The following is a 139,947-nucleotide window of genomic DNA, read 5'->3' as shown; positions in this document are numbered from 1 at the left end:
CCCTTCGTCCTGATACTCGACACTCTGATCAGTCACACCGGGAGCTCAAAGTGTCCATCAGAAAAGAGACGAAAGTCCTCAAAACTCTGAGCATCATCATGGGTGTTTTTGTTTGCTGTTGGTTGCCATTCTTTGTCCTGAACTGCGCTCTGCCCTTCTGTCCCGGGCCAGAGGCCCCGGGGGCCCAGCGGGGCCCTCACTGCGTTAGTGAAAAAACTTTCGATGTCTTCGTGTGGATCGGCTGGAGCAATTCCTCCCTCAACCCGGTCATCTATGCGTTCAACGCGGACTTCAGAGACGCCTTCCTACGCCTGTTGCGCTGCCAAGGACGAGGCTGCTGCGCCGCGGTGAGCGCAGCGGTGGAGACCGTGATGGCGAGCAACGAGGCCGGACACCTGAAGCAGGAGATCCCGCTAAATGTGAAGCTGAGCGTCTCCTCTGCCACGAAAGCCGGAGGAAGTGAGGACAGCGGTAACACAACGGTGTGCTTTCACAGAGGCACAAGCTCGGAGCAGGTGGCGGACACTGAAGCCAAACTGACGCAGATACCGATTTAAGTGACACAATTTATGAAATCACATGCTGCGAGGTCAGGGAGCAGGAAGTGTATGCAAAGACTTCGTGGGTAGAAATGTTGCATGGTAATATTCAGCATGAGGACTACCTCTCCTTTTCCTTATCAGGACAAATGCAGGTCCAGAGGGGAAAATAAACTGAACCAATGGAAAGATTAAGATAGAAGCGCTGCTGGGTTCTACAATTATTTTTCTGTTGCAGAATTTAAATCAAGCTATCAAGAAACTCCAAGGGAAAGAAGCAGTTTCATTTTCCCTCCATAAAGCCTGAGTGATTTTCTCAGAAACAGCCATAAATGGCAAACCAGCAAGTTTATTGCTTTCAAGTCATAGTGTTAGATTAGAAATAATGTTGTACATTAGTAATAAAACACTTAAATTCACATTGCTGAAGTAAAGTATGCCTGATTTCAAGACAATTCTCAATTGAAATTTTAACAGCCAACAAGTGAAATATCTCAACCATTTTACTTGAAAAACACTGACACTGAGATTTCGTGGATGGACATTTTTGCCATGAGGCTTCTATTCAGGCCGCCACAGACAGAGTTATCAGAGGTCAGGATTTCTCTGAATCTCTAGAAATGGGATTATGTAATTGACTCACATTAGCACCCGTCAGCTGTGCCTCATGCTGGATGCACTGTGCACTCTGTTTCCCCTGAAAGAAACAAACATAAATAATTTGTAAAGGTTGTTCCTGTGAAAGACGGCCTGACCGGCGAGAACACAGAAGCTTTTACTGTGACAACCCTCAAAAACGAAAGATGTGATTATTTCTATGCAGTGAGGCTGATGCAGGAACGGGGACAAGATTAGTTGGAGGTCTGCAGTCTCATACTCTGCTCTGAGATGAACTTCCTGCAGATTAACATCTGTTCATTTTTGTTTAATGACACTTCCTTGTAGGTATTAAATATGTTAAAACCTCACTGAGCCACAAGCCTTAATGGAGCCAGCAAGAATTATGATTCCATCTGGAGCTGCACATATTTTGTTGGTGGTTGTGATTACATTACTGTGAAAAGATTTAAATAATTGTTCTTTAGGGAGATTAACCTTTTTGTTTTCTTGACCAGAGTTAGAGGAGAAGATTGATACCAGGGTTAAACAGAACAGATTCTCTTGTAGCTTAGCACAAAGACTGGAAACAGGGGGATACAGCTAACATGGTTCTAGCTAGTTGTAGCTTCACATTAAAGCAACATTTTTAGATTATAGCATCTATTAAATCTGTCGACTTTGTCTTCATCAGTGTTTTGAATCTGTGTCCTGACACAATGTGAATGAACTAATCACATTGCGTGACACGCAGGTTAACACTTAGTTGAGAATTGGGAGATGTGTGATAATCTATCACACCCTTTTCAGCATAGGTTTGCAAAAATGTTTAAAAATGTATCTTCAGAGGTGCAAAATGTTTAAAAATGTGTCTTTGGAGAAGCAAAATGTTTAAAAATGTCTCTTCGGCGATGCGTGGACTGATATCTCATACATCTGTAAGGTAATTATGTAGCTACGGCACGCAGCAGTTAGCTTAGCTTAGCATAAAGAGTGGGAGCAGGGAGGAAATAGCTATCCTGGTTCTGTTCAAAGGTAACAAGATCCACCTGCCATCGCTAAAGCTCTCGTTTCTTTAACAAAAACAGTAGTATGAAGACAACAATCTGCTGTGCCCCTCCCAGCTCAGGACAGAGTTAGGCTTGCTGTTTCCCTGTTTCCAGTTATATTGCAGCAGTATATTCGTTTAAAGTGTGGTACGACTTTCAACATACCATGTACATTTACTTATCTGTGGTGTTGAATTCTACCTTATTATTATTATGTCAGAAATATTTCAAGTTTTGTTTTCATTCCTTTAACGGTCATTGTAACTGACACTACTACTACTGCTACTACCACTACTACTACTACTACTAATAATTTTATAATACCACATACTGTGATATTTTCAGAGACAGTTGGGAGTAACACATTACAAAGTAAGACCAATTTTTTTTGGTAGTAACTAGAAATGGGTCTGTTTTTGTTGCTTTTGTCTTACCTAAAGATAACGGACAAGTGCAGAGTATAGCAGACAAGCACTGCCTATTTAATGGATTTCATGGTTTATGATCCAATGTCAGCTGACTTTATGGTGGTGCGAGACACTCCAGGCAATATAAAGTTTAGCTTTTCATCACAGTGATTGTAATGTTTCTAATATAGAGTGAAGAAATCAGGGGTCATCAGTTATATAATTATCCTGGGGCTACCTGCCATTGTTGCCCTCTGGTGGTTGGGAGTATTAATAACTCCTATCACTACAGTAACCATGGGTACGGCAGCTGTCCCACAGTGTGCCAAAGCAACCCTAAACTAATACATAATAATATAAAATGATCTTATTGCCAAGCAGACATTTAATAGTAACACCATAGTTACTTTTCTCTGGTAATTACTTACTTTTATGTGCAGTAATTGCTCAAGTAATTTAACTATTTGAGAGAAGTAATGAGTAGATTTAAGTAATGACTAATTTTCAGTAATTTGTACAACACTGGTTATCGTATTGTGAAACTCTCATACTCGTTGCAACCTTAGTTTCCAGTTTTCATGCTAAGCTAAGCTAACCAGCTGCTGGCTCCAGCTAGATAGTCTATTTACCGTCGTCTTCTCAATAAAGCTCTCAGCAAGAATAACTGGATTTCTTAAAAACTAGTCATTTGAAGTACAGTACACCACATATTATGGATCAGTGCAACAGCTGCAGTAACAGACAATCGTAATTTCCAAATTCACTGAAAATGTTTGCAGTTAAAACACTGCTACTACTATATTTGATTTAGGCACCAGTGATGACATGTTTGTGTCTATTCCGGTTATGCAGGAGTGAGAAAACACAGAGATATATGGTATAATGTATAGTTGTATCCAGAGGGGAAGTGTGTGCAGCCTTGTGGTATTCACTGTGTAATGGGCTTGTAACCTACATAGGACATCTGTCAGCTGAAGGCGTCACCATATGTATGTAAGAACAGTCACCATACCAAAGATGATTAATAAAACAAAGGTTAAATAAATGTTTTAAAATGTGTCTCCCATTTACAGTGGTTGCATGTGGGTTATTGAGTGAGGACAAGGCGTCAGTGGAGTTCAGAGAAGTATGTAGGGTTCCTTCCCTGAGGAATGATAAAGTGATTACATCTATTAATATTGACTGACTGTCCTTGTTTCATTCTTTCTCCATTTCATTCTCATGTCACCCAAAAGGAGCTCGCTGCAGTAACAAGTCTCTCAAGGTAGTTGTGTTCGCCTGGGGAAACTTTTAATGGGCCACACCTGCCCACCTTGAATGTGTCAAAGTTAAAGGAGACCTCGAGGCTCCAGGCCAGACAGAAAGAGAGAGAGACACACACACTGAGAGGGAGCTGTTAATTGATTTGTGAACTCATCTAGCAAAGGTACTATAACTACTGCTGTGCAGCCTCAGCATACAGAGATTTTCAAGAGGAGTTTTTGAACTCTTTATACATTTGTCCCATTTTAACATTACCAGAACCAAGTATGACTGGAGAAAACTCCCCATATTTAGAGAGTAACAACCTATTCAGAGAAAAACAAGAGCATCAGTCGTTTCAGCAAATGAACGAAAAAGGAAATATATTGTGTTCAAGTGATGAAGCCCTCTAGTGGCTGCAGGAATGATCTTGTCTGTTGGAGCAAAGAGGGAAGCAGTGTGTCGCTGTTGTAAAGCCACAGAGTGTTCTGTTTTCTGTCTCTGTAGTGGTGTATGATAAGGTTTTGTTTTTAAAACTGTGATGTCTTCCTGTTGACTGTGGTGACAGTTAAAAAAAATGCTTATATTTGTGTTGGGACATGAACCAATGATGTACACGGTTGTTTTATGTACAGAACAGAAAACACTATGGTGTTAAGGAGAGGGGAAAATTGTGGTCATGATCAACAAAAGGAACAAATGTTGATTGTCCGTAAGGAACTTAAAACAAATAGCAGTCTCCCACGGTAAAGTCCAATACTTTGTTAATCCACCCATCCATTTACAACAGTGTCACACTACTTCCACCTTTGCTCCTGATAGATAACAATCTGTTCACGTGGTCAGTAGATGTCCTTATCAAGTAAGTCTAATCAGAGGTTATTTTTTGGAGTCTTTATAAATGAATGATGCAATGCAAATTATGTTGCATTGAAGTGTGCATTATGTTTACCTTAGCTGCAGTTCTCAACCTTTGGCTTTGGCTCGTGACCTGATAAAATGAAGCAGTGTGTAGTTTGTGGCCCCTAGTCAAAGGGTCAATGACCTGCCAAAGAAAAATGTGCATTTATATGTTACAGATATTGACTGATGGATTTGCTTTGACCTCCCGTGTCCTGTCTTTTCTGTTCTGATCCAGTCTGTAAAGTCTTTCTGTCCAAAAGACCTTATAATCCCCTGTGGTCTCTTTGGGGACATGTGATCAGGTCGTTGCATTGTTTCCTGCAATAATCCTGGTACTCTAGAGGAGAGAAGTCCCTGGTCTCATCTGATCACAGATATATGGAGAACACATTCAGTCAGATTTAGCCCTGGTTCACAATCATGTCTATAAACACTCAACTCTTATATAAATGATCCAGTCCTTTACAGCCTGTATGTTTCTGAAGGCTCAGGGCAAATCTGAGAAGTCAACACTGTGTATGTGTGTGTTTTATTTATGAGTATATGTATTCCAAGTCAATGAATCTGCATGTTTCCGGCAGAAAAATGAATTAGGTCAGACAAGATTAGCAAACCGGACAACGCTTAGGAAGGAAAAAGAAGAGGCAGGAGGGAAAGAAAGTGTGTGTGTGTGTGTGTGTGTGTGTGTGTGTGTGTGTGTGAAAGAGAAAGAGTGAACTACAAAGCATGAATAAAAGAGGGCAGAAGAAACTTGAGAATTTAAGTGAGAAATATGGAGATAGTTTGGGTCAGAGGAAATGCAGGTTCATAAAAAGGTTACAGTGAAGCCTAAAAAAGACAGAAAAGTTACACAATGAACCTTTTCATCCATTGTAATGGACGCTGATATATATTGCTCTCAGCCGATGAAAATGCAGTTTTAACATTTGAAGTATTCATTTATATCATTTATATCCGTGCATGTCTCACTTTTGATGAGTATAATATTAGCTTACATATTAGCAGCTAATTTGTGGGTTTCTTTAATCTCTAGAACACAGGATTTTACAAAACTGAATATCCATTCCAATGTGCAAAACCCACCATAATCTATATGATACTTTACACTCTCTCACTCAAAACATCCTTTGTAGTGGCAAAAATATAAAGATATGAGTTTGCATACAAATTAGTTAATTGATTCAACCTCATTTCTACATGAGTCAAATTTAAGAAAAAAAAATGTGTGTGAAAAGTGTGAAAACAAATAGCTGTGAAGGATTTCAATTATGAACCTTAAAGATAGATGGAGAACACATGGGAAAAGGCAAAAAGAAGCCACAATTATGCACAAAAAGACTTTGTTAATAAGAAGTAAATATTTCCAGCGCACGGCCACATGTGGTGGTTGTAGCTGGGAGATGCACAGCTGGCTGCCGTTTCTCATCCCTGCTGTGCCGTGAAGCATTTGAATTATTAGTGTGAGGCGTCAGGACGCCTACAACCCCACTCTCACAGTGTCCTCACCTCTAAGAATAGATCAGGACAGACAGACAGAAAGGGGCGTTATGTCGGTATCCTATCGGTCTAAAAAAAATATCCTTGATACAGTTAAGAAGATGGTGAAATCTAGTGGCAGAAATTAGATACTGCATTCATTAAGTTGTATGAGAGCACATTTACTCAAGTATACCTAAGTAAAATTTTGAAGTATCTGTACTTTACTTGAGTATTTTCATTTTCTTCTAATTTATACTTTCTACATTTCAGAGAATTATGTTGTACTTGTTACTCTTCTAAGTTAATTTGATAACTTAATCAAGTTATTAGTAATACATGTCACTCTGCAGATTCAGATTAACAATACAATACCTACCTACCTACCTATAGGTAACATGGGGTAGGTAGGTAGGGTAGGTAGGGTAGGTAGGTATACCTACCTACTCTACCTACAAGTTACTCTGCAGATTCAAATAAAAAATACAAAATAGAACCAACAAATAAATTATAATGTATGATTACTGGATAAGATTAGACAAGAATACTTTTCTTTTTCTTTATTTTGATATTCTAAATATGGTTTTAATGGTCCATGATGGATTTGACATATTTATGCTTATGTCATTTTTTGTCCTACTTACTTACCCTACCCTACCTACCTACTAACCAACTGACTTACCTACGTAAAGGTAGGATAGGGTAGGTAGCTAGGGAGGTAGTAATATTTACCTACCCTACCATACCTACCTACCTACCTACCTACCTACCTACCCACCGGTAGGATGGGGTAAGTAGGTAGGTAGGTAGATATATCTACCTACCCTACCTACCAACCTACCAACCTACCTACCTACCTACCTACCTACAGGTAGGATGGGGTAAGTAGGTGGGGTAGGTAGATATACCTACTTACCCTACCTACCTACCTGCCTACTTACCCACCTACCCATAGGTAGGATGGGGTAGGTAACCTACCTACACTACCTATCTACCTACTTACTAACCTAGCTATAGGTCACTCATTACTCGTAATCAACAAATAAATTATAATGTATGATTATTGTATATGATTAGAGAAGAATAATTTTCTTTTTCTTTCTTTTGATATATTTAAAAATGGTTTTAATGTTCCATGATGGATTTGACATATTTATGCTTATGTCATTTTTTGTCCTGTAGGAAGGGTAGGTATGGTAGGTAGGTACAGGCTACCTACCTACCTACCCTTCTTACCTACCTACTTACTGACCTACCTATAGATAGGATAGGGTAGGTAGGTAGGTAGCCTGTACCTACCTACCATACCTACCCTTCCTACCTACCCACAAGTTACTCTGCAGATTCAGATTAACAATGCGAAATATAGTCAACAAATAAATTATAATGTATGTATGCAATTTTGTAAATATGGTTTGAATGTTGAATGTGAAATCCCTGCTTCTCTGTCTGTCAACTCTCTGAGTTAACTTGCTAACCGGAGCCTCTGCTCAGCGCTGCTGACAGTTCAACTGAACTGAGAAACGAACCACTTGAGGGAGGGACCGCACGTGCCGACTGCGCCGCGCCACCGACATATGAATCACTCAGTGAACTACACTCTCCTGAATCATTTTCCTCTGAGGGATACACTTTCATGGCGACCGTTGTTCCCCGTTGTTTTAACAGATTTAGTTTCCAGATAAACAAACTTAAAACGTTATGCTGGCAGTAATGAGGAGCGATGGAGGGAGATAGGGGTGTTTTGTGTTCATGTGTACCTCGGAGAAAACTAACTTTTTTTTAAACTGCTAAATTTGCGACCGCAACAACAGTACAGTAGGACACAGCATGTAACAAATAGTGCATAAAACCCGCAGTTTGAGAAAACGCGTGACTGTCTGATCATCTCATTGGGACAATTTGCGAGGGAACGGTGCATATTCAGTGTGAATCCTTCACTGAAAGTACTGTGGGGTATACGTTCAGTAAACGGATCACTCACTGAGCCCAGTTTGCCGAATAGACCAGTTAAATAGCATATCATAGGATAGGACACTTAAAACATCATGATTTATAATATAGTTATATATAGTTTTATATTTACAAATGTGTTTGTCAAAGCAACACAGTCACAACACTCTCGTCTCCCGGTCCTGGAAGCTGTGAACTGAACTGAAACTTGAACCGTTCAGCCGTATATCAGTTCAGGAGTTGCAGGCTCCTCCTGCCAAGCACTGAATGATTCGGTGATTCAGTGAACGAATCTTTTGAACGAATCTTTCTAGTGAACTGATTCTAGTGATTCAGTACATCTAAAAGAACTGGCGTGCCCATCACTAGCTCCCTGAGGTAAGCTCGTCCCTCACACGCCAAGATAGAACGTTCCAGCGTGACGTCACAAAGACCATGCATTTCAAAGGTTTCCGTCATGCCTTATATGGATGGAAGCACAAAGGGGCATAGACATGTAGTACTTAGTTTAAATATATATTAGTTAATAATAACAAAAACACAAACAACAACAATAATAACACATTATACTTAAAAGCGCTTTTCAGGACACAATACGCTTCACAAAGAGAACAAAAATAAATAAATATAATTGAAAGATAGGCGGCACGGTGGCGCAGCAGGTAGTGCGTGCCTCACAGCAAGGAGGTCGCTGGTTCGATCCCCGGGTCGGGTGAAGTTTGCATGTTCTGTCCGTGCATGCGTGGGTTCTCTCCGAGCACTCCGGCTTCCTCCCACAGACCAGGTTAATTGGTGACTCTAAATTGTCCGTAGTTGTGAGTGTGACTATGAGAACGGTTGTCTGTCTGTGTGTCTGTCTATGTTGCCCTGCTGGCGACCGGTTCAGGGTGTACCCCGCCTCTCGCCCATTGCTAGCTGGGATAGGCTCCAGCCCCCCGCAACCCCGAAAGGGATACGCGGGTATTGAAAGATATGTACAAGTTACTGACACATTATGCTTCAGTTGTGATTTTGAGAGTCTGCTGCCAAGTGAGACACTAGGTGGAGAGAGTGGTGATGAAGATGGGTGGGGAGATGGTAGAAATACATTCATTGGTTGAACATGTTTCTGCGCTTCTCACATAAAACATGACTTTAACCGACGTTTCTCCTCACAAAGTCAATGGAAGCCTCCTCCCGTTTCATGCCATACTTGCACAAACTTTTACCTCTTGTTAAATTTGCGGTGCCGTTTAACTTAATGACTCTTCCTCATTACATGCTACAGCTAATGATCCGCATACTGCCATCTGCTGTAGCGGAGGGGGATGTAGCAAACACATCAGACGAACAGTCAACGCTGCAGCCTGCAACTTTGATTTTTATTCATTCATTTCTTTATTTATGGTTAATGATATAATGATGTTGACCTGTGGTAGTAAAAAGGGGTGCGACAGAACAAGAATGAAAGAAATGTGTGTAAGATGGTGGGTCAATGTTGTCTTTGACCTCACGTTAGACTCAGAAATGTGTAATTTTGTTTGCTAAAAGTGATTCAGCCAAAACCAACAGCTTGTGTGACTGTCATTGAGATTTGGACTGTTTCACATATGAGTCAAGGGGCAAAGGCCCGTTCAGGTGACAGAGGTTAAAAGGAGTTTAAAAGGTCAGAACAGAACCAGCCATCGCAAGTCACTTGTGCTGTAAGTCAAACTTAATATGTGAACCAAATGCAGCAAAAGAGTCAAGATGTCCCTGTCCAGTGAAACTGATGAAAGTGTAATGTTAACACAAGTGTGACTTATTGGACAAAAAAGATTTCATTGAACAGCACAGACATTAGAATTTATCTCTTTATTAGAGCCGATTTTGAGTGCGCATATGTTTTTCTAGTGTAAATTACCTCTGGAGGATCTAACTCAGCACCTACTAAACATCATTCAGAAGTAGTGTGGCCTGTGAAACATGCATCTGGTGATGGTTCTCAGAGGAAACCAAGAAAAGCTGTGTTTATATCATATATTACATGTGGTCTCACCTTTTGCACAAAAGGTAAACCTCTGCAGTTTTGCCCAAAAGGTAAACCTCTGCAGCTCTCCAGCAGCTCTGCTGATGGTGGAGCTGGCCGCAACTGGAATGGCTTTAGCAACAGCACCACCTACTGGGCACTTGAATGAGCTTCACCAGGACTTTCACCGTCCACTCTGCAGCTTCTCATGTGATTTTTGACGAAACTGACTCAGAGACTTCAACATGAAAAAATATTCATTTGGTCCAAAGAGGATCATGAAAGACACTGAGGTAAAATGTAAAAGAATTTAAAAGAAGGAAAGGTTGATGTTTATCTATCTTTCACATGCAACATTGAAAACAAACTGTCAAATTCATGACAGCTCACAGTGGTCGTCTCCACTCATTCCCTGGATGGAGCAGATTCATGAAGAGGCTGATCCTGGCTGGAGACCAGGGGCCCACATATGCAAAGGACTGGTCAGATTTGTAACACATACTTACATTCGGTGGGTGGATTTGCACATGAGGTGAAGAAACTCTGTGTCAGGTAGGAGGCCTTAATAATAACGGTCACATTTTCATTTGCATGATAGATGAATGTGTATTTCTGTTCAGGAAAGTATTTGTGATACAGTGTTTTCATGTAATGAAGTTAATTACCTGACAATGAGTAAGCTAGCCACATTAACCTTTGGCAGTGCTAACAGCACTGTCATCTGTTGAAAAGTGGTCGTTTGTAATGGTGTAAAAACAGTTTTAGTGTGTTGACGGTTCTGTATTTAAGTTGCTGAAATGTCTGCATTACTGTGAAAGTGTACCATTGTATTTTTTAAATTACAGATTTCTTGCTTATATTACTGACCTCTTTGGCCTCAGTTACTCAATTTGTGCTTTAGCTCATTGAGCTGTGACACCTTATGATACACTGTGACATTAGTTTGACACTTATGTTTGTGTTGTCTTCATAAACTATACAAAACCAAGATTCCATAAAAGTTAGGATGCTGTGTAAAATGTAAATGATATGAGAAAGTCCTTTATTGATCCCACAGTGGGGTTAATTTGCAGTGTTAAAGGAATATTAAATAAGTAAAGAATACAGTAAATAAATAAAACAGCCAATGGTTGAATTCACATTATTGTACATAGGAAATATTGGTATTGTCCAGTTTGTATACACTGATATTGCACATGAGTGAATTTGTCAGTTGGTTGTGTGTGGTGTGCTGGGAGCAGTGTTGATTGTGAAGTCTGACAGCCACAGGAAGGAGCTGCATAGCTCTCCTTCACACACTCTGGGTGAAGCAGCCTGTCACTGAAGGAGCTGCCCAGGGGTGGGACATGTTTTCCATCAGGGATGATAGCTTAGCCATCATCCTCCTTTCTTTCTCCTTCTTAACCAGTCTGTTAAGTCTCTTCCTGTCAACAGTTGAGATGCTGCTGATCCAGAAGACAGCGCCATAGAAGATGGCTGGTGCCAGCACAAAGGCAAAAATAGTCCTCAGGAGCACCCCCCAGGCCTGACTCTCCTCAGCAGATACAGTCTGCTCTGACCTTTCTTACATAGTGCGTTCGTATTGTTAGTCCAGTCCACATTATTATTCAGGTGAACACCCAAATACATGTAAAATTCCATGTCAGACTCACGGTTCTGTATCCTCACATACTGTGGTCAGTGGAGAGGTAGTCCATGATCCATGCTGTAAGCTGGTGATCCACCACTGTGCCCTCCATCGTGTCACTGAGAAGTATGAGGAACATGATTCTCACAGTGCTCTCAGCCATTTCCTGGTCACACAGGGGTCTATATAAGAGGCAGATGACATCCCTTCCAATGCCAGGTTGATAGGCAGTACACAGGCTCTGCTGACAATGGGCGTTGCAGCGGGGAGGACTGGACAGGGGGAGGGGCAGATGACTGACCAGACAACAGCAGTTTTATAAAGTGTTCCTGAGCTCATGCAGTGATAATCTTTGTACAATCATGTGTTCACAAATGTGGTGAACATCACTCCGTCCTCGCTTGTGAACAACTGAGCCTTTCCAGGATGCCCCTTTCATACCCAATCATGATACTATCACCTGCTACCAAAGGACCTGTTTACCTGTGGAATGCTCCAAAAACACCTGTTTGGAACATTCCACAAATTTCCCAGTCTTTAGTTTCTCCCAAACACATACAGAGCATTCACTGAGCACACGCTGTTTTGGAATCAGGGGCTGAATTGTTACGTTCTGCCTCTTCGTCCCTGCCTTCAGCCACAGTATCGCATCCCCAGCCCCTGCATTGCCGTTCCCCGTCTGTCCACCAGATTTGTAATGAAAGATTCAGAACTATCTGAAAACTTTAATTCTGAATATTTAATCATATGTAAATACAATTGTATCATTGAGAAAATAAATAACAAACAAAAGAACACACTGTAATTATTTTGATTAGCTCATCATTGGAGAAAATGATCCGCTGTTGAAACTCCAAAAAGCCGAAACTTTACCCAGAAATTACTCAACACCCTGTAGTTGCCTGTGTATTTGTGCATGTTCGGTATGTTTCACTATGTGTAAATACATGACTCAGCAGGCTCAGAATAACAGTTAAGAAATCTGACATTTCCCAAACAAAAAGAGAAAGAAAGCAAAGGCATCATTTGAGAAAATATATGCAGAGCAGTTGTCTTCCTGTAAGTTTGCAGTGAAAATCGAACATGTAACCCCTCATTGATTTTCTACTGTTTATCTTTTTCCTCAGAGCAGAGATAACAGACAGTTTCTCAACTGCTGCTGGGAAATCATGTGTTGTTGTATTTGTGTTTACACAAACACTTTGGGAGGAGGATGGGTCGGATGGCACTGAGGTGAAGTGGAGGTGCGGGAGGAGCGAGGAGAGTGGATAAAAGGAGGGTGCTGCAGAGCGACAGGCTACATTGACAGCAGATCAGGATCAGGTAGGAGGATGAGGAGGACTCTGCTGTGGCTGCTGGCCTCTGTGGCCTTTGCTGCTCTCACTTCTCTGGCTAATGGAGCTCCTTTGTAAGTAGACCAGCGTTACCTTTCCACATTGTCCCTGAGCTTGGATTCATTCACAGAAAACCACGTGTTTGTTCCTGATATTCAAACTGTTATTGGTTGAGCTGTACTAGGAGCAATAACATCTGGGGTTCGCTGCACTGTTGATAAATTTAAAGAGCATATGAGGACAATTATTAACTCAGCCCCAGTTCACTGGTCTTAAGTAATGAGGAGCTACAGTCCAGTTTGCAATTTGTGTTACGTGAGTCAAGGTAATGTGGTCTTTCGAATGATTCCAGTAAGATGGCCTAAATTTTGAGTTGGCATGGTGATGTAAACTAAACAAACAAAATCTGGAGCGATTATGAAATGTTGCATTGATCCCATGCTGGATCTCAATCAAGATAATCACTAGATCACTCATTGTGTATGAAGTCCATGCTGGTGCTCATGGTCCTCATCTGAGCAAATATGGGGGTTTGGTCATTTGTATGAAATGAAACTTTAACACACTGGTTCACTGGGAGTGTTTCTCAACCTGGGGCTCGGAACCCCCCAAAGTGTCCTAAGATAAACCTGAGTGGTCACAAGACTATTCAAGGAGCGAAATACGCACTCAAAGCCATGATGGCATTTCCACTTGGCATTGTGCAATAGCTACAAAGCAGAAAACCAGCAAAGGTTTATGTGTTTGATGAGCAGGGTGAACAGTGAGCAGGTACGCTTGAGCTGCAGGCGAGCGGCGGAGGGCTGGGTGGAGACAGATGTGGGGACTGTTTGCATATTCATAATCACACATATGAGATGAATGCAAAGGTCTAGAGTTACATCTAAGCCTTTTTAAGGCATGACAGGGTTTTTTCATGACAAAAACCTCCTATTTGTGTAATTTTGATAAATAGAGGTGAGTTTTTAAGGGTCTAATCAATGTCAGGAGAGGAATTTTAAAGGAAACCTCGCTCTCATGCCAATACCTGGTGAGGGGTTACAAGCACATTTTTCTTCATTTTAAGGGGTCACATGCAAAAAATAGTACACGGATCATTCCTCTAAGAGACAACAGTCTTAAAACGTTCATACAAATAAACAAATACATCTGTTAATCATGCATATACAGTCACAACCCTCCATTATTACGTGTATCCTAAACAGCATGTGGTTCTTTCTGAGTGATGACGACAGAATATTCTGTCTTTCTCTCTGGATGCTGCTCTGCAGGCAGGTGATGTCCGCCCCCAACTTGTTGCGGGTAGGAACAGCAGAAAATATCTTTGTGGAGTGTCAAGACTACACAGGAGCGGACATCAGGGTCGAAATCAGCGTGATGAGCCATCCAACCAAAGTCAAAAGGCTGGCAGTCACATCTGTGACCCTCACCAGAGCCAATGACTTCCAGGGCCTTGGTCAGATAACGGTAAATTGAATACCCTTACTGTGTATGTACGTACTGTTACTTGGCTTAATTTTCTATCATGACCACAAACAAGAGATCTAGGATCTATAAATACACATCACATGCCTCGTCCTGCTCCTCACGCACAGCTTGCGCCTCTACATGCTGGTTTCAGATCCCTGCTGGTGACTTCAGTAAGGATCCCAACATGAAGCAGTATGTGTACCTGCAAGCTCAGTTCCCTGACCGACTGCTGGAGAAAGTAGTCTTAGTGTCCTTCCAGTCCGGGTACATCTTCATCCAGACTGACAAGACCATCTACACCCCCAACAGCAAAGGTGAATTCAGTAGTGCATCAGTGCTGAGAAACACACCTGCCTCTATAACCACAAAAAATATAGCACACTGTCTATTACCATCAGTTTGACTAAAGCATTTGTCTTATTGATAATGAATGATTGAACTGTACATTATAGCAAAATGAACCCCTTTTTCTCTCTGTGATAGTTCATTACAGGATGTTTGCAGTGACGCCCCTTATGGAGCCCGTGGAGAGAGATGCTGAGACGCAAACTGAAACTGCCTCTATTGCCATTGAGTTTGTGGTAATGTATTTTATCTTTGATAAACACAGAGCTGAATGTAGTACTATAAATCAGCTGCATTTGGGAGTAGAAGCCTCCTGATAAGAGGGTGACACAAATGCTAAACAGTAGATCCTTTGCCCACAAATAGCCAAAATAACAAAAACACATCTCCTGAAGCTCAAACTGTCTTGTTCTCCAGAAACACCCGTCCCACCACGTACTGTAAAAATAAAAGCATGTCTCCCATTAGTGGTTGAGTTGCACGTTGTGCACAAGCTCTCCCTACATGGGAAGACAGACATGTAAGAAATAGCTGAAAAAAGTGTGAATCTAGACATTGAGCAGGTTCATGGATTGTAGACAAAATTATACCGTGGATTCATCAAATTAATTTGTCGACTAGGTCGCTATTAATGGTTGTCCAATGTTGTTTAGACCCCTGATGACGTCACTTTGCCAGGTGATACAGTCTCTCTGAAATCAGGGATCCATTCTGGACATTACCAACTCGGTGAAATTGTCAGGTGAGTATTTGATCTAATGTCAACAAAACTTTTCCAGGTTGTATTTCTACACGTTTTGTTCTTCAGTGGTGAATTTACATTTTAACATGGATAACAGGTTAATTCAATTTTAAATATTAATACCTTCAGTCATTTAAAATTACGAAAAGTCAATTTTAACATGTTGATGCCGCTAATTTAGTGATTGAGCAAAAACTGAACAAATTTCACAGAGTGTATAAAATGTGAAGATGCTCTGAATCTTCAGCACACACATCACACGGTGACTTTTCAGCTGAGCCAGTTCAGGCCGACTGATGAGTCCACAAATATTAGTTCAGCAGAACTGCATAGCAAAGAAGACATGCATATAGTCTGGCTCGCTGTGTTAGTAATATTAACACGGTGCGTAATATGGATCTTGGCCTTGACAGAATAAATGTATTTTAAAAACCTGTAGGTGGCAGTGAAGTTCAGCTGTGACATCACAGCCAATCAATTTCAATTTCAATTTTATTTACGTAGCGCCAAATCACAGCAGAAGTTGTCTCAGGACACTTTCCATATAGAGCTGGTACAGACCAAACTCTTCATCTACATGAATGATCATCTGCCTTGGCCGGTCAACATATCACCATATCACCATCTTCATTCACGGTTACCAGAAATCCTCTGGGGTAGTCTGCACTGGTAGTGGCTCAAACCTCATACTAAAAGCAGTTATTATGGAACACTTGAGGTCTCATGGGAGAATGCTGCTTTTCCTATACTGCCACCTACTGACTGACTGGAGTGCCCTTCTCATGCAATGTGTGTTCGTGTGTGTGTGTGTGTGTGTGTGTGTGTGTGTGTGTGTGTGTGTGTGTGTAGTCCTGGACTGTGGAAGGTGGTGACAAAGTTCCAAAGCAACCCACAGCAGAGCTTCAGTGCAGAGTTCGAGGTCAGAGAATACGGTGAGTCCCTCATTACCTGCACTGTTAACCTGTTGCATTCACTTGCTTTTTAGGTGACTGGACACAGAATAAAATGCTTTTCATTTTTCAGTGCTGCCCAGTTTTGAGGTGAAACTGACGCCTGTGAGCCCCTTCTTCTACGTGGACAGTCAAGAGCTCACCGTCGACATCAAAGCTACGTATGTGACGGTTTTTGTTTGGTGGCTTATATACGGATGCTGAGAACGGTCGTGCTATCTCGAGATGACAAGTAATTATTTTATCTTGAGAAAATTAGCCTTGTTATCTGAAGAAAACAAGATAATCAACCCGTTATCACAAGAAAACAAGACCTAATTTCTCCTCCCTCCTTATAATGTCGTCAGAGATCAGGAGTGCCGTGCCAGCATGCACAGGTGGCAAAGATGAAATTGTCAGATTAAGGAGTACTGATTATGGATCAATGCATCAGACTTTACTTCAGTTGTACTTATTTCCACAGATAGTTTATTATACCATTCAAACACCCGCCAGTGCAGGTAGTTCCTTTTCCAGTTCCCCATTGTTTTTAGTTGTAGCCTACTGGACAGTAACATATCTCCTTTGTTGACCACTGTGTGTAAAATCAATAGGGAAAACATTCTTACTAAAAATAGCAAAAGTTGAGAAGAAGTTGATATGGCTTGTGAGCTGAGAAAATCTGTCTTTTGTTTTCTTGAAATCACGATGTAATTGAACTCTAACTCACAACACAATGAGCTTTGTTATCTCGTGATCCTGAGACAATGACGGTTAAAGAAAAGAGAGCAAGCACTGCCGTTCTCGCCTTCTGTACTGAAAACACCTGCTTCTATTGGTAGATTGATTGGAGGAGAAAATAAAGTGTGTTGTTCAGAGGTTGTGTGGCTTTTTTAGTCAGTTACCTGTTTCAAATGGTCCTGATTTACTTCATTGTGGCCTTACATATGTCCTCCTCCTGTGGTTGTAGGTATCTGTTTGGTGAAAAGGTGAATGGGATGGCCTATGTGGTATTTGGAGTTATGCAAGAGGGTCAAAAAAAGGGCTTGCCAAGTTCTCTTCAGAGAGTGCAGGTGAGCACATACTTGCAGACATGAAGTATTGAGGAGGTTCAGGATAAAGCCAGGCTGACCTAACAATTTTACATATTAAGTGAAGTACCTCCAACTGTCCACTGACTGTGTTTCAAGGTGTGTTTTTGTATTATGGCACATTAGATCAATGACGGAAGTGGAGAGGTCACATTGAAGAGAGAGCACATCACAGACACCTTCAAGAATATCATGGAGCTGGTGGGGAGTTCCATATTTGTATCTGTCAGTGTGCTGACGGAGAACGGTAAGAAAGAGGGACTGTGTGTTTGATCACATGTGGTTCAAAGTCATTCAGCAGCACAAAATGTCAAACTATCAGAATTATTAGTGTCCCAAAAATGAACAAAAACAAAAACAAGAGGGGAAAAAAAGAAATTCGAGGATATGTTTGTCAGTTAAGACGAAAGCAAACACCCAAAGTTGTGCGTGAATGTGTTTGTGTTTCTGCATCGACTCACAGGCGGTGAAATGGTGGAGGCGCAGTTAAAAAACATCCAGATTGTCACATCACCGTACACCATCCACTTCAAGAAAACACCAAAATATTACAAACCGGGAATGTCCTTCGATGTTACGGTAAGTTATGGATACCTTCTTACAAAAAGAAAATTCACCCAGAAATAATTCAGGGCAAACATTAGCTTTGTAGACCGCTTTGTCCACAGCTGGTGCATTTTACACCATTAGCATTAATTTTAACTTAAATAAAATGTGTTTTGATGAAACACTTGACAATTTCTGATAGTTCAGCTGTTTGTGTCTCTGCTGGCAGGTTGAAGTTGTAAATCCTGATGGCACTCCTGCAAAAGGTGTTGCAGTGGTGGTCGATCCCGACGAGGTGGCGGGCTTCACTGCAGACAATGGCATGGCAAGGCTCACCATCAATACGGTGGCACGGACTAACAGCCTGACAATCCGTGTAAGTCTCTGATTTTTTTTTTTTTTTTTTTAAATCATTTTTGCATTACATCCTGTTCAGTAAAGCAAGCTTAAATCCATGTTAATCATATTTTTGGATATTCACAAGCAGAGCTGTCACCCAACCCTGCAGCTCTATGTAGACTTTTAGATTCCTTAGCTTGTTGTTACAGTTCTGCTGCTCACACATTTACTGTACAGTATGTGAATGGTGCCAAGTTAAAGACCAAGATATCTTTCTCAACCATTGGTGGATACCACAATGGAGCTAAAAGGAGGGTGAATGTTGGACTAAAATTGGTCAAGTGGCCATAAACACAATTCCAAACTATTGCTAATTATTCCTGGGTCTGCTGGATGTGAAAGCACACATTTATTGCTGATATGTTGGCCAAATTCAACTTTCACAAGTCAATGATACGATAGGTGGAGGTTGTGTATGTTGATGTCTGCCCTGCCAAATAATGCAGCACATTTACCTGTAAGATCAATGCCTTTATTACTCTAGATGAGCTGTAGTTTAAGTTGATGGTCAGTGGATGTAAAATGTCTTACCTCAATTTAAAAAACAAAGAACCCATGAGCAGCTTTTTAGTGTGGTATCTAAAGCCATTATGTGAAAGTCCTTTTGTCGATGGGTGCCATTTAGGATCACGCAGCATGACCTTTTTGTATGTAACTGTTTGTGTATGCTTGCCTGCGTTTGTCTTTTAATTGCAGGCAAAGACAAATGATCCTCTCATTACAAATGAAAGACAAGCTAGGGCCTCCATGGTAGCCCTCCCATATATCACCAAAGGCAACAACTACATCCACATAGGTGAGGAAACATCCTGAAATAATATCAAGTGGTAAAAAAAGGTGGTGATGGTGGTCTCAGTGGCAAAGTATGTGCAATGCAGTAGATCTTTTCACTGACTAGCACACATTGCAACACGTCATTTTCGCAGGTGTGGATACAGCTGAGGTGGAATCAGGAGACAATCTGAAAATCAACCTGAACCTCAACAGGCAGCCAAATCAAGACCATGACATCACCTACCTGGTGTGTGATCTTTTACATCTTTGCATTTGTACACATATATAACTATTTTTGTTGCATCCCTTGACCTTTGTAGTAAATAAACACTGATGTCAGATAAGTGCTGATGTGTAAATCTGTGTCCCCAGGTCCTGAGCAGAGGTCAGCTGTTGAAACATGGCCGTTACAGGACAAGAGGCCAAGTACTGATTTCCTTGATACTTCCTATTACCAAAGAAATGCTGCCATCGTTCCGCATCATAGCCTACTACCATACAGCTAACAATGAAATGGTGTCAGACTCTGTTTGGGTGGACGTCAAGGACTCCTGCATGGGCTCGGTGAGACACACGACACCGATGTCGCAGTGAACACCCCCACACAAGGGGATAAAGTTATTTTAAAATTTCTAGCACACATTTCTTGTGTATGAAACAGTTCTAACAAACACAAAACTGAATGCCTTCCATTGACCTCCCCCTCACATTTAGTTGAAGCTGGAATCAACGAGAAACGTTCCCTCGTACGAGCCTCGCAGGATGTTTGGCCTGAAGGTCACTGGAGATCCAGAGGCCACAGTGGGACTGGTGGCAGTTGACAAAGGCGTCTATGTCCTGAACAACAAGCACCGCCTCACCCAGAAAAAGGTGATTTCTTTACTTCATATGAATCTTTGAAAATATTTGAAAGCAGTTCAATTTAAAAAGTTACATATAAAAACTTACACACGTTAATATTCTGATTTGTTAGCCTGTTGCTTCGAATACATAATTCAATAATTCAAATGCCATATCATAAGTGTCATGTGAGTTCACTTGTTTAACTTATATCCTTGTTTGCTGGCGTGCGTGTGACTTCTGCTTCGCTCAGGTGTGGGACATTGTCGAGAAGTACGACACAGGCTGCACACCAGGTGGAGGGAAGGACGGTATGAGTGTGTTCTACGATGCAGGGCTGTTGTTTGAGTCCAGCACGGCTTCTGGGACTCCCTACAGACAAGGTGACGCTACTTTACTCTTCCTTCCCATGAACACTCTCCTCTAGAGGCTTTGATATTGTACCAGTGAAGTATTACTGGTTAAGAGAAGTAGGTGTAACACCTACACCTGTGTTTTTTCCTCACACCCACACCCTGTCCATGTTCCCAATCAAATAAATTTCTTTGTTTTTGACATCAGTTATACGATGCACAACTCAAGCCTTGGTCCAACCTTTTTGGACTCTGTTGAATCTAACCTGTGTTCCATTCCATTTCCAGAGATGAAATGTCCGGCCCCCAGCAGGAGGAAACGAAACACTATAATGGACGTCACAACCAGCTTAGGTAAGAGCCACAGCTCTGAACTACCCAATTATCACATATTCAATTGACAAGTTTCCAGTTCACCCTTCCTTGTATATTCCTTCTCATCTCTGTTGCTGCTCCACAACTGTATTTCTTTCTAGTGAGTCAATATAAAGACCAACTGCAACGTGACTGTTGTTTGGATGGCATGAAGAACACCCCTGTGTCATACAGCTGTGAGAGGCGCAGCGAGTACATCGTGGATGGTGCAGCCTGCGCCGAGGCCTTCCTGCACTGCTGCAGGGAGATGGAACGCCAGCAAGCTGACAGGAAGGAGGACAATCTCCAACTGGCTCGCAGTAAGAGATGGGGATGAAGGGATGAGGGGAAGCCCTGAGTGGTTACTATACATGGCCATGCTGGTGGAAAACAAACATAGCATTGCCTCCAAATGAAACATAATAAACGTTTTAATGATGCTTCAGGTGAGGAGGATGACAACAGTTACATTGACAGCAGTGACATTGTTTCTCGGACCAAGTTCCCTGAGAGTTGGCTGTGGTCAGATATCAAACTGCCTGTTTGCCCTCGAAAAACACCAAACTGGTGAGTCAACTGAAACCTAGATGCACAATAATACACTGTTAACTTCATTCATGACACCACTAAGATTTAAAGCTACCCTTCACCTCTCAAAATGCCAACACCTTTCTTTGTTTCAGTGACTCCACATGGTTCGTGAAAAATGTTCCTTTGCAAGACTCAATCACCACCTGGCAGTTCACCGGCATCAGTCTGTCCAGAACTCATGGTTAGTTGAACCTCTAACAGCGAAACCTCTCTCATCCCTCACACTTACTTTTCATTCCTCTGTTTCATTAATTGTATTTGCATTCCTGTAATCTTTAAGGAATCTGTGTCGGTGAACCATTGGAAGTGATTGTCCGGAAGGACTTCTTCATTGATCTCAGACTGCCCTACTCTGCTGTCCGAGGGGAGCAGATAGAAGTTAAGGCAATCCTTCACAACTACAGCCCTGATCTTATCACCGTAAGTCTGGGTCACTCTGCTCTGGTGTTTCAGGTCAGATCCAATAGCCATATTTCCGTTAAGTGCATTTTCAAGGATAGCATTAGAGAAGCTTGTTGGAAATGGCAAAATTTGGAAAAAGTACCTGAATTTTACAAAAAAGCAAATACACTCACTTGATATTATTAATATTTTATGTGCTGAATGGGAGATTGAAGCACATTTTTCAAATAAGTTCCTACTTGGTGAACATTTAGGACGATGATGAAGAAGCTGTATCCACGGATTGAAACATCCCCTAATTGTTCCACATAGATTTCATGTAACCGTCCTCACATTAATGCGTGAAACAAAGAGCAGTGTCATATTTGTAAGTTTATAAGTGTGCCTTTCCATTCAAATACATTTTCTCATCTTATTTTCAAGGTGCGCGTGGATTTGATTGAAGAGGAGCATGTGTGCAGTTCAGCCTCTAAACGTGGAAAGTACCGTCAGGAAGTCAAAGTCGGGCCACAGACAACACGATCTGTACCCTTCATCATCATCCCCATGAAGGATGGACATCGTCAGATTGAGGTCAAAGCAGCTGTGAAAGACTCATCGCTCAATGATGGAATCATGAAGATACTGCGGGTGGTGGTAAGAGAAACACTCCCTATTTAGAGGGTTTAGAAATGTTTTATACCATAGTAAGACTGATCACTCAATGCAGTAAAATGATCAAGGCACAATACAAACGTACTTATTTTAAACTTAGTAGTGTTTGCTGTATTTTGAAATGCAAGTGTATGAATTAATCTGGAATGGATTGGATTGATGCCCTCTAGAAGAAGAGTCTTCCGCTCTGATCCCCGATGGTCTGGTGTAAGGGTTTGGTTTGAAATTTTGGTTGGAATAAGTATGCAGTTATGGTTCGGCAGACATCGTGATTTGGGTAAAAATGAGTTAAGTTTAAGGGATTTGTGTCACGACAAAAGTGACTGCAAAGCAACAAATGTTGTATTTTGTTTCACATCAGCATGAAAAGATTACTCAAAAATAATTGTGATTTCTAATGTTTGCTCTATCTGTTGTTTTTCCAGCCTGAAGGTGTGCTGGTCAAATCTCCTCAGACTGTAATTCTAGACCCAGCTAAGAAAGGCAAAGGTGAGTTTACCTATCGAATAGCTACATTATATAGTAATTTAATAAATTGTGTACAGTATTTATCACTTGCTAACTGATCCCCCAACTTGTCCGCTGTTGTTTCTTCCTTCAGATGGAACACAACAAGAAATTATCAACAGCAACATTCCAGAGAAAGATTTGGCTCCAAACACACCTACTAGCACACAGATCTCTGTGACAGGTGAGATACATCATGATGTTATGTTTGGGTTGTTATGTAATAGATGGCCTGAACAATGCACTCTGTATGGGTGTAAATTGGTATTGTTCTTATTGGGAAATGACCGCCTCACTGGTTGCAGGGACCTTTGCATGTTTATTTGGTTGTTTTTTCCCGAAGGCTTATAATGTTTGGGTTTTTCTGTTCCTGTGTGCATGCAGGCAGAGAACAAGTGGCTGCACTGGTGGAGAACGCCATCAGTGGGAAATCAATGGGGACTCTGATCTACCAGCCCTCAGGCTGTGGGGAGCAGAACATGATCCACATGACCCTGCCTGTTATAGCAGCCACATATCTGGACAAAACCAACCAGTGGGAAGTTGTGGGCTTTGAGAAGCGTGACAAAGCCCTCCAACACATCAGGACCGGTGGGTTCACACAGTATTTATGAGCACAGATAGGAGAAATGTTATTGATAGCCCTCTGGGGGGCACCGTAAAGTTTCTGAACTGGCAGAAGTAGTATAAAAAGACAGAATAATTTGAAGGATGCTGTAATCACAGAAAGTAATGTAACGGGACTCCTCAAGCAAGATCCAATGTGTAAGATTCAGCAGAGAGTTGAATGATGGTCAGTGAAAATGTTGTTGTGTCCAGGCTTACAGAACGAGCTTGCCTTCCGTAAAGCTGATGGGTCTTTTGCTGTGTGGGCCAATCGCCCAAGTAGCACCTGGTGAGGCACTCAAACATCCATGAACTCATATGTAGATTGTTTGCACATCCTCTGACTTGGATCATGTCTAAGGGTGTATTTCATGTGCATATGAATGAAATTATACTACTACACCTTCTCCTCTCCTCTCTAAGGCTGACAGCTTATGTTGTCAAGGTGTTTGCTATGGCCAACAATCTGGTGGCAGTGCCAAATAACGTCATCTGTGACGCTGTCAAGTTCCTTATTCTCAAAGCACAACAACCTGATGGCGTGTTCAGAGAAGTTGGAACGGTGGCCCACGGGGAGATGATTGTGCGTACACTGATTTTGCTAACGTGAATCTTTTTTTAACTGGATGCAAAGAGAAAAGCTGATTGAAATGAAAACAGTTACATATCATTGACTGTCATCTCATCTGAGTAAAAACATGTCTGTGTCTCGTGTGTGTGTGCGTGCACGTGCAGGGCGATGTGCGAGGCTCAGATTCAGATGCCTCCATGACGGCCTTCTGCCTCATAGCTATGCAGGAGTCACGTACATTATGTGCTGCCACTGTCAATGTGAGTATCTCCATACATTGTTTTCTCTGTTTCCCTTAGCTTTTATTTCTTCATTTACTGGCTCTGCAGCCATGGGCAAAACAAAGCTTTCTGAAGCACCGAACCACTGAAACAACCGAGCATGTGCTGAGCCTGCCCCCCTCAGTTACTCTTGCTAACGTTAGCTCTGTTAGTTGGTTGAAAAAGACATTGTTTTGCAAAATAGTAGTTAGTCCTTGTCTTATAAGCACAAGACGGAAAAATGTTACATCAGACTTAATTCATAACATAACATATGCATGTATTTGTTCTCCCCTTGTCCTCCTTCCTTTCTTTTCTGTTTGTCCAGAGTCTTCCAGGCAGCATAGACAAAGCAGTGGCCTACCTGGAGAAGCGTCTGCCCGAACTCATTAACCCATATGCTGTTGCCATGACATCATATGCACTGGCCAATGAAAACAAACTGAACCGGGAGGTCCTCTACAACTTCGTTTCCCCAGGTGTCGTCATACAGCAGTGTTCTTCAACTAATATTCGGAAACACAGTCTGTTGGTGTATAGCTTAAAAAAACATTGCACTTCTGTGAATAATTACTCTAATGGGCTTATTAGAGCCAGACGACACATATTATGGGATTTTCAATCAGTGAAAATGGCAAAAATAGTAAACTAACAACACCAAAGATATGTTTGATATCATTTAGAAATGTTAAACTTTCAAATCCAACGTCAGATCTTTTAATCTGCATTGGCCTTAAAATCAGTCAGGCTGAATCTCCGCTCTCAGGGACCAAATGACCTAACAAGGATTTTATAAGAGTACGTATTTTAAGATCAGCGATTGAGGAATTAGTCATGCATTGAGCTTGTTCCAGGTGCAGCATAGTAACAAAAAGGAATTTGTGTGTGTCCTCCTTAGCGTTGTCCCACTGGCCAGTACGTAAGGGACGTATTTACACCCTGGAGGCCACAGCGTACGCTCTTCTTGCTCTGGTCAAGACGCAGGTGAGCATGTCCTACTTATATTTCAACAGGATTTCATGCTGCAGAAAACATAGAACAGAGTCGTCATCAATGCATCCTCACTGAAAAGGCTCGAGGGTTTGGAAACAAAGTCAGTGAAATGTGTCTCTGTATGTCACTGCGTCAAAATGTGAAGATTTTACTTTGAATGACCAAACGTCATGGAACGACGTTCCAGAGCACTTGATGACTCTAGATCGATAGCTGAAGCCTTTGGTTGTTGCAGTGCCTTATGCCTGAATCAGACTATATTATAATTTTGTTTTAATTGATGGTCAGTGTGTCAGATTTAACCATCACAGTGCCAGAAACTCGTGCCGTGTCTTGGTCGGGTGACAAATTTGACAACAACAGACGTGACATTTGTAATTAATTGTTCGTATCAGGGCAAGTTTCAAGTCTCTGCAGTTTGATTGTGCTGTAATAGAAAGCTGATTTGAAAGCTCTGTGGTCAGCTTTGGAATTGTCAAGTTGTATTACTGTGAATTGACTTTGCTCTATTTTGTTGATGAAGGCATTTGAAGATGCCAGACCTGTTGTCAGATGGTTCAACGAACAGCAGAAGGTGGGCGGAGGCTATGGATCAACTCAGGTAACACCAGCTCCTCTAGACTGCTGTACCTTAACTATATATATATATATATAAAATTTACATTTTATAATGCTAGAGTCTTGTTTTCTCTCCAGGCTACCATAATGGTGTACCAGGCTGTAGCTGAGTACTGGGCCAGTGCCCAAGAACCAGAGTATAATCTCAATGTGGACATCTTGTTGCCAGGCAGGTCAAAGCCTGAGAAGTACAACTTCAACAGCGGCAACCACTATGCCACAAGAACATCGAAAGTGAGAGAACACACGCACATGCGCACACACACACACACACACACACACACACACACACACACACACACACACACGCAATGTGTCATCATTCCTTTTGCTCTCGGTGTCTCTCTTCTGCTCATCTGTGCGTGTGTTTGTGTGCATATGTCAATTCCCACAGATCAATGATATAAACCAGAATGTGACGGTGACTGCCAAAGGCACAGGAGAAGCAATAGTGACGGTAGATTTTTTTTTTTTAATCATCTGTTATTTATTAATATGTCTTTTCAAAATCTCAGATGAAGCTAAAAGCATTTTTATAACCTTGTGTGGTATTATTAAAGGTTCCATATTATGCTCATTTTCAGGTTCATACTTTCTTTAGGTGTCTGCGAGAAGATGTTAACATGTTTTAGGTTTCAAAAAACACTTTTTTTGCAACCATGGCTGTGCTGGGGGCGTGGCCGAGGGCAGTGACTGTATAACGTCACCTTACAGATGTGCTGATGGCTCGTTTAAAGGCACAACTCCTGAATATGTGTTGTGTTCATTTCTCAGGGAATTGAGTGTTTTGATAATTTCACAGTATTTATATATGACCTAGAGCTGCCTTATAATCATGAAATATATGTAAATCCTCCTTTCTACAATGTGGAACCTCGAAAACACCTATTAGATGTCTATGAGCTTATCATATTAAGATGCACTTTCATCTGTGTGACAGATGGTGTCACTGTATTACGCTCTGCCTAAAGAAAAGGAAAGTGACTGTCAGAAGTTCAACTTGTCAGTGCAGCTCCTGCCAGGTAATCTGTCTTTGCTCGTGTTCATTTTATCTGTTAGTCTGATCGTTTTGGTCTGTTTTGTATGTAAAACGCGTCACTTTTTCCTGTCGTCGACCCTGCCAAGTATTTTTATTTTTTCAGGAAACAGATGAACTTAATACTCATCAAATGTTTTGCTCCTGCAGACAAACTGGATGAGGATGCGAAGACATACAAGCTGAGAATAGAGGTTTTGTGAGTACAATCAAGAAACCATACTGACGAGTGTTACAGGATCATGATGTTTTCTAACAAGCAGTGGCCCTGACATTACTTCACTTCCTGCTCTTTCCGTTTCTGTTGTTCTACTCATTTCTGATTGTCACGCCCTGCTCACACTGCATCAGAAAAAATTGGTGGTGTAAACTTGTCCTTCAGCATTGTCTTTGAAAGAGCTTTAACACCTTTTTGAACTGCTCATTGTTTATTTATTGTAATTATCTTTGCTGTCCAGGTATAAGGACAAGGAGCGCGATGCAACCATGTCAGTCTTGGATATTGGCTTGTTAACTGGCTTCACTGTTGACAAAAATGACCTGGACGCGGTAAGAGCTTTTACAGATGCGTACAGTTCAAAAGTCAGTGTTTATGGTTAGAAGAAACAAGTTGTGGTTTGGTTTGGTTGTCTGATGTGTGTGTCCGTGTATGTGTGTGTGTAGTTGTCCAAAGGACGCGCCCGCACCATTGCGAAATATGAGATGGACACAGCGCTGTCAGAAAAAGGCTCGCTCATCATCTACCTGGATAAGGTCAGATATCACAACATCGCCTTTTCTCTCCGCTTTGTTCTTTCTTCATCTATGTCTCACCTTTGCTTTCCATCCCTCCACAGGTTTCTCACACACGACCAGAAGAGATCACGTTCAGGATCCACCAGAAGCTGAAAGTGGGCGTCTTACAGCCAGCTGCTGTGTCTGTCTATGAATACTATGAACGTGAGTGTCAGACACAAACATATAGTGTCTCCATGAGTTTCAGGATGTCAGAGTAGATAACGCAGTGGATAAGTAGGCATCAGTACATTCTCAAACTGTTTAATGTACATTTTCTGATGTGCTGCAGTTAGCAGAAAGCATATTTCAACTATCTTTCTTTCCCAATGCAGAAACACATTGCGTAAAGTTCTACCACCCAGAGAGGACAGCTGGACATCTGATGCGACTTTGTAGAAATGATGAATGCACATGTGCTGAAGGTAAACAGGACGATGGGTGACAACCTTATTCTAAATGCTGCCAACATAAAATTGTGAGATCTGAAATTCTCGAATGAACACCGAAACACAACGCTAACTTCAAAGTGCTTCATATAATTTAAAGATGAAACGAGCTTAAACGAGATTAAGCGTCTGCGGCCATGCCATTGGCTATGCTCTGTAGCACGCTAACACGCTAAAAAATGACAGTTCTAACAGCGTGATGCTTATCAGATATAATCATTATCACTGACAGCATCTTAATTTAAAAACATTGGCCAAATTAAGTCCAAGAATAAGTCACAAACATTCAGTTGTGAGTTTGATGCAGCTACTCTCAGTCATCAGCTCATCCACACACACACATCCACATGTGCTCATTTGATCGTGCCATCCGTTGTATATTTACTTGGAGCCTGTTGTGTACTTCCAGAGAACTGCAGTATGCAGAAGAAGGACAAAATCAGCAATGATCAGCGCACAGCTAAAGCCTGTGAGACTACTCCGACCAGCAAAATCGACTTTGGTAAGAGGGTGTGAACAAACTGCATTTATATAGTGCTGTGCTTTTATCAATTATTACTGAGAGAATAATCAAACAATCTGCAACTTGTCTGTCTTCAGTGTACAAAGTGAGACTGGAAGAATTTGCAGCCGGTTTGTCCACTGACATTTACACAGTGCGAGTACAGGAAGTCGTCAAAGAAGGTGGGTATTATCCTTGACTGGCTGAAAATGTGCTATTCCCTGATGTTATTCACAAAGTGTTTCTTAGGTGCGGTGACAACATTTTTTTTTTTTCTCTCTTCTGACCTTTTATGGGCATTTTGTACCTCAGTGGTGTTTCCAGTCAGACAGAAATGTTCCTGGCCAAGATTGATACCACTCACTTACTTGAACTCTTAATATTAAACTACCACTTGCAGCCTTAGCCTGCATTGCCAGGCAACCAGTGGAAACCCCGTAAAATGGCAAATTATTGTTTTTACACTTAAACTTTCTGCACATACTATGTTGTATGGATTAGATAACATATGGATCTCTCTCTTCTCCTGCATTTTCATTCCAGGAAGTTCTGATGTGGGTCCTCAGGGTAAACTGCGCACATTCCTCAGTTATCCACACTGCAGGGAGTCTTTAGACCTGAAAACCGGCAAAACCTACCTTATCATGGGCACATCCAAAGATATTCACAGAGATGAGCAAAATGGATCGTAAGTTTAAAACATTTAAGTTCACCTTAGAGTGATTAAATGAAATGTGCTCTTTAATGTGCAGGGTTTCTCAGTCGGAGGGAGAGTTGTGCTTTTTCATGTTATATATCCAGTATGTTACAGATAGCTGGCCTCATGAAGACCCAATGTATTTTCACTTTGCTCTTCTCAGGTATCAGTATGTACTTGGTGAGAGAACCTGGATTGAGTACTGGCCCACAGACGCAGAGTGTCAGAATGACGAATACAGACCTACCTGTGTGGGCATGGAGGAGCTGGTCCAGCAGTATGCACTCTTTGGATGTCAGCAGTAGTGAAACTGAAGGAAATAAAATGTTCTTTTCAAATTGTTTTTATTTTACGTTATTATTCTCAAGATATTATGTAAAACTTTCACTGCTACGAGATATAAGGGCTGCAAAAGTCACAGTGTTACACTGCATTGATTAAAATGTCATGATCTTCATCTCATTGTCTTTGTCTTATTTACAAATTAACTCTTGGCTAATGTAGGAAGTTACACAAATAGTGATCACTGTTGTGTTGATTACTACACAATAAACTTTGATAAATTCAATTAGTAGAATTTAATAAAGGTTGATAATGTTAACGTCAGTGGATTGAAGTTTAGCTGCGTACAATGAACATGAACATATTTCAAATGCTCAGTAACTGAATCAGAAAAAGAAATTTCTCTAATTTATACATCTAACCAACCTGATCAGAATTGTATTAGTTATTCATAGCATTGGTCATCTGCAAAATCGTTTGTGATTGACTCGATATTCACGTGGAAGAAGAGAAGGAGGCCCTTCTGTTCAGTTCACACTGTTATTGGCTTCTCTGGTTGCATGGCAGATCGTAATTGGTTAAGTGAAGTATCATTTGAAACCTGAGATTCCGCCTCTTTGTGTGGATTATTATCACGTTTAGGACTAAATAAATCGTCTGGACATTTGTCAGTGTTAACTGATCATTTTTGTTGGAGCATTATCGATTTGTGGATCACTGAGAGACGTAATCGGTGGTCGTCTCAATGTTGCGTCAATTTGAAAAATGGTTGTTTGTCTGTTGTTGGTGTTTATTGTACCTCAAGTTGTGATTGAATCTTGACATGGTCTGTATCAATCGATTCACGTTAATCTAAGCTTTCTAACTGTGTATAATATGAGTGGAAATGTGAATGTAGTGTCAATAGACGGGAAGGAAAATAAACAGCAACAAATCATCCAGCAGCCGTGGGCAGGCTGCTCGAACAGTAAGGAGTTCGATCTTTAAAGTTAGCTAAAGCAGGCAGGCTAACTTAAACTGATTTATCTGAATGTGTGTTTCATTGAAAATACCTATAATAGGACTACATCATTAAAACTGAGTGTGAAAAGAGTTCAGCTTTGCTGCATTGTGCTGCTTTTAGCCATCGGCTAACAGGGAATAATCTGTCAATTGTTTTCAATTGCTGTGCAGCATTACATGGACTTTCCAAATGAGACCACTATCATCATTGTTGTTGTTGTTGTTGTTGTTGTTGTGTGTGTGAGTGTGTGTGTGGCATAGGGCTGCCACAGAGCTCAGATTCTGCACTAAAAGTGCATGTCGTCACACTTGTGTATTCAGTTGACAGCTCCTCTAACTTAGAACATCTTCCTACATGCCTGCTTCTAACTTCAAGCATTCCCATGGATCGTCACAGTCGGCCAGCTCCTTACGTTCTGCCTTTGGCTCACTCATCTTAACACCCATCCAGCCAGCAACTCCTCACCACTTTGCCCACCAGCACAATCACCTGAGCGCACACCTGCCACTCATCGGCAATCAGTGGAGTACTTAAGCTGCTCTCTCACTCTCACCCATTGGCAGATTGCAGATTCTTCTTCGCCTTCATGCAAGACTCTCCAACAATTACGTACTGACTGCTTTCCCAGTATCGACCCTGTCAGTTTTTGACCTCGTCTGCTCTCCAACTCCCTGGTAAATACCTCCGCCTTGTGTACCTGAGTACCTCTATCGTCTTGCCCCTTTTGGATTCGATATGGAGCCAGCTGGGAGAAATGCGAAAGCATCTTTTCCACAGCGAACGAAACACTTTCAGTGTACATATGTGCAGCTGAGAAGGACTTGAAACATTGCAAACCTCTCAGTGGTGAGGAGAACTAAAGGTGCAGGGGGAGGGAGGTAAGTGGATAAAAGGAGGGTGTTGCAGAGTGAGAGTCAACATTGACTGCAGATATGGGATCGAGAAGGAGGTTGTGTCAGACTCAGCTGTGTCTGCTGGCCTTTCTGGCCTTTTCCCCTGTGACTGATGCATCTCAATTGTAAGTTGACCTGTCTTATCTTCCCACACCCTGAATGTCTGTTCTAATTTGCTTTGAGGTTGAAAAATGAAAATGAAACTTCAGTTTTTCTTGGCTGCTTTGGCACAATTCTGTCATGACAATAATTCTCTGTACGCCACTTTTACAGCTAAATTTCCAACAAGAGCTATGTTTTCCTTGTTGTTCATATATATAATTTTCAAATGGCCCATTGATTCATTACTGTTAGTTTCTGTGACAAAATGGGGCCCTTTGAACTAATTGTATTTCCATAATAATAAAGTAATTGTGTGTGTGTATATCCTGTCAATTGTTGTAACCTCATCATAATCTCCTTTGACTGATCTGATAGTGTCATAATGCCCAAAAACACTGATAACAAACGCTAACATGTGTTCATCAAACAGTTAGAGCTCATGAACTGTGGCTTTCTTTTCTCACACATCCACACCACAGGAGGCAAATCTTAGTTATATATCGTGTCACATATCACACTTTTAAGAGACAACAGCTCACTTATGTTTGATGAGATGCGCAGTGTCCAGTAGAGAGGATTTATGGTTTATTCATTTCTAGAATAGCTCCTAAGTATATTTGAATTTGTACATGTCTTTTCCATCAGTATGACTGTTATGGGGGCTTTCTGTCAAATATTGTCCTCATGGACTTCACAGGCCCAGACACATCCAAGCTCTCTTGGAAGACCAGTAAAAAATGGAAGAAACCTTGGAAGTGGCCTAACATAGAAATGTGTAGATTGTGAGAAACGTGAACAAAATTAGTTTAAATTGACGCAGAGTGATTGGGAGTCTCAATGGCAAATGAAATATAGAAACACAACTTAAGGGGATGCTGTCATACGGACGCAAGATTACTTATATTTTTGGCTCCTTTTGCGTGTCAAATGAAACTGCTTGGTACAAATCGATACGATGATTATAGCTGATGCTTTAAGAATTACAAAATGTACTTATGCAACAGACAAAAATTGTAATGGGAGCAACGAAAAGTCAAGGCATTTTCTGCATTTCCAGTAAAGGCTACAGAGTATTGATTCGGTATCAGTTTAGCTCTGTTCCGTTTCACCCATGTTTGTGTAGCATAGGTCAAAGTAGAGTAGTCTGAGTTTGCACAGTGGTGCATAACAACAGACACAGCAGTGATGAAATGTTTTATTGATCCAGTGCTGGATCTTAGTCAAGGTAATCAATATATCACTCATTACGTGTAAAGTCCATGTTGGAGAGCACGATCCACATCCTATCCTTTCACAAAACAACTTAGAATTTCCATGTTCCCATTATTTTTTTTGTTGTTGTTGTTCTCAGCTGTGCTATTGGCATGACCGGAGGGATGGCAGGGTCGGTTTGTCTGTCAGTCAGTCCATCACTTTGGTCCAGACTGAAATATTTCAACAACTAATGGATGTATTGCCATGAAATGTAGTATACAAATTCATGTCCCCCTTTACTTACTTTACTTCACTTATTACTTTGGCTTGTGTGTGTGTGTGTGTGTGTGTGTGTGTGTGTGTGTGTGTGTGTATGTGTGTTACTTTGCAGGCACATAAATCTGTTTTCACTGTCACGTTGTGGGGACTTTCCTTCCTTATGGGGACAAAATGCAGGTCCCCATAAATCATTAAATTTTAGGGTGAGGACTTAAGGATTAAGGTTAGGGTTAGGCAAGTAGTGGTTTTGGTTATGTTTAGGGTAACCCCTCAGGAAATGTATGTCTATGTAATGTCCCTATAAGTCATGTATAAACAACTCCTGAACATCCTGAGCAGCAGCAAAGTTCCCTCTGTACAAGCAACACTACATACTCCATTTCCCTCTCCAGGGAGGTGATGTCTGCCCCCAACCTGCTGCGAGTAGGAAGACCAGAAAACATCTTTGTGGAGTGTCAAGACTGCACAGGAGGGGACATCATGGTTGAAATCAGTGTGATGAGCCATCCAACAAAAATCAAAAGGCTGGCAGTCACATCTGTGACCCTCACCAGTGCCAATGACTTCCAGGGCCTTGGTCAGATAACGGTAAATTGAATACCCTTACTGTGTACGTACGCACTGTTACTTGGCTTAATTTTCTATCATGACCACAAACAAGAGATCTAGGATCTATAAATACACATCACATGCCTCGTCCTGCTCCTCACGCACAGCTTGTGCCTCTACATACTGGTTTCAGATCCCTGCTGGTGACTTCAGTAAGGATCCCAACATGAAGCAGTATGTGTACCTGCAAGCTCAGTTCCCTGACCGACTGCTGGAGAAAGTAGTCTTAGTGTCCTTCCAGTCTGGCTACATCTTCATCCAGACTGACAAGACCCTCTATACCCCCAACAGCAGAAGTGAGTCCAGTAGCACGTCACTGTTGAAAACCTGCCCTCGTTACATGTCTCGATAGTATGCTAAGGCTGTGAAGCACCACTGATTGTCACGATTGTCTTACGTAATATAGGATGCGACCCTGTTTTTCTAGGTGTTGAGCGTATAATTCATCAAATAAATCTCACCAGTTTTAAAAATTGTTAGGATTTTGAAACTCCAAGAACAGTCCTCTCCTGCTATCACTTGTTTGTCTTTAGCTACACGTTTTCTCGCAAAGCAAGCAGATGACAGTGGACATGGAATAAGTGGTGTATTATAAGCGAGTGCTTCTCTTTCTGTCTCTCTCTGGCAGTCAATTACAGGATGTTTGCAGTGACGCCTGGCATGGAGCCTGTGGAGATGGCCTTTCAATACGATACTGAAATTAACATTGAGATTGAGGTATTGTATTGTATATAGTGCAGAACTGTTATCAATGGGAGTACAAAATGTCTCTTTAGGAGTTCCAAAAACATCCAACCAGTAAAGGACTCACTCTGCATGGTCTTCCACAGCTTATCAGCGTGAACCCTCAAAAGAGAGATGGGCAATTTAAAAAGTAGCTTAAATCAACGAGAGAACTAACCGCACAGGCAATATCCAGAGAAGAATCATCTAAAGAAATCAGAGAATTGGCGCTGCTTGCCGTTAATAATGTTTAATGTTTTTTTATTTTTAGGACCCAAACGGTGTCATTGAACAAGCTGATTCTGTCTCTCTGAAATCAGGGATTCACTCTGGAGCTTACCATCTTGGTACTGTCGTCAGGTGAGGTATATCCTACTGTCCTTGTCCTGCTGGATCTCAAACAGTACTATGGCCCAGCTCACTGCACAGTAAGCTGTGTTGGAATCTCAGACACAGTCCTGAAGTGGTTCAAGTCCAGGACAGGAGCCGGTTTGTCCAAGCTGATAATTGTTTTCATGGCAGACCAAAATGATATGTGGAGTTCCCTCAATCAGTCCGTGGGCTTCTTATTTAATATTTACATGCTTCCATTAGGGAAAATTATAAAATAAACTTGCCTCGTCGTGCCCCTTGGGTTTAACACTGGTGTCAGTTTGCCACACATGAAGCATGAATGTGAAGTGGAAATAAACTGTGGGCATATATTCTCAGCACACACACCACAAAGAGAGCTGAATGTCCCCAAACAGATGTAACCATACTGGCCCATACGGCGGCTCTGGATTTGTCATAAGCCCCTAGTGACACTCTCCAAGTCTCTTTGTTACCTGTAGTCTGTTTTGTGATCAATATTCTGAACCTTTGATTTGTGGCTGTGATGTGTTCTTGTGTGTCTCTGTGTAGTTCTGGACTGTGGAAGGTGGTGGCGAAGTTCCACAACATCCCACAGCAGAACTTCAGTGCAGAGTTTGAGGTCAAAGAATATGGTGAGTCTCTCATTGACTTTTAAAGCCTTTAAAACTTTGACTTCTCATCTGATTGGACACGCAATGAAATGTTTTCAATTTTTCAGTGCTGCCCAGTTTTGAGGTTAAACTGACACCTCTGAGCCGCTTCTTCTACGTGGACAGTCAAGAGCTCGTCGTCAACATCAAAGCTATGTGTGTGAAGGTTTTTGTTTTGTGGCTTTAGAGATCAGAGGGGTGTATTAGGAAGCTAGATGAATTGGTTTTCAGTGACAGAAGGTCACTTACGCTGCACACCTACGCTCAAAGTTTTAGGTTTAATTTGGCTCTAGTTCTCTATGAGCGATATAGATTCTCAGATGAGGAAATACATTAAACTGGCTGAGCCGTACATAAGTAATGAACAAAGACGTGTAATTATTGCAGTGCAAACTGAATGCATCGTGACGTGTTTTTTGTTTTTTTCGGTCATCATTTTCCATGCACTGAAAGAATGATAAAGACAGTAATTACACACCACTTTTATGTCTGTTTTACACTGCTGGTACTGTAGCTAATAGAACACTGATTAGAAACTTGATTAGTCATTGGTATTTATGACAGATAATACTAAATCAATAAAATTAATTTCCCACTGAGAAAAAAGTGATCTCCGCATGTCCTTCATTAGGGGACGGACCTAAATGCAGTTCAAGAGTAACGAGTTTAAACATGCTTAGTTAGATTAACGAAGGTCTCTTCACTTTTGAAGTAAATGGGAGGTAGTGACAGACACTGCAGTGCATCCAGTGGTAAAATACATCCTGTATATTAACACACGATAAGCAGTTTCCTGCCATCACTCCTCTCTTTCGACAGTGTTGCTTTTTGCTATATTTGTATATCCTTCATAACTCCACTATAAAGCTGTTCCTTTTGACTGAAGCGTGTAGCACACGATCTGTCCATTTTATGCAGATGTTGACTCACATGACACACAGTGACTGGGGTTTTAGAGCCAGCTAATGCTCATTGCATTAGCTGGCTCTAAAACCCCAGGCCTGACTATGGCGAACTTGCTTCGTAGTAAACCCCTCAGGTTTGTTTGCTCTGTTATTTCCTGGTTGTGGGGTTAACCACTGACTTGTGGTTTTAGATATCTGTTGGGTGAAGAGGTGGATGGGACGGCTTACGTGGTATTTGGGGTTTTGCGAGAGGGTCAAAAAAAGAGCTTTCCAGGCTCTCTTCAGAGAGTGCAGGTGAGCTGATATTTACTCTTTTCATGTATCAGTCAGTTTGTATTGTACAAAAATGTGTCTGACTTTAGTCTTTCGCACGTTCTTTTGCACTGAAACAAAGAACAAACCTCAAACTTGTTCACCAGTTTGGCCTCATCAGTGCTAAAAAATCTACAAGACTTGGGATTTTACTGTTTTCCACATGTCTGCTGTTGCAGCATTACAGCTGCATTGGCAAATTCACATGTTCAAATCCATCAGTGATACTGCAGTTGGATTTATTACAGGCTGAATCAACAATTTGTAGATTCAGAATATAAACCCACGAACTGTTTACTGGCTGTATTTCAAGGTGTGTTTTTATATTATGTCCCAATAGATTGCGAGTGGACATGGAGCGGTCACACTGAAGAGAGAGCACATCACACGGACCTTCAACAACATCATTGACCTGATGGGGAGCTCCATATTTCTATCTGTCAACGTGCTGACGGAGAACAGTAAGAAAGTGTGTGTGTGTGTGTGTGTGTGTGTGTGTGTGTGTGTGTGTGTGTGTGTGTTAAATAAGTTTCATTGTGTGTGATCATACTGATTCAGCTGTCTTGAAATAATAACTAGTATCAAGAGTGTTTTCATTACTATTATGGTCTTTGTTTCATTCACCAAGGGGGTTATGTTTTTGGTTTGTGTGTTTGTTTGTGTGTCAGTCAGCAGGATTATAGAAAAGCCACTGGCCTGATTTTCATGAAACGTGGTGGAAAGATGTAGCATGGGCCAAGAAAGAATCCGTTCAATTTTGGAGTGGATGCTAAATCACGAGGCGGATACATGAATCGTTTTTCGCTTTATTATTTTGAGAGAGGGGATTTGGACTTGACAAAATAATGCAATACATCTTTAAATCCAATAGAGGGCAGTGAAGTTCAATGGTGACAGAACAGCCAATTGTAGAAATACAGTGACTCCATATTACAATCTATATTCATGGCTCCCAGAAATGCTTTGGGGAAGCCTACTTCAACAACTGTAACATCGCCACAATTTTAACGACGCTTTTTTCTACGGAAATGTGATTTCTGGTTTTCATAAATGTACTTTCAGTATGTGAAATATTTCCAATTTAGAAGTATATAACTATACTTCTAAAGTGCACAGCCGTGATGATGAGATTCAGCTAGACAACCATATTTTGATCTAATTCTAATAGTTTTGGAAGTGTATCCAGACATATGTATGTTGATGCAGATTTGCATAAATCATAAAAAAGTGGACTGTTGGCCTTGATCTGCACTCTCCAGATGCCCTTTTAGTCTATTGTGTGATTTAGGTAAGATTACAGACCACGTTTTGTTTCTCCTTTTTTGATGATTTAGTGGCTTTAATGTATAATAAAATGTCCTCCAGCTCTGTTAACTTCTTCTGTTTGGATGAATTGAGGAGACTTGTGTTGTGTTTTAGCATGGGAGCCTTTTTTTGTAACAGATTTTATTTGCAGAGCTCAGAAGAGAGGACAACATGTCACAGATTTTTAGATGGATGATTGTATTATGCATGTATCATAACAGGTGGTGAGATGGTGGAGGCAGAGTTGAGAGGTATCCAGATTGTCTCATCACCGTACACCATCCACTTAAAGAAAACGCCCAAATATTTCAAACCAGGAATGTCCTTTGACGTTACGGTAAAGTAGTTATTTATGCAAATTCCTAAAGAAAAAACAACACAAAGACGACTATGTCCTCACAAATATACTGCTCTTTAAATAACCCATTATTGATGCACACACTGGGTCAAAACTGTTATCTCAGTCTTAACTTTACTGGAATAAAGATGCCACAGGATTTCTAGAAGAATATTAAATTGCTCCTAATTAGGTTTAACTAAATGATTTCTGACAGTTCAGCTGTTTGTGTCTGTGAAGGCAGGTTGAAGTTGTGAATCCAGACAGCACTCCGGCACAAGGTGTTCCTGTGGTGGTTAGCCCGGGTGACATACAGGGCATCACCACAGCCCATGGCACGGCAGGGCTTACCATCAATACAGAAATCAGTCAACGGCTGACAATTACAGTATGTCTTTAACATTGTTTGATTTTTCATGTCAACTTTTGCACGACAGCGATGTTTGGCAGATGAAAACTTATGCAGAAACACAACATAAAAGAATGGGCAGCAGGGGATGGCAACACTACAGCAACTGTGAGCCACTTTATAAGTTCTAGTTATCATAACTGTGTGAATTTAATTGCAGGCAAGGACCAGAGATTCTGGTATTTCACATGAAAGACAGGCATCAGCCACAATGGTGGCCCTCCCATATACCACGAAAAGCAACAATTACCTCCACATAGGTGAGGAACATCCTGAAGTAAAGTCATTGGTGATGGTGGTGTCAGTGCTGCCGAACTACTACGAACAAGACACTCCTAACTGTCTAGTACTAATTGTGGAATGTTGTTATTACAGGTGTGCATACAACTGAGGTAACATTAGGGGAAAACATAAAAATCATGCTCAACCTCAACAGGCCGCAACACAAACACTCTGACATCACATACCTGGTGAGAGATGTTTTGCACCTGTGTTTGTGTGCGTTGGTGAACATGCTTGAGTGTCTGTGCTGTATGTACACTCATATTTGATAAGTGCTGATGTGTAAATCTGTGTCCCCAGGTGCTGAGCAGAGGTCAGCTGGTGAAACATGGCCGTTACAGGACAAGAGGCCAAGTACTGATTTCCTTGATACTTCGTATTACCAAAGAAATGCTGCCATCGTTCCGCCTCATAGCCTACTACCATACAAATGACAATGAAGTGGTGTCAGACTCTGTTTGGGTGGATGTCGAGGACTCCTGCATGGGCTCGGTGAGACACACAACACTGATGGCGGATAAACAAAACACCCACATGCTAACTGATGAAGTTGAAGGCACGTAAACAGATGTGCTTTAGTAAATGCAAATCTGTTCTTCCTTTCTTCCGCCTTTAGTTGAAGCTGGAATCAACAAGACCTTTTCCCTCGTACGAGCCTCGCAGGATGTTTGGCCTGAAGGTCACTGGAGATCCAGAGGCCACAGTGGGACTGGTGGCAGTTGACAAAGGCGTCTATATCCTGAACAACAAGCACCGCCTCACCCAGAAAAAGGTGATTTCTTTATTCTTTCTGTCTTTTAAAATGTTTGAAAGAAGGTTCATTAAAGTGCACAGTGCTAAGCTCAGTAGCAGGTTGTTGCTTTGCAGCTCAATGATTTCATGTTGTAGGTTGTCAGAAACGTCAGCAGGTTTCACATTAAACAGCAAATATGTTCAGTTCATGTTGTTTACTTTTCATGTCCTGAACCCTCTCACCAGACTCCTGAAGGAGTTTTCACACTCAGCAGCATATTCAGATGTCATAGCAGACTTTTGTTCATGCAGAGAAGGAAAATAAACTTTAATTTCTCTTCAAATGATTCAACATTTGAAAGCAGAGGGCTGAGCAGCTGTCTGGAGCTTCAGGTTCAGCTCTGAGAAGTTCTTGATAATCTTCACCATGAATTCTTGTTTGTACCTTTGTTCTTGTACAGTACCTTTGTTACTGTGAGAGTAAACATTACTTGTAACTTCAACCTCTGCTGGTGTGCTATTCAACTTGCATAACTGAGCCTTGTCTGATTGTATTTCTGTGTGATGACTCTTTGCTCAGGTGTGGGACATTGTAGAGAAGTACGACACAGGCTGCACACCCGGTGGAGGGAAGGACAGCATGAGTGTGTTCTATGATGCTGGGCTGTTGTTCGAGTCTACTGCTTCCGGGACTCCATTTCGACAAGGTGATACTGCTTCATTCTCCACTCTGACTCTTTTCCTCCTTTTACTGCTCTTATTCTATATAGTTATGTTTTCAGTTATGTGTTCATCAGTATCTTTAAAGGGAAAAAAGAAGAAAAAAGAAGAAACAGCCATTATGTCACTCTCCTTAAAGCCACCAGACTCCGTTGACAGAAACACACTTCATTCAAACTCGATAAACGCAAAGCTGAGGGGTTGGGCACAGGGACATTACTGTGTCAAATTACCCCTCCTTGTTCTAACAGTATGACATGACAGACAGCATGCAGACTGGGTTTATGCTCATACTATACAGATTTAAGGTGTCCAGCCTCCAGCAGGAGCAAACGAGCCAGCACCATAATGGACTTCCACTCCAGTTGGGGTAAGAATCGTCGCTCAAGTTACCAAATAATCACATTATCTCTGAGCTTGTGCATGCCAGTTCAGGCTCTTCAAATGTTTCATGGATGTCTGACTTTTAAAATGTGTGGTTGTGTAATGGTATGTAGGAGCAGGTGACTGTACATGCTGAATTGTAAGAAGCTACCATACCATGTAATTTAAATCTTATAGCCTACAGACAGAAAAACATTAATATTTCTCTGTGAGTGTGGCTACAGCAGCTCCTACCTGTTGTGACTGCCTTCTGGTCAGATCGCTCAAACCATTTATTGTAGGTAGATGGTTGTTACGGCCATTTTCTTCATTTTCTCTGTTTGATCTCTGTTGGATTGGGGAGGCCCTGGGTAATTAATAAAAATCAATGAAAATTGCAACCTCTTTAATGACACTTCAGGTGAGGAGGATGACATTTACATGGACAGCAACGACATCATTTCTCGCACAAAGTTCCCTGGCAGTTGGCTGTGGGCAGATATCAAACTGCCTCCTTGCCCTCGAAACACACCGAACTGGTGAGATGACAGAAATATACACACAATCGTGTCACCTCTAAAACTTCAGCTTTAGTGAATTTCTTTTCCACTGAAGCTGATTACACTTGTCTTTGTTTCAGTTTTTCCACGTCATTTGTTAAAAATGTTCCTTTGCAAGACTCAATCACAACCTGGCAGCTCACTGGCATCAGTCTGTCAAGAACTCATGGTGAGTGACTTTTTCCTTTTCTTTAAATTCATTTTGGTTATACAGGCTTTCTTTGAGCAGATAACTGCATTTTTTTGGTTTGATTCTGTCCCAGTCTTTTGTTGTATATCCCCCCTCTCAGTCCCTACAAGCTGTCAAAGACAAGCTATCAAAATGCCAACACGTCTATAATGTTCCAATACATTGGTTGGTGCGTTTGATGAAACTTTCAGTTCCTATTGAAGAGTCGTAACAACGTGACATATAAATGGATTTTTACAATATATATACAATATATATGATTCAGTGTGAAATATCCTCTTTGAGGATTCAGTCGGTTAATGAAGGTTTTGATTTTAAACACTTATGCTGCACCACTTCATATCCTCTTCCCCTCATTCTCTTCCTTTTGTTTTACTTCACGTTTATTTTTTTCTTGACTTTAAAGGTATCTGTGTCAGTGAACCATTAGAGATCATTGTCCGGAAGGACTTCTACATTGATCTCAGACTGCCGTACTCTGCTGTCCGAGGGGAGCAGATAGAAGTTAAGGCAATCCTTCACAACTACAGCCCTGATCATGTCACCGTAAGTCTGGGTCACTCTGCTCTGGTGTTTCAGGTCAGATGGCAAGTTTATTATGAAAATTATTCCTTACAAATGCGCAGTGCAGTTTTTATTTGAATTAGGAAATTTAAAGGAAACTGCATGTGATTCAAAAATTAACTTCAGCAGTCCACATCATCAAGCTCTGTTGGTGTATCTTTATACTCACAATCTTCTTGTTAGAGAAATAGTTAAACATTTAGGGAAATCTGCTTATTTGTATTTTTTCCAAGACTAAGAGAAGAACTTATGTTAAGTGTGGAGCTGAAGTCAGGACATAGTTAGCCTAGCTTAGCACTACTCCAGACACTGAACCGGTGGCCACAAACACAGCAGCTAGTTTGCTCATGATGCAGCAGAATCCTGTGTACACTGGCAGCGAAGAAAGCAAAAAGTAACTGTCCAGAATATAACGTGCAAAAAACTGCACATTGTTGTCCTTACACTTTGTTTTTTGTTCGGATTGCTAGAATCTTTGCCAGCATCATCAAATTCAGAATGAATGTTTCTTTTATGTTTATTTGTTTTACACAGGGCCCCAACTTTTTTTAGGATCTTGGTTCTAAGTAGCACGATTTAAAAAGGGCTCGTAGGTGCAGGAGCTGCTTTCCCTGTTTCCAGCCTTTGTGCTAAGCTAAGCTAACTGGCTGTTGGCTGTACCTTCATATTCAACAAAAAAATCTGAAAGTAGCATCAATCTTCTCATCTTACTCCCCACCGGAAAGGTAATAAGGATATTTCCAAAGATGTTGATTATGTTGCTTTAATGGTAGATATCATTATTCCTGTCACTGTCCTGAATTTAATAAAGCTTTAGGCAACTTTATGGCAGCTTTATGGCACATTTCAAACACAATTCAAAGTGCTACATAGGCAAAGAAAAGTGTTAGAATGACATTTCAAAATGAGCAACAAACAACTGAATAAAATCAATTAACATAAAATAAAAGGTAATTTTAAAAAGACACAAAAAATTAGGCAGACGAAAATTTGAGACAAAAATCAAATAAAATATGGTTACAGTGCAGTAATTAATTGTAAGTGGCTCCAAATGCAACAACGGAAATGAAAGTGCAGTAAAGAAAAGAATCAATCAAAGGCAAAAGTTTTAACTTAGATTTGAAAGTGACGAGTCGGGGTGAAATGTAAGCAAGCATATGCTTGACAAAAGTTTGGATGGATATATACAGTATTTACAGTACTACAGTACTGTACACTGTTTCAACCAATGTTCACTATACAACATGATATATTGGCTAAATTCTTCAGTTAATCCCAGTACTTGGTATGTCTTACAGTAATATAAAGTTTTCTTTTGTTAAACCAATATGATTCTGTACTGTAGATTTAATATAGAGAATTTTCATGTCACCTGGGCACCATCGTTGTAACACCCATAAGACATTAGCTCTTGATATAGCCTGTCCTATTGAGCGGTTGAGTTGAGTTTTGGTCCTTATGCTTGAATTTTGTGTTTATGTATTTTGATGATCGTAGTGGTGGAGTGATCGATCCCTGGAAAAATCACTTTTGTAAAACACACTTTTCAGATTCAGATCTCTTTCTTTTTCCACCCTTCCACCTTTACCTGTTTCAGGTGCGTGTGGGACTGATTGAGGAGGAGCATATGTGCAGTGCAGCTTTTAAACTCGGGAAGTATCGTCAGGAGGTTAGAGTTGGGCCTCAATCTACACGATCTGTACCCTTCATCATTATTCCCATGAAGGAAGGACAACATCGCATTGAGGTCAAGGCAGCTGTTCGAGACTCATCGCTCACTGATGGAATCATGAAGATACTGCGGGTGGTGGTAAGAGAAACACAGTCTGTACTCTCTGAAGTTAAGTTATGAAGCAGCACAAGATTTAAACTTGACATTTACATCACAAACCTGTAAAGCAACTGTGTGATTTCCATACAAGTGTGGCCACTTCAAGCCTGCTGTACCAACATTGGACTGATGAGAGTCCAGAGGGTTGAATCAAGGGCAGCTGTACTCGGTTTCACTTCATCCAAGAGGCTTCTTTTGTTTCTAAGTGACTGGTGGGGAGTCCCAGGCATTTAACCTCTGTGGGGTTGTGGGGTCATAAATACCTGGTCAAAAATACCTTCTGGGCATCTCCAGCTGAGAAGCTTTATATAGACACTACATGTGGGATGAAAATAATAATGTTTGATGCTCTTTTTTTGTGTGTGTATATCAAGTTTTTCAATTGAGCTGGAAATAAGAGTAAGAATTTTAACTTTGACTTGCAAGCCCCATTGTATTTTGTCACAAAGGTTTACTTAAAAACAGTTGTCATTCCTGAAGTGTTCATTAACCCTGTTTTTCCCAGCCTGAAGGTGTACTGACAAAAGTCTTGAATATTGTAATGCTAGACCCTGCTAAGAGAGGCGTAGGTAAGTTTCCTGTTGAAATAGCTGCATTCAGAAAAAAAAAACATTCTCTAAATTTGCAATTCCCTAATTTGCCGACTGTCTCTTCCATTAGATGGTAGACAACAGGAAATCGTCAACGCTGGAATTCCTCAGAGAGATTTGGTTCCAAACGCACCTGTGAGCATGCAAATCTCTGTGACAGGTGAGCTCAAGGGACATAATTTTCTGAAACTGGAGACTCTAATTTTACCATGTAGCTAAATAGAGCAGGTTGAACTTTAAAATAGAGCAGCAATGTGACATCATTAGTTAGCAGGTTTAGCTAACTAACATCATAAAGAAGCTGATGTTGCTCCATGATGTTCTGGTCTTCTGTTCACTGATATAGTATAAGTGTAAAGTGTATAATTCAGATCTCAGTGAAATTAGGTCCTGCTTTATTTCTTGTGTGGTCTGTGTGGTTGTTGTGGTCATACAGTGAGCTGCTGTGGCAAATTGTTAAGTTCAACTATCTTCAGCTCAGACTGCAGTGGAAAATAGTTGTGCACGGTCACAGCATATATACGTGCATCACTGTAAATTTGTTGTCTGTGGTGGAAGAGCATGTTTCAGGAAACTGAAATGAAGCTTCAGCGAACAGAGACAGTCGGTCATATGTAAATCTTTCCATGTACACAATCATGCCATCCCAGCCAGGCTTTCCAAAGCTCTTTTGCTGTGATAATTAGGGTTGAGCCGGATACTCGTTTCAGACGAGTATCTGGTATGGATAAAGCATTTTTGACGAGTACGAGCATGATATGAGTAAAACTCGTCAATATCCGTGCTCGTGCTGAAGGAAAATCCTCATTGGGTAATTGACTGTCTTCACGCTCTGCTCTGTTCTCACGACTTGTTTCGTAACGTACACGGTGCTTTTGACAAGACAGAGCTGAAAACGGCTCGTGTCGCGTCGGTCACTGCCTCCACTTCGGTCATTTTTTTTTGTTTGTTTGTTTTTTTTACCGTCTGCTTGCTCTTAGTTTGACCGGTGATATAAAGTCAGTTGGAAAACTTTGCTCGTACTGAACGCGGTGCCTTTGAGAAGAATACAGCGAACAAGGCTGACATATTATTTCCCTGTTTGCCATCACTGGATGTTTGCATGAATCACCAAGTTCACACAGATCATTTAAAAATACACAGTCTTACAGACCACTTACGCACTTACACACATATAGCTGAACACACAAAGTAATAGTAGTAGTACAAAGTAATATTTTTATTGTATATCAATTTCAGACTTAAAATAATATAGCGATTTAAGCCCCGCCCATTTCCGATTTACTACCACGCCCACTTCCGAGTACAGATACGGATACAGATAATTTAGACGGTTGAACAGATACAGATATAGATAGTGGTGTACTCGCTCATCCCTTGTAATAATCATATTATCATAATCATTTTTGTGTTGGGGTTTGTGTTATTCAAAATTTTCAAGAATGTCATTTTTCCTGCAAATGTGTATCTGCTACGTATATCGGTTATCAGTCCTGGATAATTCGTATTGTTAGTTATTGTTATCGGCCCTGACAAAATGATGTTGTTTGACCCTTAGTCTGAGCATTTGGATATATAAGCACTATTTAATGGCAAAATGAGCAACAGATTCATAAACAAAACCTCAACTGCAACTGCAGCTGCATTTGTGCTACCACTAACTTTGCATTAGTATGTTAATACGGCCCATTATGTTGTGTTTGCGAATGTAATGTGAGTGTGCCTGTATATTTTCCTTATTCATTGTTAATTGTCAATGTTGCCAAAGATATCATTGCTTCGTAGTTGCAAGTAACCACCTTGTGGGGACCTTTATCTGTGTCCACACAGGAAACGATCCGATGAGTGAACTATTGCCAAATGTCATTAGTGGGAACTCTATGGGTTCTCTGATCTATGAGCCCAGAGGCTCTGGAGAGTTAAACATGATGCAAATGACTCCGTCCGTCATTGCGACCGTATATTTGGACCAAACCAACCAGTGGGAAACTGTGGGCTTACATAAACGAAACGAGGCTCTCCAATACATCAGAACCGGTAAGCTTCATTTGTTAGTACAGGTACCAGAAATTATTGGTCAATCGAGGAACCCAGTTTAATGAGACTCCTCAAGATTCAGCAGAGATGAATGGCAGTCATGAAAAGCTTGTGTGCTTTTCTTTTGTTCAGGCTACCAAAATGAGCTTGCCTTCCGTAAAAATGATGGGTCTTTTTCTGTGGGGAGCACTTACCGAAGTAGCACCTGGTGAGGCATCCAAACACCCATAAACTCATACATGAACGTGTTTAAGTTCATTAACAACATTAACATGTTGGATGTGTGAAACGGCTACACCATCTCTCCTCTCTAAGGCTGACAGCTTATGTTGTCAAGGTGCTTGCCATGGCCAACAATCTGGTGCCAGTGCAAAACAACGTCATCTGTGACGCTGTCAAGTTTCTGATTCTCAACGTACAACAACCTGACGGCATGTTCAGAGAAGTTGGAACGGTGTACAACAGAGAGATAACGGTGTGTGCACTGATATTAGTGACAACAGTTCTTAATCCTGGTGCTTCACATAAATAAATAAATAAAAATAAAAAGACACTTGTCTATATGTTTATGTGTGTGTGTGTGTGTGTGTGTGTGTATAGGGTGACGTGTATGGCACAGATTCAGATGCCTCCATGACGGCCTTCTGCCTCATAGCTATGCAAGCGTCGCGAATGATATGTGCTGCCACTGTTAATGTGAGTATCTCACCTCCATTCGTTGTTCTCTTTGGTTTGCTGATTTCTTCCTCTTGCTTTTGAAAAAAGTCCACTTGTCAGTTTCCCTGATAGTACAAGAGAGGGAACAATCAGGACTCAGGACAGCTACAGAGTTTGACTGCAAGGAAATGGACTAAAGGCAGCTACTGTCCACCATTCAGCAGGTTGGCCAAGCAGTCTGGATATGGTTATTTCTAATCATTGGGTGTCTTTTCTTTTTTTCCAGAGACTTCCAGGCAGTATAGACAAAGCAGTGGCCTACCTGGAGAGGCGTCTGCCCCACCTCACCAACCCATATGCTGTTGCCATGACATCATATGCCCTGGCCAATGAAAACAAACTGAACCGGGAGGTCCTCTTCCGGTTTGTCTCCGCAGGTTTACGCACATGATATTTCTAAAACATGATCAGAAGTAAGATCTGCTGTGTGTTTACTTTGTAGGTGTCAGTGTGTGTATGTGTGCTTTTCAGCTCCAAACATATATGGAAATGAACATAAAAAGTTTTGGGATGTGATCAGCAATGAAGCACAGTACAGTATAGCACTAAAAAGTGTGTGTGTGTGTGTGTGTGTGTGTGTGTGTGTGTGTGTGTGTGCGTGTGCGTGTGTGTGCATGTTAGCGTTGTCCCACTGGCCGGTACCTAAGGGACATGTTTACACACTGGAGACCACAGCTTACGCTCTTCTTGCTCTTGTCAGGGTCAAGGTGAGCATGTGTCACTTATGTGTGTCCCACAATACAAACAAAAACAGTCATAATCCATGTTACTACATTAAAAGAGCAGATGGTCGGTCAAGACAGGCATTTCCCTTCTGTTTTTGTGTCACTTACTATTCATAATTGTCCTTGCAATTTGCATGCTCACAATGACAAAACATGCTGATGGTTAGCATGTATGCTAACATTTGCTAATTAGTAGTAAACACAAAGTACAGCCCAGGGTGACATCTTGCATGAGTGGCATTTTGCAGGTTTATGGTCATAAATGCAAGTCAATTTTTTTTACACCTTATGATGGAAACAAAAAACAGGATTATCAGAGCATAATCCACCCATGAATTGTGAAGATAATTCACTCTGAACCACAAATGCCGAACAAAATTTCTTGTGCTCCAGGTAAAGTCTTATTAATCTGATAGTTGTTGAGATTTTTCAGTTGTCGTCTAAAAGTACCACAGAAAACTTCTTAAACTGGAGTAAAAGGACAAGGGTTTGTCTTTTGCTGTAGTTTTCATGCTTCTCATTTTAAAAGAATAATGATTTCTTCTTCTACATTCTTGCCTACTGTTAATAAAGGCCTTAGAAGATGCCAGACCTGTTGTCAGGTGGTTCAGTCAACAGCAGAAGGTGGGAGGAGGCTATGGATCAACTCAGGTAACACAGGACTTGCTCATTCTCTGTCTAGGAGCTTTTACTGTATGTGTCTATTTTTAAGGTTTTGAGTGCTGTGTTGTCTGTTTTTTTGTTAGGTAATACAAGCTCAAGTTAAATTGATTATGTCTCTCTCTTCAGGCTACCCTCATGGTGTACCAGGCTGTAGCTGAGTACTGGGTCAGTCCTAAAGAACCAGAGTATAATCTCAATGTGGACATCTTGTTGCCAGGCAGGTCAAAGCCTGAGAAGTACAACTTCAACAGGGACAACCACTACGTCACTAGAATATCTCAAGTGAGAACACACACACACACACACACACACACAGTATGAGCTACAAAGTCAGTGTTTCCAGCAGTGATCGGATCAGTACAGCAACTCAAACCCTGCTGAGAACAAACCTGGTGGCTGCGTTCACTAGAGCCATTTTTGTGCTCATTTAACAATGAGTCATCCAACATGGAGCTGTAGTAACACATATTCTTTCAGCACAACCTGTATCTTAGAGGCCGCACTCACAAAGTCAGTGCAACAGACCTGGTTTGGCAACTCCTGAGAAAAAAAGTATTTGGGCTTTAAGTTTAAATACTTTTTTGTCATATCGGTTACAGTGAAGCAGTCATTGGCAATGAAACTCTTAAATGTCAGGCTCCCTCCGACAATGCTCAAACATTATGTTTGAAAGAAAACCACATAAAAGTTAAACAGAGAATCTGACAAATAAGACAGAAAATAGAGCAGCAGTTCAGATCGAATGGATATCAAATAAATATAATTCAATAAAGAAATGAGATCAGTGAAAAAACAGGTGCTAGCCAGTTAAAATGGAGCTGCAGGGTTCTCATCACTCTCTGGATTTGTCCCAACAAGTGGCTCCTTCAATATGTTTCCATGCTAAAAATATAAAATTGGCTTTAATGTCAGAATGTGGTGATTTCTACTGATTGCCTTACCTTTGCATGTGTGTGTACTGAATATGTTTGTTTGCACATATGCATATTTTAAATCTCAACAGATCAATGGTATAAACCAGAATGTAAGCGTGACTGCCACAGGAAGTGGAAAAGCAACGCTGACCGTAAGTACAACACATTTTCTGTTTGATATTTCAGTGTCCTTCTTGAATTCTGGATGGGGCCCGAGACAATTTTCATCACACTGTATAGATTATGAATTTATTCAAAATGTCTCCACATTCATAATTATTTTAGTGTAAATGACATTGAAATGTCTTTGTGCTGCACCAAATGATGCAGTGCTGGTGTTGGTCTCCCATTTTAACCAGTAAAAAGGTTCAGTCATGACAGTGCAGTGAAAGCTTCCCTCAGGTCCTTGAGCTCCTTCTTGAAGGTAAACTGTGATTGGTTAGTCTGTTTAGATGTATCAGCACACCCTGACACTGTTTACTTAGTAACTCACCAAAGTAAGATCCTAAGGTCTCAGAACAAAGACAAGGAGTGTACAACACTGATTAATTGCAGCCAATAGACAGACCTACATGTCGAAACCATAAGGCAAACACGTGTATGTTGTCTAGTCAGCGTAAAAGCTGTGTTCAGCATCCCCTGGAAGGTTGGCTGAACGAGATGATATGATGCATTTTAAATGAGAAGTAGTACTTTTGTTTTCTAAAATTTGTTCTTGAGGGTCTGATGATTTCTGGCTGTTTTACGACAGGTGATGTCTCTGTATTACGCTCTGCCTAAAGAGAAGGAAAGTGACTGTCAGAGGTTTAACTTGTCAGTGCAGCTCCTCCCAGGTATTTGGGTCCTCCGTCTCTTTCTGTCTGTTTTTCCGTTTGCTTTTGGTTTTTATTTTAGCTGTCTTTGTCTTGCTTTTGTTTGGTTGGTTGGCTTTGCTGGCAAGTATTTTTCTTTTATGAGAGACACAATGAAACTAAAAAGTCATCAAATACTTTGCTTCTGCAGAGAGACTGCATGAAGATGAGAAAGTCTACAAGCTGAAAATAGAGGTTTTGTAAGTACAATGAAGAGATAAGAGTTTCTACAACCATCATCACTGACATTTTTTCATTTCTTCACGCTAGATGTTTGATTCATTCTTGTAGCGTTGTTCATTTTTCATTCTAGTTTTGATTTTCCTACTCTCTGTGCCCCAAAACCTGCACAGGTTAAGAAATGTTGTATTACTTGTGTCTCCTGTGTCAGCAGCTCTGTCCCAGCCTACCTTTCCCCATCATTTAACGTGATATTTTTAGAAAACCTTTTAAAGCTTCAAGATTGTTGGATTTCAAATTGCATAAAGCGCTTTGCTTTCTTCTCACCCATTTTTTTTAATGTAATTATTGTAATCATGCTGTCCCTGTCCTGTACAGGTTTATGGACAGGGAGCGCGATGCAACCATGTCAGTCTTGGAAATTGGCTTGTTAACTGGCTTCACCCCTGACATGAATGACCTTCATAGAGTAAGAGTTTATATATACACAAACATACCAACGTACAGGGTCAGACAGTCTTCTAATTCTTGAGTTTGTGTGTGTGTGTGCGTGAGTGTAGGTGTCCAGAAGACCTGCCTACACCATTGCAAACCATGAGATGGGCACATACCTGTCGGAAAGAGGCTCACTCATCATTTACCTGGACAAGGTAAGACTTCCCTCTATCCCCTTTCCTCTCTGGTTCCCTTTATGAAAATCCAAAAAGTTTATTAAGAAGAAGGAACATTTAAGATCGTATCGAAACACGTGTTGTCCTGTTTATCTTTATATATTTGCACACAGTGTGGAGCTGTGAAAAATGATGTTTCGATCCCTCTTGAAATTGACAGTCAGGTTGACTTTTAATTCTTCATGCTCGCCCAGTGGTGCTCCTCAGTTATGTCAACGGACCTCAAGAGAGTTATATTGATGATCTCTGCCAAAATGCAGGAAACTGTACCCTGATTTGTCAGTGGTCAGTAAACACTCACTGAGTCTCCGGCCATTAAAGGGCCAGTTCACCCAAATTATCTTATGGTATTTTTTAAAAATGCCATTTAGAAAATTCAGCATCAGTGGAACTACATTTTACCCATGTGACCCGTCGGCAGCAAGGTCCGCTTTTGTGTACATGTATTTCATGGGCAAAAAACCAGCTGAAGTCAAATTGTGTTTCTCTCTCTCTCTCTCTCTCTCTCTCTCACACGCATACTGTACCCTTGTTGGACATCTCCCTACAGATTTCTCACACGCGACCAGAGGAGATCACTTTCAGGATCCATCAGCTGCTGAAAACGGCCGTCTTACAACCAGCCGCTGTGTCTGTCTATGAATACCATGAACGTGAGTCTCCTCGACTCTTTGAACTGTATGCAAGCTCAGACAGACAGAAATCTCATGCCTGAACCACAAAGCCTTTTATTTGTCAGTGATGTGTTTCCAGCTTGGTCAGTTAACAATTTATTTATTGCCCCAATTAAATAATCTACTCTGAAGATGGCTGTAGTATTGTTAATTAACATTAACAACATTTTTAAGATATTTAATGTACATTTGCTGATGTGCTGTAATTAATCAACACAAAGTACTTGTAAATGTCTTTTTTCCTATGCAGAGACGCAGTGTGTGAGGTTCTACCATCCATATATAAGAAATGCAGAGCTACCGAGACTCTGTATGAATGATAAATGCACATGTGCTGACGGTAAATCAGTTACAATTACAATTACGATTTGTCATTTGGCAGTTTTCATGTGTTGATTGATAAACATTACCATATGAAAAATTGAATATATATATATATATATATATATATATATATATATATATATATATATATATATATATATATATATATATATATATATACACACACACACACACACACACACACACACACACACACACACACACACACACAACTAAATTTCCCTGGTGTGGGATCAATAAAATCTGATTTTATCTGAAAGAGTTAAGCACTGTATAGTGCCCTCAGACATTTCCACAATTCAACCAAAAAAAAGTGCTCATGGCATGGACACTTTTCCTATTAACAATCCCAACATGCAATGCATCTCATTTGATGGGTGCAAAAAACAAAGTTATGCAGCATTTCACCAGTTGGTGATGATTCAGAATCATGATTATTAATAAGTCTCAATTCACTGTCCACCATAGAGAAAAAGATGAGTTATCTACTACACAGGGAACACCGAACGAGTGGTTGAGGCAGTGATTTTGGACACAGGGCCTTGAGAGTTTGGGTCAGGTGCTGCTAATTGGACAGGAGCAGTTCTTTTTTTCATTTATAAAAACAGTGAACAGACGATAGAAACACAATAAACGTGTTATAATAGCATCTACACACACACACACACACACACACACACACACACACACACAGGTAAAGACATGCATATGTGTTATTTGAGTCATCAGTTGTGTATTTACTTTGTGCTCACTCTGTGTTTCCAGTGATGTGTCCTATGCAGAGAAAGGGCAAGATTAGCTATGATGAGCGCTCTGCTAAAGCTGTTGAAGTCACAGCGACCGGTCGAACAGATTTTGGTAAGACTGCGTGTTTGAGAGAGAACGAATGGGTGAGAAAGAGAGCAAGTGAACTAACAATCTGCAACTTGTCTTCTCTCAGTGTACAAAGTCAGAGTGGAAGAATTTACAGACAGATTATCCACTGACATGTACACGGCGCGGATCATGGAAGTCTTTACAGAAGGTGCGTATTAATCTCCTCTTTCATTTTCCATCCATTTTTCTCTGTGGAGTTTCAAGGCAGACAGAAAAATCCTTTCCCATCTATACATGAGATGTCAAGGAGTATGTTCGAAAGAATTAAATGCTGCACATGTAGTTGTGTTATAATTACAGGGAGTAACAATTCACATCAACAGGGGATAATGGAAGTCAGTGAGAGTGGTGGGCGTTTAGTTAGTCCAAACTTTAAACTATTTAGATTCATTTTCCTTGAAGTAATGTTTCTTAAAGAGGCATAACAATGATATAACAATCTCTTGGATTGTGTTTTCAGATGGACAGAAAAGTTCTTACCCATTTATGCAAAACTTGATGAGGAATGTGTTTGTGAGTAATGCAGCATGAACACTATGAAACCTGTGGTGGTGGTTAATGATGCTCTTCTCTTCTCCTACTATTTATATTTCCATTTCAGGAAGTTCTGATGTGGCTCTTCAGGGTAAACTGGTGACATTCATCAGTTATCCACCCTGCAGAGAGTCTTTAGATCTGAGAACAGGCAAAACCTACCTGATCATGGGCTTAGCCAAAGAAATTTTCAAAGACGACCCGCACCAATCGTGAGTTAGCGCTGTGTGTGTGTGTGTGTGTGTGTGTGTGTGTGTGTGGTGTGGTGGAGTCCCCCTCATAATACTGTTAACATTTAAACACTTTTACTGTTTCCCTTTCCCCTGCCTTCTATTGCTGCATATACTCTTATTGAGCAAATCAAGTACGGCCACATTATAAGTCTTATTTGACGTGGTAGTGTTCCTCAATAGTGCAGGGAAATTCTCTGCATTGTTATTTTAATGGCACAAACCTTTAGAGGCAGTAAAATGTCTATGATATTTCTGTTTAGTTTTACAATTTAACTCCAACCCTCCAACCAAAAAATACCTGGCCACATGAAGACTCAAAGTGTTTTTCACTTTGCTCTTCGCAGGTATTCGTATTTACTCAGTTGGAGAACCTGGATCGAGTACTGGCCCACAGACGCCGAGTGCCAGACTGAGGAACACAGACATACCTGTCTGGGCATGGAGGAACTGCGCATGGACATACTCATGCAATGTGTCCCTAAATCTAAAGGCACGTTACGTCAATAACTATCAGAGGCCTCACTAGGTTTATGACAACACAGTCGAATACTAACTGCAGGACCCCCTTAGTGGCACTTGACCAAATGCCCAAAGCTACTAGTGTGGGCAAGGGGACATGCCCATTATACAGTGCACCGCATTTACCCTATGCCATTTTATTTGAATGTCCCTATGCCCCGTGTAAGATTTATGCACTGTGTAGCGCCCTTAAACAAAATCAAAAAATGTTGGGCTCTGCTGACTGGACAGGAACAGTCGTTTACCCTGAAGTTTTATAAATTCACTGAACAAAAGACAGAAAGACATAAACATGCTGTAACAACAGCTACACACACATACATACAGACATGTTCAGTTGTCCATTCGAGTCATCGGCTGTGTATTTACTTTGTGCTCACTCTGTATTTCCAGTGACCTGTGGTATGCTAAGGAAGGGCAAGATTAGCGATGACGAGCGCATTGCTAAAGCTGATGAGACCACACCGATCAGCCGAATAGATTTTGGTAAGAGTGCATGTGCATGCACGTGTGTGTGCGTATGCATGTGTGTGTGTGCGTGAGTGAGTGTGTGCACATGCGAGAAAGAGAGAGAAAGAATGAATGGGTGAGAAATAAGGCAAGTGAGCTAACAATCTGCAACTTGTCTCCTCTCAGTGTACAAAGTCAGAGTGGAAGAATTTACGGACAGTTTGTCCACTTACATGTACAAGGCGCGGATTGTGGAAGTCTTTAAGGACGGTGGGTATTAATCTCCTCTTTCCTATATGACCATTTTCCATCCATTTTTCCCTGTGGTGTTTCAAGGCGGCCAGAAAATATTTTCAATATTATTTTTGGCTATATATTATAGTTTCATATTATAGCCTCAGTGTAACCTGGGCCTATGGCAGTGTTATATTACCTTACAGGAATTTTGCTGACAAGCTTTAATCACACTCCTTTCCCGCCTATACATCTCATGCAACTCTCATTTTAATCTGTTAGATAATATAATCCTTAACTAATCCCACAGCAGGGAAATTTGCAGTGTTACAGCAGCAAAGGCAACAGTAAGAAGCATCAGAAGAAAAAGCAGAATATGGTAATAAAAAAAAAAGTCAAAATATAACAAGATGAGAGAACATAACAAGAACAATGAGAAAAACTGTTCTGCTCCTGAGCTCTGAGGGACAGAAGGGACAGAATGAGGCAGGGGCGCTGTGTGCTGGAGTTTGGGTGTTTTTGGGGGGTACGGCAGGGGGAGGGTTTGATGACGATAACATCTGTTGAAGAAAAAGTTTAGATCATTCACCAACTTTTGGCCCCTAACACGCTTGGAGTTGGGTTCCTTGCAGGTAGATTGTTTTATGGCCTCTCCAGACTCCACTCCTGTTGTTCTGTTCACACTGATCCTCCACATTCCTCTTGTGGCTGTTTTATCTCTCCCTGATCCTCATCTTCAGCTCCCCCTGCACATTCTTCCACTCCTGTTTGTTTCCTCATTTAAAGACCCTTTTTTTTTCCTTGAGGAGTATTCTTCACACAAAAGTGGCTTCAGTCCATTATACAGTAAGTGAGACTGTTAATGTCCTCACCATGAGCACCACAAAGTACTTCCCATAAACTTGTATCAGTCACAAAGGCGGGAAAATATGAGAATGACATGAGAATACATGAGATTTTAAATTTTCCTGAGGGTAATTTTTTTTAAAAAAGGCTTGAAAGTGTGTTTTCAGACAGAAAGGAAAGTTCTTAACCATTTGTGCATGACTTGATGTAGAATGTGTTTGCGAGTAATGCAGTAAATTAACAGTAATTCTCCTGCATGAAACATGTTGTGTAGTTAGTGATTTTCTCCTGTATTCTCACCTCTTGCTGTATATTTTAATTACAGGAACTTATGATATGGGTCTTCTGGGAAAACTGTGCACGTTCCTCAGTTATCCACACTGCAGAGCAACTTTAGATCTGAGAAGAGGCAAAACTTACCTTATCATGGGCGCATCCAAAGATATTATCAGAGATAAACAGAGACAATCGTGAGTTTTTTTTTCTTTCTGTGTGTGTGTGTGTGTGTGCGCGTGCATGTACATAAGCATGCATATTTCCATTTTTTAATTCCGACGTGATAGATTATAGAGTGGATTATAGACACGGCCTTTGAACAATGTGTTTTGAACTTTGCTCTCCTTAGGTATCAGTATACACTTCGTGAGAGCACCTGGATCGAGTACTGGCCTACAGCAGCTGAGTGTCAGACTGGGAGACACAGACCAACCTGTTTAGGCATGAAGGAGCTGGTCAAACACACACTCTTCGAATGTCTGAATTAATGAAACTGATGATAATGAAGTGCTGTTTTTAATTGCTTTTATTTTGCTTTATTCTTATTATGTAAAACTTTGACAAAAATGACATATGGGATGTATTTTGTTGATTAAAATTTAAGTGTCTTTATGGTCGTTGTCTTATATTGAGGTTCATGTAGCTGACATCGCTCTCCAACAGTTGTTATAGTGGTGGGCAGAAAATGCTACTCTGTGTCTCTACTGTCAGTTGAATAGCTAGTGTCATGTGAGAGTATCTTAAAGTAAACCTTCATCATGCTAGACACACAAATGTCCCTCAAGCAATGACATTTTCATCTTCTCCTGCTAAATGTCTTACTTTTTCTGCGTGGTTTGCTTATACAAGTGTTATAAGTAATATGGGAAAAAAAATACTGCACAAAGGTGCTGTAAATAGCTCCGACTGTGAGGAATGGTATGATGGTGAGATTTGATCAGCGCAATAGATGCCCTCAAACTGCTGTATAAGGCCGAGGGTTTAAAAAAATAACTTTTTCTCTTGGATAAACTATGTTGTAAACCTTGGCTACAGGACAAGTGTGTTTACTTCCTGTCTCGTTCCCTGTGGTGTAACACTGGCACTGTGGTGGTCAGTCAGTCATCTGAGCGAAGTGTGGCAGCAGAGGGCACAGTCCATTGAGCCCAGTGATACCAGTTCAACTGTGAGTCGAGGTTTTGCAGCTGACAAAAGACATCAGGGAGAAGATAAGCACAGTTTAGGTTTTCCTAGCTGGATTTTTCACTATTAAGTGCCTCGCGTGTGGCAGTCTGGTTTTGAGTGGATCACAATGCAATATGCTGGTATATGTAGACAGAGTACTTTGAAATAGTGACAAAAGTTCCAACCACTGTGCTTTGGATATCAAAAGGTATACCAAACATTGTGTGCAAGGAAACAGGAAATTTGCCAATTAAAGCAGAGGGATTGATGTGGTCCTCCAGTCCAGCTGACATTTTATTCAAACCAGTTCCCGGAACCGTTCACCTTTCTGAAAGAGGACTGCAGAGTTCACTTTAGTTGTTTAGTTTCCTTGACTTTAACCGGATGTCACAGCAGTGGGGAAAAGTAAAGGTGCAGGAGGAGGGAGCAAAGTGTATAAAAGCAGAGTGCTGCAGAGCAGGAGTCTACAGTCGTAGCAGATATGGGATCAGGCAGAACAATGTGCTTGACTCAGCTCTGGCTGTTGGCCTCACTGCTCTTTTCCTCTCTGACTTCTCTGGCTGATGCATCCCCATTGTAAGTAGACCTGCTTTAGCTTTTCACACTGCTCCTTGAATGTCTGCTGAAAGAGGCAGAGGAAGTTAAAGGAAAGAGACAGATAGAGGAAACTGTCTATGCTGCCTGCATGCATGCAGCTGCACCATGCCAGAAGATATGTCTGTATTGTGCAGTCAGCACAAATATTATATATGAGGTTGCTGTTGCCATGAAGAGCATTTGCATGGCCAGTGGATTTCCATTTCCATTTCTTATTCTGGTTCCCTGGTTCCGGTTTGTTTACAGTACAGTTCCTGTTAGTTCTTTCTGTGTAGTTTATTTGTATAACCCAATACCAAAGGCAGTGTCTGCAGCATGGTTCACGACCCAACCCAAGCCAAGATGTCCAAGAGAAACCTGAAGAAAACATGGAAGAATACTTTGGTGAATACTGTTCGGTTGGCTGAAGTGAAAATTTAACTTCACTACTGAGTGAGTTGTCAATCTTAATGATGGTTGAAAGAAACAAATTCATTGGACATAATTCCTTATACATTCGTCTCTTGTTGGTTTAAGCAATGAGAAAGAGAAATGACGTCTTTGTAGAAGCGAAGAACTTACTGGATTTGAAACACGTTTTCAAGGTTTTTTGACTGAACGTCTCACCTCAAGCAAAGGTTTGTCCTGCACAGTCTAAATGGACACGACAGTTGTATCTAATGTTTTGAAATCATAAAGATTTTTGTAACATAAATCAAGGTGCAATGGTCCTTTAAGTGATGCCAGTAAATTCACCAAAATCTTGCTTTGAATTTGCACAGTGATGCATTACGTCACACAGAGCAAACATAATCCATAACCATGATGACACGTTTTACTGAAACAGGATTGGCTTTTGGTCAAGATAAACAATAGATCACTCATTATGTGTGAAGTCGATATTGGAGCAGAAGATCCTTATCTGTGCAAAATCAAACCTTTAACACACTCAAACGACTGAGAAGAGCAAAACAACATAAACTCAGTAATTATACTTATCAGTAAGTCAGTAGATCCTAAACGACATGTAGCTCTTACTGTACGGTGACTAAATTCTTTATATTTCTCCTCTTTTGCTGCTCTTCAGGAAGGTGATGTCAGCCCCCAATGTGTTGCGAGTAGAAACACCAGAAAACATCTTTGTGGAGTGTCAAGACTGCACCGATGCTAATGACATCAAGGTCGAAATCAGCGTATTGTCCTATCCAACCAAGTCAAAACGGCTGGCGTCCACATCTGTGACCCTCAGCAGTGCAACAAAATTCCAGACCTTTGGGCAAATTAGGGTAATGTAGAAATCCTGTACTATATGTTACTGTTATATGGTTTTATTACCAAAGCACAAAATGCACATCGTATGCCTCGTCCTGCTCCTCACGCACAGCTTGTGTCGCTACATACTGGTTTCAGATCCCCGCCCGTGACTTCAGTAAGGATCCCAACATAAACCAGTATGTGTTCCTGAAAGCTCAGTTCCCCGATGCAGAACTGGAGAAGCCTGTCTTAGTGTCCTTCCAGTCCGGGTACATCTACATCCAGACCGACAAAACCCTCTACACCCCCAACAGCAAAGGTGTGCCCAGTGTTCCTGCATGGAAGCACAACACCTACCTTTGTTAAAATACTTCTGTCCAGATTCCTATTTTCAGTTGAATCTTTTATATGTATAATGTACATACATGTAGCATGCCTTGTATTTATATAAGCCATATAAGTCATTTGGAGTGTTAAGTGTGGCACTGAAGAGAGAATTAAACTGATTGATGGTGGTATTTTTATGTCCTGAGTGAATGGCAGTATTGTACAACCACTTGACTGGATCAGATCACCCTCCTTCAACCCTTAACAGGAAAAATAATGTCTTTCTTTCAGTTCATTACAGGATGTTCGCAGTGACGCCTCGCATGGAGCCCGTGGAGAGAGATAATGAAACCCGAGCTGATGCTTCTATCGCCATTGACATTGTGGTATCATGTTTTCATCTTTAAGAACGGACATGAATGTTATGATGTAGAACACAATTTTTAGATAAATTCAATGCTTTCACCTTTGTCTCCATGCTTTTAAAATATCATAATTACAACCAGACTAGGAGTCCACAGCCATGCCAGCAGCTCTGTGATACTGCACTTAGCGGTGCTTTGAGCTTAATGCTAATTTGCATGCGATTTGCTGCTAGTGTTTAAAATGAAACAAAATTGTGACCAGATGATGGTGCCAAATCAAAAGTCAAGGACATATGAACATTTCTCCAAACCACAAATGTCCTCCTCACAGTCCCTCTTTTAGGACTCTTGTTGTTTATCACTATTTAGTAGAATTAAAAACTTTTTGTTTCCATTGGGTGGCTTCTTGGCTCTGATTGGGCCACTTTATGTCAGTCCAGTCTGGCAACACTGATTGTCATCCTGAGAGCCATGCTGTTGCAAAGCTAAGAACACCTTCACTGAAGCTTCTTTCTACGTTAGATTTCATGTTAATATCTAGAAACATCTGACCACCACTCACTGCAGGGATATGCATTTCTCCCTCTAGTTAAGCTGATCAGATGAACGCAGCTTCTGCCTTATCAGGAAGCCCAGGAAAATAGCTACGTAGCAAAAGTGTCAAAAGTGTTAAAAATGTAGCATGAAATTAATGAATGAATTTGCAAAGTGGCGAGATTTACTGTTAACTTTTGTTGAACTGTACCTTATTTTAGACCCCCGAAGGTATCATTTTACCACTTGATCCAGTGTCTCTGAAGTCAGGGATGCACTCTGGAGATTACAAACTTGCTGAAATTGTCAGGTAAGTATTTATTAAAGCTTTATACACTTTTGTAAAGTTGTGAATTTCTCTTTTTTACATACATAGGTGAATTCACTTGTATTGCATTAACAACACTAAGAGTCCACAGCCACGCTAGCGGCTCTATGAGGCTCAGCACGCTAACATGCTAACAGTGACAATGCTAACATATTTAGCAGGTGTAATGTTAACTTCACATCTTGCTTTAGCCTCTTTGCAAACTAACATTTACTAGTTAGCACTAAAAACAAAGTACAGATGAGGCTGATGGAAATGTCAAAAGTCCAAAAGTAATGAAGAAAGCTGATGATGATGATGGATGGAAAGCCATGGGTTCACCAAGCTTGTTACTTCATGCTGAGGAGGACATGAATGTGTTTTCTAAATAACATTGCAATCCATCCAATAGTTGATTGAGTCATTTCATTCTATACCCACCAACATCAGCATGGTGGTGCTGGAGGAAAAGTCGGCATCACCAAGTGTGAGTAGTATCTTTGTAAGACATACTTGCGTGTGTGTGTGTGTGTGTGTGTGTGTGTGTGTGTGTAGTCTCGGACTGTGGAAGGTGGTGGCGAGGTTCCACAACAAACCACAGCAGAACTTCAGTGCAGAGTTCGAGGTCAAAGAATACGGTGAGACAGAGCAGAGGTCATCTTTACCTGTTCACCTCTTAACCTGTTAGAAACAGATTGCACTGGTATCTTCTACCTGACTGGACGCACAGTAGAATGAATTTTATTTTTTTTTAGTACTTCCCAGCTTTGAGGTGAAGCTGACGCTTGAGAGCCCCTTCTTCTACGTGGACAGTCAAGAGCTCAAGGTCGACATCAAAGCTACGTATGTGAAAGCTTTTGTTTTGTGGATCCACAGATCAGGTTTGATCGGTAATTTGATGAAGCAGAGGGACTTTTGGGGGGTTTCTTTCTGTTTAGATGTCAGGGTGTTTTTTTTTTGTGGTTACATTTGAACGATGCACGATTTTGTAACCTCTGCTTAAGCTTATTGTGACATAAACAACGACATAGCTTGTGGTTTTAGGTATCTGTTTGGGGAAGAGGTGGATGGGTCAGCCTACGCGGTATTTGGGGTTATGCATGAACGCAATAAAAGGAGTCTTCCCAGCTCTCTTCAGAGAGTGCAGGTTAGTGCCTAGTCACACATTTGCTCCATCACTGTCCTTTTAGCAGTCAGTTGATCAGTCATTTCATCTTTGATGCATTTTCTCTCTTCTATGGTGATATCTATGGCGAGTCCTTCAATGTTTTGTAAAAACCAAATCAAATCCAATTTGAAATGAAGAACTGCAAAAACTGTGTAGAGAAATAAATATCTACACTATCATGAAGCCTAACAAATAAGTTAACTGTAGGTAGGCTATGGAATCTTAATCAGTTTGTGGGTCAGTGTCATCAGTGAGATATCCAATAAGTGAAGCGCGCCAGTATCAGCACCTGATACCAATATTGGTTTAGATCAGTCTCAACTCTAATTACAACACATGCAAAGACAAGCACAAACCTCAGCTTGATCTTTAATCAGTGGTCCACAATCTAACAGTTAATTTAGTAAAGCATTTTAAAAATATGTCACATTAGATCTCAAGTGGTACTGGAGAGGTAAAACTGAAGAGAGAGCACATCATGCAGACCTTCCCTAACATCGTCGACCTGGTGGGGAGTTCCATATTTGTAGCTGTCGGTGTGCTGACGGAGAGTGGTAAGTAATAGGGAATGTGTGTGTGTGTGTGTGTGTGTGTGTGTGTGTGTGTGTGTGTGTGTGTGTTTGCTTAGTATGTAACATTAATGCCTTCAATGGTACTACTAATGTAAGGCCTCACATGAGCCATAGAGGGATTACACAAATTTTTTATGTATTTTGTTGTCACTGAAATTTAGCGCTAAAAATAATGTGTTTCAAACATTCATTTAAGTATAGGCTACTAAAAATATATCATCTAATGGACTTTTATATGTGCATGCATGTGTGTGAGTCCAGTGTCTTTGGAAATACTTAATCAGCTGGAGCAACGAACAAGAAAAGAAGGCAAAGACGTCTTATCCAAACAGAGTTTATAAGCTGTTTAATTTCTGCAATTAACTGTTTCTTTTTAGTTCCATTAGTTGAACAAGACCAGAGGGAAGAGAAGTGAAAATACTTGCATGAGATGATCAGTTTGTGTGCATGTGCACAGGTAGTGAAATGGTGGAGGCTGAGTTAAGAGGGATCAAGATTGTCACTTCTCCTTACACCATCCTCTTCAAGAGAACATCCAGATATTTCAAGCCAGGAATGTCTTTTGATGTTGCGGTAAAGTGTAAACTTACACGTATTTGACATGAAAGGAAGGTTAAATTCTTTCAGATGCATAATTCATCACTTCTGAAATTCACCGATCCCAACCAATCACGTGGGAAATATGTATGTATGTGTGTGTGCTGAAGGTTGAAGTTTTGAATCCTGATGGCACTCCAGCACAAGGCGTTCAAGTGGTGGTGAATCCAGGTGACGTGCAAGGCCGCACTTCAGCCAATGGCATGGCAAGGCTTTCCATCAACACAGCGGAAAGTTCTAATCCACTGATCGTCACAGTAAGTGTTGAGAATTGCCAAACTGTGTTCATTTATGTTTGTATTTTTAACACAAATGAAGGCAATGGCTGCAGCAGCCCAAGAAATACATTCTGACTACTGCAGCTCAGTAGAGCCTTTTCCAATCAGCTGTTTGTGTCATAGGCATCATAGCCATCACTGAGCAGCGTCTCTCTCACTGGATTGTGGGGATTATTAGTATGGCCTACGCTGCTAAATGCCTGAAAACCCCAGTTGGGCTCCGTTTGATTTCCACCTGAGGAATGGAGATGTTTTGGCCCCTGTTATGAGGTTAGCTATCAAAGACAGATGTGCTGTCGCGAGCTGAGGCTCACCTTTAAGCTTTGTGAGGCTGCATAACACACACTGTCCTGGACATAGGGTCTCATTGAAAGATGCTGAGATAAGCTTACCTGGTAATAGGGGAGTGCAGACACAGAGACACAGAAACAAGTGTTTGAAAGATACCTTGTGTGTGTGTGTGTGTGTGTGTGTGTGTGTGTGTGTGTATGTGTGTATGGGCACAGTCAACCTCGGCCATGAATAGCAACTTCTCATGTGCATCACTTTATGTAACTGTGTATATATTTGCTTCCCTGTTTGTTTAATTGTAGGCAAAGACCAATGCTCCTCGTATTTCAGCTGAAAGGCAAGCATCAGCCAACATGACAGCTCTCCCATATAGAACGAGCAGCAACAGTTACATCCACATCGGTACATGCTGAAATAATATCAGATAGTTAGTGATGGTGGTGGTAGTGGCAGTGCTTTCAAAATACCATACAAGATTTTTTTTTTTTATGTCTATCACTAATTTTGCTAATTGGGAGGTTGTAATTGCAGGTGTGGATACAGCTGAGGCCACATTAGGAGAAAACCTGAAAATCAACCTCCATCTCCACGGGCAGCAAGATACACAAAATGACATCACATGCCTGGTGAGAGATGTTTTACACCTGTTTATGTGTGTGTTTGTGCACACGCTTGAGTGTTCTTGTTCCTCTCCTCAAACTGTGAAGTACAGTTTGCATGCATGTCAGATAAGACCTGATGTTCGAATCTGTGTCCCCCAGGTCCTGAGCAGAGGTCAGCTGGTGAAATATGCCCGTTACACGACGAAAGGTCAAGTGCTGATATCCATGATATTCACCATTACCAAATATATGCTGCCATCGTTCCGCCTCATAGCCTACTACCATACAAGTAACAATGAAGTGGTGTCAGACTCTGTTTGGGTGGATGTCAAGGACTCCTGCATGGGCTCGGTGAGACACACAACACTGATGTTGCAGAGTTTAAGTGGGCAAACAATACACCCCAACACAAGGGGATAAAGTTTTTATATTTTTCACAAAGTATGCCTCCTCCTTTAGTTGAAGCTGGAATCATTGATACCTGCTTCATCCTATGAGCCTCGCAAGATGTTTCGCCTGAGGGTCACAGGAGATCCAGGGGCCACGGTGGGACTGGTAGCAGTTGACAAAGGCGTCTTCCTCCTGAACAACAAGCACCGCCTCAGCCAGAAAAAGGCAGTTTCTTTATTTCACATTTATCTTTGAAAACATTTCAAAGGGTTATGAGTATTTCACAAGTGCAGATTAATACACTCTAAAACGCACACTGTGTGCAAGTGTGTTAGCCTTTGTTTTGAACAATGGCCAGAGTAGGTTTGTCCTGCAGCAGATGCTTTGCATAAGTAAATGTTCCTAAAGTCATATCAGATATGCCATTTAACTTAAATGTACTGCATTTCTTTCATGCTTTAGTTCAAACCTGTTTAAAAGTTTGCCTCTTATTCACCCATGCTTATACACACCAATGGCAGCGGACTTAAAAATCTAAGGCACAGTTTAGGATTCAGTGTGTTGCTCAGGAACGCTTCAACTTGTGGGGGAGCTGAGGATTGCACCGCAGACCCCGGGATTAATGGATCACATGCTCTTCCTTCACATGTGGCATAACTCTGCGCCTTGTCTCCTTGTATTTCTGTGTGTCCACGACTTCTCTCCTGCTCAGGTGTGGGACATGGTGGACACATATGACACAGGCTGCACAGCAGGTGGAGGGAAGGACAGTATGGGTGTGTTCTATGATGCAGGGCTGTTGTTTGAGTCCAACACAGCTTCTGGGACTCCCTATAGACAAGGTGACGCTAATTCAGTCTCCAGTCTCAGTCCTTCCATCCTACCACAGATCTCACTCCCTCCAAATGTCCCATTGTTTGGAACAAGAAAATCCAAAGTTGGGCAAATGATGTAACTTATATTTATTCTGGTACTCATGGACTACCTGTGACTCATATACTGTATATTATGTACATAATTATCTGACCTGACAGCTGCTGACAACTTAACCATATCCAGAGGTGCCAATATGGCGGCATCGTGTTTACTCTGCCCTCAAGTGGCCGAAATATCAGTCATTGCAGGTTTAAGTACTATAGTAGATCTTAAAGGGTCAGTTCACTGTTTATTTTTCTAAAGGTACATTTAATGCTATGAGCACCACAGCATTCACCTTTGAACATGAATTATATCCTGCAACAATCAAATCCAAGTCCAGACTTTGTGGCTTCTGTTACATATCCAGTCTCTGTTGGGTTTCTAGAATTGAGATGTCAAGCCCCCAGCAGGAGGAAACGAAGCACTGCTGCGATGGATGCCACAACCAGCTTAGGTAAGAACCACAGCTCTAAACTGCTCAATAACCATGTATTCAGTCATCTTCTGCCACACAGTTCAGGATCTCCACAATGTTTGTTGTTGAACATCTTGTATTGTTGCCTTTCCAACCTTTCCAGAAAGTGAGCTCAAACTCTTTTTACAGTCTCTCTCTTCACACTGCTGCAGTTATTCTATGAGAGAGCGCTTCCTCCTTTCTTGTCCTTTGGTGGGTTTCTTATGTCTTTCCATTTTTTTTTTCAATGATTTTCCTTTTTCCAAAGTTGAAACTTTCATATTATCATCGATTTGTGATAAGACTTGGAAAAGCATACATCTGTTCATTTGAGTGAAAGCTTTTAATATTTAATGCATTTACATTTTCTGAAAACTTATTTTGCCTGATCTGTTGTTTTGAGTTTGCCCAGTTCTACTGACAAAACGGAAGATCGGAGTCCATAGGACAGATTATTTTTGTTTTTCTATGTATATATAACCCAAAAGGCCCTGAGAGGAAAGGTGAAAAAAACATTTTTTGCAGGCAATGTCATCCAAAACCTAAGTTTACTTCCCCCATACTACATAATGTCTCATTCACAGGACACAATATCTCATTTGTAGCCCCTTCAGGCCTGTAATAACCTTATCCTAAATGCACATTCAAAATTGGGCTACTTGTTAGCAATTTAGCAGGTTTTAGCCTCTGATTAAGCTACTGCTCAGGCCAATCTGACAAGACTGCTTGTACTCCATACTTTCTCCTCTCTGTCTCTCCTCTATAACCATCTTTCTTTCCAGCGGGTCAATATGAAGACCAACTGCAACGTGACTGTTGTTTGGATGGCATAAGGGAGATCCCTTTATCATACGGCTGTGAGAGGCGCAGCGAGTACATCGTGGACGGTGCGGCCTGCGTTGAAGCCTTCCTGCACTGCTGCAGGGAGATGGAAAGCCAGCGTGCAGACAGGAAGAAGGACAGTCTCCAACTGGCTCGCAGTAAGAGATGGGGATGAAGGGATGAGGGGAAGCCCTGAGTCGTTGCTATACATGGTCATGCTGGTAGTTAGAAAACCATTCTATCATCGCCTCCAACTGAAAAATAATAACCTTTTTAATGACACTCAAGGTGAGGAGGATGACAGTTACATGGACACCAATGAAATTGTTTCTCGGACCAAGTTCCCTGAAAGTTGGCTGTGGTCAGATATCAAACTTCCTCCTTGCCCCGAGGGAAAACCGAACTGGTAAGTCAATAGAAACATGCACACACTGAAAACTTGCCTGTTGGCTCTCAAGGTGTTAACATTTTTCTATGTTTCAGTGACACCACATCAGTACAGAGAGATATTCCTTTGCAAGACTCAATCACAACTTGGCAGTTCACTGGCATCAGTCTGTCCAGAACTCACGGTGACGATTCAGTGACTATAATGTGTTTTCTTTGGTCTGTCCTTCACTCAGCTGCCCCTTTTTTCTTTGCTATGTTTCATGCCTTGTTTGTGTGTTTCTTCTTTTCTTTAAGGTATCTGTGTGGCCGAACCATTAGAGGTGATTGTCCGGAAGGAGTTCTTCATTGATCTCAGGCTGCCTTACTCTGCTGTCCGAGGGGAGCAGATAGAAGTTAAAGCAGTCCTCTACAACTACAGCCCTGATCCTGCCACCGTAAGTCTGGGTCATTCAACTAAACCAGGGGTGGAGAGCCGTCTTCCTATCAAGTGCCATTTCAATTTTTACAACGTTCTTCGAGGGCCATACTAAATTACTGAGCACGTTTCACACTAATCTCTCATGTGATGACTATAACTGTTGCGTTTCAAGCTGTAGTGACTCTTGACATTGGCACTTTTCATCACTTTGAGCTCGTTCCCCACAAACTAACTTAGACACACTGGGCTGACCCCCAACTCATCATATACGGATGCTGTCAGTGACCGTACACTTCCAACTATCTGCAGTCAAGTTAGCAATAATAAATGTGAAATGTACATTTAGACTTTCAAAATAAAACTTAGTGAGAATAATAAACGTAATAAGTGTTTAATAAAAAAAACACTTGATCACTGAAATGGTCACTGTTTGGTTAGGCTTTGGCAACAAACATACATTGGTTAGGTTTAGGATTGGAGTTTGGTGGGTGGGGGGGGGTCTTCATCTTTGATCACCTACACATACCTCAGTCTCTTTCTCCATCTTTGTCCTGTTTTCAAGGTGCTTGTGGATCTGATTGAGGAGGCACATGTGTGCAGTGCAGCTTCTAAGCGTGGGAAATATCGGCAGCAGGTTAAAATCGGGCGGCAAACAACACGATCTGTACCCTTCGTCGTCATTCCCACGAGGGAAGGACTATACCGCATTGAGGTCAAAGCAGCAGTTAAAGACTCGTTTCTCAGTGATGGAATCATGAAGATGCTGCGGGTGGTGGTAAGAGATTTACACTCCATGTACTCAGTTTAGAGCTTTTTCTCCATTGTCCACAATCACGTGAAAATGTATGAAAGCCTCATTCTGTATATTAACTATGTGCAGCCATCAAAATACAGAAAGACATCTCCGCCCTGCATCTCTCTGTATTCACTAAGCCAAACACACTTTTGAGACATACAGTCAATGGATTTGATTGGTTTATGTAAATTTCCCCTCATTTTAAAGTGGACAAAGCTCACCTGAAAACAGTTATGATTCCTGATGTTTGTCCTAACTGTTGTTTTTGCAGCCTGAAGGCGTCCTGATGAAATCTCCTCTGACTGTAACTCTTGACCCAGCAAAAATAGGTGTAGGTGAGTCTACTCGTTAAGCAGCTGTAGTGTGGACAAAACACATTAACTTACTCATCTTTTTCAAGATTTTAACTTACTGGCTGTTAATTACATAGAAGCATTACCAAAAACTGTGTCTGTTTATTATTTGTGAATTAACCCCAAAACTTTCAAACTCTTCCAACCTTTCAGATGGTAAACAGGTAGAAATCATTAACAGTGGAATTGTTCCGAAAGATTATCTTCCAAACACGCCAACCAGCACACAGATCTCTGTGACAGGTGAGATGTTTACGGCGTAAACATCTGTGGTGAAGCACCTGTATAATTAGTTCTGCATTAATGTAAATTGTTACTGTTGTTTGTGGCAAATTATGACCTCATTTGTTGTGGAAATGTTTGCAGGAAGAGAGCAAGCAAACAAGCTGAAGAATGAAATCAATGGAGAATCAATGCATAGTCTAATCTACCAGCCCTCAGGCTGTGGAGAGGAGAATATGATCCACATGACTCTGTCTGTCATTGCAACCACCTATTTGGACAAAACCAACCAGTGGCAACTTCCTGACATTGACATACGTAAAGACGCCCTCCAACACATCAAGACCGGTGAGCTCACACAAATGCATTTGTGAGCCCAGATACTAGAAATTTTACCGATAGCCACTGTGTGTAAGATATGAAGCTTTTGCAGAAGTGACATAAAAAACACACTTTGGTTGAGCTAAGGTGTCGCTCAAATGGGCTTTCAATGGATAAGATTGAGTACGGAGTCGAATGGCAGTCAGTAAAAAGGTTGTATGTCTGTTTTATGTAGGTTTCCTGAATGAGCTTGTTTACCGTAAAAGGGACGGGTCTTTCGCTATGCACCTTGAACAGCAAAGCAGCACCTGGTGAGGCCTGCAAACATGCATGAACTCATACATAAATGCTGGCACATCCTCCTTTCTTTTAGATTCTGGCTATGTGAGGATGAGTGTATTTCATGTGAAAATAAATGAAAGCCATTACTCCTCTCCTCTCCTCTCCTCTCCTCTCCTCTCCTCTCCTCTCTAAGGCTGACAGCTTATGTTGTCAAGGTGTTTGCTATGGCCAACAATCTGGTGGCAGTGCCAAGCAACGTCATCTGTGACGCTGTCAGGTTTCTGATTCTCAGAACACAACATCCTGGCGGCCCGTTTAAAGAAGTTGGAAGGGTGTACCACAGAGACATGATTGTGCGTGCACTGATTCCAATAACAGCGTCTTCAACTTGATGTTAAACAAAAGACTGTATCAAAATTACATGTCACTGGCTGTCATCTATGAGTAAACTGATGTTTAATTCTGATTGTAGTAACGATAATGATTGGACTCACGTGTGTGTGCGTGCATGTGCAGGGTGACGTGCAAGGCATAGATTCAGATGCCTCCATGACGGCCTTCTGCCTCATAGCTATGCAGGAGTCACGCCCATTATGTGCTGCCACTGTTAATGTGAGTACGTCATCTCTTCACCTCTTTTATTTCTTCATTTACCAACCCTGCACCCCAGTAGTAACTGGTATGGCACAGGAGGTGAGAGAAGGGACTAATAGGTCTAAGACCAGAGTACCCCTCCTGTATTAACTGTTGCTGCAGTGATTTTCCACTTCATCAGATTCATGTAGTATTATTTTCTCACCTTACTGAATGTGGTCACTCTAAATCAGAGTGAATTTAACTGTTAATACAGGGTTAGCCCTGTGATAGACTGGTGATTTGTCCATTTTGCACCCTGCCTCTCTACCAGTACATACTGGGATAGGCCCCAGCACTTCCAGTAGATAATATTACTGTAATCTTTATGATTTTGTTGTGAAATCCCAGATATCCATGTGTTCTCCCTACATCATCCTTCCTTTCTTTTCTGTCTGTCCAGAGTCTTCCAGCCAGTATAGACAAAGCAGTGGCCTACCTGGAGAAGCGTCTGCCCACCCTCACTAACCCATATGCTGTTGCCATGACATCATATGCACTGGCCAATGAAAACAAACTGAACCTGGAGATCCTCTTCAAGTTTGCTTCCCCAGGTTTCTTCACACAACAATGCTCATGAGCATATCCAAAAAACAGAACATTGATGAATATAGATTCATAGATATTATAATTAGAAATAGTCCTGTGTGTCCACTGCAGCACATCCTGGCTTGTCACAAGTGCAGTACAGTAAAACAAAAACTTGTCTGTGCTTTTCTTAGATATGTCCCACTGGCAGGCACCTATGGGACGTGTTTACACGCTGGAGGCCACAGCTTACGCTCTTCTGGCTCTGGTCAAGGTCACGGTGAGCATGTCCCACTTATCTGTATGTATGTGTCACTGACAGGCCAGTCATCTTTCATGGCACCATGCTGAAGGATAGACGGCTGGTGAAGACGGGCATTTTCCCGACTGCAAAGACCATTTGAGTGAAGTAATCCATTAGAGAGAAAACCATTTCCATACTGTATTTGTTAAAGGCCGACATCATGTTTTTGTTGTATATTGCTTGTATTTGGCAAATATTGTGCCGCAATAGGAAAAATAGGTCCAGTAATACAAGGTGTGCCTTAGAAACTGGCATGGAGTATGACCATTAATTATGGAAATGGTATTTCTGTGCTAAAACAGCAATAACACATTTTTGTGTATTTTCACGCTGATGATTAAAAAAAAAAAAAAAACTTTGCCTCTTGTTAATCAAGGCCTTTGAAGAAGCCAGACCTATTGTGAGATGGTTCAACCGGCAGCAGAGAGACAGTGCAGGCTATGGATCAACTCAGGTAACACACACCTCTTATTCTCTTTCTCTAGCTCCTTCTAGCTTGTTTTTTTTTTTTTTTCGGTAGTCTGGCCTCAAACCGTTTTCTCTTGTCCCCCCCCCCAGGCTACCCTCATGGTGTACCAGGCTGTAGCTGAGTTCTGGGTCAGCCCTAAAGAACCAGAGTATAATCTCAATGTGGACATCTTGTTGCCAGGCAGGTCAAAGCCTGAGAAGTACAACTTCAACAGCGACAACCACTTCGCCACAAGAACATCGAAAGTGAGAGAACACACACACACACACACACACACACACACACACACACACACACACACACACACACACACACACAGTGGCTCATTAATATCATCATTCCTGTTATTTTTATTTCATTTTTACTCCCACAGATCAAAGATATAAACCACAACGTGAGAGTGACTGCCACAGGCAAAGGAGAAGCAACAGTGACAGTAAGTAACATATTTTATATATTAATTTTTGTCGCCTTTTTGAATCTCAAATGAAACCAAAAGGGTTTTTTTTTAACCTTGTGTGGACAATATTATTGAGACAGATTCCTATTATTATATCACATATTAAGATGCACTTTCATCCGTGTGACAGATGGTGTCGCTGTATTACGCTCTGCCTCAAGAAAAGGAAAGTGACTGTCAGAAGTTCAACTTGTCAGTGCAGCTCCTGCCAGGTTGTTTGTCTTCATTTGTGGTCATTTTATCTGTTTGTTTGATTGTTTGGTCCATTTTTTTTATAATAAAAGATCTCATTTTCTCATGTCTCATGTCTCGTTCCTCCAGAGAAACTGGATGAGGATGAGAAGATATACAAGATGAGAATAGAGGTCTTGTGAGTACATTGAAGACGTCTTACCAACAAACTCGTACTGTTCTGCTGTTGTTTTTTCAGTGTCACCATTGTGTTTGTAACCCGTGTCTCTGATTTTCTCATCACTTTTTTTGGTGTCTGCAATCACTTCATTTCTCCTTCCTCAAAGACAACAAATGTTATTGTGATCACTTATTTTCAACATTTGTTTGCACGTTTGAACATATCAGGGAGTAACAAACCATTTGGTAGCTGGTCTGGGGCTTTTGATTCAATCACACATTTTTCTGAGCGCTTTAAGGAGTTGGAAACAGCAGTTGGACGAAAGAAGTAACCACAAAATGATTCTTTTGTCAACTGATTGAGCAGTCATGCTTTTTAATATGAAAACTGGCATTTCTTACTCATTTTGATTATCCTGCCCACTGTCTGTGCAGGTTTAAGGACAGGGAGCGCGATGCAACCATGTCGGTGCTGGATATCGGCTTGTTAACTGGCTTCACTGTTAACACAAATGACCTGAGCTTAGTAAGAGACACACACACACACACACACACACACACAAACGCTCAAAGATGTGTTTTAATGTTTGGACAAGCATACAAACTGTGTGTGTGTGTGTGTGTGTGTGTGTGTGTGTGTGTGTGTGTGTGTGTGTGTAGCTGTCCAAAGGACGTGCCCGCACTATTTCAAAATATAACATAAACACTGCTGAGTCAGAAAGAGGTTCCCTCATCATCTACCTGGATACGGTAAGTCATCGTTTCCCGCCTTGATACTTTCTCTCTGCTTTGTTCTTTCTTCATCTATGTCTCACCTTTGCTTTCCATCCCTCCACAGGTTTCTCACACACGACCGGAAGAGATCACGTTCAGGATCCACCAGAAGCTGAAAGTGGGCGTCTTACAGCCAGCTGCTGTGTCCGTCTATGAGCACAACCGTCAATACAGTAACGGTGAGACATGCTGTACGCTGCCTCTGTCTGTGACACACACACACACACACACACACACACACACACCAAGTTGTTTGCCACTTTTGAGCTCAAAGGAGAATTATTTTTTTACCAGTAGATTTCAGTGAATATGGCAGTGTGGATAACGAGGCCTTCTTACATTTTCCAGACACACAATGTATATTTTCAAATGTGCTACAATCCCAACAAAATACTTTGCCAATATCTATTCTGTCTTTTTGCAGAAACACGCTGTACAAAGTTCTACCATCCAGAGAGGACAGCTGGGCAGCTGCTGCGGCTCTGTAGAAATGATGAATGCACATGTGCTGAAGGTGAACGGGATGATGTGTCACTGATGAGCTTACATCTGAAACTCTAAACCATATATTGGTATAGATCTGGGGATTGCGCTTGTATGTGGTTGTTTGCCTGTCTGGCTCTGGTGAAGGAGACGGTCACGCAGCATAATTGACTGTAATGTTATTGTCAGAACTTTCTGTCAGAGGCAAAAAGCATCTGCAGGATCCTGAGGGATGAGAGCTGCAGGCTGAGCTGAAAAATAAGTCACTGACATACAGTAATTAAATTGTGACTTAGATATAGTTGATTTCACCCATCAGTTCACCCACACACGTGCACACACACACACACACACACACACACACACACACACACACACACACACACGCATCCACATATGCTTCTGCATTTAATCATGTCCTCAGGTGCATGTTTACTCTTGTGTACTTCCAGAGAACTGCAGCATGCAGAAGAAGGGCAACGTCAGCGATGATGAGCGCACAGCTAAGGCCTGTGAGACGCTAGTGAAGAGCAAAATAGATTATGGTAAGAGTTTGTTTGTGTATGTGCTAAGGTTGCAAATATCCAGGAGACAGGTTCCTTGATTATCTTAATGAACGTGGAAAGCAGGTTTTTCTCTCTGGTCTTATCCCTTCTTTTAACCGATGAACTGGTCGCTTTAGCCGTATCCTCAGCCTCGACATCGGCCTGCACAGCCCACTAATTTAATCACTTTTGTATCTCTTGATGCTGTTTCTCCCCTTAAGACCAGAAAAGGTACATATAATTCTCAGCCTTGGCTGCCATCCTCCAGGCAAAGCTACAAATCTCCTATGAGATGTGTCAAAATGAACTGGTTCCATACCAGGATCCTGTTAAACCAGGACAAAATACCTCTCCTACCTAATATCAAAACTCTGCCATAGACCTTAAGTCCTTTTAGCACTGTGAATGCTGCCATCAATCCAACTGGCACACAGAAGCTTTCCTCAACTTCTTTGTTGAAAACAGCTGATATTGGAAGGCAAATCTCACCTTCCTCTTCGATACCTCTTGATTCTCAACTTGTGTGTCCCCAGTGTACAAAGTGAGACTGCAAGAGTTTACAGATGGCTTGTCCACTGACATTTACACAGCGCGGGTCCTGGAAGTCATCAAAGAAGGTGGGTATTTATTTCATTTCAACCTTGAACTCCCAAGACTTTGCTTTCCCCAGATGCTTTCCCTAAAACACCTCAAAGCTGACTCATCACATTTCTTTTCCTCTCTGAATTGAACGGGCGCTTCAGATCTCCCCACAGGTGACAGAAAAAATCTTAGCCGTGATTTGACTGGGAATGTGTGTAATGTTTCTGATGTTTCTAAGATGTGCTTGTCGATGTGCATCTAAATATGCTTCAAGGAAGATTACGGTTCATTACAACATCCATCACTTATGATTGTATTCACCAAAGTCATTGCTGAGATCTCAGAACAGTTGGGCAGGAAACACAAGCAGCAAGTGTGGTTTTCCATGGTTTCCCTTTAAGCCTGTCTCCGTCTTCTCCTATACTTAAATCACAGGAAATAATGATGTGGGTCCTCAAGGAAAACAGCGCACATTCCTCAGTTACCGGCACTGCAGAACAGCTTTAGGTCTGAGAACGGGGAAAACCTACCTTATCATGGGTGCATCCAAAGATATTTACAGAGATCAACAGAGCCAATCGTGAGTTTGTTGTGTCTGTGTATGTGTGGATTTTCAGCATTTAAACATTTACACATGGTGATGACATTTGTTTTTTGGTCATTCCTATTTGAGTCATTTCAACGTGTTACAGATAGTCGGCCACATGACGACCCAGTGTGTTTTTCACTTTGCTCTCCTCAGGTATCAGTATGTACTGGCTGAGAAAACCTGGATCGAGTACTGGCCCACAGAAGCTGAATGCAAAATTGAGAAATACAACGCTACCTGTGTTGGTATGGAGACGATGGTCCGACAGTACAGACTCTTTGGATGTCAGCAGTAGGGAACCTGAAGGGAATAAAATGTCCTTTTCAAATATTTTTTTCGCTGTACCAAAATCATATAAAATTTCTGCTTATCATCTTTGTTTGTATTTGGAAACTCATGTATTTTGAGAGTCTGGAATAAAATCTTTTTCTTATTGCGCAGCAAACTTTTTTTTTTTTTTTTAATCTGGATTGTCTGGGGAGTCCTTGACAGCAGTAGAAATACCCTCTACACGAGAGGCACAAACTGAGGCTAGAGCTAATGAGGGTTTCTCCTTAAACATTACTGAAGAACAATATCAAAACAACAAGGAGGTTAAATGAAAAATGGGGCAGGCAAGGGGCAAAGAAGAAGAAAGTGACAAAACATTTAAGTGCAGAGGGATTGAGTAAATTAGTAGCACTATATAATGAAATGTGGGAGGGAGGTAGAATAAAAGTAAATTGGAAGGAGGCAGTCACTGTTCCCATTAGGAGGTCAGGTAAAGATGAAGATGAAGTGCAGGGGATCAAAGTGGACTGATATCCCCCTCCCAGCTGTGTGCCACCCTGAGATTTTCAGTGGCCCCATCTGTCCACATCCGTGAAACATTCATGTCTACAGGATGAATTAAGGGAAGCACACATAAATAAAGAAACTGTAGCAAAGAAACAGTAAAAAATGCCTCAGGGTTGGACTGGGGAGTTGGTATTGCATCACTGAAATACATACATATATGTAGCCCTAATTAGCTCAAGGTTGGATTATGGGAGTATATCATATTGATCCACAACAAAAAGTGTTCCCTGGGGGATTATATGTGTTTCAGGTTCTCAGATTATGGCTATGAGAACTTCACCTGTGTGTGCCGAGAGAGGAGACATGATGAAAACAGCTCAGAGTGAACTGTTGGTTAAATTTGAGAGGTCATGGAGACAGATACCCAGCCAAATAAAGTGCTAAAGGCTAGGAAAGTGAGAGAATATCAAAAATCAAGGCAGGACAATAAATGCAGAGGCTTGGGAGTATATGGAAAAGAGTTTTATTCAACTGTGATATGGCCTTTAATCCCTGTGTGGTTACTAGAAAAATACTGTTGGTAGATTTGGAATTACTTCAAGTTAAGTAAATAACATAGTTTTGATGACATTAGGATGGGTTGAACAAACCAAACTCAGTGACTCAGTTAGTACAGACATATGTATCAAGTCATCATCAGGACCGACTATATGAAATAATAGCAATGCGCTCATGAGTCATAAAAAGGCACTGAGGCATATTCATTTAGGTTTTCTGCTCATGTGGGCATTCTGTGTAATGAGGGAAAAGGCACTGCATGGAAGGAAATCAGTTAAGGGTGGCAACGGCACTGGGAAAGGGGCGGTAGTAGTAATGACTACAGTGAGAATATGGCACAGTAATCTGAAAAGAAAATGAGCAGGATGAAGAGCATACAGCTTCCTCAAGAGAGCAAGGCTGACAATGCAGGAGCGAGCTACCCCCAGATGGTGGCAGTAATGCGACCATGAGGACGTCAGCTGCCGTTAAACCGCGAAGAAGAAGAAGAAGAAGAAGAAGAAGAAGAAGAAGAAGAAGAAGAAAGTGACGTATTTCCTGTCGCCGCCGCCGGCTGGTGTTGGTGTTCTCGGGGAATAAAAGAATCACACTTTAACTTTCATCCTGAAGACAGGCGACGCCAAAGCGTGTGAGCCAACCCGGAACACAGCGAGAGAGAAGTGAGGAGTGACTCGTTAAAACTTTGTTCACGCAGGAGAAAAGCGGATTAGTTTTCCAGGTTGAGGTGATTCTGAAGATACTGCTATGGCCAAGGTACAAGTGTTGAATGTGGCTGTGCTGGATAACCCGAGCCCGTTTGGAAATCCGTTCCAGTTTGAAATAACTTTTGAATGCATGGAGGATCTGCCGGAAGGTGAGTATTGTTTTCGGCTAGCTAACGTGTGTAGGTTATGTTATATTAGCCATTGAATACTAGCTACCTCGCTAGGCGCATAATGCGCAGGTGGTAACTTGTACATTGCGAGTTGATGTGGTGCATCGTAAGTAATCGATAAAAACGCCGTTTTGTCCGATGAAAAACCATTACTAGTCGTTGTTGGGGCTGGTTAGTATTATTTCATTTGGCAAGTGGTTGAAAATTGGCGCTGGCGCGTTTGTGGCCAGAGCCCCGCCTCCTGCCTGCAGTGATTGGTTCGGGTAAGTACTTGAGAGTTTTTTCCGAGCGGCTGATTGGTTGATCATTATACGTTACTGTAGCAACAGACACACTCAACAAGTTGCCGCGAACCGTGGGGAGAGACCGCAGGGAGGCAGTTGCATGTAAGCTGGCAGTGCAATCAGCAGGTTTACCCGTAGTTTCACTGAGCTGCTGTATACAGTGAAAATATGAAGTACCATCAAGCCACTGGATACTTTGATGACTTTTATGATCGATGTTTTGACGTCAGTATAACAGTTAAATTACCAGCAAAATAACTAAATATTAAGACAAATATCATGTTCTTGTATTTCTTACACTTTGGTAAGTCAAGGCAAAGAAGCTGTATCAAACTTGCTTGCTTACTTACTCAAGCGTCACAGGCAGAATATTAAATTAGTAAAATACAATGAAGAAAATCACCTCCAAAAAAAAAAAAACAGCTGGTGATGAACTCAACCAGTTACTGCAATACTGATGCTCTTTCTAATCAGAACTATAACTTTGTGTCTCACTGTTGTGTGTGACGTCAGATCTGGAGTGGAAGATCATCTATGTGGGTTCAGCTGAGAGTGAGGAGTATGACCAGGTTCTGGACTCTGTTCTCGTTGGCCCGGTACCAGCTGGCAGACACATGTTTGTGTTTCAGGTAAGTGAGCTGTGGTCGCATGTCACCACCCATTGAACATGAGTACTAAAAATCAAAGAAATGGAGGTAAACACATTTGATTGGCCCCGTTCTTCATTTTGCTTGTTGCTGCATTAATAGCGTGATCAGTGAGCTTTACTTTGATCTGATTCTTCCTCTTTGTGTTCCTGTCTGCCCCCTCAGGCTGATGCTCCTAACACAGGGCTCATTCCTGAAAGTGATGCTGTAGGGGTGACTGTGGTCCTTATAACCTGTACCTACCGCGGACAGGAATTCATCCGAATCGGTTACTATGTGAACAATGAATACACAGACCCTGAACTACGGGAAAACCCGCCTCTCAAACCAGACTACACTCAGGTAACACACACACTCAGAGATGACAGACATTGATAGAAGTAGGGGTGGTGACAAAACAATGTCAATATGGGTAAAAAAAAAAGTGACGCTGATAACAATGATAAGCTTTTGACATTGTTACTTGATATGGACAGATCCAACAGCCTATAGCACAACAGAAATAACTGCAACAACAGCCAGTCTGTGCGGTTTTTGGTCTACAAATACCTCAAACATACAGCACAGCACAGGGCCTTCCTTTGAAAATAATCTGCTGAAATGTACAGTTTTGTACTGCCCTCTGGTGCTCTGAAACTGAAGTTACAGGCATCACTAATGGAGGTATCAGTTCGGCACTGTGTGCATGTATTTGATCATATGTGCAGTGGTATCAGGAAAATCTAAATCATATAATAACCCATAATAAGGAGGCTTCGAGTAGTAAGTGTTAAAGTTGATCTTCTCTGCCTCGTCCTATTTACATGGTCTTAATTGTTCCAGGGATCCAACATAAGATCAACTGTTCACAGGACTTTTGCACCAGAGAAACAGTTTATTCAACGAGGCTTTGGCCCATAACTCTGACTGGGAACATCAGTTTGGGTAAAAACCTCAAAAAGTCATGCTGACACGGTAATATAACGTGTACTGTACTGCATTCGGATGCAGTTCTAGTACTCAGATCATTAGTCAGTGAATGGATTGGCTGATAGAATCTGGTAATTGTTAAAGTTATCAATCAAGCATAAATACCACAGATTCAGTACTTCTAGCATCTCAAATTTTTCCTGTTCAGGTCCTTGGAAATTCACTTTCTATCAACAATTTGCAGACTATACTCGCACCTAACACTGCATTTTCAGCCTAAAGAGCTGAAACTATATGTGAACAGTACTGGCAATGGAAGAAGTGCCTCTTTGTATTCACCTGAAGTGTCCGGCTTTGATCACTGTACGTTGGTCTGCTTATTTACTTATTTATCCATGCAATTAAACTCCAAATCAAGGTTTTCTCAGTTCTCAGTTTGGCCTCGGAGGCTATGATTTATTTCTTTATTAAACACAAACGTGTGTTACAAACAGGGGGCGTGGAGTGTGGCAGACGTGGGTCTGTCAGGAGGGGATGGTCTAATGAAAAGAGGATGTTTAGTTCCATGATGGAAGTCAGGACATCTCCACCTGCTGCTTTCATTTGTACCATTCTTCACAAACATTTCACCGACATTTATTTTGTTCTCTCAGCTCCAGCGGAATATTTTGGCCTCCAACCCCCGAGTCACCCGCTTCCATATCAACTGGGAGGGATTGGCAGACAAGATGGAGGACAGCGAGAACGTTGACCCGTCCCCCAACATCAGTGGCATGCTTCCTCCACCGTGTGCACCAGGGAAGATGCCGCCTCTTGGACTGATGCCGGACAACTCCATGGACTGCATGTAAGAGTCATCAGATTAAGATGATGGACAAGAAGCTCTTATCTGTACACTCAGCCACATCACCAACACACATTCAGACAAGGAGGTGATGCCTGTATCTATATAACATGGACATTATCAAGAAGCGGGGATATTATTTTTATACAGCGTGAACAAATTGGATCTGGGATCGTTCCACACTGGTTTCCCTTCTTTTTCACTCTCTGTCAAACACACACAGATCTGCACAACCAACATTGCCTTATTTTACCGTGTCTCTGTCATGGTTGATGTTAAAGCTGAGCCAGAGAAAGTCTGAGTCATCAGGGTGGGCTGATTTTAAGACAGGACCATCATATCCTCACAGCCCTGAGACTCGCATGCTCATACACTGATGTTGACCTGTTTGGTACCCATACTCTGCTGTCCGTTGTGTCCCCTTGAGTGCAGGTCAAATCCGCGGGCAATGCTCTGTATGTCAGAATAGATGTAGCATTAGCCGCTTATAGTTAAACAGTTCGTTGGGTTCTGGAGAACCTGTGGAAACAAATGTTGGATTAAAAATAAAGCTGATGTTCAGGTGCCTGTTGCAAGAAATAACGTTACTTGCTGGATAGTTTATGCAGAGTACGACCACGTGCTCGGCTTTTGCCTGTGAGTTATCCAGATAACTCCGTAAACCTGCTTCTTCAACCAAGCTTCAGTTCGGATAATGTCCTTAAAAACGTTACATAAGATGTTTGTAATTATGCACAGAACACGAGACAAAGGAGGATCGGATGCCGTGTTGCAGTCAGCTTGTTTGGATGATTGAAGCATACTGTAAATAATGCTTTCCCAGCACTTATTTTGTCTTCGAGGTGAGAAGACATTTTCTTTTTGTACTTAGTATATATTCTCTGCCTCAATATTTGTAATAAGAGCAATGGGATTAATAAAGTTTGTTTTGTGGACCTTGTGCTGCTTTCTGGTAATCACCATTTCTTACTTACATAGCTGCTTTCCACCTGTGCTGGTGAGGAGGGAGGCGCAGCAGCAGCAGTGAGACTCGTGTGTGTGTGTGTGTGTGCATGCACGTGCATCAGGCCACTCTTTCCCCTCCCCACTCTGCCTTCTTTTCTTTTTTCCAGCTTCATTCATAAAACGCAGCAGCATCTCTCCGCCATTTTCACTCTAGCCTCACGTTGCTAGGTAACTGCAGCACAAAAGGGAGAGGGGCTGTCTGCTCTCACCCATTTTATCTCCTCTTAGCTGAGGGGACTAACTCCATCCATCCATCTGTTACCTCTGTCTGCTTCTCACATGTCTATACTGTTAAGTGGGCTCATTAGCTCGAGGGGGGAAAAAAAGCCAAAATGCAGAATGTTAAACAGTACATGTTCATATTTGGCATCAAAATCCACATGCGGCATCGCCCGCCGTGCCCTCTGATAGCTCCACGCCGTAGTGCTCGTGCTGCATGAGGAGGCGATGGAACAACAGATTGATCAAATAATTGTGATCAGTGACTTAGTCATTTCAAGGAGATGATGTGCCAAACGTTTGGTTTTTCCAGCCTCTCAAATGTAAAGATTTGCCGCTTCTCTCTGTTTTATGTCACTGTACTTTGAATATCTTGTGTTTTAATATGTATGAGGATGTCACGCCCAGAAACTATGATTAATTATGAAGATAGTTCACTGCTTTTAACTCTGTTGGAGCCAGAGATATGACACGATGACCCTGACTGCGCCGTGGAGCCCAGGTCACACCTGATCATAACTGCTCAAAGCTTCTGTAAACATTTCACTCAGATGTCACGTAAATATAAAGCTGGATATCGACCGAAGACAGCTGTAGCAGTCGTGTAGTTTGGGCCCCTGGCTGTAAAGCCATAATGTGATGGTGGCAGAGCCTGCAGTAGTTGTAGTGATCTCCTATTTATAGCTCGGGTGTTTGTTCAGAAATTCCGAGTTTTACCGACTCAAGCTCAAATGATTATTGAAATTAGGTATTCAGATGCAAATCTTTTGAGGATCATGATAATAAAGCGGCCCCTGGGCATCTGCGGCACGTAGACGACAGACTGTTGGAGGACCCTGACTCTAAAGGTCGATGGTACGCAGACAGTATGTGACTCCGCGTGTTTTCATTGTCTTTCATTTTCGGTGATTCATTTTCCACAGATAAACTCTTCCCTCCGTGCGCGGCCGTCTGCGATCTGTTTAGAAGTCATGCCAGCCAGATCGCGCCGCGCGTGCGTTCAATTCTGACCAACATTTCTAAAAATAGCTCGCGGTTGACGTCACTTAGCCAAACGTGTATCAGTCGCTTGGTGGCGGGGAGGGGGGGTTGGAGGACCGGGGTGGAGGGAGGGCCTTTTTTTTTTTTTTTTTTTGGGAGGTGGTGGGGGGGCATTCCTGTCAGGCGCTGCTGACAGCCAATAGATATCCTCGCATTCACCGAGATTCCCACGGTTCGGCCGCGCCAAGCCAATGGAGGCGAGAAACCAGAGGAAAGTGGGCGCGTACGTCGTCGGGAGGAAAATAATCAGTGACGTTCCCCTCGCTTGCATTTTGTAGGGCGTCGGGACTCTATCCATAGGACTCTGCCGCTTTTGATGGATTTCGAAGGGCCAACCAGAGCTCTCCGTGGCCCAGCGCCGTAGAGAGGTGGCCAATCCGTTGCTTAGCCCGAGCTGCCAATCAACCCGGTTCTGGAGAGTGGGCGGGACGTTCACTCGGCTGTAGTTCCGTCATCTCGCTCGTCTCCGAGGCTACAGGGGGCCAATGTTGATTTGGGCGAATTTCCGTCGTTGTCGGACCCCGCCGAGGTTTAATTTTTAAAGCTGGGTTCGGTAGCGAAAAGCGGCAGGCTTACGGCTGAGGTTATTGCATCCCTGCCGTCGGTGTCGCTGTTTTTTGGGCTGGGGGAGAAGTGGGGAGCCGGGGGGCCTCGCTCGGAGGGGGCTGCAAGGAGGGACAGGAGAAGACTGAATCCTCCGTGTTCAGGCCAACTGCGCCGAGGTCGGCCTGACAGTCCGGTGAAACCCCAGTGACCGAGATACCACAACGGTAGCTCCCCGTGGATCTAAGCTCGATATCGCTCTCCGGTTGTTGATGAACGTGGAGTGAGTGAGGGAGCTGCACTACCCCGTCTCGCCGTGGCACCGCATCAGCAGCTGTCAGACTATTAAAGATCAAGACCCGGGAGTTGACGCTTGGTAACTGTTACAGCTGGATTTAGGAAACACCGTTCAGACCTAATCGAGCTTAGGCCGGCTTGAGAAGGCTGCGGGGCGGCCAAAAAGCCACGGATTGCCCGTTGACAAGTTGTCATCATGGGCAACGCGCCCACGGCCAGGAAGGGCAGCGAGATGGAAAGCGGTGGGTACCGTCGCCAGTGCACATCCGTCTTGAGCAGCACCTGCTCGGTTACAGCCTCATGAAACGATCAGGGACGATGTGAGACAGCAGGCTACGTTAGCTTTACATAACAAGCCATACACTGTTAATTAGAGGCCTGTTTCTGCTTTCTAGTTCATTAAGATCCACTCGTACGTCCATAGCAAGTCATTGCTGCAAACGAATGAGCTTGTGTCAATGACCTAAATGTGATTAAACTCTGGAGCATTAAATGTACGTGTATGAGGCTCAGGAGTACTTGTCAGTTTTTGACATTTTTTTTCTTAATTTATTTGAGTGGATGCTATGGTAGGATGAAGCAGGATGCAGTCCTCTTTCCACGGCCACATCTCTGTATGAGCTGCAAAACAGCCAACATCAATTGTAAGGTGCAAGCATCTTGCCATATTCGCTGCACTGAAATACTGGCAGTATCACAACAATCTATGTGTAAGATGTTTCCCAATCACCGTAGGCCTGTTGCTTCACTCCTTTTGGAAAGAGATGCTACTGAAGCCGTGTGGGTGAGCTGAATCTAATCTACGTGGGGACTATTTTGTTTAGTAAATCCATAAAAGGCTGCAGGTTTGGCTGAGCTGGTCTGAGTGTGTCTGCTGTCCAATGGAAGGTTTCTGTTGTGCAGAAGGATGAGACTATAGTAGTTATTTACTCAGGCTTCTTAGCCTGGCATATACAGTACAGCTAGTGTTTTGATCTCTAGCAGCAATGAGGAAGAAAAAATTGGTGTGTGTGTGTGTGTGTGTATCTCATACTCAAGTCAGTCTGGGTATTGGCTGCTACTGCTGGATATCATTCACATCCTACGTGTGAATGGGATAACTTGAAAAGAGGCAACAGGGATGGCGAAAAGAGTGCATGAAAATAGGATTTGAGAAGCTGTGCGTGTATGGAGTGTCACACATTCACTTTGTAGAGCTGCCAGGCACAAATGCATATCACGTCGTCGTGGTCATTGAACACCTTCGCCTGTGTAGATGAGGCTTTGGTGCCTTGCTCAAGGGAGAGAAGTTGCTGAAGTGTTACTTGTTCACTTAACTCAACTGCATTTACCCAGCAGGATACAACACTTCACCTGTTGGAGAAACTGACGAAGTATTCCAAGCCAAACCAAAGCGTTAACTTGTGCATTATTAGTGTACTGAAAGGGAACTAGGAAAGGATTGTTTGGTTATTTTCAAGTTTGTTTCAGTTAATCAGATTTTCTGCTTAAAGGGGTACTCCACAGATTTAGTGTTGCGCTTCCATGAAGTTGCAGAACTCACAAGAAACAGATTAAAAAAAGATTGACCAAAATCTAAGCAGCAGAAGGTGAGATGTCTCGCCTTTTAGCTCCTCGTGTGAGTAATACAATTCCCACAATACAATGCAAACTCAACAGTGTCTTCCAGTAGGCCCCCATTGTAATTTTAACCCTGTTAAATGCCAACATCTTCCAAACCCCACACTCCCACTTTGTAACACAGGTTTTCTGTCAAAATTTGGTAATGACGGCGCCGTCAGGGTTGTTTTCTCAGACTTTTGAATGTTCCCTTCAGATCCTCAGAACATATTAAGCAGCTGTTTTACCCCACAGCGTGGTGCTGTTCATTACAAGTAAACACAGCAGTGTGTAAAATCAGTGGAGTGCCCCTTTAAGATTATTGTGGATGCAGTATGTAAAGAATCAGGACGTTTGGTGATACTTAGACTTTAGAAGTCTTTAGTGGACTTGTTGCCACATATAACAGAGTTCGTCCTGGTGCACGCCCTGTGAGTATCTTGTGTTGCATCTCATGCTTGTCTCATTCTCCGTTATTTCTCTTTCTATGTGGTGTGTATCTATCAATTTAAAACACGTATCCTTGCTTTGGAAGTGACATGTAAACAGCATTAACTTGGCTAGATTTCTTAAAAAACACTGGCCTCTTCAATCGATTTCAGAAAACGTAGGAGGTTTCCTACTATTTATTTCCTGGTTCCTTTCACTCTTTACACACACACACACACACACACACATCGCTGAAGCTTTTCTTGTGGTTTTGTCTTCCACAGTCAAGGAGTTCCTTGCTAAAGCCAAAGAGGACTTTCTCAAGAAGTGGGAGAACCCTGCACAGGTGTGTTCATGTAACAGGAGTTTGACACATGCTGCATTTTCACTATCGTAATCAGCTGTTGTGCATGTGTGCATACAAACAGTCCGAGTCTATGTGACTGAAGATGCCATCTTTATGTGTGGCATACTGTCTGCAATTCCTCCTACAATTGAAAAATACCAGGGGTCACTCCTGGACTTTTGTTTTCTGTATTCATTGTGCACCCCAAAGCGCTGTGTTTTCGCTCTACAAGCTACTGTGTTGTGAAAAGCAAAGGGGGGAGTAAAATATGCATTGTGATGATTCAGTGTTATAATTTATTGACTTCAAATCGTATTGTGAGGATAGGATCACATTTTCTTACCGTTTCACAGTTTTCTGTTGTCAGAGTTATAAATTTCAAGCAAACTTAAATGCTTTTTTTCTGAGTGTTTTGTCAAATGTAATGCACAGCATCGAACTGAACTTTAGATTGATTGTTTTAAATTCAATAGTTTCATTTACTTTTGCATATCACAGTATGAGTAATGTATAGAATAGATTAGATTAATGTTTTGCTGCTGATTTCAACTGTATGACTCAGCCAATAACAACATGATGAAAAAGTTGGATATTCTGTGTGCTGCTATGCAAAAAGCTTTTAGACCTCCTTGTAACAGGACATTTTTGGACTATTGAATATTGAATACACACACGATCTGCATCAATACTCTTTTCATTGTAGAGTTTATCCAACATTCATTCAGAGCCAGGTAGTTTTTTAATAAACTATGTGTCAATGATCTCAGTCAGGATAGATTTTACAGACTTACATAACGGCATGAAGTATGAATGGGATCTATAGTAATCTGTGTGTGGAGTATAACAAGCATGCACACACAGAATATCTGTTGCACGCAGCGCTATAAACCTGTAGGAAAACACACAAAAGGACACATTAGAAAATAATTGCCACACCACGACCCTCACCATCCCATTTTCACAAAAAAATCAGCGAATGCTTTTTTGTTTTGTCTGCTCAGAACACTGCTTGCCTGGAGCAGTTTGAGAGGTTGAAAACCCTGGGCACGGGCTCATTTGGCCGTGTGATGCTGGTGAGGCACAGAGAAACGGGACAGCATTATGCCATGAAGATCCTCAACAAGCAGAAGGTCAGTCTGGGTCAGGAGTCAGCAGGGTCGCAGTGGGACTGAGGAGGATTAATGTGTCTGTGATTTACAGATCCTGCAAGACGGTCATCAAAATACGGAAATGTCATTGATGTGAAAATTGTGCTCACAAGGCTCAAATACAGCTGCAAGCATTTCCCCCCTCTGAACCTCTGTGAATCCACTTGTGCTGAAGGAGGCATTGACTGCAGTGGCGGAGCTGAGGCGGTCTTTATGTCGATCACATCACGTAGACTCATTTTGGTTCCCAATTTACAATTAAATTGCACCTGCTCGTTCGCTCCCTCCAATCCCCTCCTGTGACATAGTATGTATAGATAATTGTTTTTATAGATAAAATGCACAGATGGGCCTGTTTGTTTCTGGCTAATTGGCTAATCCAGTGAATTTAATATCTGAAAAATCAGGCATCTTCATCACATTGATGCAAAAATACTGTAAATACAACATTGCCATGAAGCAGTCCTGATTTGCAGCACAGTCCGGAGACACGCAGGTGAGCTGGTCACTAAATTGTCGGTAGGTGCCAGTGTGAGGGATGTTTTTGTATATGTGGTGGCGACCTGGCAAACTACCTGACCAAATGCACGCTGGGATATGCCCCAGCCCTCCACAACCCTGGGAATTACAAGCAGGTATAGAAATGGAGAGATGGGTTGAGCAAGGTCTTTATTTTTATTTGTATTTATATATATTCTGTATACATTTTCACTTCATGACTTTGCGCCTCGTGGAGAGCACTAGTCGCCTTGTAAAGTTGAGGAACACGACCCTGCTGGATAAAAGCAGCTGCTGCGATTGGTCAGTTCGATGCCACCTGCCTCGACCATATTCCTCCTACTCATCCGCCAGTCTGTGCTGCTTAGTTGCACCATAATTACTGTGCGTTTGTGTGTCTGATTGCCAAAAGTAGAAAAGTATGTTCACAGTTTCCCAAGAAAAAAGGCCTTTAAACATTTTGGAAGTATTGTAAATATCTGTGTATGTTATCTGATAGATCAAATTACCTTTAAAGCAGTAGTGTGTTGAATAAGTAGTGCCGGATGAAAGCAAAACTATTTGAGTCAAAAACGCTTGATGCACTTATTTCTGAGTCTAAAGAAGTACAAGTACAAATTTTATGTCTTCATCAGGAAGTGTCAAACAAGGGCCTCTTGGCTAAAGATTATGCTGCTCTGAGAACGCAGTACTTGATTTTTGTTGATGCATGATTTCTAATTTTCTTGATACACAATTAAACACAATGTAAACTCTCCCTTTCTCTCTTTCTTTGCCTTTCAGGTGGTGAAGCTCAAGCAGATAGAGCACACTCTGAACGAGAAGAGGATTCTTCAGGCTGTCAGCTTTCCTTTTCTGGTGCGGTTAGAGTACTCGTTCAAGGTAAGGAGACTTTTACATGGTGTGTGTGTGTGTGTGTGTGTGTGTGTGTGTGTGTGTGTGTGTGTGTGTGTGTGTGTGTGTGTGTACAGGCTTATGTGTGGTTGTGTGTTGGTGATGAGTGACTGGATAGATTTTCCTTCCATCTGCTCGTCAGCTTGCCGTCCATCCCTCGTTCTAGCTTTAAAGTTGCTGTTTGTCTTTCTCTAGGTTTTTCACTTCATACAAACTAGTTCTTTCCTAGCAGGAGCCAGACTTTACAGCGTAGATCATTAAGTCTCACTCTGCCAAAGACGCTATTTGTCCATTTGTATGTGAGAGTTAATGTGACTGCTGTGGTAAATGACCTTTTTTCAACAGAGCAGGCAAACACTGCCTGTCAAGTTTAAACATGTGTAACTTTTTGTGGCGTTTAAGCTTCTTTACTCAAAGGAACAAGAGGCTGACTTAGACCATAATGTAAAAATTGGTGCTGTTTCAACTGAAGAACTTCCAAAACTGAGAAAATGATATGAAAATGTGCTCATTCCAGTGTACAGCAGATCTTTATATTTCATTTAACTGACATAAAACGTCAGTTCAACTCTCAAAATGAATCATTTAAGACTGAACAAGCTGAACAAAGATCGTGTATATTTATCCAAAATGTGGCATCTTCTGGTGAAAGACCACTCCTCGTGTTTATAGTCAGCATCATCAGGCCTATTGTTTGTTTTAATAAAAACAGACTGCTGTCTCTACTAATGCAATCATCTGTCAATTCACTGATCTCATCCTTATTATCACTTCCATCATCATTGACAGTCAATCCGATTAAAGGGTTGTCATCTGCATATATAGAGTGGAATGAGCCTGGTCTACCTCATGTGCAATGACCATACAAACACATTCTCTCCCTTCTCCAACCTTTCCACCACCCAGCTTTGTCAGTGTCAGTTTGTACCCATACAGACTAACCCAGCCGATGGCCATACTCCAATTAAAGCCTTATTCAGGTTAAGCTGTTTAGATGCACCTTGGATGCCCAGGGATTGAATATCCTTGATGCCTCCATTAAACCTATTAACGGAATATTCCTGTCCACGTGCCTCGGCCTGCACACAGATGGAACAGTCAACAACCACCACACATGAACTCGGCTTAGTTAGATGTATCCAGCATCTATTTCGTTAGAATGAAATGCTCTTTTATGACACAGTTACAGGCACCTTTTCGTTAGGGATTTTACATTATGGTAATAACTGAAATCAAAGTCACACACAAAATACTGTGTCCATGTCACCCAGTTACCCATCCTGTGTGTGTACAACCCTGATTCCAAACAACGCTGTGTAAAACATAAATAAAACAGAATGTGATAATTGTCTAATTCTTCTTGACTTATATTCAGTTGAAAACAGTACAAAGACATTATATTAAATGTTTTATCTCATCATCTGCTTGTTCTGAATTTGATGCAGTAACACATTTCAATTAAGTTGAGACAGGAGCAACTTAAGACTGGGAAAGATGTGGAACGCTCCAAAAACACCTGTTTGGAACATTCCACAGGTAAACAGGTTCATTGGTAACAGGTGATAGTGTCATGATTGGGTATGAAAGGGGCATCCTGGGAAGGCTCAGTCATTCACAAGCAAGGATGGAGTGAGGTTCACCACTTTGTGAACATATGATTGGATAAAGGATATTGATACATGGGCTCAGGAACACTTCGTAAATGCAGTTCATTGCAAATGGCTGCATTCTGTTTTTGTTTATGTTTTACACAGTGTCCCAGCCTTTTCGGAATCAGGATTGCATATGTGTGTGTATGTGAGTGAGTGAGTGAGTGTCACTAACAGGCCCTCTGTCTTCCCTTCCCCAGGACAACACTAACCTCTACATGGTGATGGAATATGTACCAGGTGGAGAGATGTTCTCTCATCTACGGAGAATTGGCAGATTTAGGTTAGTGTCTGCAGTTTACATGCAGTTTACAACCAGAAGCATTTCAGAGGCACACACAGGTGAAATGTAGAGCTCTGTTCTCCTCTGGGCTTTTCCTGTTCCGTTCAACACAGCACTGTTGAGCGTTGTTGTCTTCAGGTCTGTTTTAGCTCTGCTCGGTTTTATTTAGCTCTGTTCGTTTCCGTTCTGTTCTGTTCTGCACTACACAAACCGCTCTCTTCCTGTCTATCTCCCTGTCTTTATATTTGTGTTCAGTGAGCCTCACGCTCGGTTCTACGCTGCTCAGATCGTCCTGACCTTTGAGTACCTGCACGCTTTGGACCTGATCTACAGAGACCTGAAACCTGAAAACCTGCTCATAGACCAACAGGGCTACATACAGGTAAATAACACCTGACGCATTAGTATATGAAAGCTGATCAGAAATGACTTACTCCAAAAGTTGTTGACTAACTACTGCATGTATTCATAGACACACCAGGCCTAAATTATCCATCAGAATTCAGTGGGAGTTCACAAGTGATGCTGAACAATGCCAGCAGCCACTCTGGTGTCAATCACTGTTGAGATTTCAGGCTTTCTAAACACACAGGCTTTTCCACGTCTGTGTGTTTGCTGGGATTGCTCCTCAACCCCACAGATATTTCATCCTACAGCCAACCCCCACCCTGAATTAACCTGAATTAAAGATTGCTACTCTTTCTGTGCTGCCTTTCAAGCTGTTTATCATTTTAATACAAGAAGGAAATTATACAAATTAAACTTGATGTTTGAGGTTTGCTAACTTTACTAAAAAAAAAATGGTGGTGTAAATGGTAAATATTTCAGGAGTCTGGAAAGGTTTTTTTTCTGCACCATGAAAATGCTTGAGAAGTGCTTGAAGTTTACTCAAGATGAGGATAGATATGAAGTGCTATATTAAAGAATGAGATATTGTTGCTGCTGTGTTAGTGAATATGGGCGTCCCAGAACATAAAGAATGTTGTATGTTTGTCCACCCCTTAATCTGTGATGTCACACAGACATGGAAGTGTCTAGAAACTAACAACAACCACCCAGAGAGTCCACAGACAAGCACAACTATGATGGAAGCGTGTTCTTGTGTCTGTATTTGCAGACTGACGGCACAGAGTCTGCTGCCCTCTACTGGTGAACAGTCAAACAACAACTAATGAAAAATTCCCTCCCTGCTCCAGGGGTCCCTGCTCCTCTCCCTCCCTCTGCCTCTGTCTGTCAGCGCCTCCTTACTTCTGCCTCATCATTTGTCGTCACTCTTTCTGTTCCTCTCTCAGGTGACAGATTTTGGCTTTGCCAAACGTGTAAAGGGCCGGACCTGGACACTGTGTGGCACCCCAGAATATCTGGCTCCAGAGATTATTCTCAGCAAGGTGAGCCCCCGTTCTTCCCCTGCATGTGTTGTGAATGAAATAAAAACAAAATGAAAACTCTCGTTTTACAGGACAGTCGTTCATTTGAGCCGGCGGAGTTGTAGCACATGATGTGAAATAGTTATGCTGATGATGCCGATGCAGAGACAGCTTTACTCAGCTGATTTATGCTACAGCTCTGTTTGAGCTTGGCTTTGATCTTGTTTCATCGGCTCTTGGCTTTTTAATACTTTATTATTTCATGTATCTTTTATTTCACTTTTTGACTCTGACAGTGATTTTGCATGTTTTATTGCTTTGTGTATTTCTGTATGTTTTTACTATTTTATTGTAAAAATGTACTATTATTATTAATTTAGGTTTAAGGAGAGCACACGCAACTCAAAACAAAGTGAAATAGTGGAAGTAACATAAATCTAAGTACTTTTTTAATATGTGGCCTAAACCACAGCTGACAGTGGATCAGGACGATACACCTGATTTGACACCATCACGATACTCGATATGTATTGTGATTCTTTTGTAGTGAGACCATAGAAATATTGCGATAAATATTACGATTTATTGTGACTTTTGTTTGTTTTCACACTAGATCATGGGATAAAGTTGAATCATACACTTCTAGAGGTTGTATATCGTGAATCATATTTCTAAAAACAATGCACATCACATGTCAGTTGTGTATGTCTCTATATTTTTTAACCCATTTGACATTTTGAGTTTGAGTTTTGGCCCTCTGAGGTTGCTGTAGCTGCTTACTGACAGCTGTTTGCTCTCTTAAAGATGTCCTGGAAATTGTCTAACGTCACTAATTATATTATATCTTGATTATTTATCTATGAATCTATTTCTCTCTCCCTCTCTTCTCCTTCCTTGTTATATCCACCAGGGGTATAACAAGGCAGTAGACTGGTGGGCACTGGGCGTACTGGTGTATGAGATGGCAGCAGGGTACCCGCCCTTCTTTGCCGACCAGCCCATTCAGATCTATGAAAAGATCGTATCAGGGAAGGTGAGTCTGACTCTCTGATTACCACTTAGTGCGACGTTTAGTATCTGTTTTGGTGCATTTAGGCCAGAGGACCCACTCCTCATCCCCAGCCAACCCCCTACTCATTTCAGCTGGTCCTCTGTAGAAAAACATACATTTACAGTATGGCTTCGTTTGGGAATAAAAAAAAAATGTTGAAATAGCTCCTCAGCAGCTTTTTCAATTTTGGGTCTGTTACATGTCAGGGGTGCACACATGGGGGCAGATACAGATGCACAAATGTAACACACACAACAGGTGCACGTTGCACAGTGTCCCCCTCCCTCCCTGCCTGTGTTACCTGTACCAAACAAGACCACCTTGGTGTGTCATCTTTTCCCTGTGATTGCTGAGTTCTGTCATATGTATGCATATGTGTGTGCTACAAAGTATAGGTCTGGTGATTATTGCTGTATTTCTTTTTTAACTTTGTGTAGCTCAGTGTCTACTTTTCAGCCATGTTGGAAATCCCTTGTCATACAAAATATGAGATCTTATTGTATTGACAAACTGTTGTTCTTGTTGATGTCAGAACTGTAAGTGGCAGCACTTCTTCAGGCCGCCACATGGGGCAGTGGTGGCCTGGATGTTAGAGAAGCAGGCGCCGACACCAAGTTTGATCCTCGGACCACCAGGATAAACTCTGGATGGGCAAAGTGAATAAGTAGCGCCCCACCATTGCCACCTTTGGAGCAGGCCTGAGTGATTGTGTGTTTGAATGAGTATCAACGGGGCATTCTCAGCTACACGTCCCTGTTTCAATACAGGTTTTTAAAGAAGTCCTTTGTGCCAGAGGACAGCAGGAGTGTAAAAATAGATATTTATTTGTCATTTGTCGCTCCTCACACTCACACCTGGGAACTGGGTAGTTGACAGAGGTGAAGCATTAGTTACTCACTCTGTTCAGATAGTGAAGGATTCAGAACGACAAGCATCTGGTCACGCTGCTGCATCACCAAACTACTGCTGTGTCACTCTTCTTCTTCTGGTTTTCTGCCTCAGGTGCGTTTCCCATCTCACTTCAGTTCAGACCTGAAGGACCTGCTGAGGAACCTGTTACAGGTGAAAAAGCAAACGTCTCAGTCATTTTGACGCTCAGGGTACTTTTAGTTCGCTGTGTGTTCTGATTTTGTTACGACGTAAAAGTGAGGAGGATGTATCGGTGTTATCTTCAGGTGGATCTCACAAAACGTTACGGGAACCTCAAGAATGGGGTCAACGACATCAAGGGACACAAGTGGTTCGCAACCACTGACTGGATCGCCATCTACCAGAAAAAGGTGTGTGTGTGTGTGTGCGTGTGTACACTCTGTAGATGTGTGACCTCCCCCTTCTGTAAAGCTCACTTCTCAACTGGTACCTCTACTTGTCTTTAGGTGGAAGCTCCCTTCGTCCCCAAGTTCAAAGGACCAGGCGACACCAGCAACTTTGACGACTACGAGGAGGAGGAGATCCGCGTCTCCTTCACTGAGAAATGTGCCAAGGAGTTTGCAGAGTTCTAGAGTTAGAGAGCAAGAGAGAGGAAGAGAGAAGGAAGTAGGGAAAGTCAAAGGTAGGCTGGTCAAGTGGGAGACGTAAGGAGAGAGTACTGTCTCCTGTCCAATCACAAGCACCAGCTACAAAAAGAGGAAAAATGGGATAAAGGGAAAGGGAAAAAGAGCAAGGAGACTGATAACCAGCAGTTTTGCCTTTTCTGTTGCATTTCTGTTGTATTTTATTTATTATTCTGTCTTATTTATGGATCCCTTTATGATGAAGGTGTGCTTCAGATTCATGGGTGTTGGGGAACCCCCACTTATTTAGAGTTGCCTCTACACATTTGCACCCGAGATCTTCCCTGCTCTTTTATTGTTTCATTCATCACGTAGTGAGTTTTGGGCCACATCACAGAGAAATCAGTCGGTCCGTTCTGATCCGCTGCGGTCCGTCGGTCATCGCACGAAGCCCGTAACTTCATAAGTTGAGGTCTGTTGTACACAACTTTCTGAAATTTCAATTGATAAACCGGTGAACTTGTGCTCTTTGCCTCTTGAGCAGGACGAGCATTAAAGGGAACATTTCAACGAATCACACACATATGCACTTCAATAATTTGATATTTTGCAATCATGACTTTCCTTAAATATGTCAACCATAACTTTTTCATAGCATAGACAGACTTTGAGTCACTGGCATGATTGGCCAAAAGAAAAAAAATGGTGCAGTGTGTGCTCAAGACAAATGTCAGTCAAAGACAGATGACACCTCCTGGGGAAAAGTCACTTAAGTTTACTCTGTAACTCCATCTATACTTCTTATCATTGTTAGCGTAGCCAGATGTTGTGAATATCTACAGCAGTCAATTTTTAAATGTTACTAGACACTTAGTGGCTCCAGTGATATCATGTCACGCTAACTAACAAGGAAATATGGAACAGAAGGGAACGGAAATGTCTCAGTTTTCATGGTGTTGTGAAGGAACACCATAGCATAATGGTATCTCAGGTTTGAACATATCACTTAATGGACATTTTATCAACATAAAGCATTAGGATTAGCACGTGAAGAAAAATGTGTGAGACACAGGAATCTAAAGTTCTGGTTAGCACTAAGAGGAACACAAGGGAATATTAAGACTTTTGGTTAGCTTATTCCATAGTTTCCCCTTCCAGAAGATTTGATTTTGCTAACTTAAAAACTCTGGTCTTAAAAGCACTCGCTGCCTCCGCTCAGAGCTCACTTACTCGTCAAGCTGGTTCGACACTTCGAATCAACCATTTGGCCTTTGCCAACTCCAGCTAAAGCAGACCATGTGAGGCAGACTACCTGAAACTGCCTCTGGCTGCCGGTCACCAGAGCACGTTGACCAGTCATTGGAGGTGGTCTGGATAGTGTGCTTCATGGTCTTTTATAGACACCTGTCCTTATGTTGGTCTCCCCAGCACCCAGCCCTCTCCTCTTATCACTTGCAAAGTTGGACCACACTCCATGTTGACAGTCTCACATGTGACAGCATCTCTATTCCATCTCTGTGTTTACATGAACAGTTTTTGTCGGATTTTGTTTTTCACATGCTGATGATGCAAAGATGAAAGGCACTCCAAGTTAGGAAAAGGTTGAGCATATGGAGTTGAGTAGAGTGGGAATAGTACTGAGAATCAACAAAAACAGCCTGCCAATGTTAAGTACACAACACACAGCACTTCAGGTGCTCAGTGCCTCCTTAGCTCTTGAGCTTTGATGGCAAAGTACTTAAGCAGAACCCCAAATTGTGGTCATTGTAGGATTTGGTCAGTCAGAATTTCTCAAAAATAACAAACTGACACTAGTGTCTTTTTCAAGCATTCAAATGCCTTCTTCATAGCTGCGTGTGCCACCATAGTGAAGATCTAATTCGACTCATACCAAACGTTTTTCGACTCAAGTCCTTCCTGTCCAAAACAACTCAGATATGAGAAAATGTTACGAGCCTTTTCTCAGAATTACACATTTGTAAAGTGTGACCAGTCGTGGTATCACACCGGTCATATGGAGTAATATTTAAAATGACCAACCATCAACGAATTTTCAAAGTGGGCCAAACGATCTGTTTCAGATCTCTTGTAGGTCTGTGTAGCTCGATGTCCGTGAGCGGATTAAACCGATCGAGGGCCACTCGCCTCCCACTTGCTGTACGTTAAGTACAGTATCACTACACTGGAATATTACATGGCCCCAGGTTTACTGTGTGGTAATTTGATTTAAACTCAAATTAGTACAGGATTATCTGAATTAATGACGGTCTTAAAGGGCCACTCCAGTGATTCACTTTCATAAAACTTAAAAGAGACTCGCTGCTGAGGCCTACATACCCTGACTATTATGCCGCGTTCACACCGTATGGGATGGATGGTAGAGATGGAAACATGTTTACAATTTACGAGCACTGATATCATCTGACATTTCGAGAAGGTTGGTTGATAACTGATTTGGCCTTTTTAGGTTTTCAAATGCTGTGCATTGACAAAATGACATGAGATCCGTTCAGTTTGGGTTTAATTGCTTTGAACAAAGGACTTTGGGTGAAGTGAGGTGTCCATGTTTGTTTGGTTTTCAGGCACTTCTGTCTTATTAAGTGCCAAGTAGCTTTCAGAAAGATATGAATTTCCCAGTTGTTATTACAACCTGGAAGAAGGCAAAATTACAAGTCATGATTTTTCAGTCAACCCTCACAGCAACCCCCCACCCATATATATGAATATTTTATACACACACAGACACACATCATATACATACATACATACATACATATAACCCTGATCCCACAGTTTTTTTCAAGTGGCTGTGGCTCAGGAAGTAGTGCTGTCATCCACCAATTAAAAGATCCCAGGCCGCTGCAGTCTACATGTTAAAGTATCCCTGGATGCTAAACCCCACATGACTCCTGGTTCTGTGTGTGTAAAAGGTTACTGCACCTGATGAGCAGGTGGTACCTTGCATGGTACCCTATGCCACCAGTGTATGAATGTGTGTGAATGGGTGAATGCTGACTTGTGACAAAGTGTTCCTGAGCTCATGTAGTAATTTCCTTTATCCAATCATGTGTTCACAAGGCGGTGAACATGACTCCATTCTCGCTTGTGAACGACTGAGCCTTTCCAGGATGCCCCTTTCATACCCAAGCATGACACTATCACCTGTTACCAATGAACCTGTTTACCTGTGGAATGTTCCAAACAGGTGTTTTTGGAGCGTTCCACTACTTTCCCAGTCTTTCGTTGCTCCTGACCCAACGTGTTTGAACCGTGTCACTGCCAGCAAATTCAGAGTAAGCAGATATTTACAAAAATCAATGAAGCTGATGAGGTCAAACGTTGAATATATTTGTCTTTGTGCTGTTTGCAGTTGAGTGGAAGTCAAACAGGATTAACATGATCACATGCTGTATTTATGTTTGACACAACATCCCAACTTGTGTGTGTGTGTGTGTGTGTGTGAGTGCGTGCGCGTGTCTGTCTGTCTGTCTGTCTGTTGTTATTGTTGTTTTTTAATTTTTGGCCAGCAACAGTGACTTCCAGGCTGACTGTAACTCATTTACAGTTCTGTTCCAGTTGACCAATGAGAGCATTCTCCCTGTCACATGTCATGTACATATGTCCCTGTCACACACACCGCAAACCAATTGCAGCAGTGAACCTGGGGCTCTTGGGGTCTTGTCAACTTGACAACTGACTTTTGAGCAACATAGTACAACCACTCCTCCATATGACCCGACTTTTCACTCCCTTTCAAATACAGCTGAAAACATTTCATTGATCAATATGAAGTGAAAATCACATCAGCAAATAGATTGTGGCAAGAGCTGCAAGCTGGATACACCCTGCTTGTAGTTATCAGTTGGCTTATTGGTTATTATGGACTAATTTACAAAACTTCTTATTATTATTACATTGTTGTAAACCACTTGTTGAGACTTCACATTCGCTGTATTTCCTCCATGTCCAGTTTAATGTTGGCTATATCATCATGGACAAATGTTTGAAATTATAATACAATATTATTCTGTGTCTCCTCGATGTTTTTTGCAGTGATACAACTTCCTCTCGATGCAGGCACAATGCTGGTACATACTGTCGCACTTTTTAGGGAAATGAGACCCCAATGTAAACCATGTTAACCCCCGCCACACACACACACACACACACACACACACACACACACACACACTGCAAAGGGAAGCGTCTAAAGTCACGGGAGCAGTGACAGAAAAACACGAAGTGTAATATTTTGCAACATGAGTATCATTCCAATAAAGTTTTACTTGTAAAATTCTACTGAACTTGTGTGTGCCTTGGATGTGTGTGTGTGTTTGTGTGTGTGTGGCTGTGTGTGTATGTGTTTGAGCGTCCAGCTGCTGCACGTTTTGGAAAGAGTGAATTGCAGATGATGGGATATTTGAACTGATTGTTGTCGCCCAGAGGTCAGACATCCATCACTGCCTCCTGATGCGGAATGGAGCCGTCATCCACCCATCTGTTGACCGCTCGACTCAATCAGATTCGCCATAACGCTCAAAAACACGACACTCAATTACTCAGCCGTGTCCTCCCCCCGCTGTTTGGGCTGTGCGCTGGTCTTTGTGTTAAAAAAAACCCGAAATAACAAACTGCGGGTTGATCAGGACCTGACTGCGAACAAAGAACGACGCTCCGATGCGCTAAAAGCCAGTCAATTCCACCTTAAATGTCATTTGCGTCTGTGGTGGAGACCTAGGCGCCATCTTCGGTCCACCTTAAGCGCACAATGTGGCCAGCGAACGCAAGCGTACCAGCCAGGCTTCCGTCCTCGTTCTCCAGCCGGGGATCGCACTCTGGCTTCCCCGCTTTGACACAGCGTCACTTGTGAAACAACAGAGGGGAAGAAAGACGCACTCGGGCCAAACCCCATCCGCACCAGCAGGAGAAGATGTCCGAGCCCAATAAGTACCGAGAGTGGATCCTGGAAACAATCGACTCTCTCCGCTCGAGGAAAGCCCGTCCGGATCTGGAGAGGATTTGTCGAATGGTGCGGAGACGACACGGGTCAGACCCGGACCGAACCAGGACAGAACTGGAAAAACTGATTCAAGAGCAGACGGTGCTCAAAGTTAGCTACAAGGGCTCCATATCGTACCGAAACGCGGCGAAGGTGCAGAGGAAAAGCAGAAAGAAGAGTGAGTTTACGGCCGCTGGCAGCAGCGGCGCGGAGGCAGCGAGGGAGCGGACCAAACACGACCATCCGAACAACAACGGCGACAGTGCGCACAGCTTCACCGACCAGGAGGAGGGAGAGGAGGACTCGGAGCCCAGCCCAGATCCCCACACTCACACATCAGCCAGCGCCACCGGCAAGAAGCTCAAGCCTGCCTCCAGCCCCAGTAGCGGAAACGAGTGCCTCAGTTGTGGCGCAACAACGGGCTGCGATGTCGGGAGCGGCTGTAAAGAGGAGAAAGCAAGTGCACCGAGAGACAAGGGATTAGAGCCGCAGGGAGCGGGGGACTGTCCGTCGCCCGGCCACAGAACAAGCGCACACGACGGCGGTGATGCCGGCAGGACAACACCGAGCAAAGCCGATGCAGTTCGCGAAGGAAAGGAGCCGGGTTTGTCTGGGGCTGACACCCAGAACAAAACTTGCTCAGGGAGCGTCGGCAACCTCCCTCAACAACAGAAGCAGAAGCAGGCAGAGCCCCTCAAGCCCAAACTTCGAGTCGCAGGAGGAGGCACCAAAACAGCGGGGAACCACGCCAACCCCGACCTGGGAGACAGATTGGTGGCTTCTGTTCGCAGCCTGTCCGAGAGGAGCCTCCGGGGGGGCTCCGCCGCCGCGACCAGAGGCCACATGAAGCCGCTAGGGCTGAAGGAGATTTTGGGCTATCTGAGCAGCCAAGAGCGGCTGTCGGAGGAGAAGCTGACCCGAGGCAAAGTCAAAGTGGTCATGGAGAGAGAGGTGGCGAGGGGCAGGCTGCGCAGGACCCGCTGCGGGAACATTACTCTTCCTCTGAGGGGGATGGTGATGGAGGAGCCCGTGCCGAAGAACGCGTCCGCTGACAGACTTATGAAGAGCGCACTGCAGGACAAGCACACCGTGAAAAAGGTGGGCACCGCTAACTTAATATTTCCAACACGTCCCAGTTGTACAGGGCGCGCGGAGCAGCGCTGGCTTGATGGCTTGCTGATAAATTAATGATCACTGGTTAAAACCGCACACACGGCACCGGGACGCGCTCGGCTTCCCTCGCCAAATATGTTTGTTTCGTGTTCAGCCTCGATGTGTTAAAAGCAGAAGTGTTTTGGGGAGATTTCCCACATATGCGAGGAGCTTGTTTCTCTAATTGTCAGCGGGATGCCACCGTGCCTGCGCTGCGTTTGTCCTCTGTAGCCTCGGTAAATATGTGTGTGTGTGTGTGTGTGTGTGTGTGTGTGTGTGTGTGTGTGTGTGTGTGTGTGTGTGTGTGTGTGTGTCTTCCTGCACAAAGGTGCGGGTTACATACAGGAGCAGACAGCGGCTTCCCCCGCGCGCTCCACAAAGAGCGTCTCTGCATGGCGCGAGCACGAGCACTTTCTGCTTCCGTCGCCGTATCACTGTTTGGGGTCAATAAACATTTCGTTTTGGCTCTCAGGAACTTTAGCAGTGCGGAACAGAGCGCGTACAGCCCGGGCCTGCCGCGCAGGAGGCGGTGTCTGTCTAAACTTGAGACGTGCCGCTGCCGCGCTCTCCTGAGCGCCGCTGTGTCGCGCAGGCCGGCGGAGGACTCAGCCGAGCATCATGTTTGTTCATGTAGTCCACATTTTGCGTATTTTGAGGCGTGATTCAAACCCTGGAGTTTTGCTTTTTCTCGCCCCTTGTTATCCCCACATCTCCCCCTTTGCGTGCCTCATTAAATCCTTTGTATCATCCCTGACAGCACACTCTCCTCTCCTCCCTCTCCTCCTCCCTGGTGGGAGCAGACTTGAGTAGGCTTCAGTAGGCGGCTATCGTTATTTCTCATATCTGTGTGTTTCTCCAAGTGGGAGGTGTTTCTCATCTACTCTTTCCGCCCCGGAGAAGCGCAGCGGATCTAATATGCTGTTTAAAGCTCAAATGGGGTACAAGGACCCGAACCTGAGTGAGAACTTGAATCAAATTCAGGTTTTGTCCACCCACCTCCACTTTACCCCCTTTATTAATGGAGACGCTTATTTGAACTTTCTATGTGGTTGCAGCCGCCGTTCCCCTCTCCCCAGGAGAGTGAGCCAATGGAAACAGCCAGCGAAGAAGAGGAACGGGAAGAGAACAGGGAAGAGGAGGAGGAGGAGGAGGAGGATCCCCGGAGTTCTGATGAGGAAGGAGGACTGTCCCCGGTAGCCATGACAACCGAACCGGAGCTCATTGAGAAAAGCAAAGAAGATGCTGAGATCCAGACAGCATCAGAGCAGCCGCACGAGGGCAAAGGTGTGTGCGCGTGAACGTGTGCGTGCGCGGGCTCTAATTGTCACGTACACCATCACTTCCTCTACCACTAAAAGTATTTCTGATTTTACTTTTTTTTTAAAATTTAAATTACAAATTCAACCAACATTTTAAATCCTAATATAATCTTTAAGTCTATATTTTTTACTGCAGCTTTATTTATGCTGATCTAAATAATGCTAAGTTTCAACTAAGACTAAGTTTTTTAATTTCTGTATAAATAAAATCATGATACTGAGAATTTGTATATCATTACACAATTGCTAATGAAACAACTGTTATAATCTATAAGTTTGAGTACTACTACAATACTGATTCCAGACAGTTGGGATGTTCTGCAAAACATAAATAAAATAGAACCTGATCATTTGTTAATCCCGTTTGACACTGAAAACAGCACAAAGACGATATATTTAATGTTTGACCTCACCCACTTCATTGATTTTTGTAAATATCTGCTTATTCTGAATTTGCTGGGTTTTCTTGTTTCAAACAAAATGGGACAGGAACAACTAAAGACTGGGAAAGATGTGGAACGCTCCAAAAACACCTGTTTGGAACATTCCACAGGTAAACGGGTTCATTGGTCTCAGGTGATAGTATCATGATTGGGTATGAAAGGGGCATCCTGGAAAGGCTCAGTCGTTCACAAGCGAGGATGGAGAGAGGTTCACCACTTTGTGAACACATGATTGGCTAAAGGAGATTACTACATGAGCTCAGGCACTTTGTAAAAGTGTTGCCAGTGAACACAGTTTGTTTGCAGATGATTGACTGATGATTTTTGGAATCAGAGTTGTACTACTACTACTACTACTACTACTACTACAGTAGCAACAACAACAACAACAACAATAATCATGATAACAATAATATAATGTTAGTGATAATAATTAAAGTTTAATAGTTTTTCATCTTTTCACCTCCCTCTTTTCTTGCTGCTGGTCTCTCAGGGACGTCTGGGCTTGACCTCCTCTCCATGACATCATGTCCACCTGTTCGTAGAGCGTCTCCGTCACAATCCAACAGTGCTCACTCGGAGGAGGAGAGAGCCGTCGTCCCTGATCAGCTACGTACGGAGATACAAGTAAGTGCAAGCGTTGTTAGATATTGCCATTATTGTGAGATGATAGTATTCCTCGTGTTATCAAAACTAGTCAAAATGACTCAAACGTACTGTAAAATGCAACGAGCAATGTTTGAGTCTGACTTTGGACCTCTGTTGTGTCTCTCTTTCCTGTTATTTCACTACTTCCTTTGATAAAATACTTCAAAAATAAACTCAAAGCATATCCCACATCTTAGTTCCTTTACAAGTGGTGGAAATATTGAGGTCCTTTATCTTAAAGGTACTAATACCACAATGTAAAAATCCACCATTACAAGTAAAAGTACTGTTTTCCAAATTTTTATATTATATGTTCTGTATCACTGGATTATTATCATGGATGCATTAACATGTGAGCAGCATATTAAAGCTATTCAAATGTTCAAACACCAGTGCAACTTATTACGTGATTTCATTTTTCCATATTTCCACTGAAATGTAGTGAAGTAGAAATCTAAAGTTGGATGAAAATATAGAACTACTGAAGGGCAAGTACTGAAACTGTACTGAAATACAAAACTTCAGTCAAAGTACGTAGTTGTTATCTGCTGCCGTCCTTTAGTAACATTTCAAATTTGGATTAAACTGTCACTGAAACCTGGTGAGATGCATTCGGTGTATATGTCCCGATTTTCCAAGCGCTTCTATTATGATGCGTTTTCAATACATCATTACATTTTCAGTCAGTATTTGCTATGAACTTGCAGTGGCTGTGAGGGTCAGTGGGTTCACTCTGTGGCGAGAGCACTCACACACTCATCTCCACAATTTTAAACTGAATCACTCGGACTAGAATGGGTTCTGAATGACTGAACTGCGTTTCAGGGAGACGGGTCAAAATTGTTCTTGACATACTGCTGTCTCTATTTTCAGAATTTACTTTAGAGACAATTTTTTCAAGATTTGGCAGCTATACTGCTGGGTCACGATAATACAAATGTTTTTTTTTTAAGCCAAATCGTCTCCATGATTCATTCTACTCACAGTTCATGAAATATTTTTGTGCTGTTCTGAACCCCTGAAGGCTCGAATCGTGCACGAACTGATGTATTTTACATCTCTGGCAGCAGCAACAGTCACTGCTTGGAATAAATTGAAAAATCAATAAGAAGCCCTATGTAGGTATAACGGCTCAACAGACAAAGACACACAGTATGGGGTGTCCAGAACGTATACTTGATCCGAGGACAATAAAAGGAACGCACATGAAAGAGAACATAATTGGTTAATTTCCTGTCAAGAGTTCATGTAAATTGTTCTTGATTGAAAGCATGAAATACATGTAACTGAGGCACATGGCTAATTTTACTATCTTATTTTTTATTTTTCCTAGCGGTCTGTGAGACACAGCGTGCTACATGCTGCATTTTGTGTCATGGTTTGTGGCACATAATGTGTTACAGTACGTGAGCGTCTTGAGATGCCGCGGAATAGATTTAGCCTTGAAATGAGGAAAATCAGTGCGGTGTGCAATATTTATGATTAACATGTCTTTAGCACATTCATTTGAAATATTGGGGACGAGATCAATTTTCATGTCATTTTTACTTGCAAACCGATGTGAAAAAACAGTTACATACAAAATGCGTTTTCATGGCACAGTGCGGTTTGACAGAGAGGAAACAATCGGACTCATCTATGAACGCCGTGATTTGTGACGTGGCATGCGTTGCTGTTCGCTGAATTGTGAGCAGTTTTTCCTTTTTTTTTTGCCGCTGCATACCACATACCCAAACACGCGATGGGCCCTTTTGACATTTTGACATGTGACAGCTGGAAAAGCACAGATGTAAACAATAACATTAGTGATTTTCACATGTTTAAAAAGAAGAACTGCAGTTCGATGCGGACGACGGCTGGTGGTCTCAGAGCTCATAAGAACAGTAAAGTGTGTTGATGGATGTTATGTGGCGGTGTGTGTGGCTGGTTAGCTTTTACAGGTGTTTACAGGTACCCTTAACATAAACTGGCCCAACAAACTGCTGAATCCACATGTCAAGCCTGTTATGTTTGGAAAATAAGAATCCTACTTTGTTAACATCCACACTTAACTTGCTAGCAGTCTTTTTCTTCCTTGCCTTTGTTGTTGCATTGCTATAAAATTGTAACTGTAATTGTAATTTCTTGGCACATTACTGCCACCAGTTGTGCATCAGTGGAATAGTGTGAAAAATAGCAGCTAGTGGACAAAACAACAAAAGCGTCATTGTGCATGATGAACAAAACACGGGCACATAAAAACGTCCGTATCGCTACTGCTCGTCAAAAACTTGACACCTTGTACCTTTAAGTGAAAATGAAATACTAAACAACAAATACATTGTTCTGTGTGTGTCAAATACATTTTGATCCCCAGCTCATGAAAGCCTTCACATTTGTGTGTTGTATGATCTTAAAGGAGCAGTCACTGAAGTGCTCGTACACAGCCCCTCCTCCGTCAATAGGAAACAAACAAAGGGGCCTGAACTGAGCCACACTATTCCAGCCAATCAGGAACAGGGGAACCAGCTGCACTCTGACCTCTGCCCCTCCCTCTTCTACACCTATGAAGGGAGCTATACAGTGATAGCAATGAAACCTAAGTAACATCGGTGATATTGCCAGCTTTCAGAGTTACACGTCTTGGCCTGTAGAGCATTACTTGTTGCGGCTAACTTACCCTCAGGGAGCAGATGCTCTGGATTCCACCATATTTCTCTTTTGGTCAGCTAGCCCAGTTGATAGTGTCGTTGCCTTGGCAATGTACGTCCATGAATTTGAGGGGGTGTAGCTTCTGAAGGAGCACTGACAGGAGAGGTGTTTTTGTTTGGCTGCAGAGTTCGGATCTCAGCAGTCTTTCTCCAGAACCGCTGACCCCACCATTGAGCAGGGAGTTTGGATGATTTAGCTTTGATATGTGTTATGCATTTTGAGAGATTTTTAAAATATATTTCCTATCTGTTGCCCTTGTTTGCTTGTGTTTTATTTGTGCTCCATTTTGCACTTCTATTATACAATCTTGGATCGTGGCCACTTCCTGTCTTGCACATCATCATTTACACTTCAGCAGCAGATGGTCTTGTTGCAGTTTTGTCATGATGCATCTTGGCACAGTCGGCTCCTTTAATCCTTGAGTTTAGTTGGAGGTCACTGATGATTTCAACATGGTTGTTCCTCTGGCGCGGTGTGAGTCTGACTGGTTTCACTGCGTGGATATGGTCTTTTTGTCGTGCTCATTTATTTTTCATCTTTGTTTGACCCTCTCTCTTCTCTCCACACACAGAGTCAGATGCAGCGTGACAGAATCAACCACAACTCCTCAGGCGTTAACAGTGAGTCCTGCTGTACAGATAATCTGTGTTTATATTTGTGTATGTTTGTCTTTGGTTGTTAGCGATGTTGACAGGTAATCAGACTGTGCTTAATTTTTCCTAAGGCTTGGAGTCTAAGACAGAGGTCGGCGTGTCGTCGTGCCTGCTCACACCCACTGCCTCCCCGAGAGACTCCGGCGTGTCTGAGGAGCGAGGGATAAACGGAGGAGTTAGCAGTGGAGGGTGAGTACAGCAGAGGCACTGAAGATGCCAAACAGATTCATTGGCTTTGGTTTTATCTGCTTCTGTGTTGCTTGCTTTTCTGGATCTGTTACAAAGCCCATTTTCCGTTGTGTTGATTTACTGTAAATAAGTTCAACTTTTAGAGTGAAATGAGCCAAAGCTGATGAAAACAAGCCATGAAGAAAGGAGGCACCACTGGATGCTTTGCAATGTGAAGCAGATGCTGTACTATCTATGAACACAGGCGTTTGAGTTAGCTTGGAATGCTAACTTGTGCTAGAACGACAACTTTCTGTGCTTTTTGCCTGTTGGATCAGAGACAATCCGCATGCTGAATGTTTTTACTTGGTGTTAAGCCAAGTTGCGTTACTAGACCCAAAAATATCCCCATTACAGGTCTTTGTTAATGATTATGTTTAATCACAAGTAGGCATAAAATCAGCGGGGGGCCTGGGCTCAGTGCTTATAGCCCAAGGAGAAGAAACTGCAGTTCCTCATGTGGCCACTTGAGGCTGGCTCCAAAAGGGAGTCAATCCCCATTGACCCCCATATTGAAATGCCCGACAGCCTGGTACAAAGACGGTTTTGCTCTCTAGAGCTCTTCATGACTGAAGACTGCACAGGGTGAATTTTTATGTAACTCACTCGTTTGAATTCTGTCAGCTCCACCCAGGCTCCACCTCTTTGCCCATGTTTGCATTAGCCTGGAGTTTGGTGGCGTTAGGCACTGCGGAGATGGCGACGTCACTGAACTTCACAGTGGCTCCACAGAAACCTATGGGTGACATCACAGAGACCACATCCATGCCATGTTCAGTCTATGTTTTTTTGGACTGAAAAAAGTTGAATTGTTTCAATTGCATGAAAGTAAATAGAAACCGAGGACACCTGACTGTTGTGGAGCTGTTCCTTCATCAAATTTGAAGTGGAGCTCTTTGCAGCCGACAGACACTTATTACCCAGACACAGTTTACATTTCACTGTAATGCTCTCGTCCCTTTCACCCATGAATTCAAAATCATATGAATACTTACACCCCTTACGTCTGTCATCTCTGCCAAGTTGCTAGCTGAGCTGCACCACATGCTCGTGCATCAGGGATTCTCTCTTTTTTTTCTTGTTTTTTGTGACCACAGTAAATTTTTAACAGTTACAGATTGCTTATTTGACAACAAAACTAGATAACTGATCATTTGTATTGCAAAATTAACATGTTAAATCACCCAATAAGCTAAAAAGTAACTTGAATGTGTTACACTGCACTTCGCTGAGCCACTGCTACCAGATTTCGAAAGTTACCGCTGAGCAACAACAATGTCAAAGTAGTTCTGAATCAACCATTTAGCTGCTGCGGTAGATGAATGCGGGCACAGAAACTAACATATTCTTTCAGCTTCATAAGGCTGCGCCTACCTACCTCGATTGGGTTGTGAGCTCGGTTTATTTGTGTGTCAAAAGCAGCAGCGAACCTTAGCTTGTTAATTTAGATTACCCCTGTTGAGTTTTATTATTTATGTGTTTATTTCTACATTTTGTACTCATAACACTGCAGTCTGTCTCTGTCAGCTTAATTTCCATCTCAATAAATCACACTCAGGCATTGTATGTTTCAGAGTTGGAAATACATTTTTTCCTCCAGCAGCTAAAGTGGCCAGGTGGATTCTGAACTGTACCTGGCACTCATATTTTTCACCAGCCGCCATTTTGTAATCACAGTTTTGTGTGTGATTAACTTTTGTGCAGCATTTGTCTTGCTTTGAAAAAAAAAAGGATTTAATATTTGTTCATTTATGTTTATCAATTTTTAACACACACACACACACACACACACACACACACACACACACGCAAGCACATGAACACAAACACACACACACAAACACCTGCACACACACATGCACACAAACACACACACACACGCACACACACACACACACACATGCACACACACACACACGCAAGCACATGAACACAAACACACACACACAAACACCTGCACACACACATGCACACAAACACACACACACACACACACACACACACACACACACACACACAGCCTCTCTGTTGTTAATGCTCAACACTAACTTTTCAGTAATCGTAACCATTTGTGCAGAAGCATGAGTTCAACATTTTGAGAGGTTTTTTTAATGTCCTACCCCATCCAGGCTGTGATTGGTTAGTTGATGAAAGGTATCATTGATGAGCAGTAACACTAACAATGACTCAGTGTAATCTCAGAGTTCAATTTATTACCGTGCTCCCATTCTAACAAACCAACACTGTAACCAAAACATAGGAAACACACACCCATTAACTAAAATCAGAGGAAAAGAACACAAAACTACTGTTAAACTAATGTTTTGCTCTGCTGGCTCTGACATAACTTGACAAGATTACTGCAGGTTTGTAATGGGCCAACGGGCCATCCGCCATCTCTCGTCTCTCTAGGTTTATAAAGTCTGAGGGGGCCAGTGGGAGCCCGGTGGACTGGACAGTGTCTGATGTGGTCAGTTATTTCACAGCAGCAGGTTTCCCTGAGCAGGCTGCGGCCTTCAGGACCCAGGTGAGCCTGTAGTCTCCTTTAATAACCACTAGAGGCCACCAGAGACTAGATTATTGGCTGTACTTCATCTAACGTGTGTAATCCACATCTACCGACCCACATTGCTTTGCTCTCTTCATTAGGAAATCGATGGCAAGTCTCTCCTCCTCATGCAGCGTAACGATGTTTTGACTGGCCTGTCAATCAGGCTCGGCCCCGCCCTCAAGATCTATGAGCGTCATGTAAAGGTTCTGCAGAAAACACACTTTGAGGAAGACGACTGCTAACAACATACACACGAAGAACACACAAAGACTCTTATGTCTGTATCCACATATAGCTCAAGTAATCATATAAAATGCATGTATGATATATAATACACATCACTTTTCATCACACACACACACACACACACACATGCACGCACACGCACACACACACACCTCTGTTCTCTTCCTCCTGTCCTTCTGCATCTGCTCTGGTCCAGAAATGAGACTGGATTTCCTGGACAACAAGGATTTTCTATCAAACAGAGCACAAGTGTTTGAAGGAGAAAGTAGACTCATGAAATTTGAGACGCAGAGGCCGAAAAAAAAATTGCATTTCTCTCTTTTTTTTTTATTTACAGCGATCAAGCACTTTGCAATTTCTTGATTAAACTGTGCAAGATGGTTTGTTTTTCATCTGTTACTTCGTGCCGACCTTTATGCACTTTTTGAAAGAGGTCGTGGTTATTCTGTGTGTTAAATTTGTTTTTTGAGGTTGTGATGCAAAGGTTTCTTGGTTGTGGATGCGTGTTTGCTATTGTACACATACTGTATGTGTGTGGAGGCTTGACAGAGGATGTTGGATTGAATGGAAACAAATTAGAAGTCCGCCTGATTAAATACATTCCCAGAAACTGGAGAGTCGAGATAAAGTCCGGTGCAGGGTTCAGGACCTTGTGCGAACAGTTGTAGGTCAAAGCAATAAGCTGATAATTCTCTGTAGATGTTTGAGCAGCGGTTGAATCTTGTAGAACGACAGGTGGTTGATTTTTCAGATGAAAATCCATGAAGCAAATACATTCATAATGTGTTTAAACACAGCTGGCCATGATCTGTTCTGGCCTATGGTTCGCCACATCAGGTGTCAGTTGCACAAAGATAAACTTTGACTGGCTATCAATCAAACTATTGACACTTAAGACAGATGTGAAAATTCATCCATCGCACAAAGCTGTCTGGTTCCTGACCGTCTTAAGTAGGACTAATTTGCAATGAGTTGTGGGTAAATTAATGCTGCATTTAGTATGTTCCAGTAAACAGTATATCACATGCAGGATGTCCTTTTGCATCCATTCACATTTTGCAGTGTGAAACCAGCATAGGCGGAGCGAGCAACTGCACCATTGTTTGTTAGCCCAGTTCAGCCCTGTTGCAGGCTCAGGATAGTTTCTTTAGACTAATGATAACAACTGACTGTGTTCTCGCTGCTGTAAATTTAACAAAAACTCTTTCTCTTCCTTTTACTCGTTCCACATTGCTGTTAGCAAACCACAAATTATGAGCCATGTTTTCCTGTTTTTAGGTGTTTGGTTCCACTGGTCAGCAGGTGTCACTAATTGTTACCATGCAAACATGGCTCTTAATTCAGCCTGGTGGTAGGGTGGCTACCTTTTCAGAATAGGTCCATCTAACTTGTATTAGACTCACCCAGGATCGGAATCAAGAGCGGCCCAACGCTACAGACCGGTCTAACCTATCTTTGTGAAACTGGCCTCAGAGTCGGCTGCATGAATCTCAAACTAACACTCCAGCTAACGGAAGCGAAATCAGCGGAACAATCAATTCTCGAGCAGATGTAACATAAAATTTGTAAATACATTGAAAAGAAGTCCATTTGATACATCAGCCTCCGTTTGTAAATGATCTAACTGAAAGATGCTATCGCAGGGTAAAGTCGAGTCAATCAGTCTATCAAAACTAATCTCATACCACCAGCATTTTTTAACTGTTTGTACCGGTCAAACCTTAGAAACCAAATGCTGTCAAATGATCACACATCTCATTCCCACCTCGTCATTCCAGGTTTGGCATCTCCTCTGTGCATGAATTGTAAAAATTGAAATTGATTTTTTTGTACTTCTGTTTTCAGCATATTGGTTTCATTTTGTGAATGTTTTCAGTCCACTCTCCGCACACTGACGATCTTTCTTTGTGCATTCACACCTCCTCTACCTCTCTCCCCTCATTATCCCCTTCACTTTCATCTTGTTTGCAACTTCCAAGAACACATTTTCAGGTTATTACAGTTTGTCGAAGGTGTCCATTATGGTGTTTGTTGCCACTGTTAGCATTCAGGCCATTTCATTCTCATTAGTTACATCTGTGGGGGAGGACAGTGTTTGAATCCAGATCCTCACCAGGGGAATGTACAGTGCGTCTTTGCCCTTGTTGCTTGTCTCAAGTTATTTGTTAAAGGACAATTTTAGTAATAAAAGTTTCAATTAAAACACCACAATGTGTCCATTTTGCGTGTGTGTGTGTGAACATATGTTTCAACTGTGCTTGTGCATGTTTGTGTTCATGTGAGGGCTGTTTGTGTTTGTGTGTACCAGACACAAATGTGCATATGTTGCGTGTGTGAGGGAGAGGATCCAACAACGGTTTAGAGCAGCTGGGTTACGCCAGCAGCTCCCTTCAGTCACAGCGACAAGGAGTTGAAGGAGGAGAGACCAGGCTGCGTTTCAGAAAAGACTTATCTGAACGAGACAGACTGCTGTAGAAGTCGCTTTCTTTTTGGAAAATAAGTTCTATGCAGAATATATTTTGATCCATAAATATTTCTCAGTAAGTCTGGAAGTGTTCTTCATGACCAGCCAGGCACTTGTCCCAGCATCTGCTGCTTAGAAGCAGGGGGAGGAGGAAATAACACGCTATATCTGTCCTGGGACAGTCTCCAAGGTAAGTGCTTGGCATCTGTGTGTGTGTGTGTGTGTGTGTGTGTGTGTGTGTGTGTGTGTGTGTATGATGGGGTTACAAATAAGACAGCGAGTCAGACAGGCATATTTATACCTCCACTGATTAACAGACAGGGTGCAGCTTCCACAAACATGGTGTTTCAAGGCAACAGAGACAAAGACTGAGACTCTGCTGGGAACTTCTGGGCTCCAGGACAGCCAAAGCCACACCAGAGCAGATGAGATCAGGCAGAACCTGAAACCTTTGGCACTGACCACAGCAGAAATAAAAGAGCATACAAGCTCGCCTCCTGCATATAGCACAGTAAACAACTGCAGACGCCAGTCAGGGACCAGACTCTAGTGTGAAAAATTGAGGATATCTGAAATCTGACGAGACAAAGGAGAGCAGTCATGCCAGGTTCAGGAGGAGCAGAGTGAGTGAAACAGCTGCGTGTGTGTGCATGCTTGTTCATGCATATTTGAACCTACTGTACAATATTTTGTTAAAGTTTTATCTATTTCTCTCATAAAACTGGTGCTACTTAGAAACCGCAAATCATACTTATATTAAAACTCAAAACTATCGATAAGATATTTTCAAATGCTTACAGACTCACGCAGTTGCTACGTGCAGAGCCAAAGAGAGTCTAAATACAGCTCAGTGTCACATGAGGAAACCAGAGCTACAAGTGCACAGCCTGCATGTGAGAGTCATAATGTGTTTCTTGTTTGGAAGCCCAAAGGGAGAAGACTTCTCCACTGCCATCCTGAAGCAGAAACACCGGCCCAACAGACTCATTGTGGACGAAGCTCTCAATGAAGACAGCAGCATTGTCTGCCTGTCACAGGTCTGTGTGTGGGTCTGTGCAAAGTGGACGTATGTGTCCTAGTCACGTGTGTATTTCCAGATTTGTGAGTGTGTGTGTTTTCACTAGAATAAGACAGAGGAGCTGCAGCTCTTCCGGGGGGACACGGTGGTGCTGAGAGGGAGGAAGCGTCGCCAAACGGTGTGTATCGTGCTGACTGATGACACCTGTGGTGACGAACGAATCCGCATGAATCGTGTGACACGCAACAACCTGCGTGTCCGGCTCGGTGATGTCATCAGGTAGATCTTACACCTGTGTCCAGTGGTGGCAGAAGCACTCAGACCCTTTGCTTTGGTAAAACATACACAAGTAAAAACTCCACTGCAAGTAAAAGTCCTGCATTCAACACTTACATATATCCTATAAGATAATCGTGTGTTTGTCCAGCAACTCCAAGAGGGGTTATAAATGTTTAATTTAAGAAGAAGTAGAAATTTCTCAACCCTTAAAGAAACACTTAATCCTTCAGTTTGTATACATGGTTTTCACTGCACAGGAAGGGCATGAAAATTTTTAATCTGAAAAGTAACTAAAGCTGTCAGACAAATGTAATGGAGTAAAAAGTACAAAATTTTCTTCTGGGGTGCATTGGAGTAGAAGTATAGAGTTGTATGATATGGAAATAGTCAATATTCAGGTACCTCAATTGTGTACTTAACAACAGTATTTCAGGAAAAACACTTAGCTGAATTCCACCAGTGACTACATCTTTGTGTTACTTATGAGGTTTGAGAACATTATATTCAATAATCAGGAATAATCCCTAAACTTCTGCTGTGTCTTTCATCACAGTATTCACGCCTGCCCCGATATCAAGTACGGGAAAAAGATCCACGTCCTCCCGATAGATGACACCATTGAGGGCCTGACAGGAAACCTCTTTGAGGTTTTTCTCAAGCCGTATTTTCTGGAGGCTTACCGGCCCATACATAAAGGTACTGTTGCAGTACCTGTATGTCACACCACAGTAACACACCACAATAAAGAGCTCTAATCATCACATGGTCTCTAAAAGACATTACTGCCAGGTGTGCCAGCCTATTTTTGGCTCATATCAGCTTGTTTTTTTACTTCAACAGCATAAAACATTAGATCATACTGTCACCTCAACAGCACTGAGGACACACTCAGATGCTCCTGTGTGTGTAACTTTATTATATCTGTGTGGCCAGATGACATCTTCTTGGTGAGGGGGAGCATGCGGGCGGTGGAGTTCAAGGTGATGGAGACCGAGCCCAGCCCTCACTGCATCGTTGCTCCAGACACTGTCATCTACTGTGAGGGAGAGCCAATCAAGAGAGAGGTGTGTGAGATCCTCCTCAGACAGATGCATTAGTTCAGGCCTGTGCTGTTCAAACCAGGCAGGGTGGATCCATGGATTCGCTCTGTTTACAATGCTCCCCATGCTAACTGTACTGTCATTCCCCTGTGACAGGACGAGGAGGAGAGCCTTAATGACATCGGCTACGATGACATCGGAGGCTGTCGGAAGCAGCTGGCCCAGATCAAAGAGATGGTGGAGCTTCCTCTCAGACACCCTGGTCTTTTCAAAGCTATAGGAGTCAAGGTGTCACACAGACTCACAGAGCCTGATCACATGCACTCATATCAGTGCTTCCCTTCATTCGAACATCAGGCATTTCTCTTTTCATGACCCAGTGTGCTCTCCCCTCCTCTCTCAGCCTCCCAGAGGGATCCTGTTGTATGGCCCTGCAGGCACAGGAAAGACCCTGGTGGCGCGGGCTGTAGCCAATGAAACTGGTGCTTTCTTCTTCCTCATCAATGGTGAGGCTTTACTTTGTTTGTTTTTTTTTTACATGGTGACATATTGTTGACATAGGACCCCGCTCTTTGAAAATAAAGTATGCAGCAGTACCGGATCCTATTTGTAAATTGTTACTTACTCGTTGGTTTTCTTATTTGTATATATGTGTAGGAGAAAATGTGTCTTACATGCTCTGCTTTATTCTGTGCAGGTCCTGAGATCATGAGTAAGCTGGCGGGCGAGTCAGAAAGCAACCTAAGAAAGGCGTTTGAGGAGGCGGAGAAAAACGCTCCGGCCATCATCTTTATTGATGAGCTGGATGCCATCGCTCCCAAGAGAGAGAAGGTAAAGAATGGAGAACAAGTACAAAATGTCTGTGTGTGCTGTATAGGGTCAGTGTAACTCTGTGTGTGTGTGTGTGTGTGTGTGTGTAGACCCATGGTGAAGTGGAGAGGCGTATAGTCTCCCAGCTCCTGACCCTGATGGATGGCCTGAAGCAGAGAGCTCATGTGGTAGTCATGGCAGCCACAAACCGACCAAACAGCGTGGACTCTGCTCTGAGACGCTTTGGTCAGGACAGACACACACACATGCACACACACAGAAAATACAAAGTAAAGACACACACACATTTACAAGTGCGGTGATGTCTCTGTCTCTCCAGGCAGGTTTGACCGGGAGATTGACATTGGAATCCCTGATTCGACGGGCAGACTGGAGATCCTGCAGATTCACACCAAAAACATGAAGCTGGCGGACGACGTCGACCTGGAGAGGGTGAGAGGGAGCAGAAGCTGCGGCCAAACAACCATAAAAATATATAATGACTCAAGCTGAAACAATGAGCTGATTAAAACATAATGAGTCAATAATGAGTAATGAGTCTTAAAAAAAATAAACGAAGGGAATTGTGACTTACAGTATTATTAGTATAAAAATGATGATGTGATCAATAAATATTAGATATAACAGAGTCAATAGAGTTCAGTTCAGTTCACTCTCCGGTTCCATCAACATTATTACATGGATTTTTACCAGAGTCTGATGTCAGTGATGTTGTTTATTTAACTGTAACACCATTTCTGATGTCATCCATCCTGATCTTGATATGCGCGTGTGTGCTGTTTGCCACATTAATGTCAATATCCCTGAGTTGTTGCACATGCCTCAGATCGCCACAGAGACCCACGGTCATGTAGGCGCCGACCTGGCTGCTCTGTGCTCAGAAGCTGCTCTGCAAGCCATCCGCAAGAAGATGACCCTCATAGACCTGGAGGACGAATCCATCGATGCTGACCTGCTCAACTCACTGGCCGTCACCATGGATGACTTCCAAGTACACACAAACACACACACACACACAAATAAATACAGACAGACTTAAGCTCTTCCAGGCTGTGCTGGATGTCGATGTATTCCTCCCTCAAACATTAACTGTCTCCGTCAGTGGGCGCTGAGTCAGAGCAACCCATCAGCTCTGAGAGAGACCGTTGCAGAGGTGCCTCAGGTGAACTGGCAGGACATTGGAGGACTGGACGAGGTCAAGAGAGAACTGCAAGAGCTCGTCCAGGTGACACTCATACCACCACTCTGCACATACCTGCAAACAGAAGACAGATCAAGCATCCATCGATCTTCATCTCTCTCTCCTCAGTACCCTGTCGAGTATCCAGACAAGTTCCTGAAGTTTGGTATGACTCCATCACGTGGAGTGCTGTTCTACGGCCCTCCAGGCTGTGGGAAAACACTACTGGCTAAGGCCATCGCCAACGAGTGCCAAGCAAACTTTGTTTCCATCAAAGGACCCGAGATGCTCACCATGTGGTTTGGAGAATCAGAAGCCAATGTCAGAGATGTGTTTGATAAGGTGAGAGCAGTGACAGGAAAGACAAATGAATAAACCACAGCAGGGCATACATTTGTGTCTCTTACTATTCACAGTGTTACCTTGCTGACCTCCTATCCTCTCCTCTGCCTACAGGCGAGACAGGCGGCTCCCTGCATCTTGTTTTTCGACGAGCTGGACTCCATTGCCAAATCCAGAGGAGGCGGAGCTGGGGATGCAGGTGGTGCAGCTGACAGAGTCATAAACCAGATACTCACAGAGATGGACGGCATGTCCGACAAAAAGAATGTTTTCATTATTGGCGCCACTAACAGGTGCACATGTGGGAATTAGCATTATGATTGTGGTTTGAGAGGGCAGTGCCCTGGAAGAGACCATTGATGTTCCCCTTAGTTCATCTCTCTGTCTTTACCTCGTCGCACCAGACCCGACATCATAGACGCTGCCATCCTGCGGCCGGGCCGTTTGGACCAGCTCATCTACATCCCGCTCCCAGACAGACCATCTCGCACGGCAATCCTGAACGCCAACCTACGCAAGTCCCCTGTCGCACGAGTTAGTGACACACACACACACACACACACACACACACACACACACACACACAGTTGGTTTGTCCCTTTATAAACTGTAGATTGCAGTAGGTAAATGCCTCACAAATGCTCTGTTATCTTTGCATATTCAAAACGTTCAATTACTGTTGCATGTAGATGATTGAACTACTGCATATTTTATGAGCTTATTATGTGTTTTGCCTTAAAAACTTCATGCTGCAAGAGAAATGGTACGTTCAGCTGGTAAATGTAGTGGAGTAAAACCATGAAATCTTGCCTAAATACACAGTGTCTTTACCTAAAAACTGTAAAATGTTGGTTGTTCTCTGAGAATGATACTTACCAAATAATTTGCATCTTTAGGTTGAATATTTCACCTTGCTTCACTGTCTGTCCCTTCCTCTTTCCTTTTGCACCTCCGTTCTCTCCTTCCTGTAGGATGTAGACCTGGAATACCTGTCTGGCATCACAGACGGATTCTCCGGAGCTGACCTGACAGAGATCTGCCAGCGGGCTTGTAAGCTGGCCATCCGTGAGGCCATCGAGGCTGAGATCAAGGCTGAGCGTCAGAGGAAGAACAGACCTGGGATCCCCATGGTCAGACTGCTACTGCTGCACTGCAGACTTCCTCATTTACACCACATTATACTGTGTTAAACAGGCCACTTATAACTGAGTCTTGTGTCCTTAACACACACACACACACACACACACACACACACACACACACACACACACACACACACACACACACACACACACACACATCACTGTATGCTCCACTGCTCAAAGCAGTACCAGGCTGTGTGTGCGTGGTACAGACAGAGACTGTGGAAGATAAACAAGTTCCCTAAAGGGCGGCTGTGTGTTTTGTAACTTTCAGCCTTTGGACTGGGAACACACACACACACACACACACACACACACACACACACACACACACACACACATATATTGAGTGTGTATTGTCTCCATGTGAAGTCCTCATAATGTTTTCTCTGTCTGCAGGATGAGGACTTTGATCCAGTCCCAGAGATCAGGAAGGACCACTTTGAAGAAGCGATGCGATTTGCTCGCCGCTCTGTCAGTGACAATGACATCCGCAAATATGAAATGTTTGCTCAAACTCTGCAGCAGAGCCGAGGTTTCGGAAACTTCAGGTACACATATTCAAATGCAACACGTGTCTCTACAGAAAATGTCTTCTTGATTTCTTCAAAGACATTCAAGGCTCCTTTCTTTTTTCCCTTTCTCCACACAGGTTCCCTTCTGCTACTGGTGCCCGGTCTGGAGGTCAGGGGTCAGGCTCTGGATCAGGGAGGCCAGGCCTGTACAGAGAGGAAGGCAATGATGATCTCTATCAGTGACAAAAACTCATATAGTTGAACAACAGCACAATGCTTTCCTCTTTCACTGCTTTGTTTGGCTTCCTTGGAGGAATGGAAACAGAAGAATAATGGGTGTGGAGATGACAAATTAAAAAGGGAAACATGGGGACATAATTATAATTATGATTGTAAGGAATCTTTTAAATACTTTTCAACACACATGCAATAGCTTGACTCAAACAAGAAATCAGATGAAAAATGTCTGTGTATAATTTATGTTATAATATTGAATTGTTTCAATGTGAAAATCAATACATTGTAAGACACTGACACTGAGATAAAGAAAGAAATGTGGCAAAACCACCTACCATCTATTTGCACTATGAAAATGATGTAAGTTGTGTTTTTGTGTGTCTTTTAACTGTTATAAATAAATTTATTTGTATGCCTCTATATCACTCCAACAAGATTTATCTTGGAATACTGCATGCTGTATGTTTGTACATGCTGCATTTAAGAATACAGTTTAGAGTACTCTTAATGGAACAGGGCTATTGTTAATGTTATTTGTAACACCTGTGCCTTTCTTACTATGACAAGTCAAAATGTGTGCTGTGAAAAAAGATGATTTGATTAAGCATGAATGTATATACATCATGTAGGCACAATATAAACTGAGTAATTATGGTGTTAAAATGGAGTTTGACAGAGGCGTCTTTAGAAAATAGGGCCTTATGTACCAGATGAAAGAGCCACTTCACACAAAGACAAGCCAGACACAGTCAATCTGAGACCTTCATGACCTCTTAGGGTCTGGAGCCCTGGTGCAGTTACCCACTTGGTAGTCCAGTCTTACCAGAAAATATTGAATACTGTGCTGAACCGTAATGTTTGCACGGTTAACATCATTAAATTCTAACGACCACATCAGTAAATTTGTTGTTTCTAATATTAGTAAACACTTAGTTATTGGAAAAAGCAGGAGCAACCTGCCAACGGAACCTTTGTTATCTGGCCAGAGGGACGTTGTTTCTCTGAAGAACCGCTCGGCTGTTTATTTCCGGTGAAAGGCGGAAGTAGAAGCAGGGCGCTTGTGGAGGTGACCGAATGGAAGACAGTAGAATCATATTGGAAATATAAGATTAGCGCGGAGCAGAAACAAACAAAATATATCAGTTCTAGCTAACAGTGCATAAACATCGTCGGTGCCATGGGAGCTCACCTGGTCAGACGGTATGTCACCGAGACAGGCAGCGAGCCGGACCCAGCGAAGAAATTTGAGTTCGACCCCCAGACTGGCTTTCCAGAGAGGAAAGAGAGAGGTTTGTCAGCAGCTCAGAGAAACTAATAACTGCATTCTGAAATGTGTTTATAATCTTCTGGGTTGGAATTGATTTCCTAATCAGCCATGCTAGTCCAGCTTGTCAAACGTTAGCTGAGCTAGCTAGCAAGTTAGCATACCAGCTAACAGGCGCTCGAGGAGGCGAGTGTAAAGCGAGCTGGTGCTCTGTCCTAGTCTGTGGCCAACTTGGCGTATATATTTACTTTTGGTTGCTTATTTGGCTCCAGTCTCTACCTATATATACAAAAACTTTTTAGTGTAACATCGAGTTACAACGGTCATGGTTAGTTATTCCTATATTTCTCAAGTCATAGAGACGGAAGATAATTATATCAGTACTGTGTTTATACCTGATAAGTAATGAACACGATATGTAGAAATGCTACCCAGCACTACCAAATGTGCCTGGTTGTTCAAAAATACACATCATACTGAAGGTGTATTTCGTTTGCCGTTAAATGCAATTCACATGCAGGAGAGCTGTTTTTTACGTGGCTGAATTGAATCAAGTCTGACCGGCGTAGAGATATTGTGATGTTGTCAGTGGACCCCACTTCAGAAATCTCACCATTTTAAATCAAAGACTAGACAAGTTGCTGTCTGTCTTGAGTGGCACTGTGCTATGAAGCTTGGATACATTAACGCTCAGCTTGGATTTCTTTATGAAAAAACAGATTTTGCTCCTGAAAAAAACAGACTTGTGTATACATATTTATATTGTTATATTTTTTTTACTTTTTTAATAGCTTATTTTTAGTAGATGTGTCAAGCACCAACTTTACCAAAGCAAATTCCTCGTATGTGCAAATTCGTACTTGGCAATAAAGCTTTTTCTGATTCTGATTCTGATTCTAGAGATGATATCAAGCCAGGAGCAGATGAACTTGGCCCAGCTGCCTGTGGAACAGAGGGACTACTGTGCTCATTACCTCCTGAAACTCATGAAGTGTAAGAGGGACAACTGGCCCAACTTCCTGGCCTGCAAGCATGAGAGACATGACTGGGACTACTGCGAACACCAAGAGTAAGTGTTTACAGTAGAGTAAAAGCTGAGAAAGGCTGGATTTAGTCAGTCTATTGCGGGGCTGACTCTCCTAATTTAAACCTTAATTTGTTTCACTGCACGTAAAGCCATTTGTTATGAGGCAAAACTGAGGTGCAAGCTTCCTGCAGTCAGCAGTTGTCGATACATCACCTCTAACACCACTGGGTGATGTACGTTACTATGAGACTATGAAAAGTAGGTCGAAGACATACATTATTTGTATGTGGTTCATGTTTGTCTCTCATTCAGCTCAGTAAACCTCAGTGTAATAATTAAAGTGGCTGGCCTCCTCTAATAATGATAATGATAATGATAATAATACTAAACTTTGTATATCACATACATACAATCACTCATCAAGTGGGTGCTTCACATAGAAAAGACTGAGTGGACATAAAAACAGTTAGAAATTGAATGTAAACTAAGTTGGAGAATAAAACCCTCTTAGTAATTGTAATAAGGATCAAAATAAAAATAAGGACAATAAAACATAACATAAAACCACAGAATATGATAATATAGGTAAAAATAGAGTAGAATAAAGGTGAAAAAAAGCATCTTATGAGTGTTGTATATGTTAAAGGTCCCCAACTGCTTTTGTTCAATGGACAGCATTTTTCTAAGCAGAAACTGGGGTGGTCAGATATTCAAATAAAAATGACATTTATTTAGGCCTAATTAACGAGTTATAGTTCAGTGTTTTCACTTTCTTACAAAATGAATGTTATTTCTATCAGCCTATATCAGTGTGAACAGACTCCTAAAAGAAAATCCATAATGACAACTAGATATTTAGGTAGAAAATGCTTTCAGACATCAACCGAAGAGGCTGTCAACGTGAACGAGTTCTTAGCTCAACAAAAACTCTTCAGGATCCCAGGACGCAAAAATACTCGGTTTGAGACTCAGTACAGCTGTTTGTCAATGAAATTGAACCCAAGTGACGCCTCTTGCGTGTAGTAGTCAAGCTTACTGATTCTCTGACAACTCCTGTAGTCCAGCCAGTCTGCTGCTGTTGGCTCCTGGGAATGTGCAGCCCGGGAACCGAGCAGTTTGATGGTGGGTCCACAGAGTAGAGAGGATGGAGTTGGACAATGATCCCATTCTGTAGAACGGGTGAACTTTGAATTTACAAACTTTTCAACTTGATGCAGGGGTTGGCAAGCTGATCAACAGTCACTCTAAAGACAGACTGGGGAGTAATGTTAGATGTGCCATTTTTGAAAGGAGTCCATTAATATTCAGTGGGACAGATGGGAAGCTTTGGTGGGCCGGATGTGGCCCACGGGCCGCCAGTTGACAATCACTGGTATATGTCTTCTTGAGGCAAAACTCAACTCTCTTACCACAAGGTCCTCTTGGTCGCTGTTCTGGAGCTTTCACGCAGTCTTCCTCAGCAGATGGAGTTGCCCATTTGTGAATTTGTAGATGTTCAGATTCCGTTTTTGTGTGCACGTGACAGCCGTCTCATCCATGATGGTTTGAAAAGATCTTCAAGACTGTTTAAACTAAGTAGCGAGTTTTCCTCCTCCATAAAACCTAAACCCAGGTTTCCAACAGCGTACTGTATCTCACAGATTGAATAACTATTAAGTTGTAATGGCCATGAGTTTATTCAAGACCCTCAACAATTTCAGATTTAATTGTTCAACTTTACTCAAAGTATGATATTATATACAACATCCACCATAACATTAACAATGCACACTGTGTTTTTCTGCTGTTTTCAGCTATGTGATGCGTATGAAGGAGTATGAGAGAGAGAGGAGGCTCCAGCTGAGGAAGAAGAGAATTGAGGCTCAGGCTGAAGCTGCATGATCAGTACATCCTCTGATAAGTCCTCCCTGTATATACATACTGCTATTCACAATAAACAATATTGTTCAAGCTCTAACAGCCCTCAGTCTTTGTCATGTCACAATGTACAATAATCCTCTGGATGACCAAAAACAGTGTGATATTTGGTTGATTACCTATATATACCACAGCCTTTTCCTCCTAAATAGATTATCTGCCATTTTAAATGGTTGACTGAAGATGTTTTTCCTCGTTCCTGCTACAGATTTCATCCAAGGTCAACAATTTTTACATCTTCAGTATTTGGATGAGTCTGAAAAGGGTATTAATTTTGGGGTTTGCTAAAGTTTTCTTGTGTTCGGCTGCCACATTCTAAACGTGTGCAGCTGCAACATAACTTAGATGACATACACATTTCAACCCCAGCTGGTTCTGTAAAATTGAACTGTTCTGTTTTCAGGTGATGCTACATTGATATGATAAATCTGCATGAGCACAAATCCCATTCACTTAAAACTCTGTATCCTTATACAATGCTCCAGTAATCCCAGACAGGAGTGGTGGTGGTGGCAAAGTCTGACACCTATAACACATAACAAGGCAACAACATTTTGGTTTACCATTTTTTAATAAATTACTTCAAACATCAACAAAATTCACTGCTGTCATGGTTTCAAATTTAGATGAATTGCTATCAAAACTGAACAGTTGAAGCTTTGCTGAGTATCACCAGATGCAGATGCAGCACCTAAATAACAGTATTAGATGACATAAGCGTGGTTATGCATCGTAACAGTATTATATATAGTACATCGTTCAGCATGCACTGGGTTGTTGGAAGGTGGCGACCGCTCTGGTAACTCTATGCACAAAGTCATTTAACCAATCAGCATTGGTTTGTTTGGGGGCAATAAAAAAATAGAGCGAGTGTAGCGTTTTACATTTTCACTCAACACGACAGATTGCAAGCAGGAGGGGAAAGACACAATGTGGCTGAGGGGGGACAAGGAAAAGGGGACGGGGTTACATTCCTCCATTCTGCTGAGTTCAGTGCAGATTTCAGAGGATGGAAAAAGAGAGGGCTCCCTCTAACACTGTTAACCCTCTTTACACCTGCTATTAACATGCATGTTGGGTGATCCAATCACAGGTGGACAGCAGTAAATACAGGTACGAACACCCACCAAGACACACTGTGAGGTGGTCTGGGACGCAGGTGGCCATATCTGTCCTAGTGTAAATCGTAATGCGTCCCTGACAAGGACGTGACAGGAACATACCTCATCAATGCAGGGTCTGGTGGTTGTTTTGGTGACAGCGCACTAGTGCTTGAAAATACGGAGAGCGCAGTTGTACGTGGAGTACAGGTTCCTTTTTTGGCTTGTCCTGTGCTCATTTGCAAGTCACAAATGACTTTGTTCTGCCAGTGTGAACAGTTGGAATAGCGTATTAGTCCTTGAAACATTATTGTGTTCTTGGCAAGCTGGTAGCCCGGCTGACTGACTGGATCATCCAAGACGCATGTTAATGTCAGGTATAAATGGGCTGTCATTAGGGCTGGGGTGGAGAGGGCGGGGCGGGGGTGTACTTGACTCCTACAAGGGGGGGGGGGGTGTCCTCTACAGGATGAAGGGCAGGATGGGTGAGCGGAGAGGAGGGTAGTCGCGGAACTCCTTCAGGTAGCTGCGGTGCTTCCCCTTGGCCCAGACAGTCATCTGGATGAAACCCACCAAGGTGAAGAAGGCCACCGGCAGGCACTGGGTCATCAGGGTGAAGCCAAGCCAGGAGCCCAACTGTCAGAGGAAGAAGGGGGGGGCTGTTACATGTACACTAAAACCACAAGAGGGCAGCAGCCGCGAGTTTAACTCACAAAACCTTCAGCGTATGATGACGCGGTACAAACATCTTAACAAAGGATAATACAACCAGATGCACCGAGGTTAAAACTTCCAGCTGTGCAGTAAATGTCACGTCACTCCCCACTCTACTTTCAATGCCACCATGTTCATGCGGAGAAAACTAGCCATCACTTGATGAAGAAAACTTTACCTCATAGGTGTAGTTGGGGCAGGAGACCAGCAGGAAGATCCAGGTGAAGGGGTTCTTGGTTGGATAGGGAATCTTCCTGGTTTTAGAGCCTGGATTTAGGGGAGCAAAAGGAAGGTAATGTCAAAGAAATGTTTTTCCTAAATCAAGCTACTTGGTCCCATGTTTACATTTTGCTCCGACAGATATATTACTCTGTTATTCTACATTGACTGTAAATACCACGAAACCCGATTTTCTCTACAATCCTCTTACTATGAGTGATGGGGTCCACAAGATAGGTGGGGGAAAAGTGCTGTCACATATTTCTATGTACAAATCAGGATTTAGAAGTATCTGTAACTATGATTGTTGCTTGTTTAGTCATAAATCTTTTATCAAAAGAGTGATACTTATTAGATTAGTATTATACTAATTATTACTGTAAAATTGCAATTTTCAGGGTCTTTCATTGAAATTTACTCAAAAGCATGTGACTGATTCGCATCTAGTTTTCTCTTCCAAACATGACCCAAGAGCTTGTTTACCACAACAAATATCCCACTTTTATGTGAATGAACCATAAAATGTCATAAATCAATTAAATTCTTAAGGCAAAACAGAAAGCATCCTAGAAAATGATGAGCTTAACATTCACTGTGGCCTGAACAGCACAGGTGTGTAGGTGTGTGTGTGTGTGTGTGTGTGAGAGTGTGTGTGTGAGTGAGAGACAGGGATGTACAGGTGTTACAGGTGTATGTACCTGGTGGACGAAGGTTCCGAAGAGCAACGTGGATGGAAAAGTTGCCGATCTGACAGAACTGAGAAAACAGTAACACGTTGATTAATACTGCGTGTGTATGCAGAGCAAAAGATAACAAAGGATTTCATGTGACATGTTTGTTTATATTTATCAGTCAAAGCAAATGAAAGGCTCAATAAACTACAGAGAAACGTGTGGAGGATAGAAACAGTCTCACCAAGAATATGATGAGGGCCAGTCTGATTTGTTGCTCCCCGTAGACTGCAACCAGACACGGTTCACATGAGTCACGATGAAAAGGAGTTCCAATTAGTAATTAGTGTTGAGTGTATGGGTGTGTGTGTGTGTGTGTGTGTGTGTGCACTCACTGGGGGGGGTGTACAGCGGGTGGTTGATGTAATAGGCCATCCATGCCGCAAAGCCCCAGTAGTAGCTACAGTTCTGAAATGGAGAACGTGACAGGAACATTATCACTGAGTTATCACCCTCACGGCGGTAGAAATCCATTTTTACTCGATGCAACCAACATCAAACCCTTTGCACGCGTTAATGTGAGGCGAGATGTTTGAGCAGGACAGTGTGTCTCACCTTAAAGATGTTGCGTAACGGCATTGTCCCATGAGAGAAGCGATGGACAAACAGCGTCTCCAGAAGCCTCTTAATGTAGTGGAAAGAGTGACACATACAGGCGAGACTGGGAAAAGCACAGAGACTTGCCTTCAGTCGAGCTACTCACAAGAATTACTGCCTCATGACTGTACGCCTCCACCAACCAGTGCAGTTTACGCACACGTCTGAGCAGGCTCACGCATGTAGTGAGGACTCTGAAGACTTACAGAAGATCTATACGATACATAAATATCCTCCCACTCAGAACAAAGGACCGACAATTTCATTATCTTGTCCAAAAACTCTCCACATAAGACTTTGAGTTATGGCTTTAATTATATGGAAGGAGCATGGCTTAAAGGAAAAGTTTGACATTTTGGGGAAAAATGCTTATTGGCTTTCTCAAAGTCTTAATTTCATAGACAAAGTAAGAATATTCCAACGTGTTTTTCTGAAGCACTCATATCAGTGTCAAATGTTTTATTGGTTGAAAGTTGTTACATCAGTGTTGGTGCATTAATGTCTTCCTTTAATAGAACCGCTCTGGTCCTGATGTATCAAGAACAGAATAACCGTTTCACGCCTGGTAACCAGAGCCTTGCTTATACTTTAATGCCTGTTGATTCGTGATGGGGGACAGTAACTAGATCTGTCAGTGGGGTCTCCACTGGGTTTGAACAATGGGATGATAATCTTTCCTTCTGTTGAACAGCAGGGATACGACTGGCCAGAGGTGCTTAGAGAACAATTGGTCTGTGGCTTCACATTTAAGCCACAGACATGAGAGTGGTATCAATCTACTCATCTACCTCTTGGCAAGAAAGCAAAATTTCACTAAATATCAAACTATTCCTGAAAGTTGAGACATGCTGCGAGCAAACCACTGCGGGACAAGACGGCTCTGCCTAACCATTTTATGAAGGTGTGCTGGAGACACTCACTGAACGACCCAGTGTTTACTGGTGGTGAAGTCATATTTGGGTGCGTAGATGAAGGGAACCCTGAAGTAGAACATCAGATAGATGACCAGAGGACCAGTGTACTCTGTCAGGAAGACCTGCGAGAAGAGAAAGGAGGACAGCATAAGTCAGACAGTCCAGCTTTCACTGTGTTCCAGTCATTGGTCTCTGGTACTCACTTTGACCCAGCTGATCTGGGCTCCCAGGTCTCTGAAGTAGAAGGTTGCTGTGGTTCCCACAGGGAGATGCTGCAGGACATCCTCGTCCTTCAGAGACTTCCCCTCTGAAACATGCACACACGTTTACTTCATGGGTAAATTACGAGTTGGGCTGGTGAGATGAGTAGTTTAAGTTGAAGTTCACTGATAGACCACGCTGTGGCTGACTTACTGGGGTCGAGGCGGATGGACTGTCTGGCTGGGTACCACTGAGGATCTGGAACAGACAGATAAGTACTTCACACACATCTTAAAACAGGACATCAAGTATTTCTGTGAGCAGCTTGAAGATCTTAAATCAGATTTATGAGGCTTTAGTCGCCTGCAGAGAGATGGCACTCACGGCTCTTGTGGAACATAGACTTGATCTCCCCAATAGTGGCATTTGGCTCGACCTACAAATAACACCACAATAAATAAACGGAGGGACATGTACACACATACACACAAAGGAACAGATAATAACCCTGTTTTCCATTCATGATGGTGATTAGTGGTAAATTTAGCTCTGGCTGTGTCCACACACCCCATGGACGAGGGATATTCAACAGCTGGTATTAGGGTTTCAAAGCACCACGGCGCGCGCACACACACACACACACACACACGCATAACCACAGCCAAAGTATACGACCTTGTGCCAGGCTGCCAGCTATGGCCCAACTACCCCAAATATAAACACAATGACAACAATACAGAAACATGAAGGAGCACACAGGCGAGTGTGGACACACACAGCTGTTGAAGGTGGGTTAATAAACGTCATTTCCACCAAGCAGCCTGCTTCAGTTCACTTCCTTAGATATTAGGATGGATATTTCTGCATTTCCATTCTCAAGCTAGATAGAACGTAAGAACCACTCCACTCTGTCGCTCTGTTGAAGGACCCAGCACACTGATCGGATACTTAAAGGTGAAGCTACAAACGCTGCAGTCTGCTGATTGGTCAGAGAGAATCGGAGCATAAGAGTCGCCTCGCTCCGATGCAGGATTCCCCAACCTGACAGGACAGATGGGTTGTTATAAAAAAAAAACATCTGGGAAATCAGAAGATGGCGACACTTTCAAAAAATACTGGGCAGTTGATTGGAGGAACCATCAGTCTATCTCCATCTATCATGAGCTAAATAACCAATCAGATCAACAAACCATATAATGTTGTAATAGGATTCGTGCTGAAGCCAGTTGGGAGAAGAACGAAACCAAATTTTCCACGAAGAGCAACAAACAAATTTGTCTGTGGTGGAAACAAACAGATCTATAGTGTAGATAATACAGAGCAGTGAAACCTCCTGGACGGAGGCTGAGGCGGGTAAATCAGAGTCATCACCACATTCCCATTGACCAAACAGCTTTAACGGTTTAACTTGAGGCAGCTTACACACTACACACTGAGACTGAGACTCTTCTCTCGTGGACTAACAACACCACTGTTTTCAAACTAACTTTTACTGATTTCTTTGAAATATTGTCCATCCGAGGCCTGAGATGTGTCTTGAGTGAGGAGCTCAGCAGTGAGTCTATAGGCAGCAACATTAACTTGTGTGACATGATGTATTTGGAAAGGTGTTTGACCATTTGAGTATATGTTTTCATAAAATACTGAGGGAAACAAACATATTCAAAAAAATATTCCAATGAGCTCCAAGCAATCAGATCTGTACTTAGTATTGGCACACAACCTGAGCTGAGGTACTGCTAAAGAAAAAGTTGAATCAGTGCAGTCCTACTTACATCCAGTTACTGAGACCCAACCAAAATAAATAATTAAAAGAAAACACTATCTGGATATTCCATCATTATAGCACCTCGGACATCAGCATCAAATTTCTCCCAAGCCTTTGACATTCATCGATTCACTGACAGGCTTCTCAAAACACTTTAGCAGTGAGTTGATATTCCCCTGCTGGCCTGGACTAGGAGAGCCACGATGCTTTGGTGACATGTCTTCCTGTGTGCAATCACAACGTCTCAGAAAAGGTGAGACATAGAGGCAGACTAGTGTGAGAAAATGCATATTTTTCAGTATGCACGTGTTTCTCTGAGGCTCAGCTCCTCGATAAGATAATCAGCCAACACTCAGATAGCACTGAACAAAATAACAGAGCACATAAGCAAGTTCACGTCTCAGACATGCCACTGAAAATCACTATCAAGACACTAAACCATAAACCAGGAATCTGAGCCAAGGACAAAGTTCATAGTTCAAGTGTGGCTGAACCCACGATTCGAGGTCCAGACATACCCACAGCAGCACTGCCCTGCACAAACAGTGTACGAGTGCTAGATTATCTTAAAACTGTTTCCTTTTCTGGTATTTCAACTAGCATTTTCTTAATGGCTGCACTCATGACAGCAGCTCTAACAGATCAAAGAGGCACTGTGGTGAACAGATTCACATTCTGTGATCATTTCCCTCACTGATCACGCTGGACCCACCCAGAGTGAGCTGTAGACGTCCGCTGCTGTAATCGACTTGGCTTCTGTTCGTGTTGCCCTGAGCACCGCAGGCCATTTTCAGCAGGATGACATCACTGAGAAACCACCTCTCCGTGACCCCACAGGGGTTAGTTTAACTCTGCCTGCTTGAGGAAGCCAGCCTCCCAAAGGGCCCCCTGTCCAGATCCAGGTCTTACTGTCCTTTCTGTGAAATTTCCTCTCCAAAAGGTGTTAAGTTTGCACATGCTATCACCATGGAAACTCTGATAATCTGACAATAGGGTATAATCCTTCAAGGACAGATTTTCTTACTTGAGGAACACCCTTTGATCTGACAGACTAACACCACTGTAAACTTGGCTAATGCAACCCTATACACTAACAGGCTTCACACCAACAATGCACTAAACCCTCCTAATGCAGCAGCACTGACTTGCAGGCCTGGCACCAACATATTAAAGCCATCTAACACAACAATAATAAAGCACAGGCCAAGTCCAAATGACTGTAAATGTACCTGGTTAAACAATCGGCTTAGACATCCTACCAAAACAAACATGGCTAATACAACAGCGACACTTTAATCCCGACTGTGAGCGTATCGCTTAATATCACTCTGGCAACTCACCAAATCTGACTGAAGTGCAAACCTTGGTGTAGTATTACATCTGTAAAAGAAACAGAGCTTGTCTGCCTGACGGAGACCTTGCTGGTCAAAACATCAGCGGGAGCTAACAAACTTCTTCTTTTTCCTATGTTTGCTGCTTCTGTAATGCACCTGTATCCAACGGGGGTCCCTTGACCACAGTTTAAAAGTCTAAACCTTTTTAAATCTCTGGGATTGGAGCAGCTGGATTCTGGCTCTCCATGCAGGGAGGGGGATACATCCTGGGACTCACACCTCTTCTCTACCACACTTAGCTCTATTGACTTCTGGGGGCCATAATGAAAATGGTTAACAACAGGCACCATATTATGACAAAGTGGTGTACTTTCAAACTTCTATCTAAAGTGAGGTTTCCTGGTATATTTCCTGAAGTCTCGAAGCTTAATAATCAATATCACGAATATCTCAAATAATATATATTATGGATGTTATAATACCACAAATGACACAGCATCATTCTGTAGGATCACATTTCATACAGTCCTCTTTTGTGCTCATAAACACACCTGCATTTTGGAAGCCATTGGTTGTGGTTGTGTTGCGATGCCTTACAATATAAAATGAACTCTACCTGAATTGCACAGAATCAGCAGCTCGCCAATGGAGTTGAAAATCTGACTTTGTAAACTTCACAGAGGTTGGATTTGATGGAGGGTTGTCATATTGGTTTGCACAGTTCTTTATGATATTTTGTCTACCTCCTGCATGTGTGCCTGCCAACAGCCCCTTCCTCCCCCAGATAACTGCACCCAGCACTGTTGTGTGTCTCATGTAGAGCGCCAGTTACAGTTACTACAGCGGCTCATATGTTCTAGAAAAAGCCTGACTCACGTACACAAAGATCCTTTACTGTAATACCCAGACACACTGCACCTGTTGCATTTAGTAAACAGACCCACAACACAGGCACAGTTACAACTAAATGTGCACATACAGTATTTAAAAGGACTATTTGCAGAGCTCAGGTTTGAAAAGTGTACTTAAACTTCCAATACTGATAAAACCTGTTACAAATCCATGCAGAAATAAGTTCTTACCTTGTCCAGGAAGCAGAGCTTGTCCTTGGTCTTGGCATCCAGTATCTCCACCTCAAAGAAAACAACAGCCTTTTTAGCTTTTTTAGCAGGTTTGCGTTTGACCGGGGCTTGAGCTGGCAGCGGGGCGGCCACTGCCACCGCCCCGTTGGCCGTCTTTTTACTGCCTGTGGCCTCTAGTGCTAATGTATCCATGTCCACAGTCCTCCTCCTGCACTCGGTTTATTCCCTTCTTCCCCTCACTCTTCGCCTTGGTACTTGTCAGTCTTCTCAACAGCCTATCCAAGATCCACGCCAAATCATAGAGGAGAGGGGCTGTACTCAGCTGTGGAAATAAATCTGCCCCCCCCCGCTCCTCCCTCTTCTTCCTCTCTGTCATCCTCTCACTCTCCCTCCCACTTTGCCCCTCTCTCATTCCTTCACTTCTGGTGCACTGCTTTATTTAACTACCAGCCGACCCCTGGAGTGCAGACATATGCCACATGTGTGTGCACAGTTGCATACACAGAAATGCCCGGTATCTCCCTGGCAGACTGTCTACAGTATATCATCTGTGTATATCTCATGAGGGAAACTTCTAGAACAGAGAGCAGAAGCTATATTTCAGAGCTGCAGTGACTTGGTTTTGAAACATAACTCCTCCTTAAAAAGGGACACCTGATGACCCATAACACCTCTCAACCCCTGGATAAGTGGGAGGATGGAGGAGAGGTATTATGACCAACAGCCTCCCCCGTTTCCTACTTTGACCCCCTCTCTTCCTCTCCCAAGCTATATATAAACGTCTATTGCTAACTCTGCATAACAAGCCTACTCCCTGAAGACCTCCCAACCAAACTGAGCGGCCAGATCTGTCAGTCTCTCACACGGGGAGTCTCTCTTTCCTGCCAAGGGGTGATAATACTCCAGACTCTGAGGGATTAGCTGGGGCATTCCCCTCGGTGAAGCCCACCCGACTCCTCCACTGACTAATGACGAACACTCGGGATACAATTTCCATAATGAATGAACGGTATATGACAGATAGGCACAAATGGTGACATGGACTTTCATGCAAGCACTATAATGAATATACAGTAGTAATTTTCTGTTATGTAAAAGGTCACCGTTGCTTCCATCAGCTTTGCCCAAACGTCAGATTTAGACAGGGGCCTGGACCATGAGCATCCAACGTACCTGACACAAATTTGGATGTTTTTTGGTAGACGCACCTGATGGCTAAAATGACTACATGATGCAGGTTTTCACAGCTTTGATTCACCATGTCACATGAAATTGTTTAAAAGCTAGCATGAAAACTACATAAAAATAGAACTATAGGGACTTATCACGTCTGTATGTTTCTTTATTTTGGTTGTCTCAGATGGCGTGTAATTCATTTTTATCTCATTTAAACATGCCCCTCTAAAGCTTCAATGAATTCGCTCAGCGACCTTTTTACCGTGCCAATGAAAATCCACATATGCTCAAGTAAAGCCGGACACATGACACTGTGGTTGAGACTAACAACCACATCTCAGCTGTCCGTGTGCCAGGCATGCCCATTGCCACTGTACCTCCCCCATCTCATCTATATAAAGCCTCTGTCTGGCAGTGACAGTCTGTCCTGGTAATGCACTCCGGGGTGACGGTGAAGCAGGCAGAAATAAGCTTTAATTGCTTGTGAGGGGACTTTGCCTGTATTTTTGCTGGTTTTGCCTGAAACTCCTATCTCAAGGTAAGAGATCATTTTGAAATCTGGAAAGGCTTCATGTTCAGACAGATTACCAAACAATCTGGAGATGTTTCATTGGTCTGTTAAGTGTTTTAATGCACAATGCTGGACACTCATTGCATAAGCAAGACAGATCACTGTGAAAGTAATGAAGCTCTCTGGTGCTATCTGGTGTAAATGCAATGAAAATCAGAATAAACTGGTCTAACGAATCAACTGGAATACATTTACAGTTTGTTTGATACTGTGAACACTGTAACAAAAATAAATATGTATATAAATAACAATTAGACCTACAAACTAATTTGCTTAAGCATTTCTGTTCAGTGTTGGATTTCTATGTTGTGCCCTTAAAGGATGCAATTTGGAGAATAAAAAGCATTATGATTAAATCCATACATGGACATTTTCACTTAATTTTATGAGAGCAGTGAAGAAGGCACCAAAAAAATGAACTCAAAGAGCGTCTGTTTGCACTTGTGTAAGCTTTTATCTCCTAACATGTGCACTGGTTACGGTCATAGTTCAGCCATTTTTCATGATTTCAATGACGTTTTGCCCCTCTTAGGTTGCGAAAGCCACATCTATCAAGTGAGGGAAGGGGAACTGGAGCAGCCACTGGTTGGGTCAGTTTCTGTTAGACTACTTCAGATCCTGTCTGATGGGTTTTGGGACTGGTGCTCATGAAACACTGTTAACACTTGGAGAAGCTGTGAGTGCTTGCAGGAGTACAATGGCAACACTCACCACGTTAATGATAAATAGGCCTTTGTGCAGAGTGAAGCCCTAATGTTTCTGAGACAGACAAATCATTTCTTACTGTCTTTTGCTCCTATGTAACGTTAAGTATCTCTCATCAACTTAGGGTCTAAACCACAAGGTTAAATTTGACAGGGCTGACACTGCGCACTTGACGGCTCACCTGCATTATTGGGTAACAACATGATAAGAAACGCCATGCGTCATTCCAGCCAGAGATGGCGATGGTGCAGAGTTTCAGCCTGCACAGAGGGCTCGCTGTTTAGCTCAAACACACACGCGTTCATCTTACCGAAGACCTAACAGATGAATAATGCACGTACAATTGGTCACAGTTCTGTGTGCAGCATGGCTTTCAGCTGTGATTTTAGCCAATACAAGTGTTGATTTCCATGTGCGAGAGCCCACAAATCCCCGGTTAGAGACACCAGCCCGAGACAGGCATTACTGTAACAGCGTGCGGTCTTCACTTGTTTCTTAACGTGTTTAAAGCACTAAATTTGACATTTCGTGTGGATTTACTCGGATAGAAATCACGGGAGAATTACGAATTAGTCTCATTAATTAAATTCTGGCACCTCAACGCGCCCCATTCACGGTTTACAATTTCATAGACACTACCTACCTCGTAGTGCTTCATCTTGGCAGTTGGAACTCCTTCCTTAATGTCCCAGATGAGTGACAGAGCCTCCTCCAATCAGCGGAGTAATATGCACTGCTGAGGCCACGGTAGCCGGGCGCTGCTTCACAGAGCAGCCTCCAATCAGCGGGGTAACGTGCGAGCGCTGAGACCACTGTAGGCGGGAACTACGTCCGCGCCGACGCCAATCAAAACCAGCGTCATTCAGATGATGATACACTATTATCTGCGACGTAGCCAATGAGAAGTGAGTAGACGCAGAGGTCGCGGCTATGCCAACATAATTGGATTTATCCATATGGTTAGGGTGCTTTGAGGGTTGAATAGCAGCTCTGTTTGTTTGTGCGCATGCTTACTGGGCCAACTCGCAACTCCCTTCTTAATCCGCATAGAAAACAATTTGTCTGCCTGGTGACTTTTCCCGATTTAATTAACAAGCTAAATGCCATTATTTTTCTCAATCTCCTTCTCAACGTTATGCTGTTACATTATGTAACAGTATGCTTGTAAATGTATGCTTTCTCTTGCAGGAATGCATCTATGTGTGCAATTGTGTTTTCTTTTTGTATAACGGAACATAAATAAAGTTTGCCATTTACGTGGTATGCTGTCACTTTATAATCTCAAACCAGAGCCAGTACTGATTCTAAGGGAAATTGTCAGGCTGTTTATGTGAAAGACAACACATTTTAAGGGATAACAGATTGGACACATCCAAACATAAAATGGTGTATTCCCATACGGGTGTTACAGATAAGCCTGGCCTGCTGGTCATATATCTCCAAAGGTGCCATAATTGTCACTCCAATATATATTCTTAAATACACAGGGATACCTGTACGTAGATAATTTGAGCTGATACCCCAAAACATACAAAAGCAAGAAGCATAACTTTTAATTAGGCCTATGCTTTGTAAAACAATATTGTTTTAATTTCCACCTTAAAAAAAAAATAAATAAATAAAAAAAAAAATCCTATGTGCGATTTGGGTGCGTCTGGAGAGCTGCTAACACCTGCAGTGATATTTAACATGTCTCATACCTGAAAAACTGGTTTTGCTTCACTTGACAGAGACAAGTATTCCATACAAATGGGAGTCACTACTTTACCAGCTCATTTGAACTTTGTAATGCAAATTACTGATTAAGCACTTTTCTGAGAAGCCATGCTGTTTTGCTACATCCAAATGCTCGTTTCATTTCTTTTTCCTGAACATGTTTTCTAATTACATACCATCATCCAAAGGGTTTACCATGTTGTGTAAGACATTAGTGTGCAATAGCAGAAGTGTCTGTAGGTGTACACTGAATCTGAAATACTGCCTTAATAAAGTGCAACTTGTACACTTGTCTCCATGTTTTTGCCTTGTCTTTTGTTATGCATGACCATATTACAGAACATGAAACAAAATGGAAATGATGGCCAATATTTATGATATTACATATATATGATATTTTTGGTTATACCCATTAACACAGAAAGGGGTTGCTGTTGAGACTGCAGCCTAAACTGTCCAAAACCATCTAAAAAATAGGAGAAAAGAAGTCTGCGGAGAAAGCACTGACAGCTGCTGATTGTGAGGACAGACAGGATGGACATTGACCTGAAACATGACGCACCATTGATAACATGTTTAATAAAACACCACAAAGTAAGTTTACAGTTTTGGCTGAGTCAGCAGCAGCTGAGCGGGGTGCAGCTTTAAATATGCCTTGATTACATGGATCAAACTGTTCATCATGCTATAATATTGTTTCCACACACCCTTTATATTTAACCTCAAATAACAGGTCTAAAAAAAGTGATCAGATTAGACATATTCATTTTGGGACCATGGCCCCAAAAGGTAAAGTGGCACAGTGTTATGCCATACATATCCCTCCTGTGGAGTGCATGACCAGCCAGCATGAAGAGGATTTAGCAGTCCTAAATCTGGGACACACCCAAGCATAACAAAAATCTCCAGCTGGTAATATATTTACCTTTCCAATTTGGTTTGATAGGAGACAGTGAGGGCAGTCTGTCTTTTTTTAAATTTTTTCTTTATTTTTTTTTTAAGGTTTGGACTGTTTATTGTGGTTTGTTTATTGTTCATGGCATTAGCTGTGACTGCTTGTGATCTGGTCTGCCATATCATAAGTCATGTCCATAGGGACGTGTACATTTAAGCATAGAACAGTTTTCTTTTTTCAAATTACTTTGTAAATAAAATTAAACATATTGCGTGCTTGTTTAAACAAAAGCCTCTGTCTACACGTTGCTGACCCGCTGTCCACACGTTGTTGTTGGTCGACTGATAAGCATGGTATGTTCCTGTCCTGAAATATTTCCGACAGCTTGTGAATGCAGCATGGCGGACGTCCCGCTGGGCGTGTCTCAGCTCAGCGGTGACAGTTGAGACTGTTCGGGCTGGTTATGGAAAACTCTGGAAGTTTCTGCGCGGTTTATAAAGAAAATCTGGAGGGCGCAACGCTCTGACTTGGGTCAGACCACGGACTGAGGACGTGCTACCGAAGTTAAACAGCAACAACTTTAACATATACCCAAGAGGCAACTGAATGGTCAAAATGGGTAAAGACTACTACGACATTTTGGGAATTAAGAGAGGAGCATCGGAGGACGATATAAAGAAAGCTTATCGTAAGCAGGCTCTGCGGTATCACCCCGACAAAAACAAGTCACCGGGAGCCGAAGACAAATTCAAAGAAATCGCCGAAGCTTACGACGTTTTGAGCGACCCAAAGAAAAAGGACATATACGATCGTTATGGTGAAGAAGGTAAGGTTTACTTTATGAAACATTTAACAGTGTCATTCAGTAGCCAGTGTTAGCTTTACGCCGCCATTCTGTGGATGTTAGTACCGTTAACTCAAAAGGTAACGATATCAAGCATATAGGAGACCAAATGGACGTTAATGTTAAACTCTGTGTCATGGCGCTTCTTGCTCCCCTCTGCTCTGTCCTTCACCCACGGCTTGTTTCTGAGCCAGGAAGGGCGAGGCATCGCTGTCAGGAAAACTCACATTACATGTTCCTACAAGAAGTCAGAGACAAACTTAATCCGAAAATCGGTAAAACCTTCGTTCAGGAGATGGACTGGAAGAGTCTGTTTGTGACGTCAGGAGGGGGCGGGGACTGGCGTACGACGTGCTCGGATGTTTCAATGGTGTTGTCACAGAGTCTGTTGATTGTGGTGCATGGTAACCTGACAGGTGTGACAGTACTACAGAAATGTACTGAAATACTTTATCATGATTATTATTAGCTGCTTGATGACCGTGGTAACTAAAGGGATGACACAATGGTTAAAAATAGACACGTAGATGTATGTGAGAAATTGATTTGTGTCCTGTATTACACCTGAGATTCTAACTCCTGACTGTGGATGAGAAGTCTCTCCAGTATGTCGCCCGATATATTACCATGGCAACAACATTATTTGGATCAACATTCCACAGGTTGTCCCCATTGAACAACAGTGTTCACTTACATCAAAAGATTAGCAAATATTACAGATATGATTGTAACAGTTTTGATCAACACTACAAAATGTGCAAAAAGTGTGCACAAAGTGTGCAAGTCATGTTTGTCCAGTGGAATCATATCAAACACATTGACCCGTCTTTTCCATACAGTCAATATAATTAATACAGGTATGAATTTTTTACATTTTACATTACTTTTACATAACATAGTGTATAAACACACTATGTGTCAGCATTCCAACATAGTAGTGTATGTGATACTTTAAAAATTCATTTATAAAAACAGCAAAACTTAGTGAGTGTTGAATGTAATATTGTTGCATTACAAATTGTAGGACTTGACATGTGATGGCAGCAGACTTCTCCTTTATGAACAACATCTCTCTATAACAATAAAACACAATAAAGGAATGCACCACACAAAGACTGTGTCCATTTTAGGGATAAATGTATTAACCTATTGTCTCTCTCACTCAGGTCTGAAAGGTGGAGGCCCCTCAGGTGGTGGTGGTTGTGGTGGTCCTGGCACATTCAGCTATACCTTTCAGGGTGACCCTCATGCCATCTTTGAAGAGTTTTTTGGTGGACGTAACCCCTTTGGACAGTTCTTTGGTGCCCGCAATGGAGGCATGGATGAGGACATGGACACAGACGACCCTTTTGCTCGCTTTGGGATGGGGGGTGGTGGAATGGGTGGTGGAATGGGCGGGTTCCCTCGTTCTTTCAGCTCTGGTATGGGAGGAATGGGCAGTCACAGTAGCGTTGTGAAGAAGCAGCAGGACCCCCCTGTGGTTCATGAACTCCAAGTGACCTTGGAGGAAGTTCTGTCGGGTTGCACTAAGAAAATGAAGATCTCTCGTAAAAGACTTAATCCTGACAGGCAAACGCTACGGATAGAAGATAAAATCTTGGAGGTGCAGATAAAGAAGGGGTGGAAGGAGGGCACGAAAATCACGTTTCCCAAAGAGGGGGACCAGACTCCCACGAACATTCCAGCTGACATAGTCTTTGTGTTGAAGGACAAGCCACATTCGACGTTCAGACGTGACGGCTCTGACATCATTTACCCGGCGAAGATCTCACTCAGAGATGTAAGTAAAGATTACACTTTCAAGTGCTTGAAGGTAAATCCAAATTGTTATCAGCTGAAAATCACGAGCAGAATGAAGTTTCTATTAGTGCCTTTTCATGATCTTATTTTCCCTTTTGTCCCATCAGGCCTTGTGTGGCTGCACAGTCCACACACCCACCCTGGAAGGCAAAACGTTGACTGTCTCAACAACAGATATCGTGCAGCCAGGGATGAAGCGACGCATCAGCGGTGAGGGGCTGCCTTATCCAAAACGCCCCGATCGTCGAGGCGACCTAATAGTGGAGTTTGAGGTCAAGTTCCCAGAAAGGCTCAGCCAGAGCGCCCGGGACACTATCGCTCAGGTCCTTCCGCGATCTTAAACAAGACCAAGTGACCTCTAGGACTTTACAGTTATCACACCAAACTGCCAACTGTCAGTCATCACATGGACATGCATGTGGAGTTACACCAGACATAGAAGGACAGAATCCTTGGATGGGGATGGGATTGTCAACTGTAATGTAAAAACCACCTTGGGAAAATGCTGGCCATGAATGACTGCAGCATTTCACAGGATACAATGTAAATATGAATGACATTGATGGGGGTTTGGTTTACAGAATAAAAATATATTTTGATGAAAATAAGTATTATGTATAAAATGTATGTGCGCCCTCAGTGGGATCTTTTGTTGGTAATAAAGGTTCTCTAAGAAAGATGTTTTCTTTTTGTATGCAATTGCAACATGAACATGTGCACTGAACAGAGTTAAGAGAAAATCCTAAAAAAGTGTGTGATGATCGAGAGAAAGATTTCTGGACAGAGAAGCCAACAATTTTGGATGTGTGGAAAGATTTTCTATTACACCTATACAGAAACGAGACTGGTGCTGTAAACATTTACCAGGGTGGCCTCACAGTTTGTTTTCTCTGTTCTCCTCTCTGTTGCTAACCTCAGTACACACTGTTTAGATATTTCAAAAGGATCTCTCCACATTAAAGTGTACTG

The 139,947-nt window shown here is 42.3% G+C and overlaps 11 protein-coding genes across 12 annotated transcripts in view; 10 read left to right on the top strand and 1 right to left on the bottom strand.

Annotated features, from left to right (window-relative positions):
• The window catches only part of LOC143319011 (D(1) dopamine receptor-like), a 1,353-nt gene extending 796 nt beyond the window's left edge, over positions 1 to 557 (top strand). Inside the window, exon 1 of the mRNA XM_076727568.1 lies at positions 1 to 557. This exon is cut by the window's left edge and continues 796 nt beyond it. Within this exon, the coding sequence (XP_076583683.1) occupies positions 1 to 557 (557 nt within the window).
• Positions 558 to 13,111: 12,554 nt separating this feature from the next.
• Positions 13,112 to 30,073, top strand: LOC143318853 (complement C3-like). The gene is made up of 43 exons (XM_076727345.1): positions 13,112 to 13,188; positions 14,386 to 14,581; positions 14,736 to 14,898; positions 15,068 to 15,165; positions 15,583 to 15,671; positions 16,521 to 16,603; positions 16,695 to 16,782; positions 17,571 to 17,673; positions 17,818 to 17,938; positions 18,155 to 18,270; positions 18,467 to 18,613; positions 19,333 to 19,432; positions 19,563 to 19,657; positions 19,783 to 19,974; positions 20,125 to 20,280; positions 20,504 to 20,633; positions 20,892 to 20,957; positions 21,080 to 21,277; positions 21,404 to 21,524; positions 21,641 to 21,729; positions 21,829 to 21,968; positions 22,374 to 22,586; positions 23,030 to 23,093; positions 23,206 to 23,295; positions 23,496 to 23,702; positions 23,931 to 24,006; positions 24,141 to 24,300; positions 24,453 to 24,548; positions 24,877 to 25,027; positions 25,447 to 25,532; positions 26,065 to 26,142; positions 26,238 to 26,393; positions 26,554 to 26,616; positions 27,100 to 27,181; positions 27,346 to 27,394; positions 27,654 to 27,744; positions 27,859 to 27,948; positions 28,032 to 28,134; positions 28,305 to 28,394; positions 28,828 to 28,920; positions 29,019 to 29,102; positions 29,464 to 29,608; positions 29,781 to 30,073. The coding sequence occupies exons 1-43, from the start codon at positions 13,112 to 13,114 to the stop codon at positions 29,920 to 29,922; spliced, it is 4,977 nt and encodes a 1,658-aa protein (XP_076583460.1). The 3' UTR covers positions 29,923 to 30,073.
• A 1,761-nt stretch (positions 30,074 to 31,834) lies between these two features.
• On the top strand, positions 31,835 to 57,039 carry LOC143319010 (complement C3-like). The gene is made up of 46 exons (XM_076727567.1): positions 31,835 to 31,920; positions 33,763 to 33,958; positions 34,113 to 34,275; positions 34,608 to 34,696; positions 34,974 to 35,062; positions 35,606 to 35,688; positions 35,775 to 35,862; positions 36,803 to 36,905; positions 37,264 to 37,384; positions 38,450 to 38,565; positions 38,810 to 38,953; positions 39,135 to 39,234; positions 39,350 to 39,444; positions 39,557 to 39,748; positions 39,873 to 40,028; positions 40,569 to 40,695; positions 41,010 to 41,078; positions 41,493 to 41,610; positions 41,712 to 41,800; positions 42,228 to 42,367; positions 43,983 to 44,195; positions 44,722 to 44,785; positions 44,877 to 44,966; positions 46,637 to 46,843; positions 46,976 to 47,051; positions 47,159 to 47,318; positions 47,444 to 47,539; positions 47,787 to 47,937; positions 48,182 to 48,267; positions 48,859 to 48,936; positions 49,075 to 49,230; positions 49,952 to 50,014; positions 50,614 to 50,695; positions 50,865 to 50,913; positions 51,272 to 51,368; positions 51,454 to 51,543; positions 52,115 to 52,217; positions 52,489 to 52,578; positions 53,349 to 53,441; positions 53,524 to 53,607; positions 54,061 to 54,205; positions 54,571 to 54,716; positions 55,139 to 55,231; positions 55,382 to 55,465; positions 56,601 to 56,745; positions 56,901 to 57,039. The coding sequence occupies exons 1-46, from the start codon at positions 31,835 to 31,837 to the stop codon at positions 57,037 to 57,039; spliced, it is 5,244 nt and encodes a 1,747-aa protein (XP_076583682.1).
• Positions 57,040 to 58,203: 1,164 nt separating this feature from the next.
• LOC143318852 (complement C3-like) lies at positions 58,204 to 75,965 on the top strand. Its single transcript, XM_076727344.1, has 43 exons — positions 58,204 to 58,291; positions 59,379 to 59,577; positions 59,702 to 59,864; positions 60,164 to 60,258; positions 60,993 to 61,081; positions 61,634 to 61,716; positions 61,834 to 61,921; positions 62,123 to 62,225; positions 62,680 to 62,800; positions 63,276 to 63,391; positions 63,526 to 63,672; positions 64,287 to 64,386; positions 64,516 to 64,610; positions 64,746 to 64,937; positions 65,046 to 65,201; positions 65,689 to 65,818; positions 66,280 to 66,348; positions 67,131 to 67,328; positions 67,459 to 67,576; positions 67,654 to 67,742; positions 67,855 to 67,994; positions 68,541 to 68,753; positions 69,046 to 69,109; positions 69,281 to 69,370; positions 69,494 to 69,697; positions 69,906 to 69,981; positions 70,146 to 70,305; positions 70,469 to 70,564; positions 70,989 to 71,139; positions 71,308 to 71,393; positions 71,794 to 71,871; positions 71,976 to 72,131; positions 72,260 to 72,322; positions 72,477 to 72,558; positions 72,668 to 72,716; positions 73,133 to 73,223; positions 73,358 to 73,447; positions 73,536 to 73,650; positions 73,896 to 73,985; positions 74,407 to 74,499; positions 75,033 to 75,116; positions 75,517 to 75,661; positions 75,824 to 75,965. The coding sequence occupies exons 1-43, from the start codon at positions 58,215 to 58,217 to the stop codon at positions 75,963 to 75,965; spliced, it is 4,986 nt and encodes a 1,661-aa protein (XP_076583459.1). The 5' UTR covers positions 58,204 to 58,214.
• Positions 75,966 to 77,529: 1,564 nt separating this feature from the next.
• LOC143319151 (histone chaperone asf1b-B-like) lies at positions 77,530 to 81,503 on the top strand. Its single transcript, XM_076727801.1, has 4 exons — positions 77,530 to 77,858; positions 78,677 to 78,792; positions 78,976 to 79,152; positions 80,373 to 81,503. Exons 1-4 carry the CDS (start codon positions 77,750 to 77,752, stop codon positions 80,568 to 80,570), a joined length of 600 nt encoding a protein of 199 aa, XP_076583916.1. The 5' UTR covers positions 77,530 to 77,749; the 3' UTR covers positions 80,571 to 81,503.
• A 1,740-nt stretch (positions 81,504 to 83,243) lies between these two features.
• prkacab (protein kinase, cAMP-dependent, catalytic, alpha, genome duplicate b) lies at positions 83,244 to 98,724 on the top strand. The gene is made up of 11 exons (XM_076727800.1): positions 83,244 to 83,910; positions 85,981 to 86,042; positions 87,044 to 87,172; positions 88,472 to 88,570; positions 90,432 to 90,514; positions 90,770 to 90,896; positions 91,807 to 91,902; positions 92,792 to 92,914; positions 93,935 to 93,994; positions 94,108 to 94,212; positions 94,309 to 98,724. The coding sequence occupies exons 1-11, from the start codon at positions 83,865 to 83,867 to the stop codon at positions 94,432 to 94,434; spliced, it is 1,056 nt and encodes a 351-aa protein (XP_076583915.1). The 5' UTR covers positions 83,244 to 83,864; the 3' UTR covers positions 94,435 to 98,724.
• A 534-nt stretch (positions 98,725 to 99,258) lies between these two features.
• Positions 99,259 to 111,562, top strand: samd1b (sterile alpha motif domain containing 1b). Its single transcript, XM_076729713.1, has 7 exons — positions 99,259 to 100,522; positions 101,632 to 101,860; positions 102,832 to 102,965; positions 106,249 to 106,297; positions 106,402 to 106,519; positions 108,971 to 109,085; positions 109,208 to 111,562. Exons 1-7 carry the CDS (start codon positions 99,356 to 99,358, stop codon positions 109,349 to 109,351), a joined length of 1,956 nt encoding a protein of 651 aa, XP_076585828.1. The 5' UTR covers positions 99,259 to 99,355; the 3' UTR covers positions 109,352 to 111,562.
• Positions 111,563 to 112,526: 964 nt separating this feature from the next.
• On the top strand, positions 112,527 to 118,823 carry LOC143319471 (transitional endoplasmic reticulum ATPase). The gene is made up of 17 exons (XM_076728486.1): positions 112,527 to 112,856; positions 112,944 to 113,116; positions 113,670 to 113,812; positions 114,050 to 114,180; positions 114,313 to 114,444; positions 114,560 to 114,662; positions 114,854 to 114,987; positions 115,077 to 115,212; positions 115,307 to 115,419; positions 115,814 to 115,978; positions 116,090 to 116,212; positions 116,297 to 116,509; positions 116,624 to 116,802; positions 116,914 to 117,043; positions 117,481 to 117,639; positions 118,051 to 118,202; positions 118,304 to 118,823. Exons 1-17 carry the CDS (start codon positions 112,677 to 112,679, stop codon positions 118,407 to 118,409), a joined length of 2,472 nt encoding a protein of 823 aa, XP_076584601.1. The 5' UTR covers positions 112,527 to 112,676; the 3' UTR covers positions 118,410 to 118,823.
• Positions 118,824 to 119,426: 603 nt separating this feature from the next.
• Positions 119,427 to 122,651, top strand: ndufb7 (NADH:ubiquinone oxidoreductase subunit B7). The gene is made up of 3 exons (XM_076727793.1): positions 119,427 to 119,692; positions 120,568 to 120,736; positions 122,488 to 122,651. Exons 1-3 carry the CDS (start codon positions 119,581 to 119,583, stop codon positions 122,573 to 122,575), a joined length of 369 nt encoding a protein of 122 aa, XP_076583908.1. The 5' UTR covers positions 119,427 to 119,580; the 3' UTR covers positions 122,576 to 122,651.
• Positions 122,652 to 123,163: 512 nt separating this feature from the next.
• On the bottom strand, positions 123,164 to 134,506 carry tecrb (trans-2,3-enoyl-CoA reductase b). Of its 2 annotated transcripts, XM_076727792.1 has the most exons (12): positions 134,367 to 134,506; positions 131,272 to 131,322; positions 127,472 to 127,523; positions 127,301 to 127,345; positions 127,090 to 127,193; positions 126,893 to 127,008; positions 125,931 to 126,036; positions 125,711 to 125,783; positions 125,560 to 125,603; positions 125,343 to 125,400; positions 124,604 to 124,692; positions 123,164 to 124,347 (listed from the first exon to the last, which is right to left on the bottom strand). In XM_076727792.1, the coding sequence occupies exons 1-12, from the start codon at positions 134,379 to 134,381 to the stop codon at positions 124,174 to 124,176; spliced, it is 927 nt and encodes a 308-aa protein (XP_076583907.1). In that variant the 5' UTR covers positions 134,382 to 134,506; the 3' UTR covers positions 123,164 to 124,173. The 2 variants fall into 2 exon arrangements, with proteins under 2 accessions (XP_076583907.1, XP_076583906.1); XM_076727791.1 differs by lacking the exon at positions 134,367 to 134,506 and having other exon boundaries at positions 131,272 to 131,513.
• Positions 134,507 to 136,769: 2,263 nt separating this feature from the next.
• On the top strand, positions 136,770 to 139,649 carry dnajb1b (DnaJ heat shock protein family (Hsp40) member B1b). Its single transcript, XM_076727790.1, has 3 exons — positions 136,770 to 137,160; positions 138,345 to 138,958; positions 139,086 to 139,649. The coding sequence occupies exons 1-3, from the start codon at positions 136,941 to 136,943 to the stop codon at positions 139,317 to 139,319; spliced, it is 1,068 nt and encodes a 355-aa protein (XP_076583905.1). The 5' UTR covers positions 136,770 to 136,940; the 3' UTR covers positions 139,320 to 139,649.
• The last annotated feature ends 298 nt before the right edge of the window (positions 139,650 to 139,947 follow it).

The sequence above is a fragment of the Chaetodon auriga genome, chromosome 4, assembly GCF_051107435.1.
Source record: "Chaetodon auriga isolate fChaAug3 chromosome 4, fChaAug3.hap1, whole genome shotgun sequence".
NCBI classification, from domain to species: domain Eukaryota; kingdom Metazoa; phylum Chordata; class Actinopteri; order Chaetodontiformes; family Chaetodontidae; genus Chaetodon; species Chaetodon auriga.
This window is presented reverse-complemented; position numbering and strand designations above follow the sequence as displayed.

What these genes read in the sequence shown, in the direction of transcription:
- ndufb7 (XM_076727793.1), top strand. Translation starts at nt 119,581, where the DNA reads ATGGGAGCTCACCTGGTCAGACGGTATGTCACCGAGACAGGCAGCGAG. An exon ending in TCCAGAGAGGAAAGAGAGAG is followed by an intron (nt 119,693 to 120,567) that starts GTTTGTCAGCAG and finishes TTCTGATTCTAG; the next exon opens with AGATGATATCAAGCCAGGAG. An exon ending in GACTACTGCGAACACCAAGA is followed by an intron (nt 120,737 to 122,487) that starts GTAAGTGTTTAC and finishes TGCTGTTTTCAG; the next exon opens with CTATGTGATGCGTATGAAGG.
- LOC143319471 (XM_076728486.1), top strand. Translation starts at nt 112,677, where the DNA reads ATGAGGAAACCAGAGCTACAAGTGCACAGCCTGCATGTGAGAGTCATA. An exon ending in TTACCGGCCCATACATAAAG is followed by an intron (nt 113,813 to 114,049) that starts GTACTGTTGCAG and finishes CTGTGTGGCCAG; the next exon opens with ATGACATCTTCTTGGTGAGG. An exon ending in AACTGCAAGAGCTCGTCCAG is followed by an intron (nt 116,213 to 116,296) that starts GTGACACTCATA and finishes CTCTCTCCTCAG; the next exon opens with TACCCTGTCGAGTATCCAGA.
- dnajb1b (XM_076727790.1), top strand. Translation starts at nt 136,941, where the DNA reads ATGGTCAAAATGGGTAAAGACTACTACGACATTTTGGGAATTAAGAGA. An exon ending in CGATCGTTATGGTGAAGAAG is followed by an intron (nt 137,161 to 138,344) that starts GTAAGGTTTACT and finishes TCTCTCACTCAG; the next exon opens with GTCTGAAAGGTGGAGGCCCC. An exon ending in CGAAGATCTCACTCAGAGAT is followed by an intron (nt 138,959 to 139,085) that starts GTAAGTAAAGAT and finishes TTGTCCCATCAG; the next exon opens with GCCTTGTGTGGCTGCACAGT.
- tecrb (XM_076727791.1), bottom strand. Translation starts at nt 131,463, where the DNA reads ATGGATACATTAGCACTAGAGGCCACAGGCAGTAAAAAGACGGCCAAC. An exon ending in GTCCATCCGCCTCGACCCCA is followed by an intron (nt 127,194 to 127,300) that starts GTAAGTCAGCCA and finishes TGCATGTTTCAG; the next exon opens with AGGGGAAGTCTCTGAAGGAC. An exon ending in AGTAAACACTGGGTCGTTCA is followed by an intron (nt 126,037 to 126,892) that starts GTGAGTGTCTCC and finishes TGCTTTTCCCAG; the next exon opens with TCTCGCCTGTATGTGTCACT.
- LOC143318853 (XM_076727345.1), top strand. Translation starts at nt 13,112, where the DNA reads ATGAGGAGGACTCTGCTGTGGCTGCTGGCCTCTGTGGCCTTTGCTGCT. An exon ending in CTGGCTAATGGAGCTCCTTT is followed by an intron (nt 13,189 to 14,385) that starts GTAAGTAGACCA and finishes GCTGCTCTGCAG; the next exon opens with GCAGGTGATGTCCGCCCCCA. An exon ending in ACCGCCTCACCCAGAAAAAG is followed by an intron (nt 20,281 to 20,503) that starts GTGATTTCTTTA and finishes TGCTTCGCTCAG; the next exon opens with GTGTGGGACATTGTCGAGAA.
- LOC143319010 (XM_076727567.1), top strand. Translation starts at nt 31,835, where the DNA reads ATGGGATCGAGAAGGAGGTTGTGTCAGACTCAGCTGTGTCTGCTGGCC. An exon ending in AGGGCCTTGGTCAGATAACG is followed by an intron (nt 33,959 to 34,112) that starts GTAAATTGAATA and finishes TACTGGTTTCAG; the next exon opens with ATCCCTGCTGGTGACTTCAG. An exon ending in GGACTTCCACTCCAGTTGGG is followed by an intron (nt 41,079 to 41,492) that starts GTAAGAATCGTC and finishes ATGACACTTCAG; the next exon opens with GTGAGGAGGATGACATTTAC.
- prkacab (XM_076727800.1), top strand. Translation starts at nt 83,865, where the DNA reads ATGGGCAACGCGCCCACGGCCAGGAAGGGCAGCGAGATGGAAAGCG. An exon ending in GGTTAGAGTACTCGTTCAAG is followed by an intron (nt 88,571 to 90,431) that starts GTAAGGAGACTT and finishes TCCCTTCCCCAG; the next exon opens with GACAACACTAACCTCTACAT. An exon ending in AAAAGATCGTATCAGGGAAG is followed by an intron (nt 92,915 to 93,934) that starts GTGAGTCTGACT and finishes TTTCTGCCTCAG; the next exon opens with GTGCGTTTCCCATCTCACTT.
- LOC143318852 (XM_076727344.1), top strand. Translation starts at nt 58,215, where the DNA reads ATGTGCTTGACTCAGCTCTGGCTGTTGGCCTCACTGCTCTTTTCCTCT. An exon ending in CTACACCCCCAACAGCAAAG is followed by an intron (nt 59,865 to 60,163) that starts GTGTGCCCAGTG and finishes TCTTTCTTTCAG; the next exon opens with TTCATTACAGGATGTTCGCA. An exon ending in CGGTGTGCTGACGGAGAGTG is followed by an intron (nt 62,801 to 63,275) that starts GTAAGTAATAGG and finishes GCATGTGCACAG; the next exon opens with GTAGTGAAATGGTGGAGGCT.
- samd1b (XM_076729713.1), top strand. Translation starts at nt 99,356, where the DNA reads ATGTCCGAGCCCAATAAGTACCGAGAGTGGATCCTGGAAACAATCGAC. An exon ending in ACAAGCACACCGTGAAAAAG is followed by an intron (nt 100,523 to 101,631) that starts GTGGGCACCGCT and finishes ATGTGGTTGCAG; the next exon opens with CCGCCGTTCCCCTCTCCCCA. An exon ending in GCAGCCGCACGAGGGCAAAG is followed by an intron (nt 101,861 to 102,831) that starts GTGTGTGCGCGT and finishes CTGGTCTCTCAG; the next exon opens with GGACGTCTGGGCTTGACCTC.
- LOC143319151 (XM_076727801.1), top strand. Translation starts at nt 77,750, where the DNA reads ATGGCCAAGGTACAAGTGTTGAATGTGGCTGTGCTGGATAACCCGAGC. An exon ending in GACACATGTTTGTGTTTCAG is followed by an intron (nt 78,793 to 78,975) that starts GTAAGTGAGCTG and finishes CTGCCCCCTCAG; the next exon opens with GCTGATGCTCCTAACACAGG. An exon ending in TCAAACCAGACTACACTCAG is followed by an intron (nt 79,153 to 80,372) that starts GTAACACACACA and finishes TTGTTCTCTCAG; the next exon opens with CTCCAGCGGAATATTTTGGC.